Source organism: Pelmatolapia mariae, linkage group LG17, assembly GCF_036321145.2.
Source record: "Pelmatolapia mariae isolate MD_Pm_ZW linkage group LG17, Pm_UMD_F_2, whole genome shotgun sequence".
Classification (NCBI taxonomy): Eukaryota; Metazoa; Chordata; class Actinopteri; order Cichliformes; family Cichlidae; genus Pelmatolapia; species Pelmatolapia mariae.
The window spans coordinates 26,317,183-26,445,000 of record NC_086242.1 but is presented as its reverse complement, the minus strand read 5'-3'; the positions used below and the strand labels follow the sequence as shown (position 1 = coordinate 26,445,000).

The 127,818-nt window shown below is 39.8% G+C and overlaps 2 protein-coding genes and 1 long non-coding RNA gene across 5 annotated transcripts; 1 reads left to right on the top strand and 2 right to left on the bottom strand.

The window, feature by feature from the left end:
• The first annotated feature begins 12,106 nt into the window (after nucleotides 1–12,106).
• On the top strand, nucleotides 12,107–86,888 carry LOC134646637 (pituitary adenylate cyclase-activating polypeptide type I receptor-like). Of its 2 annotated transcripts, XR_010096776.1 has the most exons (14): nucleotides 12,107–12,363; nucleotides 31,575–31,683; nucleotides 58,680–58,790; nucleotides 64,681–64,781; nucleotides 68,761–68,858; nucleotides 68,988–69,120; nucleotides 74,761–74,914; nucleotides 75,047–75,107; nucleotides 76,701–76,770; nucleotides 80,849–80,940; nucleotides 81,056–81,185; nucleotides 81,288–81,329; nucleotides 82,540–82,839; nucleotides 86,541–86,888. XR_010096776.1 is itself a non-coding variant. In XM_063500493.1 (13 exons), exons 1-13 carry the CDS (start codon nucleotides 12,262–12,264, stop codon nucleotides 82,744–82,746), a joined length of 1,410 nt encoding a protein of 469 aa, XP_063356563.1. In that variant the 5' UTR covers nucleotides 12,107–12,261; the 3' UTR covers nucleotides 82,747–83,429. The 2 variants fall into 2 exon arrangements, 1 of the variants encoding a protein (XP_063356563.1); XM_063500493.1 differs by lacking the exon at nucleotides 86,541–86,888 and having other exon boundaries at nucleotides 82,540–83,429.
• LOC134646777 (uncharacterized) lies at nucleotides 21,779–23,095 on the bottom strand. The gene is made up of 3 exons (XR_010096790.1): nucleotides 22,987–23,095; nucleotides 22,088–22,136; nucleotides 21,779–21,791 (listed from the first exon to the last, which is right to left on the bottom strand). It is a non-coding gene; the product is annotated as an uncharacterized LOC134646777 (long non-coding RNA).
• Nucleotides 86,889–89,270: 2,382 nt separating the features above from the next.
• adcyap1r1b (adenylate cyclase activating polypeptide 1b (pituitary) receptor type I) lies at nucleotides 89,271–124,500 on the bottom strand. 2 transcript variants are annotated; one of them, XM_063500491.1, is made up of 15 exons: nucleotides 124,201–124,500; nucleotides 121,756–121,833; nucleotides 105,975–106,114; nucleotides 100,126–100,222; nucleotides 97,395–97,508; nucleotides 97,180–97,283; nucleotides 96,982–97,079; nucleotides 95,995–96,127; nucleotides 95,723–95,876; nucleotides 95,581–95,641; nucleotides 95,425–95,494; nucleotides 95,250–95,341; nucleotides 93,955–94,084; nucleotides 93,216–93,257; nucleotides 89,271–92,161 (listed from the first exon to the last, which is right to left on the bottom strand). In XM_063500491.1, the coding sequence occupies exons 3-15, from the start codon at nucleotides 106,029–106,031 to the stop codon at nucleotides 91,769–91,771; spliced, it is 1,545 nt and encodes a 514-aa protein (XP_063356561.1). In that variant the 5' UTR covers nucleotides 106,032–106,114; nucleotides 121,756–121,833; nucleotides 124,201–124,500; the 3' UTR covers nucleotides 89,271–91,768. The 2 variants fall into 2 exon arrangements, with proteins under 2 accessions (XP_063356561.1, XP_063356562.1); XM_063500492.1 differs by having other exon boundaries at nucleotides 91,856–92,148.
• Between the last annotated feature and the right edge of the window lie 3,318 nt (nucleotides 124,501–127,818).

Here is a 127,818-nt window from a genome sequence, read left to right as displayed (position 1 = left end):
CCTACTGGCTGAAGAAGCTGACTGCACTCCACGAGCGTCTGGCAGCACAAATGAACCAGCTGCTAGTTGACGAGAGACACCCGGAATGGCTAACCGAAGGTCGGACGGTCCTGATCCCCAAGGACCCCAAGAAGGGACCGGTCCCATCCAACTACCGACCAATAACCTGCCTCAGTACTACATGGAAGCTCCTGTCAGGCATCATATCGGCTAAGGTGAACAGGCACATGGGTCAATACATGAGCGGGGCACAGAAAGGGATTGGCAAGAATACCAGAGGCGCAAAACACCAGCTACTGGTAGACAGAACAGTCAGCCGAGACTGCAAGACCAGACTGACCAACCTGTGCACTGCCTGGATTGATTACAAGAAGGCCTATGACTCAATGGCCCACAGCTGGATACTGGAATGCCTAGAATTGTACAAGATCAACAGGACCCTAAGAGCCTTCATCAGGAACTCAATGGGGATGTGGCGTACAACACTAGAGGCCAACTCCAAGCCCATAGCACAAGTCACCATCAAGTGCGGGATCTACCAAGGAGATGCTCTGTCCCCACTGCTGTTCTGCATAGGTCTGAACCCCCTCAGTGAGATCATTAACAAGACTGGCTACGGATACCGACTACGAAACGGAGCAGTTGTCAGCCACCTCCTGTACATGGATGACATCAAGCTGTATGCCAAGAGTGAACAAGACATCGATTCACTGATACACACCACCAGGCTATACAGCAATAACATTGGAATGTCGTTCGGACTGGAGAAGTGTAGTCGGATGGTAACAAAGAGAGGGAAGGTAGTCAGAACTGAGGGGATTGAACTACCAGAAGGCAACATTGCAGACATAGAGGACAGTTACAAGTACCTGGGGATCCCGCAGGCGAATGGGAACCATGAAGAGGCCCCTAGGAAAGCTGCAACCACCAAGTACCTGCAGAGGGTCAGGCAAATCCTGAGGAGTCAGCTGAACGGTAAGAACAAGATCCGGGCTATCAACACCTACGCCCTGCCCGTGATCAGGTACCCAGCTGGTATAATAAGTTGGCCAAAGGAGGAGATAGAAGCCACTCACATCAAGACAAGAAAGCTCCTTACCATGCATGGAGGGTTTCACCCCAAGTCCAGCACCCTGAGGCTGTACGCTAAGCGGAAGGAAGGGGGCCGGGGACTGGTGAGTGTCAGCACCACAGTCCAGGATGAGACAACAAACATTCAAGAATACATTGGGAAGATGGCCCCAACTGACCGAGTGCTCAGTGAATACCTCAGGCAGCAGAAACCCAAGAAAGAGGAGGGAGACAAGGAACCATCATGGAAGGACAGGCCCCTGCACGGTATGTACCACCGGCAGATAGAGGAGGTGGCTGATATCCAGAAATCCTACCAGTGGATGGACAAAGCTGGACTGAAAGACAGCACAGAGGCACTAATCATGGCAGCACAAGAACAAGCTATCAGTACAAGATCCATAGAGGCTGGGGTCTACCACACCAGGCAAGACCCCAGGTGCAGGCTGTGTAAAGATGCCCCTGAGACAATCCAGCACATAACAGCAGGGTGCAAGATGCTAGCAGGCAGGGCATACATGGAACGCCATAACCAAGTGGCCGGCATAGTATACAGAAACATCTGTACCGAGTATGGCCTGGAAGTTCCGAGGTCAAAATGGGAGACGCCCCCAAGGGTGGTGGAGAATGAACGAGCTAAGATCCTGTGGGACTTCCAGATACAGACGGACAAAATGGTGTTGGCTAACCAACCGGACATAGTGGTGGTAGACAAACAGAAGAAGACGGCCATAGTGATCGATGTAGCGGTTCCGAATGACAGCAACATCAGAAAGAAGGAACATGAGAAGCTGGAGAAATACCAAGGGCTCAGAGAAGAGCTCGAGAGGATGTGGAAGGTGAAGGTAGCGGTGGTCCCCGTGGTAATCGGAGCACTAGGTGCGGTGACTCCCAAGCTAGGCGAGTGGCTCCAGCATATCCCGGGAACAACATCGGAGATCTCTGTCCAGAAGAGCGCAGTCCTGGGAACAGCTAAGATACTGCGCAGGACCCTCAAGCTCCCAGGCCTCTGGTAGAGGACCCGAGCTTGAAGGATAAACCGCCCGCAGGGGCGTGCTGGGTGTTTATATGTATATATATATATATATATATATAAAATATGTGTGTGTGTGCATACATACATACATACAAAAATTCAAGCATAAAAAGGCACTCAACTCAAGGCATGAACCAGTGTTGTGTCACATAAATGAGTGAAAGGGAAAGTCATTGAATGGCCTGCCCAAGATTAGTGAAACAGTGTGGCATCATCTTGACAGAGAATGGAACAAAAAAGTAAGACAAGATCTGAAGGAGAGCTTTGGAATGTCCTTAAGTAGTCTGGCAAACTATTCCTGACTACTTAAAGGAATTACAAGAAATCTTGCCAAAGAGAGTACAGACTGTGAAGAATAAAAGGGGTCCTGCTAAATAATGACTTTCAAGCTCATTAGAATAATAAAGAAAAACGGTTTTTGCACTATATATTGTATTAATATGTATGCTTCTACATGTTTGAATAAATTGCTGCCCTCTTTCCCCATTTTCCTATCAAATTATGAAAATATGAAGGGCATCTCAAATCGTTTACACAGTGCTGTTTAAAGTAGCAGAAAATGGTCAATTTTTAGCCTTCAGTTCAATTTCTAGTGACAAATACCACACAAAACTAATAGAGAATAATGGAATTTTCAGATAAACCATTGCATTATTATTCCTCTGGTGTAAATGTGCTGCAACTCTCTTCCTGCAAATCAGCCTTGCAACCACTTTACCCTCTTTAACATCTTTATATGTGTTTCTAGCTGGACACCTCTCTCAGCAGTACAATTAAATCCAGCCTTCAAATAGCTCTGTGAAATCATTTGTAAAACATTCCACATATCAGCTGAACATCTAAACCCCAACTCAGTTTAACACAAATTTGGAGTGAGCACACTTCTCCACATTGACTGTACCTTCCTATGTTCAGCGTGAGCCTTACTCACATGTGTGCACATTCACACATGCACAATTGTTTAATGTGGGGGAAATGTCAGTAAATGTCAGTAGCTGTCTTTATTTTTGTCAGTATCTGTTCATTTACAACATATTTTTATTTGATATTAATAACAGTGCTTCAGAAATCGTTGGAAGCACTTTTAACTGATTAGGAGGCATCAGTGGAGTAAAACAGTAAAACATGAAGACAGGAATTAAATATCAGGCAACATAAGGATGAAAAGGCAAAAATTAGAGCAGTGCCTTCCAGCAAAGCCTGTCTGGTCTAACAGCAATAATAAAATAAATATTTTGTCTCTGTGTCAACCCTTAAATCACCTTGCTTTACCTTCATAAAACCTTCCCCCGCATATGGGTCGACACCATCCTGAGGTTTTTATTTTGAACTTTAGGAGGAAGTAAGTGTCACATATGGGCGATGATGAGGTCCTGAGGTGATGAGCGGATACGTGACACATCTGAATGAGCTAGTCCCATCAGTTTCCGTTCAGGGTTCACAGCCTTGTAGTGTCTCTTTGAGCTGCATGCCCCCATGCAGCTGCAAACAGCATGTGTCTAGCAATGAAAACACACACTGTACACAGGAAGGTTGTTTGAAAGTCACCACCAGTACACAAAGGAACAAATCTGGACAAACAGAAAACAGGTCAGCCCTAAGCTAAAGGTTAAAGAACATTTTTTTGTACACACCAAATGAACTGCTGAAATCTGGCAGTAATATAAGCACTAACTTTCTGGGTGGGATTCACACACACAGTTCAGATCCTAGCTAACATTCATTAGTAATCCAAAATGTAATTATGGTAATTTTTGTCACATGAATGTTGTTTTTCACATACTGTTGATATAGCTATTACTTTGTACAGTGCAAGCCAACTGGGATTCTACTCAACAGGCAGACTGAGAAAACTACAGAAAATGACTCATCTGTACTTCAGAATGAGTGCATTTGAAAAATGTGTGTGCACATGTGTGTATGTGTTTGAGCTTCATATATGTGCTTCTTATGTACACACAGTCCCTGGTGGTTTATTGTTAAAAAAATGAACTTTGTGTGTTTTACAGAGATGAACTGGGACATCATATGTAAAACATAACTGAAACTAATTTCTAATCAGCCTCATTATATCCACAGAGACATACATTTCTATACGTATAAGAACACCTTATTGATTTGCATTCATAATGACTCTGGGGGTCATCGAGGCTCCGTGTTCTGCTTGTCTCGGCATCTACAAGAGGACACATGTATAACCACAGTGAATTTCGTGAAATTTTTGAAATTTGGTGGCAGACACTTTTCGGTTGCGAGGAGAATAAAATGGGTTGTGGCTAATGTTTTTTGTGGCAAAATATAACAAATGGGAATGACATTGAAGACAGTCACAAGTACTTGGGAATGATAGACCCGCAGTGATACCGAATGACAGCAACATCAGGAAGAGGGAACACGAGAAGCTGGAGAAATACCAAGGGCTCAGAGAAGAGCTCAGGAAGATGTGGAGGGTGAAGGCAACATTGGTCCCAGTGGTAATTGGAGCACTAGATGCAGTGACCCCCAAGCTAGGCGAGTGGTTCCAGCAGATCCGAGGAACAACATCCCAGATCCCTGTTCAGAAGAGCGCAGTCCTAGGAACAGCAAAGATACTGCACAGGACCCTCAAGCTCCCAGGCCTCTGGTAGAAGACCCGAGCTTGAAGGATACACTGCCCATATGGGTGAGAGGGGAAGTTATTTTGAGATATTACATATATATATAATATAATATAATATTATAATAAACAGGATTGTATCAAATATATATATTAGTAAACTCTTCACAGTCTATGTATGAATATTGATGCTCGTGCATTAAAGAAAGATTTTTGGTCCCATGGCTTCCAAAAGTCTTGACTTTATCAGTAATTTTAGATCTGAAGATCCTCATTCCAAAATCAAGCCTACTTGATGTTCTCTTGTCAATGTTTCTGTAGCAGTTTGGGTTTTACGGTTTTATGTGTAGTTGCTAGCCCTATGTGCACCCCCGGCTCCTTTCTTATCAGGGCTTGGGATCACCCACGGCAGAGTTTTGATCACAGATACCCAGGTATTTTTTATTTTACTTTAAGATCAGTTCATTGCGTCTTAATTCAGATAAAACTGAGGTTATTGTACTCGGCCCTGAAAATCTTAGAAATATGGTATCTAACCAGATTCTTACTCTGGATGGCATTACCTTGGCCTCCAGTAATGCTGTGAGGAACCTTGGAGTCATTTTTGACCAGGACATGTCCTTCAACGCACATATTAAACAAATATGTAAGACTGCTTTCTTCCACTTAGAAATATCCTGTCGCTTAGTGACGCTGAAAAACTAGTTCAGGCATTTATTACTTCCAGGCTGGACTACTGTAATTCATTATTATCAGGATGTCCTAAAAACTCACTGAAAAGCCTTCAGCTAATCCAAAATGCTGCAGCAAGAGTACTGACAGGGACTAGGAAGAGAGAGCATATTTCTCCTGTATTGGCTTCCCTTCATTGGCTTCCTGTTAAATCCAGAATTGAATTCAAAATCCTGCTCCTCACATACAAGGTCTTAAATAATCAGGCCCCATCTTATCTTAATGACCTTGTAGTGCCATATCACCCTATTAGAGCACTTCGCTCTCGCACTGCAGGAGTACTTGTTGTTCCTAGAGTATTTAAAAGTAGAATGGGAGGGAGAGCCTTCAGTTTTCAGGCCCCTCTTCTGTGGAACCAGCTTCCAGTTTGGATTCGGGAGACAGACACTATCTCTACTTTCAAGATTAGGCTTAAAACTTTCCTTTTTGCTAAAGCATATAGTTAGGGCTGGACCAGGTGACCCTGAATCCTCCCTTAGTTATGCTGCAATAGACGTAGGCTGCCGGGGATTCCCATGATGCATTGAGCTTTTCCTTTCCAGTCACCTTTCTCACTCAGTATGTGTTAATAGACCTCTCTGCATTGAATCATATCTGTTATTAATCTCTGTCTCTCTTCCTCAGCATGTCTTTCATCCTGTTTTCCTTCTCTCACCCCAACCGGTCGCAGCAGATGGCCGCCCCTCCCTGAGCCTGGTTCTGCCGGAGGTTTCTTCCTGTTAAAAGGGAGTTTTTCCTTCCCACTGTCGCCAAAGTGCTTGCTCATAGGGGGTCATATGATTGTTGGGTTTTTCTCTGTACCTATGAAGCGCCTTGAGGTGACTTTTGTTGTGATTTGGCGCTATATAAATAAAATTGAATTGAATTGAATTGAATTCATTCATAAAGTCACATTTTCAGTAGCCAGAAGCTGCAGTGGTTATTATTGTACAAGTATTGTGTCTAATGAAGTTCCCCATAACAATGATTAAGGGGTAAGTGATCTAATCATTAAAATAATGACAAAGGTTGATGCCAGGTAGCATCATAACAAGGAGTCATTGTGTTTTTGCCTATGAGCACCAAAAGCTAGAGCTAGAGTGTACCTTAATTAGAGAGGTGGTGTCCAAAATGTTCATTTGAAGTACTTTTGATACAGTTAGAATGTCTGTTATGTTTCTTTGAAATTAACTGTTTTGCTAGTTGAAATACAAATTGCTTACTTGTGAGTCCTGGTCAGATTTTTGTCTTGACAATGCATCAAAGACATAGCACACATCTACTAAAACAGTACAAAATCACATTACCTTGAGCTTTGTTCTGGCTCCATGATATAACCCATTGAGTGTACACTTAACAATTGTTCTCCTACTGTACTGTAAACTCATATGTACAGCCTAATCCCTGTATAAGAACCCTCAGGCACTCTTCTCCTTGTCACAGGTGCCGCAGACAGCAGCACCTGTGAGAAGGTGGTCTGGTGACAAAGCCAAAAGCACCGTCTGTCATCCGCCGACCTATATGCAAGGTGCCTCCAACGCACACACTCGCGCACATACAAACACACACACACAGCGCTGCTGTCAACCTGCACTGTTTAACTTTACTAGAATTGTTTATATAAAGTTTCCAGAGCAGCAAAACATTTTTGAAAAGGCACTCTTACTGTGCTCCTGGAACACAGCATGTATAGACACTGCCGGGAACGTCAAATCTATCATAAACCACTTCCTGTTATAAGTAAATGTACAGTGTACATGAGAAACAGATACTATCTGTTGTATTATATTATTTTTTCACAAGCATTTCATGTGACTGCTCAAAAGTAAACAAAAAGCACTGAATATAACCTGACAGTTAAAACAAGGCTTTTAGATTTGCTAAACAATCTGGTCTTTGCAGCAGCCTTGGGCTTATGGATATGGCTGTAGTGGCATGTTACTGTGTATACCTACAGAGAAGACACAGAGAAGAGACATTTGTGGATTGATTTTTGTGTCAGGTGACCCTGAATCTTTTGTTAGTTATGCTGCAATAATCCTAGCCTGCTAGGGGCTTCCCAGGATACCCGTGTTTCTTCTTCACTCACTTTTTTTCACTTATTATTTGCTCTTTTCCACTAGTGCCTACTCAGTTTGACTCAATGCGACTCAACTCTGTGAGTGTAGGGTCGTTATAGCAATGTGACCGAAAGTCCCGAGGCTTCATTTGTATGTAACTTGAACACTACAACAATGGTGGACACCGAAACGATGGTGTAACTGCTGCATGGTGTTTTGCTTTTTGTCAGACTCTGGGATCATGGTGTCGATTTTTATGTAGCCATTTCCCTTTTTGCTGGGTTTGACAGTCTGTCTCATGGCTCATCAAGTGATGCCACTGATTAGCCAATCGGTGACATACAATCTGTTGTTGTCCAATTTCCAGATCACTTAAATCACTGGAACCCTGGCTGAGTAGGCACTAAAAAAGTAGCTGGTATCAGGTACTACCACCTAATTGAAAACCCGAAAAACAGAGACCCGCGTAGGTACTAGTGGAAAAGGGCTATGTGTGTTTATGCCACACTGCATTTAATCATATTGATTAAACAGCTTGAGCTTCCATTCAGTCACTGCTTTGAATACACAATGACGGTCCACATGAGAAGTCGACAAGTCCACATTAACATGCTGTGGGAGCAATTTGCGCACTAATTTGCTTTCAAACTGTATTTTGAAAATTTGGCATGAAAATTCACTTTCAAATTTTCAGTTTTTAGCTTTGGAATTGCAAGAATATTTTGACAAAAATGAATAAGACTTAAGTTTATTTCTCCCATATTTCGTAACTGATTTTGTCACAGTCCTGGTTCTTTGACGCAGGGTTTTTAGTTTTGTTCTGGAGTTGTGTTACTCTACCAACTGGATTCATTGTGCAGTGATGAAGGATAACATAAGACTCCATTACAACATGTAGAAACCAAAATACAATTTAAAAACAAATATATAAAATACAAATAGTGTCTCAGTCAAGTGTTGGGCCATGACAGATTCAGTCCTCTTTGATTCTCTGAGTGTCCATCCCAGTGAGTTAAACACCATTCTTCCAATGATGTTGGAGACAACAGTCTAACCAGTCCCTTTTAGATTTTTGTTTTAGCTGTGAGATCTAGATCTAGATTCTGAAGGCTACTATATATGATTTGCATTATGTTTGCACTTATCAAACCACTGAGTTGCCTCATGTGCTCTCCACATCAATGCAGACCAGTGCCTGTTCTTTTTACATCACTGAACTCTCAAATGTGCATTCATCTTTGCAAAGAAGGCTTTGTGCACTGGAACTCTGTTAAAATCTCCTTTCAGTTGACATTCTGAATCAATGAAGAACGAGTTGTTTTTCTCTTTTTCTTTCATTGACTTATTCACACATTTATCAAAAGCCATTTAGACTGTGGTAGTTCAATAAAAAGTCACTAACTAACCTGCAGAAAAGGATCACATTACCCTGCTCCTTAAGACATCACCCAGTCTACTCACATCTCTCAGAATGAATTTTAACACTCTTTGATTTGCATATAGAGTTTTAAATAACGTCTTCTGTTTGTTTTTTTTAAACCAGTGAGACTCTTATTTTATGCTGCTGTCAGATCACTGAAGTCCTCCAGAGCTATTGTTTTCTGTTTCTGTTCCACTGGAGTTCCAGGAAGGTGGGTTTCATTTTTAAGCCCTTAAACATGGGGAAAATAGGCCTTAAAGCAAAACAAAACAACACCCAAATTAAATAAAAGGCAACATTCATTTAGGTAATGACTGCAGGTAAATGACTGTAATCGGTCTGCGCTGCTGGTTAACTTGATTCCAAAAGAGGCCACACCTCTTATGGCTGTCATGGCTGACAAAAACTTTGGCCCAGTCATTTTTTCATTTAGTAATGCAGGTCTATATGACAGATATTATAATTTACTGTAAAAAGGTCTGCCTTGACTCTCTATATAACTCAGGAGTTGTGACGCATTCTGCGTGGGTGCCAACATGTTGTGATTTATGACAGTCGAAATAAAGATGGACATGCTAAAGGTAATCAGGAGGAAAACAACAAAAAATTAACAAAATTGTTGTTCCTCATAAATGCTTCATATTTAAACATTTCAAGATCTGCAGTCACAGGGGGAAAGAAAGCAAAGTACTTCCATAGGAAGTAATCGGATGAAGAAGATGGAGATGGATAAGACAAGTCGAGAAACAAGGCAACAACATTACCAGACAAGTCCTAACATAGAACCTGAAAGAAAGGAGTAAAATAGAAAGGCCAAAGAATGCATGGTGAAGATGCCCCCAAAAGGGATACCGAGCAACTGTGATACACCTTGCATGAGACCGAATGGCTCAAGACAGAGGCTTTGGGAGGGCCCTTGTTGACAGCCGGTACCCCAGGAGGCATAAATAAATAAGCTTCTAAATCGGTCCCCACCATTTTCTCAAAAACCTGTTGAGCAATCAAACCTGAGTCTACTGCAGGAAAAAGTACCAGCACTATGGAAGACAAAGAAAGCCACCTCTTCTGGCCTTAATGACTTCAGACCAGTTGCTTTGAAGTCACATGTCACGAAGGTGCTGGGGAGACTGTTTATTGCTTGACCTAGCTTGCAAATGAAGTCTTCAGTTTGCCTACCAGTCTCTTGTGGGGGTAGGTGATACTGTTATATACCTGTTGCAGCATGCTCACTCTTCACCTGGATGGTATTGGTGGCATTGTGAGAATCTTCTTCGATTTTTTTTCCAAGATCCTAAACAGATTTTTGTATTATACCTTAATGCAGGTGTTGTTATGTACTAGTAGACTGTACATTTTTTCTCTTTATCATGCTGCTGTACCACATTTTTGCTTGTGGGATCAATAAAGATTCTAGCTATCTAGCTATCTATGAATTATACAACTAACAATGCAAGCTGGACGGGAAGCCAGATCTAAGAAACTAGGAAACTACAGGGAAAAAATCAGAACTTAGAAACAAAAAAGGAAAAAAAAAACTCAGGATATAGGAACACACAGTATATAGGTATGAAGGAAAACACAACAAAGGACAAAGGGAGACTGAGACACTAGATACATACATACAGGTAACAAGGGAAGAGGAAACAGGTGGGAGCTCAGCTGACACTAACCGCAGGGGATGAGACAATGGTAGTTAAACTGAAAACAGTGCACACAGTATGAGGGACTATTAAAATAATACAGAAAACTGAGACAGAGACTGAGCCATACAAACTTGATATAGACAAAAAAGAAAACAGACATGACTGACAGAGGAAACAGAAAACACATGACTGAATGAGAAAGTATGGTGAACTTAACAGATGAGAACAGGAGGACTAGACAAGGGAAATGGGAGACAGACAAGTATGGATGAGATTAAGACATCAGGGAACACAGAAGAGAACAAATCAGGGAAGATGAGACAGAGGGACAAATGACTACAGAAAATAACAGAAGACAGACCCATGGCTGAACTTGAGGGAAATAGAAACACAGACTAAACATCAAAAGGTAAACACACACAAGACTGACTACACACATGAGACTACAGGACAAAACAGATGAGACAAGGACAGATACGGAAACATAAGGGAAGCAAGAATACAAGGGGACATAAGGAATAAACAGACTAATTAAGAAACTAGATCTCTGCAAAATAATGAAACAAATCGATAAATGAAGAAAAAAAAAAGACAAAAAACACTATCCAAACACTGATATATGCAAACATTTTTTGCATCTCATACTCTGCAAAGACACTTTGTATATATTCTGTTTTACTTAATATTTAATACTGTACTGTAATTTTTTGTCTTCGGGTCTGTATTTCAGATGGAATCCAGACATGATCACCGTTCCATTTCACAAGCTAAAGCAAAAAACCAAAACACAAACAAAATAAAAGCAGTGAGATTTTGGCAGTCTGTAACAGTTTGATATGCACAGAAGCACTTTTGCAGGCAGACTGGAGCAGCCAGGGCTGGAACCACCATCAGTCCAGTTAGTAAACAACCTGCTGTACTTCTAGAGGCACGGTTGTATACAGTGCTTCCCCGTTTGATTGAAATATGCTTTCTATGTTCTATCATGGATAAAATATGGGTTTATGAGATTTACAGATCATTGTATTGTGTTTTTATTTACATTCCACACAGCCTGAACTACCTTTTTGGAATGGGGATTGTAAAGTGATACGCACAATACTCAAAAAGCAACTATGATTCAGTAATATTATGGATATGATTCTGTAGAACTTTTATTTTAGGTATTTGGAGTACAATTTGATGCAAAACCTTTGTACTATTTGGGTATTTAAACAGAACCATAATTTAAATCTTAACAACTCTAAATACATGTTTATCCCTTCCTAAAACAGGTATTCAGTGCAAAATGAGGTTTAAACTTTTGTGCATACATTTTTCAGGAGATACATCTGCATGGCAGTACGGAGCCTGAAAATTATCCTCAGTGTTATCCGTTTATGCAATTAGAGTAAAAACCTCGAACCTATGAACACACCGTTTTTCCTGCTCGTGAAGACTCCACTCGCTGTCTTCCCTCTTGTCAGCGCGCATCTGCGTCTGTGTGTTCTGCTCCATTTCAGGGAGGAGCGCAAACTGTTTGGCTCTGTCCAGCACCGGCTCCTCTCCGCGTGTAAATGCGCACTGTCTCACTCACCGGACACTAGAGAGAGACCGGGCGGCATTAATACCGGCGAACTGCTCAGTTCATTGGGTGTTGACAGTCGTGGAAATTTAAGGAGGAAATAGTTTGTTGTAATCTGTTTTTTCTACTTTTCTACATGCACTTTTCAAAGCGAGCATAGATGTCATCGCACAGCATGCTTATCTCTGGAAGCTCCCGATTGAAATGGACGGACGCATTTCTTTACTTGGGTCTGTTCATGCAGTCGGCGGTTTGGGAAACGGTGAGTCCAAACGCACAGCTTAACCTCATCTATCTTATCATAAGGAGAGTTGGAACATGAAGTAATGTGTCTGTGTGGGTGATTTTAACACGATTTCAGTCACATTGTTTTTATACTGACATGACTTAAAAGATTTGAAAATTATTTTTCAATCAAATAATATCCATTATTTTACTTTTTATTAACTTTTACTTTTATTCACTTTGTACATTTATGAATGCTTTCATTGTAGTAGTGGGACTGTACATTGGGTTTACATGTTATCATGAGTGTAGCCTTTGTTTGAGCATTGAGGAAAGGGAATTAGGGATCCTTGCCGCTTTAAATTAGAAGTTAGAGACTAACAGACATTTTGTGTGTGTAAAGCTTAGAATACAAATACAATATGAACAATAAAATAAACAAAAATGATAGTAACTCTACAGTATGTATTTGTGACAGATTCTCTTGTTCAGCTTCAGTCTGGGAGTTTAAAAGAAACATAACACGTTTTAGACAAAAAAATAATTGTGTTATCCTGTTAAATCAACAGTCATAATACTATAGGCAGGCAGGATTAATAAGGTTTTCTGCCTAATGCTTTTTATTATTAGCAATTAGCCATTAGTCACTACCTCAATGAAAACAGATGGCTGATATATCTATTGAGTAAGTGCTAATAGTTATATAGTTATATGCTGTTGAAATGGGAGCTTTACTGGCCTCTCAAAATTCTTTAAAGTGTTTTGAGCATCAACTAGTGCAGCTGCTGGTGAGAGGCGTTTGTCTGCATTTATGATGCATTATTGGAAAAGAGGTGCTGTGTGAAGATTTGTATCCGCTGGAGGAGGCGAAGACAGCACTATTGGCAAATAGGTGTTTAATATGATTCAAAATTTTAATATCAGTATTGATTAATATCTGCGTGTCAGTTTGTTGTGTGTGTATCATACTTGACTTTAATTTTTCCCTCATTGTGTATCACAGTAAATAGTCTTCAGATGTTGATTTCCAGAGCTGTTATATTCTGCAATGTAAAGAGAACACACAAAGAAGTTACATGTGCAATCAGTAAAAAAAAAAGGCATGCACTGTTCAAAACAAACCAAAAAAACGCCAAACCTTTGAGCAACAGATTTCCATCAACCTTAAGACTCGTAATTGCAATGGTATAGAAGAACCAGATGATACCTCTGCACTCTTTTCCCTCTTCTTGCTACACCATCATATCTCCCCAAAATGTCACCTGAGCAGATTCCTCCATATTTTGTTGTAAACAAATTCATTTTTACATTAGATGGACTTTTGTGTAAATGGTGAGTTATACATGGCGCTAGCATTTTTGTAAAGAGCTAAACTATTAATGTAATAGAAACATCATCTAAATTGTAAAATATATATTTTTAAATCAAACTCTGCACTGTATACATTTGCATCAATATTCTAACATCTAACATTTATTTTGTCATAAATAAAAAGAAAAGTATGTTTTAAACAATTTTATAAATTAAATTGTTATAATAATTTTCTGCTTCCAACGTAATCATGAACTTATGTGAAAATCACTAATATCTGCATGAGTATTTCTAAAAATTTCTCATCAGTATTTCGAATCATCGCATCCATCATAATCACAGAACGTGTAGATTAGGAGTTGTTTTCTGATATTGACCTGCTGCGTTCATGTTTGTTTGGCACATCTGATTCGAACTAGGATGATAATTACTTGCTAGATGACTAATTTGTCTCGAGTGGTGTCAAATCGCCACGAATCATGTGACTTAAGAACCAATACATGCATGTATTGCATGTCTGTCTGACTTTTGTTTTTCTGCTTTGCTTTTTCTTTTCTTTATAACGAAAAAGTAGAATTTGAGATGTACCTCAGCCATCAAGAGGAGGACTGGATTTCAAAGAACAAACTCGTATAGCTCAAATAAATATTGAATAAATAGTATCTCCTGTGACTCCATTAACCCTCGTTGCTCACTTGAGTCTTCTCTGTTTTTGGCTTCAAAAAGTTTTTGCAGTAATGAGAATGTAGAAATATTTTCTCCCTTTTTTCCTATTTCTACTATGCATGTGGGGGTGTGAAATTCAAATGGCGTAAACAATTTAGTGTGAAGCACATTTCTTTTGCATTTTGTCCTTATATGAACTTTGATTCAAAACTTTGATTCCATAACTTTTGGGGTTATGGAGTGATTTGTGTCTTTTCCCTGATCCTGAATGCTCGTAATAATCCTGTGTTGCCTCTTCATTTATTAGCTCTTTGCTCCAGATAAAAAGATCAGATTGTCATGGACTCAAGATGCCTTTAACCCGTTTTTCCTTATATTATATATCATTTTATAGATGGCAGCAAGATCAGTATCTCTTGTGAGTTACTGATCAGCTGGAAAACTTTATTCAACAGAAAATTACTGCCTTTTATTACTTTATTGCTGATATTTTCAGTGTAAGGTACAGTAACAGTCTTTACTTAAAACACTGGGTTTTTCATATTTCTCTTTCAAAATCCCTGCAATCCATATCTGACACAAAGGCTTTTGTCCAAAAACATTTACAATGACCACATGGAAACACTTGATCTTGATTTAGTCTGCAAACATGAGACGGCGCCTGCAGCCGATTGAGATTATATAGGTAGTCCAGCACCTTCCAGGCCTGCACATTCGTAAGTGCAGTCACAAGAATGTATTCTGTATCTCCCAGTACAATCTCAAGTGTGTGGAGGAAATATCAGAAAACTGGTCATAACACTAGGGGAGCTGGACAGGGCTGTAGAAGGGCATCAGTCAAGCAGCAGAATTGCACCAGGAAAAACAGGAGGAGCATTGCCACTTGCACTGACCTACAAAAACTCCAGTAGGCTACGTGTGCATGTTTCTGACCAGACAGAAACAGACTCAGAGAGGTTGCCGTGAGGTCCTGAGGAGGCATGTCTTTGAAGGACATAAACTTCCATAGGCTAGCCAATAAATACTCTAAATGCTGTTAGGTATGGAGATATAATGCTCAGACCCATTGTCAAAACGTATATTGTTGCAGCTCTCCCTGGATTCCAAACACTGTCTATATACATTACTGAGCCATATGATGCAATTAAAAAATGAAAAGAAAAATTAATAACATAAAATAAAAAAAATCCAGAGAAAATTGTAACTTGTACAGTAACAAGTTGAGTGCACTCAAGCACAAGTCTAAATGGTTTTAGCATCATGCAAGGTGTTACCATGAACCATAACCAGTACATATGCACCAGGCAAACATCAACAATAGCTTTTAGGTGAAGAGGTGTTCTGGTGTAAGTCCAATATTGATTCTTCTGTCATCCAGCAAGTCTGTCTCTATAACAGATGAAAATTTTAGCCAGAGATTTTTATGAGAATGCTGAGTGAACCAAAATGGGAATAATGTGGACTAAAAAGTAAATCATAAAGATATCCCAGTGCTGAATAAGGTAATTGTTCCTAGTTTGTTTGATAATAGGAGGCACACATACAGTACAGTACAGTACAGCTTTGAAATGTTAGTTTTTGATCTCCATGAAGTTGTTTTTCAATACTACATTCCCATTTTGAGTGCATGTGCACACCAGTGAGGCCACAGACATCCCTGCTAATGGCTTTACACGGTTCCTCTGATCTACAAGCACTACATAACAAGGAAGGGAGTTATACAACCACAGCTGTCTTCTTCTTCCCTGCTGTGGGTATAAACATGAACGTAAATAATGAAGGTTTAAAATTACCGAGAAAATTCAACATTGCATTTAACTGATGGAGAAGAAAGCTGCTATATTAGAATGATATGTATCAGTTAAGTTCATAAAGGTGGGTTCAATAATTTCTTAGGTTATTTAATATAAAAAAGTAGTGCTGTCAGCGTTAATCTCGTTAAAATGACGTTAACGCCATAACCGCATTAACGCGGCAAATCTCCGTTAGCGAGTTAGCATGGATCGCCCCGTGCTTGGGGCTGCACGGCGTTAACGAGCTAACTGCACTAACGCGCTGACGCTGTGCAGCCTCATGCACCGGCCAATCCGTGCTAACTCGCTAACAGAGATTTGCCGCGTTAATGTGGTTATGACGTTAATGTCATTTTAATGAGATAAACGCTGACAGCACTAAAAGAAAGTATATTGTGTTCATAAATATGCATAGATTACTGTGTAATTATGTCTGTTATATCAAGAAATTGATGCACTCTGACAAACTTATTGTCAATCCATTAAAAAAACATAGGAGCAGGTTTTTGGTTTGTGGAAGCCGCCATGTTCCGCCACCATATTTAATATTTACAGTGGTCAGGAAGGACATTTTTCTTCAGATGAATTCTGCATTTTTTGGATGTGGCTAGAGACTGGCCACATACAAACACTAAAGATCAAGGAGAGGAGAAGTGGTGTTTGCATGCCATGGAGGGAGATTTCAATTCATTTTTTTTTCTGTTTGAAAAATACAAATACAACTACCTTTAATATCCTAATAGCAGGTCTTGAGTAACAGCTTGTAGTTGTAGATTGTAACGTTCCTATCGCCTGCAGAAGCCTCTCCCATTAGACATCAAATGACCTGTTACCCTCTGTCTCCAGCCCAAGGCAAGTTCTACCTTAAAAACAAGCTGTAAAATGCTAAAATCAATTCTAAAGGCCACATGTAACCAGTGCAGAGAGGCCAACATGAGGAAATGTGCCATCATCCTGTTAGAGCCCTTCTGATGGCTGCGTTTTTTTGTTGAAACCGAAGGCAGTCAATTGATTTTTGGGGGCAAATAATGAGTGACATTAACTCAGTTGCTGAAAAGACAGGAAGGGCTTTTGTGCCTTGAAATGAAAATATTGACTTCACAGTTGATTTTCAGCGTACAGATGGTTCACTCTCTTGTATCTTATAAGAAAGTCTGATTTTAGAGAAAGTAGTTTATATAATGCCAGCAATTTAGATTTAAAATTTAATTTAAAAATGTAAAAAGTATAAAAAAAATGTTTTAAATTTGATTTAATCCTTTCACTCCTCTGGAACCTACAGTAAGATAAACATGTGTCCTTTTCAAGTTTTTTTATTTGACCTTAACAACGGAGTAAAATATAACTCACATTAATCAAAATACCATCACAGAGGCAAGGAAGCACCTCGACTTTCTTTCATCAACTACAAGTGCATGGATTGAGCTGGAGTTCTTTAAGTATTTCCCGAAGCCTTAGATCACAATTTTAGCGAAAGGTTTCTATCAAAATATTACAGATCTTAAACAAACTACAAAGTGTTAAAGTTAAAATGACAAGGGCTGGTCTCTGGATCTATGGGTTAGCTTTAGATGAAGCTGGGTTTGCTGTTTCATTTACAGTCTTTGTGCTAACATGAGCAAATTAACTGCTGTACAGACATGAATATAAACCCTTAGTAATAAAGCAAACATGCATGTTTACCAACATGTGAGATATTTAACAAAGAGGACAGACAGACAGATTCAGAGACCAGTGTATGTTAAAAAAAGGGAATGCTAACAAGTGGAACTGACTAAAGATTGGCTGGAGGTGCCTGCAATAACGACCTGTTTTAGACAGTGATTGGATTTAAATGACACCACAGCCGCATAAACTGCTGCCAGATAGGATGGAGAGTTACAATAATTAAAGTGCTGCTCAAATGGCACTCACGCTCTTCTCTCTGAGTGAGTCTATTATTCGGTATCTGTTAAAGGAGAGAAACCATCAGCGAGCTTGTGTTGCTCATATGAGCTATTCCAGGTTCACTGCACATCACTACATTCGAAAGTGACACCCCGTGCTGCTCCATCAGACAGTATGTCATGTTACGATCTTGTTCGTATAAAAGAGGCTTGTTCTATAAGCCTACAGGGCAGATAAGAAAGCACTGTCTTGTGTCACAGTGAGGCTGTGCTGCCAGATCAAGTCTTCAGCCACGCGCACTCATGTGTTACTCCCGGACATTTGAACTATTAATGATGTAGGAGTTAACAGGCCACCCAGATGGAATACGTTACGGGAATATTTAATATTTTCACTGTAAATTCTCCTCCCTCGTGTACAGTAATATGTTTAAAGGGCTGATAGAAACAGTACTTAAAATAGAAAATAGCTGGTGGAAAGATGGCCTTCTATGTTTATTAATGATGGAATATAACAAGAAGGTTTTTATACAAGGATTGTAGTCTGACATCTAAGGGAGTGCTTTATGATTATGTGATTAAAATGAGTTGAATGGAATACTGTAAAAGTTATGATAATTATTGTACCAGCTCACACCAGAGCACCAGTTTACTTTCAGGCATGTGTCCTGACACACGTTACCTTCAACCTGCACAATCGCATAATTCTTATATACACAATCATGTAAGCTTCTGTTGTTGACTGGTTTGTACTGTATATTTGTAAATGTGTAAACTGGTGCCATCGAAGGAATATGTCCCGTTGTAAATCATTAACTCACCAGTCATCATGCGTTAGCTGAATTCTAGCAATTTCTGAGTAAAATAAAACTTTTTTTATGGCAAAAACAACAATTTAGCCAATCACTAAATTGGTTCATTTAGCCTCATTTACTTGTATTCATCGAGAACTATCATGCAACCAACCCAACCTATTGCCATCTGGTGGCCTTAAAATGTAGATTTTTAAACACTTGTAAAATAATAAGTAGGCTGGTTCTTCTTATAGTGCTTTTCTCTTTACACACTTGAAACACTTAATATAGCATATCTCATTCACACAAGTACTTTTCCCCCTACATCTTAGTATTTTCTATATGGTAAATGGACTAGTTCTTATATAGCACTGTTTTACTCTAACTGCTCAAAACACTTACAGAACTATAAAGCATTTTCTATGCTTGGTTTTTCCTCTACATAAGTGCTTTTTATCAAACAATCGTACTCTGATGGATGCATTCGAGAGCAGCTTGGGGTTAGTATCTTGCCCAAGGATTTTTGCTATGCAAACTGGAGAAAAAACAAAATCCTGATTTAGGTCAAGAAGAGTTTCTGCCCTGTAGCAGTGAGTGTCACTGGGTTGCTGTGAGAGCACTGGGTTAAATGTCACACTCCCCTGCAGTGTCACCATCTGATCTACAGGCAGGTGTTCCACTAGAGCTTCTTCACACAGTTTGAATAAAACACATCCGAAGAAATCAATTGCATGCCAAAAAAACAAACAGAACACACATACACACACACATGCAAAAAACAAACAAACGAACAAAAAAATAAAATTATTCACTTGATAGCAAAGTATGACACAAATTTAACTACAGGTTCCAGATGCTGTTGGAATCTACATTTTTGGCACATGTTACTATAATCTCAGATTTTTTTAGATCTAAGCTTCTGACATCCTCCTGTTTACATTCCTGAGAAGGCGTGAATATAAGTAAAAATAGAGAAGCCTTGACAGCAAATGTCAATGCTTTGAGAGGACGTCAAACACCCACATTTTTTGCTGTCATGGGTGCTCGTTACAGTTCATCCCAGGGGTTCATTTCAAGACTCCAACCTCTGAATGCCTCATCCAAAATAAAAAAGGACTTCCGGCTCGTGGCGGTGTCACGAGCAGGCAGCGGCTGATAGCGCTTTGGCAAATTCAGTGTTTTTTTTATGGTATATTGTTTTTTGACCCCTCACACCCCTCGTCGACCCCTCACACCCCTGATAGGACTTTTCTCCCTCTTCCCATCTGGCAGATGCTATCACAGCATTAGGGCCCAATAATCCAGACTGCTTTTCCCAAAAGCCATCAGAGTCCTGAACTCACTACCGGCTCAGCCACTCCCCCCCACCACACATACCCACACAAACCATTAACTGACTCTATTGCACTCCACATACCATTGCCTTTGTAAATACAGATGCTGCTCTATGGACAATCCTACACTTAGGAATATTGTTCATGTTGGTCACTTTATTTCACTCAAGGTCACTTTAAATCACTCATACTGTAAACTGCTACGTTGGTCACTTTAAACCACTTCACGGTTAGTGCACTGTAAAATCTAATTAGTTCCCAGAACTCAAAAAAATTATGGAAACTCGTTGCCTCAAAAAAATTGAGTAAAGCTTAGCTAAAAATGACTAAGTTAGGACAACTTATTTACTTTGAGTACTCTGTACAAGCTCATTTGTTCCCAGAACTCAAAAAATTGGATCAAGTTTACGTAAGATGACCAAGTTAGGGCAACTTACTCATTTTGAGTACACTGTACAGCCTTGTTAGTTCCCAGAACTCAAAAAAATTATGGAAACTCGTTGCCTCAAAAAAACTAAGTACAGCTTACTTAAGATGACTGTTAGGACAACTTATACATTGCAAGTCTGCAGTATTAAGAATAACTTGATATTTCTGACTTTCTGACAATACTAATTGTTTACCTACTGACAAACATTTCAAGTTCAACTAAATGAAAAAACAATTTGTGGTACCATGAATATGATTAAAAATAATTAACAACAATTTTTGCAATGATGTTAAAATGAGCCCAACTTTTATTTTCAAACACAACAAAGTATAACAGCCAACATACTGGACACTGTTCTGCTGAACAACAAACAATTATATTGCCATCACTGTTATAATCTTACAATGAAACAAAGTCTCAGATGTAATTATTCTGAAAATAAGTTTAGGCCTACCACAAGCTTGTTTTGTACTTACATTACTTATATAATCAAAATAAAATATTTATTGTTCTGTCACAAGTGCAGTCTCTAATTTAAACAACACATTTGTTTTTCATTCCAACACAGGAGCTGGAATGTTGTAATATTTTAAGGATGGCTTGTTTCCAGTCCAGGCGTTACTGCCTGAATGACTATCATGGATCGAGGTGATCCAAATGTAGGTAGGTGCAGAAGAAAGTCTTTAACTTCCCTTAAGTACAGTGGCAGTGGATGTGGGTTGGAGATGCAATGAGCTTGAACCTGCAGGCGACCATCTTCACTGACCACACCATCTGTGACGGAGGACTCATCTCTCCTGTTGTCCTGCAAGCAAACAATCATATTTTTTGGAACATGAACTTAATTGCTTTCTTAAAACATTTTTTTCTGCATTTGGTATAGAACAGACTCCAATTTAGACAATCTCAGGCTCCCTCCCCACCGGAGAGGTGACATTCAATGTCCCAAATTGTCAGTCTGGATAGCCGTGACCACCACGCAACACACAATAATGTCATGAAAGCATCATTTTAAAAAGGGCTATGCAAACATGGCCAATAACTTTCATTCTAATGATGTGCAAAATGATTTGGGCACAAAACAAATTTTGCTGTTAGAAAACTTGCAGACTTCACTATATACAGTGTAGACCCTCTAAACTAAGTTTGAAGAAATGCAGACCAAACTGTTGTTGTTTGTCTACTTACACAGCATGTCTTGTAGAATTAACTGGAGTCACAGCAACAGCATAGTGCAGTCATATCTCAAGTCTAATAACAGAAGACAGGAAAAGATCAGTAAAGAACGTCTTGATGCATTCTCAATCATCCAGGAAAGTAAATCTCCAAAAGTTGAATCTGTTCATCTGGACGTTTCTTCCACAAAACGCTACGTCCAGATGAACAGATTCAACTTTTGGAGATCAGTAAAGAAACAACTTCCCCAAACCAAAGCACAAATACAACAATAAGTAAAACAGGCTGATCTAAAATATGATTAAAGTTCAGCCTGATTAATATAAATGTCACTGACAGTTGCTAATATATTGGAAAACCAAAACACTTACCACTGAGTTGATGTCTTTCTGTCCAACAACAGGAGTGCTGGTCCCGAGCCTCAAAGACAGTAAGAAGCAAGCAGAGGGAGAAAAAACAGAACATATTTCAGAAACTGATTTGATCCTTAATGGCTGTGCAATCATTGTAACATAGAATTTGCTTATGTTGTTAAATAAAGGCTAGATTTGACATTAATAGATGCCACAGATGTTCAAAAGCTGCCACAAAGCATGAAAAAATAGACGTCTCCAAAAACGTCGGAGCATTTTTGCAAATATGTGATGTCTTGATAAATCGAGCAGATATTTGAACTTTACACAGCTACATTCTCGCCTGAAAATATCTTAAAAGTTTATTTTGTGACCCAGAAAAAGTAATAAGTTTTTCAGCGGCACTCCTCCGCCATTGCCGCGCTTACAAGTACGCACAGGCTCCGACAACCGGCCGACAAATGCGATCCTCCTTTTCCCCAGACTACCCTTTCTGGGTCACAAAATAACCTTTTAAGATATTTTCAGGCGAGAATGTAGCTGTGTAATGCTCAAATATCTACTTAATTTATCAAAATATCACATATTTGCAAAAGTGCTTCCACGTTTTCGGAGAGCTCTGTTATCCACCCCCCACACCCACCCCACCCCTAACGGCTGCACCTCCCAAAGAATTTTGTCTGGGCTCTTATCTCAAACGATTCAATTATTATTATTATTTCAAACGATCAACAGAAAATTTCACCGACATAGTTTTATGTAAGGTTTTTAAGGCTGTGGTGTTAATTTTTAAGTAACATGAGCCCAGCGGCAGCAGCAACGCTAGGCTAACACTAACTAGCTAGCAAGATTATAAACCTGGTGCTTAACTAAGAGAAGCCACAAATCAGTTTGAATAAGAGTAAACATTTACTCACCAAGTCAGTGTATCAGGTAAAGATCCACAGCAATGACAACAATAATATCTTGAGCTGAAGCTTCTCCAGGTTTGCTCAACATATTCCATAAAGAATGCACCGTGAACAGGCGGACTGATCCAGGAGGGAGGAGGACGGTAGTCACGTGGCATTTTCAAAACACATCTTTCATCCTTCCGCCCTGAGAAGCAAAACTTCCAGCTTACTTAGTTTTTCTAAGTTAAGACAACTCAAATTAATCGAGTTTATCAGCGTTTATGCATAAAAAGTACTGGTAACTTATTTAAATTGAGTTCTAATAACAAATTGATAAAAATTGAGTTCAGCCTATTTAATATTTTTAATTAAACACAATATTACATTTTACAGTGTGTAAGTTTACAATTGTAAATTGCAAAGTTAGACTGTTATTGATCCTTTTTAGCTTAAAGTGTATATTTACTCCCCTTACCTTAGTCTTAAAGTGTATATTTATTTCTTACTCTTCCTATGGAACTGGAGCCTAGTCGTCTCGTCTCTCTATATCCTGTACTGTATATAGCAGCGATGACAATAAAGTTTACTTTGACTTTAACTTTGAACAGTAGATTCTCTAAGCCGTCACAGGGAGAATGAAGCAAATATGTGCACTGGGAAGAAGAATGTTGAAACCATGTCAAAAGATAAATTGACACTTCATTTTGTCACCAAAATCTCAAAAGATAAAATTTGCCTAAATCTGCTGGTGAGATATTCATTAAATCTTCTAGCTTGACCTCAGGGCTGGACTGGGACAAAAAATCGTCCCGGGCGTTTTGACTAGAGACCGGCCCATCAGGTATTATAGGAAAAGCCATAAAGCCTTTGAATGAAAACATACGCTGTTGTGACAGTGATGTACACAGTCTTGTTGGTATATGTATGATTTCTATACATTTTATGTCATAATAAAAATTTGGTTGTAGGATTCAGATAATCATTTAATAAAAGCTAGACATTTTAAATGAGAATAAGAAAGAAAAGTATTTCTTTGTGCCCCCCTTTCCCTGTTAATGCCCTACCTGGCCCCCTGGCAAAACTTTGCTAGACCCGCCCCTGCACAGTTACCAACTGTCAGCTACTTAGAAAAAGGATCTTGGTGTTATTTGTCTCTCAGAAACAGTTCATAATTTCCCTTCAACTCATTCATGTCACCTAAAAGGTAAACCTGTTTCTCCATCACCTGTTCAGCTCTGATGATTCAGTAAGGACATATCCTGGTTTCATCTTCATGTTTCCCTCTCACCACATATCCAAACTGATATCATGACCAGCAGCTTTTACAGCTGTGGCTCCAACAAACATCAACTGATACTAGAAATTAATATTAAATAAATTCTAACAACAGCTTATCACGCTTAAACGTGCTGTTGTTGTTTAGCGCGACATCCGCTGGTTTCCTCTTTCTGGTGCAAAGTGGGTGATAAACAAACAAGAGAGACAGGACTTGCGTCAGAAAAGCCGATCAGCTGATCATTGATCAGTTTCATGATTGAGGTAGCAACAGGAGAGAGAGGGGGAGAGAATGAGAAAAGAAGAGGCAGCTGTGCAGCGTAAAGATGCAGAATAACTCCAGCTTTGTGTCTTTTTCCATTCTAGTGGAAGTCCGGGACAAACTGTGTTCCTTTTCACCTCAATACGACACGCATCATATTTTCTCTGAATGAGGAACGACTCTGTTTTTTACGGGACGGTTGGCAACTCTACTAACTAACCTTATGACTAAAATAAAGTTCACTATCAGTAACATCATAGCACCCACCCAGCTGTATAGAAACTCCGTCATGCTAGCTAGTACGCAGTACGAGTTATTGTAACTGACTGTAAAAAGTCAGCACAACGAAAATAAACTACACATAAACTTGGTTTATATCTGACCCAGATAGACTGCAGGTCATAACTTCTTACCTGAAGTTCAGTTCACCTGACACTCGGACCGGCGGCCGCCTCGGGTCTCTCCTTCTCCTGCCTCCCCTTTCCCTCATCCACCTGCTGGCCTCTGTGGAAGCTCCGCCATAGCCACCACCAAACAACTGAGTTATTTTTACACATCGGCCAGCATCTTGCCAATCCACCACCTTTCATTGTTTATACAAAAAAAATAAAAATAAATCATCGGCCCATAAAAACGAAAAATCACCATCGGCCCACCGGGCAAATGCCCGGTATGCCCGATGGCCAGTCCAGCTATGCTTGACCTCATGAAAAAGTCACACAATCAAGTATCAGTAGTGTTCCCTTAGGAACCTTGCCTCATCCAAAATAAAAAAAACATACAAATTAAAATGTATAAAAGTGAAAGCAATCCCTTCCTTCTCTTTCTATAAATTTTCTTGCCTTTTTTCCACCCATCCTTTGTGTCACTGCCATCTTGTGTCTGCAGTTGGGTATTGTCACTGGAAGCATGCTTGGCTTGGATCCCATTGGAAACTGCAGCTTGTCTCCATTTCACCGGTGTGTCTATGTCCTATTAACAATGGCCTGAGCTTATCAGGCTGAAAGGCTAGCAGCCTTTTCTGGTTTCACTTGCACATTGTGGATAAACTTCTGGTCTTTGCATGTTCCACGTTAAATTTAGGCTGGCAGAGACAGGGTTAACCATTGGGCCAATCACAAAAGGCCCTATAAATTAGGACTCAGTTTCCTGGAATTGGTCTGGACCAGGACATACCTTGTGGTGAGCCACACCTTTTGTCCAGGCTTGTAGGGAGGTGCAGGAGTCCGACACTGGTCCGCCAGGTTTGTCCTCCAAAGATGGCGGCACCTGGAGAGATAGTGTTGAACTGAAGGAACTTCATGCTCACCTTCGACTGCTGGAAAGAGCCGTGTTTGATAAGCCAGGGACGCTTCAAAAGAAGATAACCCAGTCGCCGAGGAGGTGAGGCTGTTGTGGACATACTCGACCCAGGCAAGTTGGGCGCTCATTGTGGTTGGAGTGGAGCAGCACAGTCCTGGGGTCTGGTTCTGAACAAAAACCTACTTGACCTCCCAAGGGATCGCCCTGATGGTGCAGGAGGCTGGAAGGATCAGAGACTCCTCTGAAGCTCCTTCCAAGGAGGAGAATTGCCGGGACAGAGCTTCGGGCTAGATGTTGTGTGACCTGGTGCTAAAGGTGATTGTTTTTTACTCATTTCCATTTTCAGAGTCCACCTGGCTTGCCAGGTGTTTAACCATTTAGGAGTTTGAAGATAGGCAAGATTCTTGTAATCCGTCCAGACGATAAAGCCAGTGCTGGTACTCCTCCAAGGCGAGTTTGACTGCCAGGAGCAATCTGTCCCCTACATCATAGTTCCATTCTTTGGGGAAGAGATGATGAGAGAAGTAGGCACAAAGGTGAAGCTTACCTTCATACTGTTGGACAGCCGCCACTCCCGAGTCCAAAGCCTCCACTTTTACAATAAACTGGTTAGAGACAGGTGGAGACAGGATGGGAGGTGAGGCAAAGCATTGCTTGAGGTTACTGAAAATGGTTTGAGCAGCCTAGTCCCACTGAAAAGCACCTTAGAAGAATTTAGGTGTGTGAGAGGTGAAGCGATCTGACTAAAATTTTGGATGAAACAACAGTAGAAATTAATGAAGCCCAAAAAACGCTGGAGCTGTTTCCAGTCAGAGGGTTCTGGCCAGTCCACCACCGCTTGGACCATGTCTGGGTCAGGTTTGAGGTTGCCCTGCTTAATGATACAGCCCAGGATAGACACTGTTGTCACATGCAATTCACATTTCTCCGTCTTGACAAATAATCTGTTACCATTCTCTCTCAGACCTATTTAAGGTATAAAGCTGCTATAAAGGATTCCTCAAAAACCTATGGTTTGCCATAAAACTGTACAACAGTTCTTTTTGTGACAAATACATACAATTATCACTATATAAGATGTCATAAACATTTCCACATCAGACTGAATCATTTGCATTATAATGTGCTATTTTTGATCAACTACTTTTGCTATTTTATTACTGTGCTATGTTTGTTTAACAATGTTGTTTTTAGATTGTATCATCAAGATGTTTTCTGGCAAAACAGAGACAAGCCTTTATGTTCCTTTTGCTTGGCAGTGGTTTTTGTCTTGGAACTGTGCGATGCAGGCCCTTCTAAACATTGACCTTAACTGAGGCATGTGAGGAATGGTGAACTCTGCATGTTGTTCTGGGGTCTTTTGTGACCTCTTGGATGAGTTGTTGCTGCGCTCTTGGGCTAATTTTGGTTGGCTGGGAAAGTTCACCATTGTTCCACGTTTTTGCCATCTGTGGATAATGGCTCTCACTGTGGTTTGCTGGAGTCCCACAGCTTTAGAAACAGCTTTATAACCTGAGAAATCTCAGTTACTTTGTTCCTCATTTGTTCCTAAATTTCCTTGGATTGCTGCATATCTGGCTTTTGTGAATCTTACTCCACTTTGTCCGGCAGGTCCTATTCAAGTGGTTTCTTGAGAGCAGGTGTGGCAGTAATCCATCACATGGTGCTGTTACAGTGAGGAGAGACCTTGTCAGCTTCTTCCAGACTCCATCTGGACCAAAGGCCAGCTATGTACCAAAGAGACTGAGCATGGTATACTTGGCTCTTTTTAATGTTGAGGAGCAGAGGCTCTACTCTGAGCCCCTCTCAGATGGCTGAACTTCTCACCCTATCTCTAAGGGAGATGTCAGCCACCCTTCGGAGGAAGGTCATTTCTGCCACTTGTATCCGTGATGATGTTTTTTTGATCCACAGTTCGTGACCATAGCTGAGAATAGCGACATAGATCGACCGGTAAATTGAGAGTTTCACTTTTACACTCAGCTCTCTCTTGACCACAATGGACTGGAACAGCGTCTGCATCACTGCTGCTGTGGCACCAATCCATTTGTCGATCTCCCGCTCCCTTCTGCTGTCACTTGCGAACAAGACAACTCTTCCACTGGGGACAGGAACTCATCCCTGACCTGGTATGAGCACTCCTCCTGCTGAGGACCATGGCCTCAGATTTGGAGGTGATGATTCTCATTCCCACCACTTCACCCTCGGCTGCAAACCGTTTCAGTGCGAGCTGGAAGCCATCACCCAATGAAGCCAACAGAACCACATCATCTGCGAAAAGCAGAGCTGAGATTCTGAGACCAACCAAGTAAAAGCTTTCCACCACTTAGCTACGCCTAGAAATTTTGTCTTTTTACAAACAGAATTGGTGACAAACAGCAACCCTGGCGAAGTCCATCACCCACTTGAAACGAGTCTGACTTATTGCTGACTATGCGGACCAAGCTCTTTCAATGGTTGTATAAGGATCAAATGGCCTGTAGCAATGGGCCAGACACCCCATACTCCCCAAGGACCTCCTGCAGGACACTCAGAGGGACATGGTCAAATGCCTTCTCCAAGTCCACAAAACACATGTAGACTGGTTGGGCAAACTCCCATGCACCCTTAAGTATCCTCGAGCGAGTAAAGAGCTGGTCCAGTGTTCCATGACACTATGAAAACCGCGTTGTTCCTCCTGTATCAGAGGTTTGACTACCGGACCAACTCTCCTTTGCAGCAGCCTGTCATAGACTTTCCTGGGAAGGCTGAGAAGTATGATGCCCCTTCTTAAAGATGGGAACCACCACCCCGGTATGCCAATCCAGAGGTACCGCCCCTGATCTTTACGCAACATTGTAGAGCAGTGTCAACCAATGTTCCCTCTAATTTTTCATGTGTCTGAGCGAACACACAAACTCCCTGAGCGGACACTTGGACCACTGTGAGCAACAGCAGACGTGTGCACTGTGGTCACGCCAGCATCGAATCCATCCAAGTTATATGGTTTATTAAAATAAGCAAATTACAGCATTTACATTTATGTTAGACTACTTTTAATTAACTGCTTTAACCCACTTACAATGAAAATTTAAAAAAAATCTTGTTCATGACCTGTGTAGTATGTTAACACTATTGGAAGTAAAAAATAACCTGAACTCCAATTTTGAAAACACAACTTTTTTTTTTCTTTTTTTATATAAAGCTCTGACTTGTATTATGAGTATGAGTCTGTGGTCTGGGAGAGAGTCCTGTAACTCTCTGTCTGCAAAATACAGTATATAATGACCAATATTGGGCAATTAATTATATAGTTACTTCTTCAAAAAAGTAACTGAGTTATGCAAACAATGAAGTTTTTTGCAGCTGTTTACCTAAAAATGCAGCCAAGGCAGTTTTTTAAATAAACATTTCAAACTATTTAGTGAACAATCAGCTGTTCTGCATCAAATTTGATGCCACACAAATTATTTGTGCCACTCCAAAAAATAATTTCTGTCCAGTATGAGATAAAGGAGAACAACAGCCTGATACCTGCAGGCCTGACAACAGGAGATGTATCACTCCTGTAACACCTGTAACATTCAGCAGTCGCCTCATTGTTCTGACACACACAACAAAACTATTGACTACACTACACACTAACTACACAAGATTTGCGCAAATCTCTCACATCTCAAAACACCGCTGTCACTCCTAAAACTCCCCCCTTCCTAAACAACTAAATGCCATGTTGCCATATCATTTTTTGACTGGTCGACATGGTATATTTTTCCACCAATAGGAAAGGGTGGGTTTTTTTTTGTTTTAGTGCTTTCGAGCGTTTTCCTTATAAAACGTTTTTACCGTTTCTTCCCGCAGTAAATATAAACAGGTATTCAGGAAGAAAACCAAACATTGCATATAATTTTATCATAACTCTGGTTTTACGTGGCCTATCAACACAATTTAAAAACTGGTATAAAGTCCACACTTTTTCCGTCAATTTTTCCTTCAGTCCTGCTCACATCTCCAATGGTTGTACACGTTGTCATTAACGTGGCTTCACTCCACATCAGCCACGCCGCTTTGCTAGCAAAAACACTGGTGTCGGCACATAAGGACGCTGTCATAGCCTGTCAGCGACGTTGATTAGCTGCGTATATACGAATGTGAATCGCATTATTGTTATTGGCTGGACTATGGGATAAGGTGGCATTGTTGTAATCACATATGGGAGCAGCCAGTCACTTACTGACTAACACTGCAAAACAGAATTGTTAAAGTATTAATTTTAATTTCAATTCAGGTTAGATTTTTTTTTTGTGCACAACGCAGATTTTCTGTGCGCAGAGACCTTGCCAGCAGTGCGCAATTGCGCACGCGCGCAGCTTAGAGGGAACATTGGTGTCAACCAAGACAGCCCTGCAACATATAGAGCCTTCAGGAACTCAGGGTGAACCTCATCCACCCCAGGGGCCCTGCCACCAAGGAGTTGTTTAACTGCCTCAGTGACCTCACCCCCAGAGATAGACAAGTTGTCCCCCTCATCCTAAGACCCTGAAGAAAACTGAAGAAAACCATGAATCATCATATGAACATTACCTGATTGAAGCAGTGCAAAGTTACAGAGGTTTTATTAGAGTCACAGCTAAGAGTTTTGCAATTTGTCATAATTTTAAAAAGTTTACATTTCTTCGGTACTGAACAGCAGAAATGAGGCTTTCTTGTCTGTACACAATGGTAGACTGGTGCGTAATAAGCAAGCGAATAATGTAGAAAACAGAGATTTTTAAATGGGAAACTGTTCTTGAAGTACACTGAGAGGGGAAGAGAGCTGTGCAGGAAGTGTGACTTTGTGTTTGGTGGTTGTTGAAATAATTTGTGAGGTTTAAGCTGAGATTCTAGCGTTTCTGGCAAAATACATATATATTTAAAAATCGATTCAGGATTTTAATGAATCAATATTGCTTTATTAAAGCTAAAATCGATTTTAATCGATAAATCAATTATTGAAACCCACCCATATTAAGAAGGTCCTCGAAGTATTCCTTCCACCCCCCAACAATGCTCTCAGTCGAAGTCAGCAGTGCTTCACCCACACTATGCACAGTGCAGGTAGACCACTGCTTTCCTCTCCTGAGTCGCTTGACAGTTTACCAGAATCTCTTTGAGGCAGTCCACAGTCCATGGGAGACCCTACCATGGGGACAAAAGCGCACCGAAAACATAGCCCCTCAAATCCCTGGAACACACAAACCCCTCCACCACCACGATAAGGTAATTGATTCACGGACAATTTTGTTGTTACCAGGATTATTAGGGTAATAGTGCTCTTTCCTGTTTCTAAAAGGACAGGGGAGACAAAGAGAGGACAACAGATGCAAATATGGCAAACTTTCATCACCTTATCATCTCTGTGTACAGAAGAAGGTGCTCACATATTCCTGATGTTGAAGCTCCAGTTTGGTTACTATAGGCTACAACAGTTAAACTGAATATTTTTTTATATATATAACTCAAAGAATTGTTCTATGTGATGAATATTACATTACAATGTGTCTTATTAAAGCCTTTATTAATAAAAATAAGTAATAGTTTTGGGAGAGGCCAACAACAGGTTCCATATGATATTTCTTTAATATATGGTCAATAGTATAACAAAGTCCAAAACACAACCACTACTGAACTACTGATTAATAACATTATCTTTGCCATTAACATGTCATGTAAAAGAAAATTATGGTATTTCTGCACTTCTGTGTGTCTTTCTGTGTTACTGGACTGTGATGAAAGATTTTTTTCTCGCTTTCAGACAGAGGCCATCCACCCAGATTGCGCTCTGGTTGTGCAGCACATGAAGGCTGAGGAAGAATGTTATCAGATCCTCAAACAGGAGGAGAACAACCACTCTGCTAAGACAGGTCAGCCCGTGTTTTAATCTCACAATGGGAACAGATATTTTCATGGTAGAAAGCATTTCCCACTGGGGACAAATATACAGTCTCAATGACATTCCTTAGATTTCATATAAGGCAGATAAGCCATATGTTGTGATACTTCCAAACTTTTCAGAAGAATAACCAAAACACCTTTTTAGTTATGATATTTTATAATACTGCTACATTTTCAAAATTTCACACGACACAACATGCTCTAATGTTTTATAGAGTTAGCTGAGCTGTTCCACACCTTCTCCATGCTTTTTTTCTAGCCATTATTCTGGTATAGGTTGAGCTTGATTTCATCTGTCCAAAGAATGTTTTTTCAGAATTTTTAGATTTTTTAGATGTTTTGTTAGCATCCATAATTTCTATTCTTGAGGCTTGTCACTTGCATCTAGCAGTGAACCCTCTGCATTTACTTTCATGCTGTCTTCTCTCTATGGTAGACTTGGATATGGATATGCCGACTTCCTTCAGAGTGGTCACTTGGTTGGCTGTTGTTAAGGGGTTTCTCTTCACCATGCAAATACTGTTGTGTTCTGTGGACTTCCAGGTCTTTCTGCATTGCTGAGTTGACCAGTGCTTTCTTTCATTCTCTCAATTGACCAAATCAGCTCCTTCTCTCCAAAACCAATGCCTTTTATCTGCTTAGTTGATTATGACATAACAAAAGAACTGCCCATACCCACGCATAAAATTGCCTTTGAGTCAATCGTCCAATTACTTTTGGTTGGCTTTTGGTTTTTAAAAAGAGGGTGGAACATGCACAGGTTAAGGAGCTGGAACTCCTAAACTTCCCTCAAATGAAAGTTGAGTCTACACATTATGTCCTTATGTAAACAAACAAACAAACAAACTGAAAGGATTACATAGTCTTTCTTTTTGGGGGGAGAACAAACAGTCTCACCTCAAAACAAAATAAAAAAAATGTAATCTTTTGATAACCATTGCTGTTTCCACCCCTAAATAAAACACAGAGACGCATTACACTTGACAGTCCCTTTTCCCTGGTAGCACCTACATTTGGGGCCATCAGAAGCCAAATGGGCTCAAGTCATGTCACATAAAATTACAGCAATCCTGGGAACAATTTAAATTTTAAAACATTGGTTCCTTTTACTGTTGATATCTAGATATCTTATTGATATCTAGGCCAACGTATATACTGTGCAGGACTGCATGTCCAGGAAAAAAAACAAACAAACAAAAAAAACAACAACAACAAAACAGTCTAAAACATAACATATTTCAAGTGATTGTCCAGGCTTCAAAACTTAGAGTCTGAGGCTGGCAGAGGAGACGATGATAGTCTGAATGCCAACTGTGTGGCCAGCAGCACAGATGGAGCAGTTACAGCGTCAAGGCTGGCGATGTCGAGGCTGGAGAGCTGAGCAATGGCTGCCATGATGATGAACTCAGAGACTGAAGCCTCCTTTCCAGGAGATGGCCAGCGGTGTGGGCAGCTGTAGCAGGTAGACAAAGGTGAAAAGTTTTGATGACAAAATCCTTCATCTTTATCAACCGATGTAGCAAATCCAATAACCAAGGAAGGCCAGAAACCAGTCTTTGGAGGCTGTGATCAGCTGCCCCCTGGTATTCCTTACTGGGGCTTTTCAACCAATCATTGCACAACCTCTGCACTGTATAAATCCTGTCATAAATCATGAGGGGCTGAGAGCTGCTGGGTCCATAGTCATCACGTTATTCTGTCATGCTGTGTAGCAGGACTCCAAGAACATCACATTACTCAAAAACAGCTGGAACTTTACAAAATAAACCAAAGCCTCGAACGAAAAAACTGACACAATGACTCTTACGTGGAAATATCAGTAGTGATGTCATCAGACAGACAGAAACACTAATTAAGTAATAATGTTATTTAATACTGAAGAACAACAGAAAAATAAGAGGGATCAGAAATCAATTAAATGTTAGAACTTTAGGTAATTAAGGCTAAAGGAGTGTTTTGTAGTTCACTTTTTAAATTGTAAATGTAAACTTACTTTAAGTTGGTATTATTATTATTATTAAAAATATTACATTTTTTTAATAATTATATGTTTATACATCAATCCAATAGAGCAAGAGAAGATTAATGGATTCATATCTGTGAGGGACACTGGTTTTATGACTGTTAAATAGATAAAACAGATCCGGCCTGTGTGTTAAATATGTAACTATTATTTATGATCTGCTATTTAAAAAAAAAACCTTAGCATTACCTTAAAAGCATTGCTCTGTTAAAGCTGTTTTGAAATCTATAATTATATTTAAGGTGCAATTATTTCAACTAAGCAAACACTTGCACACACACAAAGTTTTAGCACTGTACTATCAGGGAAAAAAAAATTTTCCTCAGCCTTGAGTTAATGTCTTAATTTAATACAGTAACAGATTACAAGTTCCTAATTTTAATTGAAGTTCTATTATGAAGTATGTACGTCATTTTCATTTAATCCGATAACATCTACCAATAACAATCAATTATTTTCAAGTTGAGGAATTTTGTGTTAAAATCAAAACAAGAAAATTACTGCTATGCAGTATGTATTTCGAAAAGAATGATTAGGGTGGCATAGACAAAAAAATATATAAAATGTGACAACCTTCAAAAATGAAGACATACATTTTTTTGATTGCAGCCTTGCCTTTCTATCTTTGTCCTTTAGACTTCTAAGCCTGAGCTGTCCCTATGACCTACTCATTTCCCATCCTAATTGCACTTAGGCATGTAAGGCTCAGGCAGCTGGCTGTTTGCTGGATTTTTGTTATATGAAATTACAGGGTACTTGCACCTTAGTCATGGGTCCTACAGTGTAACTGTTTCATTGTTTTATGGGTCTTCCAAGTGACTCATTAACTAGGCCTATAAGTACAGGGTACTTACATTTTAATTGTTTCATTGTTTCCTGCAAAAACCTGACTTGTTGCTCGCAAATTGTACTTAAGAACAGGCTACTTGTGCCTTATTTGCGGGTTGTGTTGTAAAGTGTTAATTGTACCAAGACATTCTTGAAAAAAATCTGCTGCCATTTACCAGGATGATGAAGATATGGGGAATGGGGATGGAGATTTCAGCAAGATTTCAGCACACACAGCCAAAGAAACTCTGAATTTGTTTCAGAAAAAGAAAATAAAGCTGCTAGAATGGCCCAGCCAATCACCTGACCTGAATCCAAATCTTAGACTATGAAAAAAACTCAAGCTCAGAGTTCATAAAAGGGGCCACAGAACCTTCAGGATTTGAAGACTGATTGTGTCTTTGGCCAAAATCATACCTGAGCAATGCATGTGACTAGTATAGGATACCAGTGGTCTGTAGTGTTATGGACTGCATACTGTGACTGTGATATTTCCTATGTAAATTAAGAGAGAGAGAGAGAGAGATCTTATAGAGCATAGGCATCTACTTCTCAAGCATGTGGCTGAGCAGCTGTGGGATGAAAGTCTTGTCAAAATAAATCTGAAAGAACCTGGAAAAAAATGAAAATGATCATTTCTGATGTTGGTCTTTTCTGTGGAGCCTTTCCCACCCTAGGACTTTAGAAAATGCTGGAATTTCTTTAGGAAATGAGTACTGTTGATTTACGTAGTTCATGTTTGTCTTATAATGTCATGAAGCAGCACACAGTGATTTGAGGTTAGTGGTTGTCTTCTGGTTTTTCTGGATTGCTGTTTCCTTATAGTGAGATAGATAGTTTCAAAGACAGTTGACATCTGGAAGGTCAAAGAGGGTGTCATCCTCAGTCATCCTCTGGCAGAGCATGTGTTCCAAATCAATCCTCCATGTGATGCTCACAATGCTGAATCAGAGATGGCTGTGTTGTTTCAAAGAGTTCAGAGTTACATGTTCTGTTTCCAATTGGGAACTTATAAGGATGATCTTGTAATGTCCTTAGAACTGTTTTCGCAGTCAAGTACTTTCCATATAGATACTAATTATAAAATATGGGCTTAAGTTACGTGAAATAAACTATCGTTTGCAATTACACAATTCACACTTTTAAGCATCAACTCTAGCATTTAGCCATAAAGCATAAAACATGGACATACTTTCTCAGTCAGAAAAATGAAGCCAATGCGAAAGTACCTCGTCTGTGAATTCTTTGCTGGTGATGTTATGGGGTCAGTCTCTTGTTTGGGGTCATACTAAATAAATAGTTCAGTTTGTTTTGTAAATCTTTGTCTACCATGTTTCAAAATGATGGATTGATTGTGGTATGAAACACTCGTTGGCCAACAATTTGTCAGCACAAGTTGTTAGCCAATGACCTGTGGCATTATGGTTAGAGCTGACACACCTTGTTTTTTGCACCTAAGTTTGCAAAGGGCAGGAAAATCTCATCTCAAAGCTTCAAAATGAACATTCTGTGCCACCAAATGGAGGGACAGTAGCTGCATGTCTATGTGTAAGCATGTAAAGACTGCAGATAGTAAGATTAACAGCAACAGAAATTTGTCTATATACCCTATTGTAGAAATTCATCTCATGTAAACAACAACGCTGCGCAGAGCATGACGTCAAAAAAAGCACACACCTGGGACATTTCGTGACTAAATCTCTGTTTTCCTCGTCCACATGTAAACGCAAAAACTGAGTTTTCGAAAATCTCCACCGTAGCAGGAGGTTTTTTTTTTTTTTAAATCTCAGTTTTCAGTGACCCAAAACGCAGTTTATGTGTGGACAAAAGACCAAAAAAATGTTTTCAAAAACCCTGTGTACGTGTGGACGGAGCCCGAGCATGTGAAAAGTAATGCCACAGTTGAATGAAATGAGCAAGTGAATAAGGAGATTTGCTCTTTCATTTGAACCTTCACACACAGCTAGTCTAGCTGTCCAGTACAAACCGAGCACATGCTGTGGAGAAAAAACAAGTGTAGCTTGTTTCACAATTTTTTTTCTATATTAAATGTAATTACTAAAGACATGGTTTATACAATTTAAAATATAAATAAATGCAGCAATATACAGGATCTTGTACAAGCCAGCACATGTGTTTAGATGACATTGAATCTAATCAGGTTATTAAGTGTCACCAGGCACTTCTTTCTGTGCTTCTCGTCCACAGGAAATGCATCATGAATGAACTGAAGTACATTATTGCCATTTTTATTATTTACATTACACTGGTTACATGTCAAATTTGCTCTGGACACAGTTTACTTTTATTTTTGTCCCACCAAAAGACAAGAATGTGATGATAAAAAGCAATGTCCATAACTAAGCTCCTTAAAATTTATAGACCACTCCACCATTTCCTTCCCATCATAGGAACTGTTATCAGATGATTGTAGCGCATGAAGAGGTAGACCAAATTTTAAAAGAAGGCCGGGCTTGATAACAAATACTGAATCATCAATAGTGGGAGGTGAAGCTTACTTGTCACACTGTAGGCATGACTATGGTTTACTGCAGCTGTTGAGCAGGGGAGAATGTGCTGGCGGGTGCACAGGTGGAACAGCGGAGTCCAGGTAAGTGAGATCAGAAGCAGGTGAGCAAGTGTTTGGCAGTGGCTCAATTCTCCTGGAGGGTGAAATGTAACTCTCAGGAATACTGGAGACCAACAAGGAAACTTAGATTTGTCAGATCTAAGAAATGCATTATCTGAAGTCACTAGGAATAGGTCACGTTACCACAATAGCAGAGACAATGATCTAGCAAAGAACTGTTGCCACAGCTGATTCTGAAATATGCTGGCTTGATGAGAGAACCCAGAAGTCTGACAGAAATCAGAAATCTTGGAGAGGGAGCAAGAAACAAACCCCAGCATGTCCAAATCCTAACAAACATAAGAATAACAAATGATATTAGGAAAGAAACAAAACTGGAACATAAATCATTCTCAAAAACGAAAAGGCAGTATGTGGACAAAGTGGAGTGGACACACACAGGAAAGAATCCCAAGAGTAGTGAGTCTGTAAGGAAGATATAAAACGTGAGGTATTAGCTGTTCTCATTCTGGACTTTGTTGTAAGGAGTTGGATCATCTTGAAGAAAGGATTATACCCAATTTGCAGATGAAATATAATTTATAGAGTGCAGGAGAATTAAACAAGAGCTGTGGATGAAATATTAGTTTAAATCTCTTCTTCTCTGCTAGGATTGCCATGTTGAAATGTAAACCTTAGGGACACTTTGGACAGAGTCGGTACTTCCACATCTGGTTTTCTTTCTACATGGTCAGAAAAGGGAGTTGGTTGTTTTTTTAGGCGAGATCACTCACAATACTAATTCACTTCAAACGCCATGGTAGTTATTCCGCAACAGTTTTTGATTCATTTCTGCTTTTAAAGCCTAAATGGAGAATATTAACTTTTTGAATTAGTTTATTGTCATTATACAGTTTTAATCATTCTTACAGGTTATTCTAGCCCCAAAATAAATAGCTCCTTGGAGGCTATTGTTAAAGCCACTGAAGTAAATGTTTTAGCAATTTACCAAGTGCTCAGATCATTTAGTGGAGTGCTGCTGTTAATGTGTGTAACCAGTGACTGTACTTAATGGTTAGTGTTACTCTCTGAGTATGCAATTCTGGCATTTATGTATTTTCACTTAAACTTGATTTTATTTTATTTTTAATGGGGACCAGTGTACCAATATAACTCTGTATCAAGATGGTACCTTATACATTGTTGCAGAAAGACTTGCAGTGTTAAGCCTTTATTATACACTGTTGCAGACACAGATATGGACACCAAAAGACGTGACCACTAAGTAGTCATTTCTATTATACCTCACACAAACAGAACATGTATTATGAAGGCATTATAGAATATGTGAAAACAGCCTTCAGACTTGATCACTTTCCTGAGTTTATGGGCTCAGTCACTCATTTTGGATCATAATGAGTAAAACACTGAGTCTGATTGACCCTAGATTATCCAAGCCACATTGGCTAATGACTTGATTGACAAGCCAGTATGCATGTGGGTTTCACTATCAGATCCACTATCAGATCACACCTGACTTTAAAACACTAAGATGGTAATATCAAGCCCTCATAATGTTACTTCACAAAGTAGCTGTCGTAGCTACATCCATTGTCTAGATCAGAATCCACCCTTTAAAGTAAAACTGAAATAAACTAAAAGACGGACCAAGACTGAACTCTTACAAACAATGTGGCAGAGAGGCGAACACAGGAGGCATATGAAAAAGAAAAGCTCTTGGCAACGCAACATAGGACAACAATAGAAATCATGGATCAATATTCAACAACCCAAAGGAAGAAGATTTAAGTTTATAACATGTAGCGAGTTAATCTGACAGAAGAAGATACACGATGTGATGCTACATTAAACGTTTGATGTACAAATTTAGTTTAAATCAGGTGGGAAGTGCAAATAGCCAGCACATTGCAATATGAGTCATGAATTTGAGATTTAGAAATAATGCACTGTTACACTGGGTTGCACTGGGTTACAAAAGCCCAGAACATAAGGCAGGGGCTCCTAAATGAATAAATAAAGGGTTTGTAATCATTAGAGTGACAATTTGGCAGTCAAGGTTAAAACAGGACATGTAAAGCACACCAAAACCCTTTTCTGTTTCTTTCAGCTGTCCATTGGCAGAGAGTTTTGGCAGCTGAAATTTTAAACTTTGTTTTGTTAACCCCCCCACCCCCCCCCAAAAAAAATGTTTTCCTCTAAAACTTCGGCTTAGGCTTGGTGTACAGTTTAAATTTGCTATATACTATTCATAAAATATATATTAATACTACAGCAGTTAGCCTAAAGGGAAAAAAATCTACATGATCTGGTTCCTCATGTCTGTCTGCATAGCTTGATGTTTGGGCTATTCCTGCTTCTCTGTTCTGTCACTTCCACCTTTGCACAATCCTCTCATTCTCAATTTTCTATAGCCAGTTATTACACTATTCAGACCGTTTTTTGTGGAACTCAGTTTTACATCTCTTCCTGGAGGTATAGAGGCTTACTCAAAGTCTCTGTGAGCCATCTGTTAAGTGTAATCATAGCCACCAGTATTTAGACTCTGGAGCCCTGTCCTATTTCTTACCTTGATACACTTACACCATCCTGCTCGGTTGCTTCAGACTGTAAACAGCCAAAATACTTCTAATGCATAAACTCTTGTACAATCACTAATGTTCCTTACTTTCACAGAGTTCTCCAAATAATTCTCACCACCTTTTTTTTTTAAATTTTCCAGAAAATTTGAGTAGCTAAATCTAAAATACATTCATATGTCTTAGTAATAGTAGTATCCCGATTGTCAGATTGACATTATTCATTGACATTTTAGTAAATTCATTATTAAATTATTAACAGTCAAAATAATCTGATTGTGTTAATATTGACACAAGAAGCTACTGTTGGTTTACTGATGAGGAAAACTGTGGGTTTGCAAAGTGTAAAAATTATGAATTATAGTAGCTAAATTGTTTTCCATGCAATGAACCGCTATTGAGAATGAAAATGCTAGTGAAAACTGTTGGGAGATATAGGTACTTTCTTTACACATTAAATTGATGCAAACTCATTACATGAAGGTTTTATGCCTTAATCTGTATGTTGTACAGCACAATGTAACAGGAGCGGAAAAATGCGGAAAACTGAAATATAGTTGAATTTGGACTTAAAACAGGTGTTATGGTCCTGGGTCTTTGGTTTAGACCTATAAGTTCTGTTCATGCTATGTTGCTTGGTTCCAGTAAGCTGTAGTGTTGCTACAAAAATCACAGCTGGGCACGTCCACAGTCTAAGTAGCCCACCTTCTCCCTATACAATACAGACATCTTTGCAAAAGAAAAACACAAGTTACACAAAATGAAACAAAACACAACAGCAGCAAAAAATTAAACATTACCTTAAAATGTTTAATTTAAATACCTTTAAGGTCTGTACAACATATCTGCAATTACATTTTCAGTATCTTTTTTATGATTAATCTGCGGGTTACAATACTGCAGAAGATGGGATCACCACAATGTATACCTCAGATTTCTGCAAAGCAAGCATCAAGGCAAAAGCTTCCTTTTTAGTGCTATTGTTCAGCTTGTGTTTGTTAACTTGGAAAAGTAGCAGAACAGATCATCTAGTGCCTGCACTAGATACCCTAGCGTCAACTTTAAGTTTAAAGGGAAGGGCAAAATTGGTTGTGGCTTGAACTGCCAAATTACACAATAATGCCTTAGCAGATTCAAAGGCAGCCTGCCTAGGCATCGAAACAAAGTGAGTGAAGCTTTCCAGAAACAGATTAAAGACAGTGTTTTCACGTGGGCAGACAAGGTAGACAGGTAGTCAAGTACATCATCCAGACGGGCTTTGCAATTATTTACAGCAGCTAGCACATTACACACAAAACTCTGGAAAGTAGCAGGTACATTACGTAACCCAAATCGAATAACAGTGTTCTGAAGAAAAGGATCTGATGTCACAAAGTCAAATACCTTCAATGCTCGTAGTGTCAGAAGGACCTGCCAATAAGGTCCCTCGTGTCCAACAAATCCAGTCATGAAATGCCCTTGGTACTAAATATTTCACAGTCAGCTGTTAGTGGTATCATTCATGGAATGGGTTTCCATAGATGGGCAGCTGCATCCAAACCTAACATCACCAAGCAAAATGCAAAGCATTGGATGCAGTGGTGTAAAGGATGTCACCACTTGACTTTAGAGCAATGGAGACATGTTCTGTCTCCATTGCTGACAATTACACTTTTTCATCTGGGAATCCAATGGATAAGTCTGATTTAGTGTTTGCCAGGAGGATAGTACTGGTCTGACTGCTTTGTGCCAAGTGCAAAGTTTGTACAAAGTGGAGGGGGTATTATTATTATTATGTCATGGGCTTGTTTTTTCACAGTTAGTTCACAGTCAGTAAAAGGAACTCTTAATGCTCCAGCACACCAAGACACTTTGGACAATGTCATGCTCCTAACTTTGTGGGAACAGTTTCTATTCCAACATCATCAGAAAGGGTGTCAGTAAAGGGTGGCTGTAGAAGCCAGTAAGGAAAGGCAACAGGGAGAAAAGCCAGCATCCAAAGAGTAGCTTCAGAATATCCCTCAAGAATCCTGGAGAAGTATTCCCAAAGACCAGTTAAAGAAATTACTAGAAAGGAAGGTTTAGACTGTGCCGAAGAATAGAGGTGGTCAAAAAAAATATCGACTTTCAAAGTTGTTGGAATTGTATAAACTCAGTTTTTGCCTTATATGTTGTATTTCTTTCTATGTTTGCAAAAGTTTCAAGAAAACACCAATTTCCCATTTTCCCATCAAAATATGAAGAAATGAAGAGTGACTAAAGACGTTTGAACAATACTGTACCAATTCGCATCCATGTAATTTTTACTTCATTGTCACCTGGCTTTAGTAACTTGTTGCTGACAACTGTTCAGTAAAATGTTGGCTGCTAAGGACATTGTCTTGTCTAAACAGGTGCTTTTTTTATCTTCAGTTCAAAGTCTGTGTAGGACGGAGGAGGGAGATTAGATGCGTCTGGGGAGTAAAAATGTCTGCTCAGTTTAAAAGAACATAAAACATTGACTAATCTGTCAGCGAAACTACACATGTGGCATTCAAGATTTCTCTTCAAGAACTTTTTGTTTGAGTATCTGCCCTCTGTCACTTCTTTTTGCTCATGCTCTGTTTTTTTTTCCAACTCTTATTCTCCCTCATCACAATGCAATGATAATAAAGGGCAGATATTGTGGTACATGTATCAGAGGTCCCTTTTTTGTAATATCAGTAGTACTGTCACAGCAGCAGCAATGTACATGCTTTTTATTGAACCATGAAACACTGGACAGTTATAGCAGGGGGTAGTTGTAGCCAGATAGGAATAATCTCGAGATATTTTAAAGGCAGTGTAAGGGGTATACAGGAAATATGTTTTAACTGACACTAAGTTAGTGTAATTTTCCTTCAGCTGTCGTCGGAAACGATTAAACCTTCGTCAGGCTAATCCAGACAGTTATTGTTTACTTGTATATGCTTTTTGAATTCTCATTGATCTTTTTTACCCTTATGTTTTGAGCCATAAGTGCCCATGAGAGCTTAAAGTGCATATTTATCAGTTAATTGTAGCAAACTTGGTTAGTAGGCTGTATCTATGAACTGTAAAACTGCAAAACACACAGTTCCACATCTGCTAATAAGTAACAGACTAAATAAAAGTTAGAAATTCACTCATAAAAATTGTAGGACAACCTTCTTGGATGGCCGATGCCAAATAGTAGGCATTAATAATCACCACATAATTTCCTTAGAAATGCTCCAAAAGGCACAGACAGCCCAAACATAGTCAAGTGGTCAAGTTGAGTGACTTGAATTAGCAGAGGTGAAGCCTAGTGATCAGCTTCCCGCTGCAGCTTACTTTAGCCCTGGAGGGTGCCGCTTTACAAAAATCCCAATCCACAAATCTAAGAAAACACAGCAACAAAATTCAAATCTTTACCTCACCACCTTACTGTGTGTATGTGTGTGTGTGTGTTTAACTAATCTCTGCAAATGTTCAACAAAATATTACGCTAAGGCTGTGGGTAACTTGTTAATCATGTGCGCATCTCTTAGGATCTGTCTTTGTTTGTTTTGTTTTGTTTTGCTTTATTATGTCAGCCCTGTATGAATGCATTATTATGATGAAGAAAAATCACATTGTTTGACAATGAAAAAAAACTGTGACACAAACCTAGAAACCAGAGACTTTGTTTGCCTTGTTGCCATAGGGCCTATTATGCTGAAATGTGCAAAGGTGTGCATCAATAAGATGTTCATGCATGGTGAGCATAATGATGCTCTTTGCATAACAATCTGTCACACAGACCATTGATCCTACTAGAATTATGGAGTCTCTGATGGAAGTAATTACTGACAGCATGAAAAAACAAAGGTCTTTCTGCTATGGATACTTTCTGCTAATAGAACACAAATCGCAGCTAATAATACCGAGTAAGAAGAACCTGCCATTCATCTATTGTGTCATCCTGTAATGCTTTTATTGGTACATATGAAGGGTTCCATCCTGCCTATGGAGTGCAGTTACACACGCCAAGTTGAATAAAAGCACTGCATTCATTAGTACCAACCAGTCCTTAGTCTCTTTGTGGCAAGTTCATTACTTGGAGGGTCATTAACGAATTTACATTAACAACATGCTGTTTTCATTCAAAATAGCATATGCTTAGTCTAAGTTAGTGTGTTCATGGACAATAGTTATGATGCAGAGCCGGTGGGTGTGGTGGGGGTTACGGGGGTCCAATGTTTGCTTCATCACTGCTTTGGCAGCCAATCTTCCAGCACTAGCCAAGAGCTGTGTTTTATTATGAATGAGTGGCGGGGTGTCTTTGTGCATAGCTCTTTTAATTGACACAGGAGCAAGGAGCTTTGATGTATGAGACGTGGTGGTGGAGAGACGGAATCCTCATTACTGCTCTCTTTTAAACTCTGCCACCCTCTCCATGCCGCCCTCGCTTGGAGCAATGCAGACTGCAGGGAGAGCTCATCAGGCAAGTGAGGGGAACAGCAGAGACAGAGTGTGGGTAGAAAGGAGGGCTGAGGACGACACCAAATGAAATGCCTTTTCACTTTCCCATAGTGGGGAAAACCCAATGAAAAATAACACCCCTGAATCCTGTAGTACCTGCAGAATCCCAATGTTCTAATGAAGGAACTTCTAAAACAAAGCTACAGGAGTAACAACAGGACATACAATATTTTACTGTATGGAATGGCACAAACATGACACACAGGAACATTCATGTTACATACATTTTATATTTTTTACAGGACTCTGCAGTGCTGTGAAGAACTGAGTATGCCCCATGATTCAATAGCTTACAGAGCCAACTTTAGCAGCAGTAACTTGAACTAATTTCTCTATGACTTTATGACCCCATTACATCATTTTTGTCTAAATTTGGCCCATTCTTCTTCAAAATGTTGCTTCATTGAGCATTTGTTTATACATAGTTCCATCTGGAGTTGACAGGTGCGCCAGTGTGTCTAAATCAAATGACTCTTTTAAGATGACGTAACAGCAAGATGCAGCCTGTTTCACTGAGTCTCCATTTCACCTTGTGTTGAAATTGTGGACTTCAAACTACATACCAGTTTTTAAATTGTAAGAGTAAAAAAGGAAAAGGGGAAAGTTTTGGGAGTGACTGGAGCAAGTGAGAGAGCGAGAGCGATATTGAGAGTTTTGAAATGTGAGACATTTAGTGTGTTTGGAGTGCGTAATCAGTGTATAGCGTTGTGTTTGTTTCTGTAAAGAGTTTTAAATAATTGTACAAAAAACAGCCGAGGCATTGGCTGCATTGTTATATAAATAGTTGTATGTAACTTTGTTGTGTTCAAAATTTGTGCATAAGTTTTAAAAAATCACAATATATATTTGCATTTCAAGTTTTGAAAATGATTTGTTAAACATGTTGGTTGGTTTGTCAGAGTAAAAAAAATCTAACCTTTTCCTACTTTTATGGTTTTTGTGTGATTTCAGGTTAATTGTATTAACAAAGTATATCAAAATGTAAAAAACAAACTGTAAATTCAAGCCAAGTTTTAGCTGTCGGGTAGACAACCTCACACTCCATTCTAGAATCATTTTAATACAGAGGAGTTCATGGTTGATGACTTAAATGTGTCCAGGTCCTGTGGCCGCAAAACAGACCCAAAATTACATCTCCTCAACCAACGTGCTTGCCAGTTTCTATGAGATGTTTGAGCAGATATGCTGTGTTTGGTTTTCACCAAATATGGCACTCTGCATAATGGTCAAACATGTCCACTTTGGTCTTGTCTTACCAACAAGCCGTACTTGATTAATCTTTTTCTAATTGTCCTCTAGTGAACTTTAATATTTAACATACTAACTGAGACCTTTAGAGTTTGAGCTGAAGCCACATTAGCAAATGGCTAAAATATGTACTTTTATAAAGGTGATCACACTTGCTGTTGAGCAGTTACTCATGTGTGTTTAATTATCAGCACCTGGCTGCTGTTTTACACTCCTAACTCCTTTTGGAGCAATAACGGTGTGCTTAGTGTTTCCACACACTGGTTCTGCACGTTGTGTTGTCTTCTGCTAAATAAATAATGACAGAGTGTAATGTGTCATGCTTTATTGTTCAGCTGAGATTGTATTTATCTCATTTTAAGACCTGGTAAGTATCACATTACTCTTTAAGATGCCCTGAAAAACAAAACCTTCACCTTAAGTGTAACACTCTTTTAGAGTGTGCTATTACCACAGTCACAGGTTAGTCACAGACTATTACTCATGTTTAAAAAAAATTGAATAATATGTGTAAAGTGAAATCATAAAGGCATCCCAACTTAGATAAGCAGAAGAGAACGAATGGCTGGATGGGTTTAGGAATTATAGGCTTTTTATGAATGTTTATACATATACATTTTCAGAGGCTCAAAATTATTGGATGAACACACATGATTTGAAATATCATATTAAAAGATAAAATCGTTTTTAATAATTGGATAAAAATCCAAATTCAGTGAATGACTACATGAAACCTAGAACACATGGACATTACTAAATGCTGCATTTCCTCCCGTGAGATGTCTATCAAACCTTTATTTTCCCTTAAGTTGCTGCTTGTTTGTGGGTCTCTCTGCATTCAATTTTATATTTAATAACTACTTTTAATAAAAGCATGCTGGGCTAGGCTGAAGGATGACTGACATTGCCATTGAAGAGTATCCTGTTATTTTGCTTTAGGGAATTTGCACCTTGTTGCAAACCTGTTTTTACATTCAGGATGGTATCTCTTGATTTTACACTTTGAAAGTGAAACACCTGCCTCCTCAAGAACATTCTTGATTTACCTTTTGACCCACTGGGAACGATTTGCAGTGTTGTGGTGACCAGAGACTATGGATAGTGAACGACATTTGGCAGCTAGAGGTGACACAAATTGGTGATAAACTTTTCTCAACGATTACCAATGTCAGCATGGATTGAGATATTACTTGGTAGTAAATACGTTTTTGCCAAGGGCTACCTAGGCAACCAGGGCCCGGAAAGTCGACAAACAACCAGCTTTCAGTTTCAAACTAATGAAGATCAAGTGAATTACTTCCAGTTGTGAATGCAACTGTATGACTCGCAGGCTTTTTCTTAACTATGTAAATACATCTATCATCATGCACTTTTTTGATGCTGTTGGCATTTATTCTTTTTAAGAACACATCAGTTTTTGAGTTGACCAATCCAAATGTTTTCTCTTTCATGGATTTATGGTTCATGTTTTTTTTAATCTAATGATGGCTCCTCTCACTTGCACAGGCATCTCTTTTGAACTCGTATTTAAAATTACTACTACTAATAATAATAATAATAATAATACATTTTATTTGAGGGCGCCTTTCTAAAACCCAAGGTCACCTTACAAAGAGAAAACAACATCAATAAAACAGTAGATTAAAATAGATTCTAATAAATTAAAATACAGAAACCAGCAAAATACAACCACAAACAACAAATTTTTAAAAACAAACACAAAAAAAAAAACATGATTTGACAGCAAGTATTAAAGCGAGTAAGCCAGGTTAAACAAGTAGGTTTTGAGTTGTGACTTAAGTAAGGGAAGGGAATCCAGAGCCGAGGAGCAGAGCGACTGAAAGCTTACCATAGTGATAAGGTGAGCAGAAGGAACAACAAGATGGCAGATGAAGATCTGAGAGAGCGGGAAACTGTGGTGATATGAAGCAGATCACAGAGATAAGGAGGGGCAAGGTTATGAATACACTTAAACATGAGAACTAAGATTTTATCTTAGTTTATCCTGGCTTTTATGGGCAACCAGTGAGGCTGTTGAAGAATTGGGGTGATATGGTCTCTTAAGAGAGTACGAGTTATGACCCGAGCTGCAGAATTCTGAAGAAGTTGAAGTTTATGGAGGGACATACTTGCCAACCTTGAGACCTCAGAATTAGGGAGACATTCAAAAGGGCTGTTGGGGGGGAGTGGTATACATATACGTATATACACAATAAACTTGAATTTTACAATGTTTACTTATCGGGTAAATAGGTTAAATGTCACTGTTATTATTGTCCGGCCGGAAACAGCAGGGGTGTCCAAATTCAGAGGCTGCGTCCACCTGAGGACCCGGCCTTCATGGTCTAAGTGGGCCGGGTCTTCCAAAAGCCGAGTCTAGCCTTCAGAATTACGTCATTAGCTCTCTTGGTGGAGTGAAACTCTGCCGTCTGCTCCTTGCTATCTAAAATATAACCGGACGCTGGTGTAAATTCTTGACCATCTCACACTTCTGTTTAATCAGTTTTCTGTTTGACGTTTATTCAGCTGTGTGAAAACCCTGGAGGAACCCTCCCGAGGGATTAATAAAGTTTCATTTAATCTAATAAATTTAATCTCAGCCAAACTGATTTAGTCATGAACAAATAAAACACTGAAAAAAGCCAAACAATAACATGTTTAAGTTATTTAAGTGACTTATATATCATGTTTAACCTGAGTAGCGAAAGACCGTGGGGGTTTGAAAACGATGTGCCAGGAGTTTGCTGTTCTCCCCGGCTCAGATATTTGAAGTTTACACAGCTACATTCTCGCCTGAAAATATGTTAAAAGTTTATTTTGCGACCCACAAAAAGTAATAAGAGTGATATTAAAACTAAGTAGCTGCATCAGTAGTAGCCATTGTTGGAAACTGGAATTGCCTGAGCCAATCTGGGATATGGTTTTTCAATTTTGTTGTCCGGGTGGAAAATTAGGAGAAATTCGGGAGAATGGTGGCTCCGGGAGATTTTCGGGAGGGGCACTGAAATTGTTCGTAGAGATTATGGTCATTGAGGTATGAGTGAAGCTGGAAGGCAACAACTTTCTCAAGGATTTTTGAAATAAAGGGGAGGTTTGATATAGGGTGGAGATTATCAAAATTATTGGGATCTGCACCAGGCTTTTTGAGAATTGGAGCGACAGAAGCAGTTTTCAGGGGTGGAGGAATAATTCCAGTGTTAAGGGAAGAGTGGATAATACTAGTTATGAGAGGAGCCAATGAGGGAAGACAAGCTTTAAATAATACAGTGGGAAGAGGGTCGAGCTGACAAGTGGATGATTTTGATTTTTGAATAAGATTTAATACATCAGCTATGGAGGGAAGAGTAAAACTTGAAAATAACTGGGAGGAAGACAGTGAGGAAAACAAAGTCTATTTCACAGTTTGTTTTCCCTGCTCTTGCGGCGACCAGCAGGTTGTCTCTGTCTGTCAGTGTCAGTGTTTTAACTTATTTTATTTCATTCTTGAGTTATGTTTTTATTTTTTTGAGCCTGAGGAAATCCTACAGCATCGGCTTGTGCTTTGTGGAACTTCTTTTAACGAAGATGGGGTTTTTATTTCGCATGGTTTTATTGGCAATCCTGACGGTTGTTTGGAGTCATTGCTACTCACAAACAATTACATACTAACGGGAGTTTCTTCTGGATCTTCGGTGGAAAGGCCCGTCTCTGGACTCTTTTCACCCTCCAGTGTTTTCCAGCTCTGGATTATCCTGTAACCACAGGGGCACTCTTGTTTTTAACAGAGTCAAAGCAAGGAAGCTGTCACGGTTCTGGGTCCGTTGGACCCAGTATTTTGAGTTTATTATGCTTTGGTTTATTTTGCATCTGGGATTGTTTTATTGTTCTCTTGTTGTGGTTATGATGATGTCTATTATTAGAGTTTCTGTTTATTGGTGATAAGGATTTGTGTTCTCATGTGTGGGTTTAGGTGTCTTTTTCTGTCTGTCTCTCAGTGTCGAGTCTGCGTCTTTGTGTAGTGTTCTTGTTTCCTGTTTTATTGTGAAGGTCTGCGTCTCATGTGAGTGTGTTCAGTTTTACCTCTGTCTCGTCTTGTTAATTACTCCCAGCTGTGTCCACCACCTGTGTGTAATCTCCTTGTGTTTCTCTGTGTGTATTTAAGTCACGTCTTTAGTCATTGTTGTTGCTGGTCCGTCTGTGTATCCTCCATGTCCTACTCGTGTGTCCTCCCTGCTGTCACCATCCTGTACCGTCGTCCACCTTGCTTCATGCTTTATGTTCAGGTTCGTGTTCTTGTTCATGCTCTGTGGTTTAGTTGTCCCAGTATAGTTTAGTTCTCCGTTTTGTCGTTTGCCTCTCTATATTTTCGTATCAATAAATCACCTTCACACCTTCACGACTGCCTGCGCTTGGATCCTCTTTTTCCTTTTTTCACACGGCTCTTCCCACTCGCCGTGACAGTACGGACCAGCCAGATATGGATCCAGCGGCAGTCACCCCACCCAGGGAGCTTCAGGATGCCGTTATCAACTCAGCTTCTAAATTAATTTACCAGTTGTTAGAGTATGAGGGAGAAGCCTCTCTTTACACTGTGGAAGCGGACCTACAACACCTTATTTCCAGTTACCCCTGGTTATTGGACTCATTGCACCCGCTCGTACAAAACTTTATTCTCCACGAACTACACCTTCACCCCCCCGCCGTCACTGCTCGCCCGCTCGCTTCAACGGAGGACGTGCCGTCCGTACCGCCGGATGAGGAGTTACCCGGCCCGTCGGAGCTGCCTCCACGGAGGAAGCGACGTTCACGCCGTCGGCGCGGCACCCCACAGCCGGAATTCAGAATGTCAGAGCAGCCGGCTGTGGTGAGTGAAAGAGACACTTTTTCTGCTGCATCAGACTCCGTGACTGTGTTTTCTGGAGCTATTTTTTTGTGTGTCGTTTGAAGATAACAATGATTTTTCCGTCTCACCCATGGCCACTGCCCCAAAGACTGCCTTTTCTGAGCCTACATTTTGTGTTAATGACTGTGTTCATGCTGTTGTGTCCAAGCCTGGAGTACCTGAGTCTAGCACTATGAACGTAGGGAACTTAAGTGTCAGGGAAGTTTTTTCGTCTCCTTCAGTTCATTCAGGGGAAGTTGTAAACTTCACCGAAGCAGTTTTTCCTGATCATGTTTTCCCATCTACACTTTCACCACAGTCTAATGTGGGGTCTGTAACACAGCTAGCAGGACAGTTAGCAATTCAGTCAGCAGCCACGCTGCCCTCAGTTCAGTCAGCAGCCACGCTGCCCTCAGTTCAGTCAGCAGCCACGCTGCCCTCAGTTCAGTCAGCAGCCACGCTGCCCTCAGTTCAGTCAGCAGCCACGCTGCCCTCAGTTCAGTCAGCAGCCACGCTGCCCTCAGTTCAGTCAGCAGCCACGCTGCCCTCAGTTCAGTCAGCAGCCACGCTGCCCTCAGTTCAGTCAGCCACTCCACCACCTGTTACAACCTCGCTACTTGTAGCTCAGTTACCACCGGTTCAGCAGCCTACCCACCCGTTCATTCAGTCACCATCCTCACCGTCTCATTCTAAGCAGGGAACACACTTCACCACAACATCTGCTGGTTCCCTTAAGCTGGCCACCTCAGAGACAGTTACTCCCTCTAGGGCCTCCCCAGAGGCTGGGTGTCGCTCACCAGCTGACTCTGGACCCCTAGAGGTCAAGACGCCAGCACCAGCAGTTTCACCGGGGAACTCACCAGAGCAGCCTCGGCTCTCAGCACCCCCTGAGAGCTCAAGTGAGTTCACCCGTCCGCCTCCGTCCTCTGCTGAGTGTATTGGGGAACACTTTCAGCCCTCTGAGGACTGCATCCCACTGTTGCTGCCTGAGTCTAGCCACTGTGCTGCTCGGTTCCAGCCAGTGTCCACACCGGCAGAGGTCTGCGTACCTGCTGCCTCGGTGTCGGTTTCCACTGGAGGGCCTGAGGAGCCCGTCCAGTCTCAAGTGTCGTCAGCTGGGGGTTCGGAGGAGCCCAGCCTCAAGTGTCGTCAGCTGGGGGTTCGGGTGAACCCAGCCAGCCTCAAGTGTCGTCAGCTGGGGGTTCGGGTGAACCCAGCCAGCCTCAAGTGTCGTCAGCTGGGGGTTCGGGAGAACCCAGCCAGCCTCAAGTGTCGTTAGCTGGGGGTTCGGGTGAACCCAGCCAGCCTCAAGTGTCGTCAGCTGGGGGTTCGGGAGAACCCAGCCAGCCTCAAGTGTCGTTAGCTGGGGGTTCGGGAGAACCCAGCCAGCCTCAAGTGTCGTCTGCTGGGGGTTCAAGAGAACCCAGCCAGCCTCAGGTGTCGTCGGCTGGAGGGCCCGAGGAGCCCGTCCAGCCCCATGACTCGTCAGCTGGAGGTTCAGGAGAACCTAGCCAGTTTCTGGCCTCATCAGCTGGAGGGCCCGAGGAGCCCGTCCAGCCAACCGCAGCTTCATCCACGCCTGCAGCCGCAGCTTCATCCACGCCTGCAGCCGTCCCGCCGCCGTCTTCCCCTGGCCCGGCCTCTGTGTCTTCGTCCACGCCTGGCCCGGCCTCTGTGTCTTCGTCCACGCCTGGCCCGGCCTCTGTGTCTTCGTCCACGCCTGGCCCGGCCTCTGTGTCTTCGTCCACGCCTGGCCCGGCCTCTGTGTCTTCGTCCACGCCTGGCCCGGCCTCTGTGTCTTCGTCCACGCCTGGCCCGGCCTCAGCCTCTGCTTCTGCTGCGCCTGCTTCTGCTCCGCCTTCGTCTGGCCCAGCTCGTCCTGCTCCGCCTTCGTCTGGCCCAGCTCGTCCTGTTCCGCCTCGCCTCTGCCGGCCGCTTTCCAGGCCTCTAAGTTTGCATCATGGCCGTCGAGGACGACTTCCGGACAGGGTTCGTCACCGCCGCTGGCATCGTGGCCGACCTCCGGGCCTGCTCAGTGGCTTCGGGAGAACCCAGCCAGCCTCAAGTGTCGTCAGCTGGGGGTTCGGGAGAACCCAGCCAGCCTCAAGTGTCGTCAGCTGGGGGTTCGGGAGAACCCAGCCAGCCTCAAGTGTCGTCAGCTGGGGGTTCGGGAGAACCCAGCCAGCCTCAAGTGTCGTCAGCTGGGGGTTCGGGAGAACCCAGCCAGCCTCAGGTGTCGTCGGCTGGAGGGCCCGAGGAGCCCGTCCAGCCCCATGACTCGTCAGCTGGAGGTTCAGGAGAACCTAGCCAGTTTCTGGCCTCATCAGCTGGAGGGCCCGAGGAGCCCATCCACGCCTGCAGCCGCAGCTTCATCCACGCCTGCAGCCGCAGCTTCATCCACGCCTGCAGCCGCAGCTTCATCCACGCCTGCAGCCGTCCCGCCGCCGTCAGGTTCCGCAGCCGTCTCGCCGCCGTCTTCCCCTGGCCCGGCCTCTGTGTCTTCGTCCACGCCTGGCCCGGCCTCTGTGTCTTCGTCCACGCCTGGCCCGGCCTCTGTGTCTTCGTCCACGCCTGGCCCGGCCTCTGTGTCTTCGTCCACGCCTGGCCCGGCCTCTGTGTCTTCGTCCACGCCTGGCCCGGCCTCTGTGTCTTCGTCCACGCCTGGCCCGGCCTCAGCCGCTGCTTCTGCTGCGCCTGCTTCTGCTCCGCCTTCGTCTGGCCCAGCTCGTCCTGCTCCGCCTTCGTCTGGCCCAGCTCGTCCTGTTCCGCCACGCCTCTGCCGGCCGCTTTCCAGGCCTCTAAGTTTGCATCATGGTCGTCGAGGACGACTTCCGGACAGGGTTCGTCGCCGCCGCTGGCATCGCGGCCGACCTCCGGACCTGCTCAGTGGCCGCCACTACCTTCCAAGCGGTCGGCCTCCAGAACTGTTTGCCCGTCGCCGCCGCTGCCGTGCGCACGGACGGCCTCCAGAACTGTTTGCCCGTCGCCGCCGCTGCCGTGCGCACGGTCGGCCTCCAGACCTGTTTGCCCGTCGCCGCCGTTGCTGTGTGCACGGTCGGTCCCCTGAACTGTTTGCCCGTTGCCGTGTGCATGGCCGGCCCCCTGACCTGTTTTGGCTCCTGTATGGCCGACCTCCGGGTCGACCCCCTGAACTGTTTGTGGACTCTTGTTGAGCTCTTGTTTGGTTTTTGGTTTTGATGTGTTTTCCTGTGTTGTTTGGACTCTTGTGCTCCTTGTTTTTTGTTTGGTTTCTGTCCCTCCTTCCTTGACCCCCTCCGCCCGCCCTGGTTTGGTGCTCATGTTTCGTTCTTTTTTTTTTGTTTGTTTGTGGCTGTCGGGAGCCAGCCCTTAGAGGGGGGGTACTGTCACGGTTCTGGGTCCGTTGGACCCAGTATTTTGAGTTTATTATGCTTTGGTTTATTTTGCATCTGGGATTGTTTTATTGTTCTCTTGTTGTGGTTATGATGATGTCTATTATTAGAGTTTCTGTTTATTGGTGATAAGGATTTGTGTTCTCATGTGTGGGTTTAGGTGTCTTTTTCTGTCTGTCTCTCAGTGTCGAGTCTGCGTCTTTGTGTAGTGTTCTTGTTTCCTGTTTTATTGTGAAGGTCTGCGTCTCATGTGAGTGTGTTCAGTTTTACCTCTGTCTCGTCTTGTTAATTACTCCCAGCTGTGTCCACCACCTGTGTGTAATCTCCTTGTGTTTCTCTGTGTGTATTTAAGTCACGTCTTTAGTCATTGTTGTTGCTGGTCCGTCTGTGTATCCTCCATGTCCTACTCGTGTGTTCTCCCTGCTGTCACCATCCTGTACCGTCGTCCACCTTGCTTCATGCTTTATGTTCAGGTTCGTGTTCTTGTTCATGCTCTGTGGTTTAGTTGTCCCAGTATAGTTTAGTTCTCCGTTTTGTCGTTTGCCTCTCTATATTTTCGTATCAATAAATCACCTTCACACCTTCACGACTGCCTGCGCTTGGATCCTCTTTTTCCTTTTTTCACACGGCTCTTCCCACTCGCCGTGACAGAAGCGGGGTAAGAAGGGAGGCCTACATCAGCGATTGAGGAAGCAAATACGATACAATCGTATTCCTTTACCATCAATAATCCTGGCTAATGTGCAGTCTCTGAGGAGTAAATTGGATGAACTGCATTTGAATGTCGCACATTTACGTGACTACAGGAATACATGTCTAATGGCATTCACAGAGACTTGGCTCAGGGATTCTGACCCTGATTCTTCTCTGGAATTAAAGGGCTTCGGGTTTCCCATACGTCTGGATCTAGACCCCGGAACTACTCAGAAATCTCAAGGAGGAGGGGTGTGTTTGTAAATAAATCAGAAATGGTGTAAAAACGTTACTGTTCGTAAACAAGTGTTTCTGCCTGACATTGAGTTCCTCTCTGTGTCTTTGAGGCCGTTTTATCTGCTGAGGGAATTCCCACAGATTAACGTCACGGTCTTTTACATCCATCCTAAAGAGAATCCTAAGAATGCGACTGACACCATCTCCAACGTCATCCACTCACTACAATCTCTCTCTCCTGAGGCCCCTAATATTGTTCTTGGGGACTTTAATCGCTGCGACGTGAAGAAAACACTGAGCAGTTTTTATCAGTATGTGAACTGTCCCACACGCTTCAATAAGACTTTGGATCTATGTTACAGTTCCATAAAAGGTGTGTACACATCTGTGGCTGGCCCCGCCCTTGGATCCTTGGATCACAACACGGTGCATCTCCTGCCAGTTTATAAGACTGTGCTGAGAAGAGAGAAGGTGAGGAAATACCACATAAAGGTTTGGAGTGACGACGCCTCTTTAGCCCTGCATGGCTGCTTTGACTGTACAGACTGGTTGGTGTTTACAGAATCATGTAGCGACATTAATGAACTCACTGATGTTGTCTGCAGCTATATCTCCTTTTGCAGAGACATTATTATCCCTTCAAAGGTTGTGCATTTTTTCCCTAATAACAAACCATGGTCTTCAAAAGCTCTTATGAGGCTGATTCATGAAAGGAAAAAAGCTTTTATTGAAGGGAAAATCTTGAAAGTTAGAGAAATTAGGAAGGAGATCAGATCATCCAAGGTATGGACATTGAGACTGTGGACAGCTACAGGTACCTTGGTGTTCATCTGAACAACAAACTGGACTGGACTCATAACTCAGACGCCCTCTACAGGAAAGGGCAGAGCAGGCTGTACCTGCTGCGGAGACTCAGGTCGTTTGGAGTGGAGGGCCCACTCCTGAAGACCTTCTATGACTCTGTGGTGGCCTCAGCCATCTTTTATGGTGTGGTCTGCTGGGGTGGCAGCATCTCTGCTGGGGACAGGAAGAGACTGAACAGGCTGATCCGAAGGGCCAGCTCTGTTCTAGGATGCCCTCTGGACCCAGTGGAGGTGGTGAGTGACAGGAGAATGGTGGCTAAGCTGTCATCCCTGCTGGACAACATCTCCCACCCCATGCATGAGACTGTGACAGCACTGAGCAGCTCCTGCAGTGGGAGACTGCGGCACCCACGGTGTGGGACGGAGAGATTTCGCAGGTCTTTCCTCCCCACTGCTGTTAGACTCCACAACAAAGACTTTAACTGATCATACACACACATCCACAAATGTGCAATAACACAAATGTGCAATAATCTTTCTGGCACCGTTGTATTTTTCACTCTGTTGTATATAGCATTTGTATTCTATTTTTATCCTATTGTATATTTTATTCTATTTTATTCTACTGTATATAGTATTCTATTTTTATTCTATTCTGTACAGTTGTGTACTGTATTTATTCTTATTTTATTTTATTCTAATTGTCCTTCATAACTTTTGCACTGTCCACTTCCTGCTGTGACAAAACAAATTTCCCACGTGTGGGACTAATAAAGGTTATCTTATCTTATCTTATCTTATCTTATCTTATCTTATCAGAAATTAAAAAAGCCAAAATAAAATACAAGGATAAGGTAGAGGTGGAGATGGGTAGCAATAACTTAAGGGTTACCTGGGCAGGCATGAAACACATGACTGGTCACTGTTACAGTGACTGTAATAAGATAAGTCTCCCTGGTTTTAGTTCAGACTCTCAGTTAGCCAATGAGCTGAATAGATTTTATTTGAGATTTAATGATAATTATAATTTTAGGAATACACTTGATTTCTTAATAGAGAGCACCAGAGCCCCCCCAGCTTTGTTCTTTGATGAAAGAAGGGTGGAAAATCTTTTTAAAATGAGTAAGACTAATAAAAGTCCAGGTCCTGATAATATATGTGGCCAGGTGCTTAGAACATGCACTCTGCAATTATGCAGTATTTTTTATTACATCTTTCTTTTATCACTTCAGCAACAGAAGGTTCCAGAGGTATGGAAAAAATCAATTATTTCTCCAGTTGCTAAGACCACAAAATCTACATCATTAAATGATTTTAGGCCTGTCGCTTTAACATCTTTAGTGATGAAGTCCTTTGAAAAACTTGTCAGGAAGGAGATCCTGCAGCAAGTAGAAAATCTTATCGACCCACTACAATTTGCATACAGGCCTTGCAGAGGTGTTGATGATGCAGTGGTCACTCTGTTGAATTTCCTTTATCACCATCTCGATGGTGCTAAAGCTCATGCTCGGCTCTTATTTATTGATTTTTCTTCAGCTTTTAATACTATCCAGCCACATCTTTTAGTTGATAAACTTCTTAACCAGTTTAAACTTGATTTTAATCTCGTTGGTTGGATTTTAGACTTTTTAACTGACAGATCTCAGTGTGTGAGAGTAAACCGCTGTTTTTCCAAACAGCTTTACTCTTCTACTGGCTCACCACAAGGTTGTTGTCTCTCTCCTCTACTGTATATTTTGTACACTAATGACTGTCACAGTACACAGGCCAACAGGCATTTCATTAAATATGCAGATGACACAGTCATTGTAAGCCTCCTTTATGGTGAAGAGGATTCCCATGGGCCTGTTGTGGATGAGTTTGTTTCGTGGTGTGATCAGTCCTTCTTAATGATCAACACCTTGAAAACCAAGGACATGGTTATTGACTTCAGGAAGACATCCCCCCATCCTGCACTAACAGTGGTAAATGGTGCAGCCATTGAACTGGTGGACAGTTATAAGTATGTGGGGGTTGTTCTTGATAAGGCTCTGTCCTTTGAGTCACATCTTGCTTCTACAGTGAAAAAGGTTCAACAAAGACTGTACTTTTTAAGGAGTTGAGAGGTTTTAATGTTTCATCTGAAATGATGACTCTTTTTTATAAAAGTTTTATTGAATCTGTTTTAACCTTCTGTATCATTGCCTGGTACGGTAATATGTCCTTGAATAATAAGACCAGATTTAGCAACCTGGTTAAAGTGGCTGGTCAGATTTCAGGGAGGTCTCAGGTCCAGCTTGTGAAATTTTCTAACAGGCAGGTGCTGAGGAAGGCAACCTCTGTCTTGTTGTGTTCAGATCATCCTCTCTTTAATGATTTTCAACTGCTTCCATCAGGTCGTCGTTGTAAAGTGCCTGCAGTGAAGACATAGATTGTCTTTTCTACCTACTGCTATTATCATGGTTAATAACACTAAACCATAAGTGTTGTTGCCATTGCACATTGCACTTTCTTTAAAGATAAAATTTAGGTTGTTTTCTCAGGGCTTATATTATTTTTTTGTGTGTATGTGATGTGTTTGCTTGTTTGTTTGTTTGTTTGTTTTTTATATTTCTGTATGGACATACTGCAAATCAATTTCCCGTTAGGGACAATTAAGTTATCATTGACCATTGACAGTTAGACGCTCCTACCGAGTTAAGTTGGTGGATATCAGCGATTTTATCAGTGAAAAAAGATATAAGAGAGTTGCAAAAGTCAGCAGAGTCCATATGAGAGGAGAATGAGTCCGGAGGTTTCGTAATTTTACTAAACAATGAAAAGAGACCTGGAGTTACCTTCACTAGAACTGATTAAACCAGAATAGTATGCAGATTTGGCTGAAGCAATGCAATCCTTATACAACAAGATATGATTGTTATACATTTCTTGTATCGTAAGTCCGGTTTTCTTGAACAGACGTTCCAGTTGGCGTCCTTTAGCTTTGAGATGGCGCAGGTTAAGAGTAAACCATGGTGCTGAACGGGAAAATGAGACAGTTCGGTGTTTAAGTTAAAAATCTGCACTTCAGTCACATTGCAATTGTTTGACTTGAAGCATTTGATGGTGTGCAGAGGCAGAACTACAAGAACTGTGTCTTTGTCCAGCATGTATATTTATGTTTTCATGATGGTCTGACCATATGTAATGTTTCTGTTTACTCACCTGTGCTGTGAAAGTATTAGTGCTGCTAACTGAGACTCTATAATGTTTGGTAATTACTGTCTTTCCTTGTTAGGCTGTCCAACGGTTTGGGACAACCTTCAGTGCTGGTATCATGCTGAGGTGGGACAGGTGGTCAATATCTCGTGCGCCTCTGGCATCTGGCAGCTGTTGCCTAATAACCAAGGTAAGACCTCAAATTAAATGATTAGTTTTCTTTGGTTTAATTGGTTAATTTAAATAATTGCTACTGTACCAAAATTTGACATTTTGAGGATGCTTGGCGGTGTTTTTTTAATGTTCTAAAAACAATGTTCTTATGTTAGGGATCCTAACTTGATATAAACTGCAAGGAACTGCAGCAGAACTACTGACATAAGCGTTGGTTGAGGCAGGGCAACAAAGTGATTAATAATGCTGCCAACAGTCATGGCGATCTTTTTATCCTCCTGCTTCTGTCTGTATAGTGTTTTCTTCCTTGATGTTATCTGTGTGTGTGTGTGTGTGTGTGTGTGTGTGTGTGTGTGTGTGTGTGTGTGTGTGTGTGTGTGTGTGTGTGTGTGTGTGTGTGTGTGAGCCAACTCAACAAATAATGTTTTTTTTCTTGTTTTTAGATGCCACTAAAAGGAAGATTTGAACCTAAAAACCATAATTTTGCATTTGTCCATTTTCACTTCAGAGCTCAGCAAGTGACTGTGGTATATTTGGAGATCTCTGAGCACCAATGTTATGTTTTCACTGAGTGGTTTACAAAAACTACATTTTTCTAGACTGCACACTGTAGGGAGTAGTGCTGTCCTGACTGTTTACACGACCCTCACCTTTTCCAGAACTCTGACTCATCCAGCTGGCTGGTTTAAAGAAAACATAATAGACTCTCTCCAGTCTCTCATAACAACAAATCACTGACAGATAGATACAGACACAACTAAGAATAAAAAAAAAAACATGCATTTCTGGATATCTGAAAGATAAACAATGACAAAGAAGATATCAGTATTTAGACATGAGATGTAAAAATAAGCCACTGAAACAAAATGTAATGTCTTTACTAAATGTCTTGGGGCCTTGGGGTTACCTAGACCTAGACACAACATAGGTGTGACTCCCCACTCCTGCCACTCCCAAGAAAATGTGAGCAACACACACTCAAAGCTAGTAAACAGCTGGCTCTTTACTGGGTACAGAGGAGAAAAGGGGAGTGGTGAGGTGAGTTGGAGGTTAAGAGGCCATCCGATAATCCCTGGAACTTCTCCAGTCTCCACCTGTCTCAACAGCTACCGCACACCCACACACACACCTAGGAGGGAGGAGGGAAACCTGCACACACCCACACACACTCTTATGGCAGGAACCATGGAAACAGACATGGGACATGATCATGGATCGTAACAATGTCTAAACTTGCAGTTTACTTTGAAAACAGTGTACATTAGATAAGCAACTTTTCTAATGCACTCCCAGAAGCTTCTCCGCATTGCTGTAAAATTGGTACAGAAGTGCAAAAGGAAGAAATCTTACAAGCAAGATCAACTAAATTTGAATTACATTTTTGTTATTTTACCTGTTTTCTTTTTTTCTTTTTTAGCAGAAGAATCTACTTTTTTTCTGTGGAACCAGTTCCCAGTTTGGATTTAGGGGACAGACATTTACAGGATTATGTTTAAAATATGGTGACCCTGAACCCCCCGTAGTTACACTGCAACTGACCTAAACAACTGGGGATTTCCATGATGTACTGAGTGTGTCTTCTTCCCTCTCTGTGTTTATACACCACTTGGAATTTAATCATTATTAATCATTCTCTGGCTCTCTCCAGTGTGTGTTGTCTCACTTCCTTCACCCACCAAGTGGTCACGGCAGATTCCTCCCTCCCTGAGCCTGGTTCTGCTGAAGGTTTCTTCTTATTAAAAGGAGATTTTTCCTTTTCACTGTTACCAAGTGCTTGCTCACATGGGGTCATCTGATTGCTGGAGCTTTTGCTCTGTTGTTGTAGGGTCTTTACCTACAATATAGAACACCTTGAGTCGACTGTTGTTTGGCACTTTATAAAATTGAATTAAATTCTGTATTTAAGCTATGCGATTTCAGAAATGCTGGAAAACCTTAATTGTCTTGTACTTTGAAAAGTGCCCATACTATATAAGTTGAGTTGTGGCTATATTGAATGTAATAAAAGATATGAAACTTTCATATGAACTGATCAAATAGCTCTAAGATCACTGGCTGACTGAGTGCCTGCCCTTTTGTTGTGTCAGCTGTGTTGCTAAATTGTTGCTAAACAGAATAAGTAGTTGCAGCAGAGAACATGCACAGTAAGTGAGAGGCTGTGTGTAGAAAAGATTTACTTGACTAATTTCCAGTCTTGAATAAAACACTGCTTAAATGAAAAAAAAAAAAAAATGCAGAGGAGCTTGTGAGTGAAAGTTAAGCGTATACTTTGCGTGGAGGGATCAGGAGGCGGAGGTAGCTGCTGATGACCTCATAACTTAGTGTTAGTGGGTTCTCGGACCCCACTGGATTTCCTCCTCCACAGACAGTACCGATAAGTCCAGCTCTGTAACTGTGCAGGTGATCCAGGCTTTTCAGTGGGAGAATATAATGAATTGGAAAATCAAAGAGTTCACTGTATAAGCCTTCCTTCAGGAATGAGTTGGCGCTGCTCGATAGGAATAGCATTGTGAGCTCTAATGCCCTCCCTGGAGCCTTGGCCTTCAACCTCCATTCACATCCTGCCATTTGCCGCGGCTGCAGGCCTGCAGGCTCTACATGCCACTTTATACTGAGGCTAATACAGCTGGATAACGCTAAATCCACCCACGACTCAAACCCACACTCTCCTCGCTTAAGCGTCGGACAGGCATTTTCAAATAGTGAAACAGATTTTTTTTTTTTAAGTGTAAACTTTGTATCCTCCTCTCACAAACACAAACTTGCACCATATACCTGGTGACCTTGTGTGCATCATTTATTCCATAAGGGTCACTGTGACTGAGCTCCACTATTTTAACTCCAGGCAATGGTGGGAGAACATTGCTTTGAATTCAGCTAATTCAAATCCAGCATTTGCACCCTTCATCTGCCTCATCTCCATTAATACTTACAGTTATCTAATAAAAACATGTTTCTAATCTTATGTTTTTGTTGTAACCTTGGATTCACAGGCAGTTAATAATGTTGACCTTAACTTAATGCTAAAATTAGCTATTGTATTAGTGTATGAAGTGTATGAGGGAATGATTTATGTATTATTATTATTTATGTCATTCACTGACTGGATAAAGTAGAAATTCTGACTTCAAATAATAATTTGGATTTATTCAGGATTTTGACTTCCAGCAAGTGACGGTTTAAAGAAATCAACTAAAATGTTGCTCACTGTGCAGACTTATGGAATGGGCTATTTTTATGCCCTAAAATGACAAAAAGATTAAAATACAGCTTACAAAGTACAATTTTATGTTTAAATCTTGTGTAAAATGTAAACAAAGTAGCCAAAGTAGCCTAGGTCCATTGCAACGTAATGAAGGGAGGATTTAGGGTCACTTTAGGGCCACTTCCAACCTTAACTATATGCTTATGTTTTTTTTACTATATTGCTTTATTGGCAATTTATATTACACAATAAGGCAAATAATCTAATCAATCTGTCATATACATAATTGATATCCTGGTTCTCATATTTAACCTCAGTTCTGTTAAAAAGCAGTTAAAGGAATTTACTGAGGACTCATCTGTATTCTTCATTTTCTTTTCATTTACTTATGTTTTTAGTTCCTATCATAAACTGCAAAAACTGGACAATGGTCACTGATATTATTTATTAATAATCAACCTATTTACTTTATTTTCAGTATCATTTGAAAATATATTGTCTATGAGAATGCCATAATATGATGTGATTCTGGAACTTCTAATGATTTTAGGTTATAGGCTCTTATATATTATAGGCTCTGTCATTTTATGTTTATTTGGGTTTAGCATTTTAATTTTGAAATTTACACAAATTACATTTTTTGGCATTTTCCTGTGAATTTTTCCTGCATCCAGTCTTTACAGAGTCTTTGTAGATTTCAACTGTTATGCATTCCAGCACATTATCAGTCAGTGTCATCACATTATCCAGTCCCTTACACTTTAAACATTTGTCCACATACAAGGCCACTCCTTAGCCACCAAACAAGCAGCATCACACTTTGATCCAGTAGCATTTACACTTGTGAAAGAAGTCACATACCATTTAAATTCTATTCATGTGTACACATGGTTATAAAGAAAAAAACAAAACATAAATACCTGACTTGATCCACAGCATCCCAAAAGACTGAAGGTGCTACAGAAAAGGCTGATTCTGCTCCAAAATGACTGCAAGCATAATAGGCAGTTTCTCACATGGATCAACGCATGACATAGAATGTTATGTATGAATCCTGAATAGCTGACTTTGATTGTCAGTAGAGAAACATTGATCAATTGGACAATTCCTGGAATTGCATGATTTTTAACTGTGGCAAGTGACCAGGGAATCAGCTTCAAATACATATATATCTAATTCAGCAGCCTGATGTTCACAGCTCTAGAAATGTAAGTGTACATATCATAACCCATAACATTTGTGGTATGGTGTTCTGCTGGGTAGAATTATATTGCGTAAACTGCTGAATCAATAAAAGCTTGGTAAATGGCAAGACAGCGGTGCAATGGTTAGCACTCTCACCTCACCTTACAAGAAGAAGATCCTGAGTTTGAATCTTCTGACTAGTTAGGTAGGCGCTTTCTATATGGAATTTGTAATCCCGCTTTAGCTGTGAAACACACAGCTGTTTAAATGTATTGACATTTTAAATTTCAGTTAATGAAAAGTTGCAAAACTAGTTGCATATGCTGTCAGTCATAAATTTTAGAAAGAAAATATTAAGTGGTACAACAACTGAAATGCAAGACAAAAAAAAATTTCAAATGGTGAACGTGTAATTTTTAGTAGCAGCAGTAGTTATGTACTGTATCTGTGGTAATATTATCAGCGTTGTCACGTGCCTGCTTCATAGGAGGTGTATTTTCACATTATTAACAGGAAGATGGAGTAACCCACTGAATCTTAAGAGCTGTGGTGCAGTATCTCTTCTGATAAACTCTCAGAATATTTGTGCTCATGTGCATTCATGTGTTTATAGGGAGGTGCTGGTGTATAAGAGTGATGGATGAATGTTTTCTTATTGTGCATCTGTGTCCCAGTTTTTAAAATGCACGTGCCGATGCACACAGCAAAGGATATAACCCTAATTCCAGTCCATTTACACTTTTTTCCATTTGCCTTTTGGTTGGCAAATGGAAGAAAGGTTGGTTGCTGGTAATCTGCACAACAGCACTGTGCAAAAGTCTTGAGTCAAAGAACACCCCCATCCAGCTATATTGGAATTTTTTTCCCAGTTTATCAGTCTAAAGTGAATTCACTGTTTGAGTTTTGCGCTTAAACTCCCAAGAATAACACCTGGCACATTAACCTTTTTGTCTTTTTGTCCACATGGACAATTGTTTAAATAAATAAACAAATAAAAATAAATCTGTAAATGAATTTACTAATGCATATTTTATTGCACAATTCATTATTGAAGCACAACATTCTTTATTTTCCATGCATGTAGCACTTCTGGTCCTCCATACTGGACACAGGAAACAGAGAGCACAGAAAGGCACGGAAAAAAAAAAACCTCGGGGAATAAATGATAAGTTGAACTTCAAAAAGAAAACATAATCTGGATATAACATCACGGAAAACTAAAAAGTAGAAACTAAAGCTAGAATATGTAAATAAAGAACAGACTATGCAGAAAATATAACAATGAGCAAAACAAAAATACTAAACTCAAAGTCATTTCAGAGGAATAACATTTGTTAGGCCACTTAGGACTGACATGTGAATGACTGAAAAAATAAGAAAGGACCCTATTTAAAAGGGATGAATGAGACTTCTGTCTGTACATAACAAGCAAATTTGAAATACCACACTTTGGTGGTATTTGCCTTGGCAGAAACCGCTGAGTTTCATGGGGTTTTTTTTGTTGTTGTTGTTTTAGGTTATATCTATAGGAACTGCACTGAGAAAGGATGGTCGGACTTCTACCCATCCTATGAAGAGGCCTGTAAGATTCCAGAGGATGAAGAAATCGAACCAGAGGTAGATATTGCTCATTCTCACTTAGAGATCCAAGACTATTTGCTGGATTTTTTTTCTACTGATATTAAGAGAGTTCATTGTGATAAAAATATTAAAGTTTTTTTTAATGATCTTAGCACCCTGCACATTTTTCAGCTACAGCCTTGCAGAAGACCATCTGGGTCTGTATATATTGTGATTTATTTACTGTTTTGTTTGTTTTCATTTTATTTTAGTTTGCTATGTTGATTCCAGAGGTGGCAAAAGTGCAGATATTCTTTACTTGCGTAAAGATACTATAAAAATACTATGGTAAACGTTTAAGTACCGAATCAACTTTTTTTAATCAAGTGAGAATGAAGTGGTGCAAGCTCTGAAATGTACTCAAAGAAATAAAGTTAAAAGTAGCTCCTTGAAAAATAATTCTACCAGCTATTTTTGTACAAAGGGTAACTGAACCTTGTGCTACTAAAACATAATAATAAAATAATAGCAGTGCATAAGAATTCGAATGATATTTGACTCTCAATCTGACCACATTCATTAGAATTAGAATTTAATCTGTTATATAAGACACAAACAGTAAAAGAGAATAAAAAATAACTATTTTCTGTTGCCTACATTGTAAAGGGTGACTTTGCTTCCACATATAAACAGAAAAATACAGTAAGGGGTTCAAGTGGGATTCAGCAGCTGGGTGAACCCTAAGACTACTTGTAATAGCTCAGTGTGGGGAAAAGAATCACAACTCACAATATTTTCTAATGTGAGCTTCAGTAAATTGTCTTTGTGTACAGGCTGTGATCAGGTGACCTGTTGTGCTTTGTGGATTTACAAACCCTAATTTAACAAGATATCAGCAGATGTTTCTAGCTAACCTGTTTATCCTGCACAAAACTACTGATAATTTTCATTTAGCATTTGAGTAACACAAATTTATTATACTTAGTTTGTTGTGCCAAATGTTAGATTTGTATTGTTGATTGTCATTTATGCTTAGAAATATCTACTCATATATGCTTAGAAGTATATAATCATTTGTAGATTGAAAGAATGTCTCATCTTAGGAGGTCTGTAACAACTCTGTGTAGCATGAAGAGGGGGGTGCGTTCACTCCTCTCCAGAGTGTTCTGGCATAGATCACACACCTCTTGGGATCATGAGCAAGGTTGTATCTTCTCTTCTGATATATGGTATAGCAAACACACGTATATCTGTTTAAGTATAAGTGCCTTTTGTTTAGATGAACTGCTGGACTTCCAGACCAGCAGGTTTAGGGAAGTCGTTTATGGGGTCACACTCTGACCCCACACACCCACACACACACACACACAACCCACAGGCAAGGCACTCTTTGTGTGTATGTAGATGTCATATGTTAATGAACCTATGTATATTCATGTAACCTCAATAAAAGAGCAGTGTTACGGGGGAGCGGACGAGAGCAACTGGGGTCAAGCGAAGGAACGGCGTTTGTCCAGTTGGTCTCCCTTGTATACGAGAATCATAAACAGATCTGCTTGGTGTTCAATGCTTTTTGCTGTGTAGTAGAATTGTCTTGAACGTTCCAGTGAATAGGTCTAAGCTACAAACCTATCACCGGACATTTCACAATATGAAACAATCAAAACACATCATATGTATATCTAATATGTAATTAAAAATGATGGCATTACATGTAATCTTCAAATCTGCAGTTTATCAAGTATAATTGAGCGGTCCTTATCTATAAACAAGGGAGTCTCCAGAATTCTTTCATAGGGGTGGCCATATTGGGGCAACTAAAAATATTGAGGTGGTATAACCAAAAACAGAATTTCCATTTTTATTATGCTATTGTCAAATATAGTTTACTTGAAAAATTTGGCAAAAAAGAGAAAGATAAAATAATAATTTGTCTAGTTAATTTCCTGCTATTAAAGGTGATACCACTGAAAATATGTACATATGAAAACCAGGTACTTGATTTTGAAATCCATAATACGTTTTAACTGACTGATCAATTGATCAATTGATTAGAAGTCCCAACCAACGCTTTAATAATTCTCAGCAGAGCTGAGCAGAAGCAGCCTAAAGTGTCACGGTCAGCGGGAGCTGACTGTGTGCGGAGTAAGAAGGAGGACCCAAGTGCAGACATGGAAGGAGACGGAACTGTGATTAACTCAGATTTTGTTTGACTGAGATTTTGGCTGATTAAACATCATTATAAAATAAAACAAGGCGAACAGGGGCGAGTAAACTAAAACCAGAACCTAAACTGTGAAGGACTGACTATAACAAACATGACATGAAAATAATTCTGAACATAATAAAGCAAAATAATTATACATGCAAGGAACTATGACGAGAAAACATGAACTGAACAGAATCATGAAAATGCGTTAACCTGATGTGACATGGAGAGAAGGAAAACAGACGACCTGACACTGAACAAAGGAAGACAGGACTTAAATACACACAGGAGGTGATCGTGGAAGTGGAAACACATGGGGAAACAGCTGACTCAAATGAACATAATGACACCACAGGGGAAGAGTAAAACTAAACACATGGACCAAAGAAACATAAGACTTTTAAAATAAATCAGGAAACATTGAAGGATGTAAACATGACAACACAAGAATGGAACACACAGACATAAAACACATGACAGACTGGACAAGAAACAGGACACAAAAACCAAGGACACAGATTATAGTAATTGCTGAACTGAAACTCAACTAGACCCTAAATAAGAATAACACAAGAACTTAACAAACTTAACAAACTTAACATAAGAACTCAAAAATACAGAACGAACTGAAAATGCTGGGTCACAGACCCAGCCCCTGACATAAAGCTTCACTCTACCAGAATGGAGTTAACTTGTTCAGGAAAGACAAATTAGTCAAAATCAAATTAGATCATGTAAGAGTGTGAAGTGTTTCCTGTCTCTATTTTGGCTCTGAGCTGCACCAGTGATCTGTCCATGGATTGGTGCCAGCTTTACTGCAACCTTATTACATTATTACAAACACAGGACAGTCTTTCTGTTAGGAGGCCCCTGGGGGTGGCAAATTTTGGGGGCTGGCCAGTGCACACAATTCGGGCGAGAACTGTGTGGAATCCTGTGAAACATGCTTTTTACGTTTTCTTCTCAGGACTGCAAGAACAAGCATGTTTTAAATGTGATTCCTAATTAATCAAGTAGCCACAGATAACTGGAGAGGTGAAATATATTAATGCAGTTGCTGGTTTTCTGGTCATCAGTGTTAATAATGAAACTGCTCCTCCTATTTCTCCAGGGTTGCATTACAGTAAATTTTGTTCAGGTCGCATCAAATATAGTAGCTGCATTATTCAATGAACAACTCATAAAGACAAACATAATAAAACAGCAGATGGGTCATTATCTCATCACATTATTGAACACTTGAAGGTTGTGAATGAGCGTTAGGTTAATACTTGCTGGTGTCTGTTTAGGTTCTCGGGATAATAGTTTGCCATTTCTGGACTGTGCTGTGCACATTGGGGACAATGGAAAAGTCAGCATTTAAGTTTACCCCAAGCCCACACACACAGACCAGTATCTACTCTTTGACTCCCACCACCCTCTGGAGCACAAACATGGAGTAATCAGTACCCTACAACACTGGGCAGAAAGCATTCCCACTAAGCCAGAAGGGAAATAAAAAGAACACATATATGTAAAGAAAGCTCTCAAAACACGTGGTTATCCCAAATGGGCTTTCATCAAATCAGCAAAGATGGGTAGGAAAGAAGGTAAGGCACAAATTAAGGAGAAACAGAATGAAAAATGGAAAAGGTCACTCTTTCGAGGATGCCAATGTTCACATTTTGGACAGAGAGATGATTTGAAAGAGGAGTGAAATAAGCCATCTATGTCCACTGTGAACAGCTTGTTGAACAAAAGGGGTGGCTTACAACACCAGCTGTCTGCCACCTACAGTGCAGTTTTGAGATCCCTTCCCTTAACCCCGGCTCACTTCTTTTTTTTCAGACAACATATTTCTCCAACTTCAAACAGGTGTACACTGCTGGCTACGCTACCTCCCTCATCTCTCTTATATCAGCTATTTTTGTCTTCACTGTCTTCAGGTAATGCTGGAGGTCTCATTGAAAAATATTAGACTCTTTTAGACTATATGACTCACACTGAAATAAAATAGTATATGAACATTTATCCAAACAGATTAATTGAAGGTTCTTTTTTCTTCTACTCTTTAGGAAATTTCACTGCACCAGGAACTACATCCACATGAACTTGTTCTTCTCATTCATCCTGAGAGCGAGTGCTGTCTTTATCAAAGACGCTGTCCTTTTTTCTGATGAAAACATGGACCACTGCTTTATGTCTACGGTGAGTATGTCATCTTCCATGCCCATCAAAGGCACTATATTTACTTAAGAAAACCGGCAGTAGGATTAAGGATAGTATGGTTATCTAAAAATAAACTAAAATTCAGCGTGAAAAAACTATTTTTAATGTTTTTAAAAAACATTAAAAAGTAGGCTACAGAAAAAAAAACCTCACTGAAATTATATTATGTGGTTGCAAAATGAGCTAAAGTGGGAGATTCACTTAGTTTTTACGGTGTGGAGGCATTGATGCATATTGTTAATGATATAGATATTCCATTCTCATTAAACAGATAGCTCATAGACTCCAGTTCCCCCACGACAGAGATAGATGGGGGTCTATGTGGATGTGTCTATGTGTCAGTGAGTCAGCTGTTTTCAAAAGGTGTCATTTGTATTAAAACATCAATACAGAACATTGTAAGACTGTCCATTTAAAATACTTATTTTAAACATTTTAAATAGTAAAACTAATACAGAAACTTAAAAACTAAGCAAAAAAAAAGTTTATATTTTTTTAATTATAAACTAGCTGAAACATAGCTAAACTAAAAGTAAAACCTGAAGATTGGGGTCATTACTCAAAACAAGTAATGCACTACAGTTTACACTTCACTTTTTAAAAGTATTTTGTTTCATCCAACCATTTTCTTTTGCTTATCTAGAGAAGGGTTACAAGGGTGCTCTCAAGCTATGACTCTGTCCTGTCATAGCTTGAGAGGGAGGTACAACCTAGGCAGGTATGCAGACATCCATTCTGGGTTACATTCACCAGTAGAAAACTGCAGAAAACTGCAGTCCCCAGAGAGAATCCACAGAGGCACAAGGAGAAATATGCAGTCTCCACATAAAAGCGCACCACCTTGCTGGCCTTCACAGGGAAGGTTACTCCTTGTGGAAAATAATTAATTGCACGACTTATTATATTTTTTATTTTGTTACTTGGCAACAGTGCCTGTGTAAAATGCAAGCTAACAATAAAAATATGATATGTACACATATCCTCTACCATCCACTATTTCGGGACTGACCTCACTGACTGCTCTTTATGGTCCCCCTCTGATCCAATCTTGCAATAAGGAAGAACTAATGAGCATAATATCACTCCTCAGTTTTTAGAGTGCTTGGTCCCTTTTGTACTTCTGCAGCATGAATTAAACTCAATAAAAAATATAGCTTGGATCATTTTTTTCTATCCACCCCAGATGCAGATAATTAAATGATACTTAATTGTCAGTGTGGTACTTCAATTCAATTCAGTTCAATTTTATTTATATAGCACCAAATTACAACAACAGTCACCTCAAGGCGCTTTATATTATAAGGTATACCCTACAACAATACATAGAGAGAAACCCAACAATCATATGACACCCTATGAGCAAGAGGGGCAGCCATCTGCTGCGGCCAGTTGGCGTCAGAGAAGGAAGACAGAATAACAGACATGCTGTGGAAGAGAGCCAGAGATTAATAGTAAGTATGATTCAATGCAGAGAGGTCTATTAACACATAGTGAGTGAGAAAGGTGACTGAAGAAGAAATACTCAATGCATCACAGGAGTCCCCCAGCAGCCTAGAACTATTGCAGCATAACTAAGGGAGGATTCAGGGTCACCTGATCCAGCCCTAACTATGTGCTTAATCAAAAAGGAAAGTTTTAAGCCTGATCTTAAAAGTAGAGACAGTGCCTGTCTCCCGAATCCAAACTGGAAGCTGGTTCCACAGAAGAGGGGCCTGAAAACTGAAGGCTCTCCCTCCCATTCTACCTTTAAATACTCTAGGAACAACAAGTAGGCCTGCAGTGCGAGAGTGAAGTGCTCTAATGGGGTGATATGGTACTACAAGGTCATTAAGATAAGATGGGGCCTGATTATTTAAGACCTTCTATGTGAGGATCAGGGTTTTAAATTAAATTCTGGATTTAACAGGGAGCCAATGAAGGGAAGCCAATACAGGAGAAATATGCTCTCTCTTTCTAGTCGCTGTCAGTACTCTTGCTGAAGCATTTTGGATTAACAGCTTAATTGGTTCCAGACATTCACATCCACTTTCACCCATTCACAAGCACAGATTCATACAGTGTTTTTTCTGTATGCCTTTTAGCACTTTGTATCATTCAAAAACTCATTCTCCCATGCATGCACTAAGGGTAATTTGGGGTTCAGTTTTACCCAAGACACATCGGCATACAGACTGGCGCAGCCAGGGACTAGCCTTGAGGAAAAAACTAGCCTTGAGAAAAAAAAACCTATTTTCATGAAATTCAAAAATTCTGGGTTTCTTGGACAAGTGCTCCAATTTCTACTTAAGAATATAGTTGGGGGGGAAAGGCAGTGATCCTTTCAAAATAGGCCTTTATTTTGGCAGCACCACAATTACAATGACTTCCAAAATGTGCAAAACAAGAAGTATCCATGTTTTAAAGCTATAATCAGAACTTGTCAAGTAATCTTGGAAAAAGTAACTAAACTTGGTCAATTATTTCTTCAGACTTTACATGTCAAACCTTCTCAGAAGAAACAAGACATGTTGGCAATTTAACAACGTATTAAACAAACAGGGGTCTCAGTAGCATGTGGAAGAACAATACACAGAATCAGCCTGGCACCACATCTTCATGCTGGTCACAATCTGGACACACTAAAGCAGTGGGATGGTATCGCATTCTTCAATCAGCACTTGTCACAGGTCAGCCAAATAAACAGGCTTTCCAATGGTATGAGATTTATACCCGTTGCAACAATAAAGAAATAATAAACCAAATGCAAATTTCCTTACTTTGCATGCTGCTAATAATCCAATTTAATAGTTTTTTAATTTAATCTAACTGCACAGGTTAGATTGTTGTTTCTATCCAGCCATATTCTTTTTACAATTACTAGGTAAATCTGTTGCAGGAAAAAAGGGAGATAAAATATCCATGTTTCAACTGAAAGGTTTCTTTAAACTGTAGCAATGAGTTTGGTTAGCTGTGTTTGGTTTTCTTGATATCGACTCTGATGAGGTTAATAACTTAGAGAGCAGCAAGGAGCAAAACTGAAATGCTGGGAATGGCTGAGCAAAGAGCCGGTGAGAGCATAAATGAGGAGTGTTTCCCTTTGTGCTTTTCTCCTGATGAGGCTGTCTGGAGTGCTGGTAAGTGTGCCTCTTGTGTTGGTATGAGGGACCAGCACCAGAACATCAGCAAGACTCGTAGAAAGGCTTTGAGGCACAATGAGTAGGTAATATGAAAAAAAAAAAAAATAATAAAAAGCTTACTCATGACATCAACAAAAACACGTTTTAAAGAAAAATACAGTGGGCAAGGCTAGATATGGATAAGAAGATGGTTCTAGAACAGGATTCACAGTGAAATCTATCAATCAGTAATACATTATGTATTAATTATTACATTATTAATTAATTAACAAACTGTCCAGATGTATCAAATATCATGTACAAAAGGTTAGCAGCTAACTAGTGAAGAAAATAAAAGAAAATTACAGAAACAGGCAATGGAGAGCAAAACTAGAGCTAAAACACCTTGAATAGTTGGCATTTCTTCTGGTGGGAACAATCTAACTGAGGGTTACTCTTCAAAAATGTACAGGGAATTAGGCAACAGATTGCTAACAAGTCTAATTTAATATGCTTTATGCATATAACATGCTTTTTACCACCATCATCTGAATAGACTGAAGCTGTCATAGTGTGAAGTAGGAAGTGGACTCACCCAAGTATCCCAGAATGCATTTCGTCCAACACCTGAAAGGTGACAATGGCAGAGTAGCGAAAACTACAAGTAATGTTTGAAATATTACTGTTTCTGTTGCACAAATTAAACTTAAGATGTTTATAGGCAAGAATGTAGATGTGTAAACTTCAAATATCTGTTCGATTTATCAAGACATGGCGTAAAAGTGCTCCAGTGTTTTCAGATAAGTCCCTTCCTGCTGGTCTAACAGCTAACTTGCCCCACCAGCTGTCAGGCTCACTGTACCCAACGAGAACGCCTTATTTCAGGCACATCGTTTTAAGAACCCTCTATGGCTTTCACCACTCAGTGGAAGTGAAAAGAAAGAAATAATTCACAAAGCTTCATAACTGGATTATTTAACAAATTTTAAGGATTACATAAGCACATAGCCTTTATGGAATTCCATATCGGTGTGATTTCTGCAACACTCAAAAGCCAACAACTCTGTGATGCATTGAGTGTTTCATCCCAGATGCCATGCTCCCCAAACACCATTTTGGCTGCCAGCTGTTTCAGAGTTCTGACATTTAGCGTACAGCAACAGAAAAAGACAAGAATATCAAAATTATTCTGAGATATAGACAGTGTACCAGTTTTGCTGGAGTTAAGGGAATCTAATTCCAATAATGTTTAGTTAAACAGTAACAGGCTTGAATATTATTTACACGCAAAATAAATATCCCAAAGTCCTCATCTTAAGACTCAAGTATAAAATTAATTTAATTTAATAAGTCCCTTAAGACAAAGGCAATTTATTGGTAATATAATTTATAAACTGCAATTAGCCATTAAAAGCCAGTTTCCATTTTGGAATCGCAAAAGAGCATTTACAAGAGAGTGACACGATGAATGAATTAAAATCTGTGGGAGAATTCGTCAACACCAAAAATGATGGTAGAAGTAGAACTTCGAGGTCAAAGTCAGCATGCTTTTTAAGTCTGTTCTTTTAGATTTGACAAAAGATTTTATGCATGCAGTGTGTTTTAGTGACCATTCAAATTCAAATTTAATCAGATATGCCAGCTTAAAGTGAGCAACATGACAATACATAATGTAGATGCTGCAGGTGGATTCAGATTCAGGTGAATAGTCTTTTGTGATTAGTTAATGAAACTCAAATCCCAGCTACAGATGGGGGTCCCCGCTATGATGTCACTCACTTGTTTCTAAAGTCCTGTTGTTTATATGTGAATGATAGTAGATGATTTATCCTCCTTTTTGATTCAAGTGGTAGCTCTGGAATGCAGCTCCATTGCTATCTCCTCTTCCTTGTAAACAACCTGCAGATTTATACAGTACTCTGGCATTGCTCCCCCTCCTCACTCAGGAGGTGTAATCCCTGTTGCTCATTCATCTGCTTGTTAATAAGGAAGTTAAACCGGTCTACTACTTGAGTCCTCTCACTCTTTTAATGGTACATGCTATATTTAGTAGGACTCAAAATTAGTGACTGACACCATAAAGCCACCAGGAAAGTGTTTACTGAGGAAGCTAAAGGCCATTATCTTCTATACATCTCGATTTCTTTTTGCAACCGCCACCTACTGATTATTAAAGAGGTGCAGGTTTAAGGTGAAATGTGACCATCTTGTTTGATTACCATTATAATAAACTATATTTGAACCATTCCAGAAATATTAAAAGACATAGTGTTAGTAAGAGGAGGATGAGACTGATCATTAATTATAATGAGTGTAAATAAATACAATACAAAACCCATGGCTTCAAGCATGTGTGAAGGGAAATGGATGTTTCCCTGTAACACTAAAGTCTTATGTTTTTTATAATTCTGAACATCACTGTGGCTCATAAACTGATGTTTTTTATTGTTGCTGTCCCTGAAGATAAATGAGCCCTTCAGATGAATCTGATGTTCAGGAATCTTTTTGTTTTTTTGTCCCACAGAGATCCTGTAAATCAGCCGTGGCCTTCTTCCAGTTCAGTATCCTGGCTAACTACTTCTGGCTCCTGGTGGAGGGCATGTACCTGCAGACACTGCTCACTCTCACATTTGTCTTCCAGAAGAAATACTTCTGGTGGTACATACTTATTGGCTGGGGTGGGTACCTCACTTGTCATCATCCCCGTCTATCATATGTCCCTGTTTCCTTTCATGTGATTTCCTGTTTTTCGTCTTGCTCCACTTTAGTTCTTTTCCTAATGATCAGGTCACTCTGTTTGTGCCTCCCAGGTCTCCCGACGGTAATCATAACAGCTTGGATTCTAACTCGAAACTTCTACGACAACAGGGGGTGAGCAATGGCTGCAGGAAATCAAGACAATATCAAATTAGAGAAAATTTAAATAACAAAAATGATAATAACACATACTCGCTCAAATAACTTTAGACTAAACATAAAATTTTAACAAAAATAACATATTTTGTGATCTAGTCTTTGTGGCAAAAAAGGCTTTTTGAGAATATATTCATTTGTACAGTAATTCACACCCACAGTGCTGTACAAAACTCTCGAGGATGACTCATTTCTTTATTTTTTGCAATGAAAACAGGAAATAGTTGGAGCAAGTTATTGAAACATGTTTGAATACAAGTGAAAACACAATATACAAGGAAAAACTAACAAGTTTGTACAATTCTAATGAACTTGAAAGTGAATATTTGCTATGACTTTATTCTTCAGCATTGAAACCTCTTTGGCAAGCGTTCTTGTAATTTTTTTTGACTTCAGGAATAGTCTTCCGGGCTTCTTTGAGAACACTCCAAAGTTCTTCTTCGGAAATTGACTGCTTTTTGATCCATTCTCTTTCACCTATAATAGAGCGTCCACCATGTTTTACAAATGACTGTAGATACTCCCCTGACCTCCTCTTTATGGAAATATGATGATTCATCACTACACTAATATTGCCAGTTTCAGTGCAGTCCTTGTGTCATTGTGCATACCTCAGTCTTTTCTCCTGGTTCTGTTCATTAAGAATGGCTGCCAACATTCAACTGAGACCATTTCTGGTGAATCTTCAGTTAACAGCAGATGGCTCAACTGAAGGGGCTGATGCTTTTCTCACATCCTGTGTCAGGCTAGTAACAAATTATCTAAAGATAAGGTTTAATTCAATTCAGTTTTATTTATATAGCACCAAGTCACAACACCAGTTGACTAAATGTGCTTTATATTGCAAGGTAAAAACCCTACAACAATACAGAGAAAACCCAACGATCAGATGACACAAGCAAACACTTTGTGACAGTAGGAAGGAAAAACTCCCTCCTAACATTATTAAATCTCTGCTAAAACCAGGCTCAGGGAGGGAGAGCCATCTGCAGCAATAGGTTGGGTTGAGGAGGTTAAAACAGGACAAAAGACACACTGCGAATAGTCTAAAAAAGTAAATAGGGTGTCCGTCTCTCCATTTGTAATATAACATTGATTTTTTGCAAAGTTGTCTGTTATATGTAAACACAACACTAGTTCCTCCCATAAATTATGTGTATTTTTATACCTGTATGATTCATGTCAGTAGGAAGTGGCTTAACAAACAAAAAAAAAATCTTTTGAAGATGGTCAGTACTGCAGTCAATACCACCTTCAAAAATGACATTATTATAAGAAAATCTGGTTCCTTGGAAGCAAACTATGAAGAAATGTGGAGTGACTCAAGATATTTGCACAGTACTAAAAATGTATTAGCTTATTACTATTGGTTTTAAGCTTAATATATATTGTTGATTGTTTAAAGAGTTCAAAGATACTATAAACAGCCTTGTAAGCCAGTGGTAATGTGGTAAGTTGTATGTTTTGGGATGAGGTGTACAGTATAATGGGTTTGGAACTGAATTTGACTCTCCCCCCTCCCCCCCAATTTCTGCCTGTTGTGTGTCTCAGGTGCTGGGATGACACAGATGTGGCCTTCATCTGGTGGATCATAAAAGCTCCAATAACGGCATCACTACTGGTGAGTACAGTAAAAGTGGGAGCCATTGCTAGATTATCAGAGTCCTCAATCTTGGCACAGTCCTGCATTTTGACTCTGTGGCTGCTATTGCAGACACTTATCTTGTGTCTAGGAGCGACAATAACAAGTCAGGGAGAGTTGAGTCATATTCTACCTGGTCAATGCACAGAAGGTCAACAGAAATGACTAAATCAGAATCTCTCTGGTTTTCCTGCTATTGTGTTATGTTTGTTTCATTAAGACTATTATTACAGCTCCCATATCCCTCCTGACTCTAGAATTTATTATATGTTCATATTATAACTTTTTCTCTCTGCAGTGTTATAAAGCAGCGGTCCCCAACCCCTGGGCCTCGGACCGGTACCGGTCCGTGAGTCGTTTGGTACCGGGCCGCGAGAGTTGAGGCTCAGGTGTGAAATGTATGGTTTTCAGGGTTTTTATCGGTTTTCAGCATTATTTTGTTATCGTTTTTATCATTAACTCGGTTTTCCTGGGTCTTTTCACGTGTGTTATGAATAAATCTTCTTTTTATCGGTACCGGCACTAGTTTTATTTTGTTGTATTTATCCGCGACACCTTATTGCCGGTCCGTGAAAATATTGCCGGGCATAAACCGGTCCGTGGCGCAAAAAAGGTTGGGGACCGCTGTTATAAAGTGCCTTTACACTGTGGTACTTGTTTCAGTTTATTGCATCATATGTTGGTGTGTGTATATGTGTGTTTACAGTAGGGGTACAAATTCTCAATTCTTATTCATATAATTTGCCCTTGACTTGCCACTGAGTGTGACTGAAGGAAATCACGTCTAGATTCCAAACCTCTCCTTGCACATGCGCAATCACTAAAATCTTACTTGATTATATTTCGACTTCTTTAAGGGCATCTGCTTGTGCAGTGGCTTTTTTGGTCTCTCTTTTACTGTTTCCAGCATTGCTATTTTTAGATCGCTCCATGAAAGTCAAATTCAAACCACTCCTACATGCATTTTCCAATTTTACCAATGACCTTAAACTTAGTAAGTGTCAACTTCCTCACAAAAACGGATTTTGGCCATCATAATTGGTGATAAAGGGTAAATCTTGATCCAGAAGCCAAACAACAGTTTTCAATGAAAGACTCTACAGCAGGGGTCCCCAATTCCAGTCCACAAGGGCCGGTGTCCCTGCAGGTTTTAGGTGTGTTCTTGATCCATCACAGCTGATTTAAATGGCTAAATAACCTCCTCAACATGTCTTGAAGTTCTCCAGAGGCCTGGTAATGAACTAATCATGTGATTCAGGTGTGTTGGCCCAGGGTGAGATCTAAAACCTGCAGGGACACCTGTCCTCGTGGACTGGGATTGGGGACCCCTGCTCTACAGTGTCCAAAGGTAGTGCATCTGGGATATTCAGCAGAAATGTTCCATTATTTGGTTGCTCTTGTGTGGATGGGAAACAGCTGGGGCTGAGACTGGTGAGTGGCAGCTTGCAGTGGAGCTGGCTGTCTGGAGCAGCAGTTGAGGGTATGTAAGGGAGGAGACTGAATTGAACTCTGGTGAATAAGGCCGGGTGAGATTAATTGACTACAATTGTCTTTCCATCTGGGTCATGGAGATACACACACTTGAAACTGTTCGAGACTGCAGCATTTCAGGACAGCTGGAAATGATTCCTACTAGCTGACAAACCCACTGAGAGAGGCTTGTCCATAGATTTTTAAACTGGGGAGGAAATCCTAAAGATCCTCATATCTCCCCAGAGATCTTCTGGGTCCATGTTTAGTGCCAATGTTTTGTCATAAATTGCAATGTTTTGGACTAAAATGCAGACATATGAAGACAGGCAAACAAGCCTTTACTTTAGCTGAGAAGCAAAAAATTCACTGGGAGAATAAACAAAATCCAGAACTGGCAAGAAATATGCAGGAGGTTAACAGACACTGACAGAAAGGACCAAAGAGAAGACAGCACTATGTATACACAGAAGGACAATCAGGGAAAGTGGACACAGCTGGGAAAAACAGGTGCAGACAATCAAGACAACCAGACAGCAGGGAAAGTAACAGTAAATGCAAACCACTACAGACAAGTACAGCTACCAAAATAAAACAGGAAGAGAGAATGATAGCTAAATGAGGAAATCCTGACACATGAATGAACTAAATCTAGGGGCATTTATATGAGTGTAAAACAGAATAACTTGAACTAAACACTTAAGACAGAAAATACTAAGGAATAATACATCCATGCAGAGACGGGTGGATGAAGCGCTGTGAAACTTTGAGGCTTCTTCCTGACTGTACTGAAAAAACAGGCAAAGCTTCAAAGCCTCAAAGACAGATACTACTAGTATCTGTCTACATCTAGTGCTCATGTGCAATTATAACAGCCACGAATTTCCAAATGATTCACACAATTCAGTGATTCCAGTTCCAAAACAAAAGAGATAAATTAAATCCTAAGAATCAGAATACTTTATTAATCCCTAGGGAAATTGTGTGGGTTACAGTTGCTCCAAGACAGTAACAGTAACAGACTAAACTATTTAAACAATACAATATGTTACAGATTTTGCAAATTTAAGAAATAGCACCAATTTATAAAAATCACTCAATTATAAATATCGAGGATTAACAGGGGTGGTTATAAATAGATATCAAGAATATTGACAAGAATATTACAGAGTAGAAAAGAGCATATGCAAAAAGGGTCTAACTATTGCTGTGTTTACAGTGTATTCGGTGGAGGAGTTGTACAGGGAGACGGCCACGGCCAGGAATGATTTCCTGTGTCGTTCAGCAGCGTCTTCCTTCTAAGAATTATTGACCACACATGAAAGTGCTACAACATTTTAAAATGTCAAGTTGCTAATAAAATGTTTAACACTGGAACCACGATGGAGTCTTTTTGACCCCATAGGAATTAATGCAACACCACTTTTCCAGCATGCTGGGTTGCCTAGCAAAACTTACTGTTCAGAGACATTTTGACATAAAGACTCACAAGAATTTTTTTTAAAAAATATATATAAGAGGTTGTAATTAGATAAAAGATTAATAATTAGGCTACTGCAGGCCTGAATGGGTAGTGCAAAAACGTGATTTCCTGCATTTAACTGTTGTAAATTACTTATTTATTACTTATCAAACCTGTCAAACATCCTCTCATGAATGATATCAAGTCATTCTGAGGTGAAAGAGCATTCCTCTCACAGGGTAGAAGCTGCAATCAGTTTAGGCAAAGTCAGTTTTTTAATATTCTTTGTTTATCCAGGTATAAATGCTTAATGGAATTAAAAATGTTTTTTCAAAAGAAATCTGTCCTCAAAGGCAGCAGAAATTACAATAATTATGCCACTGTGAAGTGGCTTAAAGGGACTAGATTGATTATAATGTAGCTCGCACAATAGGTACAAGGCAGAGTTATGAAGATGCTGGTAAAACAGGTATTTTTTTACAGGCTAACTCCTTGATAACTTCTGCTGGCTACAGGCATAATAAACATATCAAAGTTTTTAGACATAACAAAGTAAGTGTGAGTTGTTCAAACCAATAATCAATCAATAATTGATCTTTTTTAAAATTAAAAAAGAAATTAGATGGAAATAGTCAGGATGACCCCACCTGGCAAATCTAGTGTTTAATGTGTTGTCCTGTTATCAGGCTACTTAAAACATAATTTAGATTGTTATGACAGGTTTGTACTGTGAAGTAAGATGATAAGTATTTCAACATCAGTGTTTTGGAGGTATGATTGAAAGTTTTTGGCAACTTTTAATGCCACAAAAGATCTGTTGCAACACTACAAAGCAGGGAAGGTACACCGAACATTTTGCATTTCCCTAAAACAAATGGAACAGTGCTAAAGAGTTGAACCCATCACCTCACTTCCAGTGTTTCACTGTGACGTATGAAGCCTCAAGCATTATCTGTCATATGGTCACAGAGGTTTGATTCAAGCCTCAACACAGTGTTTTGGACCAGTCTGCTTCAACAGAGTGAAACAAGCTTCAGCCTAAGAGCCAAATGTTCCATCTCTAGTTAAATGTTAACAATATTCTGACAGATTACTAATTTGGTGCTTCCCACTTGTTTCATGTAGGTGAACTTCATGATCTTCATCAACGTAATCCGTATTCTGGTACAGAAGCTTCGGTCTCCTGGTGTTGGTGGCAATGATACCAGTCACTTCAAGTGAGACAGAATAAATGCTGCTGCGTGTGAATGCATAAACAACAAATATAAAGTCACAAGGGATAGTGAATCTGCATGTGTAGAATGTGTCTGTGTTTTGCATGTGTGTGTGCAGGAGGCTGGCGAAGTCCACGCTGCTGCTCATCCCACTGTTCGGGATGCATTACATGGTGTTTGCCTTCCTGCCAGAAAACACAGGGACAGAGGCACGCATCTTCATAGAGCTCGGTGTGGGTTCCTTCCAGGTAGAACCGAAAATACACATCAACATATAAAGGCAAAAAAGAATAAATATATGTCATGAAAGCATATGTAATACTTTTGAATACTATTTCTCTACTCTCAAGGGTTTTGTGGTGGCACTGCTCTACTGTTTCTTGAATGGTGAGGTAAGTAAAGTAAATACTAAACAACATTAGGAGATGTAATGCCTCGACTATTTCATAGTCATAGTCATATATAGTCTGACTGTAGATTTTTCTTTCATTTAAAAGGTTCATAAAACTGCACAGATGATGCAAATCAAAGATAAAATAAAGAAAACAGTGCTGCAGTACGGCAACCTTAATTAAATGTGGAAAGTTTCATTAAAGATTCAGTATGCTGAAGTAGGGTTGGTGGAATCAATATCAAGTCAATCCTGAAGGAATCTAGCTTTTAGTGGAATTACCAGCACAATCTCTCTATGTGCTCAATTTTTTGCTTCTTTTTGCCCTTCCCCCCGACAGCCTGTCGCAGTCAATAACTACCACCCCCCAAACCTAGTTCTGCCAGAGTTCAATAAACAAAGATCACTTGGAAGAACTGAACATGATATATTGAGATAAAGAGATGAATGTATTTGGCCAACAGACTCCGATGGCCCATCATGGCAGTGACAGGATTTAGGACAGGACCCCTAGGAATCTAGACGCTGGTGGTGGTGAAAATGAAGGTTGATCCTTTAAACTATGCAACGTGGAGGCTGATTGGTCCAAAGAAGGCAGGCAAGAAGATGATTGGAGTAGAGTAATGATAACAGTACTGAGTTTGACAGTGTGGGAAAGCAGTAGGGATGTAAAGAACAGAAAAGCAGCCTTACATCAGGGAAAGCAGGAGGAAGACTGATTACAGATGTTCCTTATTGAATGCACAAGCTTAATTTCTTCCTTTCCAAGTGCCACTCTGCTGTATTACATAAAATGTCACTATATTACAATTACTGTAACTGTTGTGTTGTAGAAATAAAACTGAAGGGAATTGAATAAACTAATAAGATGTCAGGAACCTCACAATCTATAGGCACCTGAACAATGAGGACTATTTAGAGATGCCATTTAATCATCGTCCTTAGAAAAGCACTAATCAGATTAAAGCACCTGAGTAGCAACAAGAAAGACTTGTAGTGTTTTGAAATAATTACTTTTTGTTTTGCTATCTTTTACTAGATGAGGCATGTTTAACAAAAATGTGCATACTGGAAAGGCTAAAATTGGCTATTTTAGTTCTCTTTTAGATGGTAGAGAAAAAAACACTTGGAAAGCTTCATGCAGGTACATTGTGTATTTCCTACTTCTAAAAACAGTTATCTGGAATGTATGTTTTCCATCTTGATTTCAGGTGCAGGCTGAGCTCAAGAAGAGGTTTTGGAAGTGGCAGACTCAGAGTTACCTGAGCTACAGTAAACGACGGCGCACCCTGTTCACTGAAAGCAGCACAATCACTCAGATATCTGTCCTGGACAAATCTAGCCCAAAAGATAAGCCAGGCTCTGAGACACACGCCCTCACCAATACCGTCACACACAGCAACGTCTCGGCTGTGTGAAAAACAGCCGACAGCACCAGTAGTTGTGTCCTTTTCTATACCTGCCTGGTTAGCAGAGACTAAACCACAGAGCCTGATTGTTGAACGTTTAAGGTACCTCCTAATTTGTATGCTACATTTTTTTTTAGAAGTGTGGGACTTGTAGGCTTACCGTACACGAAGTCTAATTTGAGTTCAGCTCATTATTTCATAACATCCTATACATCTTTTCACATTAAACTTTTCTCCATGATGACACTAGATATCATGTTGGCAGAACAAGAGGTCATTTGTTTTTTGTTTTTTTCAGATTTTCTTTTTATGCTCCGGGGCCCCTCCTCCACATCTTACTCACAACCACCACATTTTTTTCTTGCCTTGTTTATCACAAAACCATGTCTTGAACTGCTCAGTTTTGTGGGTGAATGTTTTAGTATTTAGCTTTCATTCTCATTATTTTCTTCCAACCTGCTCTTAAAAGGAAATGGGCAAAAACAAAATGCATATGTATTCATTGTTGTCTCAAGCAGGCACAAGACAGACAGTTTTAAATGTATAATTACAGGTGAATCAATTTTAAACCTTTCTAAAATTCTGAAAATTGTATCACTCCTTTTTGCTTAGTTGTTAGTGGTTGTCCAGTATTGATAAATCTATTTATTGATTAGAAAACATGAATTAAACTGAACCTGTTATGCTCATTTCTAGCTCCATAATTTTATATTTGGAGAATACTAGAATAGCTTTGCATGACAGTTCAAAATAATCCTTATTGTCTTATACTGGGCTGTAGTGCTGTCCATCCACTGTTTGAAACAAGCTCCTTCCTCCTTTTATCTGATTGGCTCTCCCCTAACAGCAGATGATCATATTTGGGAGATCTCCTCTCACTTATGTTGTAGATTACTTCTGCAGCCAGTGACCTCGTTATTAAAAGATTTGTTATTATGACCATTCAACACTGTAACAGTTTAGTATATGAAAAAAAGGAAAAGCAGAATATGTCTAAAATAAAACAGATATACAGAGCATACGTAGTTTTTAAAACAGGTTAGTGAGAGACAGAAAAGAAGATGAAAACAGGGTAAGGATGAAACGACCATGTACTTTTTACTAAATATTCTTCTGTTTGCTAATTCTAAGGTGAGCACAGCTCATAAATGAGTTTTCTTTCTCAGTCTCCAGACTTTACCAAAGCCCTGTAGATACAATAGTTAGTTTTTAAATCACTGCTGAAGTAAACAATAACACATGTTAATTAGACTAGATAGTTATAAACTATATATAAATGCTGGACATAGCTTTGGGGTATAAAAGTGATGCCAGTGCAAAAGTGCCTTACATTTGGTTTTTTTCATGGCCAGTAGGGGGCAACTCCTCTGGTTGCAAAAAGCCTTGAGAGAATGACGCTTAATTCAATTCAATTCAGTTTTATTTATCACCTAAGGTGGTTAATATATTTTAATGTAGACCTTACAGTAATAAATAAATTAGCTCCCTCTTGGGGCACTTTATGCACTGACTCAGTAGTTTCAGCTCACAATGACTAAAATATGAAGTTAATTTTGTTCAAGTTTGAGTTAGTCATTGTCAGCGTCAGAAAAAAGACTTATTCTGGAAGCGGCTTGTCAGTCACTGGTATCCTTGATTTCATTTCTGAGCCGCTCCTAAGTCGTCAGTGAAACATCAAGATGGCAACAGTAAAATTGCTCAACTCGAAGCTTAATAGGACTTCAGTAACCAGTGGGTGTTGTTGTGGTGGCTGTGTACATGTCTTATATACAGTCTGTGGTGATGACCGATAAAGTAAGAGACACAAAGGATTTCTATATTGAAGTACAGCCTGAAATTATTTTAAAAAGTGGTAATTTGTTTATTATGTTTAAATACAATAAGCCAGCATGCAACTATCGAACACTGCTGTTCCCTAATGTTCCCTAATGTTCCCATCACAATCGTACAAGGATACATAAATTCAAATTTTATTAAGACTTAAAACACTGGCCACTTTCTCAGAAGACATTAGGCAGCTGTTCAGATTTTTCATTTTGATTTAAACTATCCAACAATAATCATCACATTGAAATTTAGATGTAACTTAGTAACCAGACTAGCAAGCTAGCACTGATAGTAGCTGATAACAGAGCTCTGGCTAATGTTAGAGTCTTTTTTCTTGGCAGTAAAAAACACTTGCTCCCTCAGCAGCTTCACGTTCCCAATTTAGGCATAGCCAGTTATATTTGCTGTTACACATGACATGCGGTGCTGCTTGTAAAAATGAAAACTCTGGAGAAATGTTCACAAAAGACACTACTCTAGTTGCAGACACTTTTGACACCTCTATAGACCTGAGGCTAGTTTTTCATGTACTAAATACAAACAAAGAGTTTCTTGCCCACAGATCAGAAAGAGGACCTAAACATGTGTTCCCTAAAAAATTCATGTAAGCAGGTTTTGTAGGGGTACAATTTCTCAGTCTCAAAATTATTCAAAAAAAAAAAAAAATTGAATACAAAATAGATCCTCAATCAGATGATTTTGTTTTTGGGGTTTTTTTTTTTTTTTTTGGTACCTTCAACTTAAATCATGTCTGTGATTAAACGGGATGTAAAAGACAAAGTCTAAAAGGTCCCACATACATGTTCACTGTGGCATGTAAGAGCTCTAGTGAACAGTGATTAATGGTATGTTGAACGTTGGGTATTGTATTGTAATCAAGTTTCAGAGAGACAGGCCGATACACATTACACATTGCACAGTGCACTTATGCACATCTGGAGCACTACACTGTAAAATCTATTTATTGTGAAATTATTGTTTTAATGTCTCTGTGTGAATGTAAATAGACTTCAGATAGAGTTTACATATATTTTATGATCTTGCAGTTCGACTTACAGATTTCTACAACCACCACATTAAATGGCCTTCTTACCATAGTAAATAAAAGATAGTTAAAATGTTTCAAATTTAAAATTCCCAAGTTGGTGTTTAATTCAGTTCAATTCAGTTTTGTTTATACAGCACCAAATCACAGCAGACGCCTCAAGGCGCTTTATATTGTAAGGTAGACCCTACAATAATACATACAGTTTACATTCAGCATTTTTTGTATCATACTGTACATACATGTAACTTACTTTTATTCTTATATACTGTAATATTACAAAATGTTGAAAATTAAAAAGAAGTGTTTGTGTACATGTTCCTATTTATTAGCATAGGTTCAGATAAGTCTAGTTACTAATTACTAAGCTAATGCTAATGCCAACACTGATCCAGAACCTCTTTCCTCTAATAAAGAATTTTGATTGATAGGCTGCTTTTACTATGATAACTGAGTACTGATGTGGTATCACTCTGTCTTTTGACACAATAGGAATTACGCATGTATGTAGAGTGCATACTGCATACACAGATATGTACATGTGTATACATTTCAAGTGTTGTCCATGAAAGACATATAACCTTAATCAGCTACTTACCAGGATAGTGCCTTTTCTCATGCGGTATAGCTCGATGTTTCCCAGCAGTTCAGCTGGACTGTAGGTTTGCATCCAAACTCTGTAACCCAGTAAGACTGTGATACTGTACCACATGCTTTTGGCTTTTGCTGAGCTATGTGATAAATGTGTTGCTCTGTTGAAAATTGTACAATTAGGAAGTTAATTTTTATTCTAATGAAAGAAAAAAAAAGCTGTGTATATTGTGTGGACCTTGCAGTTTAGATTGTATTCTTTTACACTGTAGGAATTAGACAATGTCGTCCCCCCCCCCCCATTTTACTTATAAGTGTGATGTGAATGTTTCTCTTGCAGGTTCCAGTTTACTACATGTGTGCAAGTTTCTGCTTTGGTCTTTGCTTCTTCAGGAAGGGGATATATAAGCATACGGCTGGCTTTTAATCAAGCATAGCATTAGTTCACAAAGTGAAGCTCTGCCGCAGGCCCAGCAGATCAGCTGGACTGAGTGTCAGCTCACATCAGCTGATGGCTCAGCTGATATTCGTTTACACGTCCAACTGATAATGAAGAGCAAATTATTTCAACTGTACTTCATTTCATTTGTTTGTTTGTTTTTTAAATAGCACCTATTAACCACAATAGTCATCTCAGGTGACTATTGTGGTAAATCTTATACTTACTTGCTGCTTAATGTCGTGTAACAAACAGAGTCATACTACCAAATATAAACATGTAGTAAATGTGCAGAAAGAAATATTATTGTTTTGATGATAGTGGACCTCCCTGAAATATTATTAAGTATAATTTTGGTGGTGTCTTTGGCCCTAAATACTAATCCTACAGGAAATGTTGGGTAATGTATAAAAAACCCCATAGAAGAGGGCTGGTGCCACCCTCTGACCCCTCTGGATGTTGCCCTGATTAAATCCTAGAGTGCTCAGTTGTTATATGAACAGCAGTCTTTTAAAAAATAATAATAAAAAATAACAAGATAGCATTAACAAACAACATTGAACCAACAAGTTAAAAACATTTATTGTTGATATTTACATGATGTACAAAAAAAACCCTTCTAATGTGCACACCCCCCAAAAAAGAGAGATCAAATAAAAAGGAGCTCATGAGCAGACAGGAGCAGACTCATAGCAGAGACCTTGAAGTTAATTTTACATTCAGCAATCTGAATCTATGCTGAGCCCCATAGCAATCAGTACAATAAAGCAATTGAAGAGACAGCATATGTCAAAAAAGAAATTCATTAGAAATCAACTTTCTTGTCATGCTATGCAAAAAAAACAAAAAAACACCCAGCAGTTTTTATGGCACTGTACCTTTCCTCATGTTTGTGAACATTAACATTCAAAGGAAAAGTATTTAATGGGTCATGATGGGACTTAAACTACAATCTGATAAAGCATTCACAGTTGAAACCCAATATCTGTGTTCTAGCTTATTAATTGCTTCACCCACTCGTCGGAGGGGTTTAAAACAAGGACACAGCTCAGATTCCCTTAATGGCATGGAAGCCCGACCTTCCCCTGTGATTACGTCTGCTGGTCAAATGAGATCAAAACGTTTTAAAGCGCATGCATCAGCCGATTAGAGTACAGAGGCATTACAGGAGGCTTTATACTTTTAGCAAACACAATCACCATTTACTAAAAATAAAAATATGAGAACAATCACAGCGCAGTTTTTAAATGACAGCTATTTACTTTGAACCACAAAAACTTTTTGCAAGGTACAACAGGCAGCTTGTTTCTGTCTTGCACATTTACACTGCAGTTTATTTAGTCACAAAGGTTGATTACACACCTTTCAAACACTTTAACTAACTACTTCATTGTCAAAAACAACAGGTTCCTATAGTAACAGCAACATCTTTGTTTGACATCAACATAGTACTGGCAATATAAGGCTCTAACTTTAATTTTAACATTAAAGGAAATCATAAATATATGGTTTAAAACTGGAATGGTGAGATTGTCAAAATGTTTGTGATGAGCTCAACTGAAGACCCCAAGTGAACCAGAGCAGAGGTGGTGATTGACCAGCCCTTTCCCCGTATGAACCCCCTATGGCTGCTGTTGCATCTGCGCTGGTATTGTTTTAGCTCAGACTAAATGCATACATAGCAGATTAGCAGGACAACACAGTTTCTGGTCAGCCCTTCTTTTCTCTCTTTGCTTTTGACCTGTCTGAACTCCCAGAAAGTGTGAATATTTGCAGGTCCAAAGACGCCTTAAGTTTAGGGGGGGAAATGACACTCTTACAGTTACAAATAGTGTCTATGTGATTTTATTGGCTACATTTTAATATCATGTTAGAAATCAATACACAAAATAGAGAATTTCTATGTTTATTAAGAGAACCACTGCCTGTAGTTGTAACCTCTTAACATTAACAAGACTACACATAAATCATCTAGGGTTAAGGGTTATTTAGATTTGTAGCCACATGATGTCCAAGCACACGAACAGACACTAGAATATTTTACCTTTCAAATGAAGCTTTATGCAGCTATTCTGATATTACAGCTTTTAATGTTAAAAGCTTTTTTTTCTGTTTGGGTATCGCAATTGGGTAAAAATTCTAGAAAATAAGTTGGATATCCACTAAATGTGACACTGCCTTTTAACCCTAGATCAATCACGGGTAAAATGTTGGATGTTAAGTGGATATTTTTAATTATTTATTAATTTTGCATTATTAATTATATATATTTGTATTGTTTATTTTTACCAAAATAACCCAAAAGTCTAAATATTTTAATACTCAAAGTTAAAAGACAGCCAGCTTAATACAATACTGTGGCAAGGGAAATAATAACCTAAACACACATTTGTTTAGGACAATGTTATCTTTACTTTAAAATATCTGTTTAAGTGATTTTAGTCCAAGTCCAAGTTATTATTATTTTTTACTTTTGGGGTTTAATATAAGGCATCTTCTTACCTGTAAATCACCAAAACGATATTTATGGTGTAACTTCAAACAGCCGATATGGAAAACAGCTCAAACTATGATAACATGCTGAACTGAGGAGATGTGGTTTTCTTTTGTTATCAGTCATAAATAATGTGTGACATACTTAGCAAAAAATGCATTATGCTAATCAAAGAATTTAAACAGTTTTTGAGTTTTAAAGGTCCTGTCTGTCTTTCATATTTAATAGATAGAGTTTATCTCCTGTAATGAAGAAAACTGTCTTATTTTTTGCAAATCCCCCAACAACAAATCAAAAAGAAAAATCATTAACTCCCTTCTTTACTGGCTCATGAGAACTTTTTCTCATATTTCTGCCATTAAGCAAAAAAAAAAAAAAAAAAAACACAAAAAAAACCAACAACCCCAAAACGGCCCACTAAATTAACCATTTATTAGTGTGTAGACGTGATGTTGTGCTGCACTGTACAATGGCCGCTATATTTAGAAGCCATTATACTGTAGCACTGCTTTACTGACAGCACTAACTGGTCATGTTCTCTGTGTCTCCTTAAACATGCTTTAAGGACTTTGAAGGCCTCCAGGGTTAAAGTTAGTGTGAAGCATTGTAAAAGCACTTTGTAAAACCCTTTACTTTGCAGTTTAGTTTTTCGAAAAGAAAAGACAAATCTCCTTTTATTTGAACTCATCAACAGAAGTCAAAATACTTATTTTGTGCTTAAAGGCACTTTAGGAGACACAAAGTAAAGTCAAACATGGGGTTTTAGAGGATAGCTGAGTCAGACCAAAAGGAAAAATCTGCAGTGACATCAGTTGCAACGCGAACTTGAGCATCGCAAACAGATACGGCCGTGCAAATACTCAGTGAAGAGCCGATTCATTTGTCTTTGGAATGAGAAAATTACCATCTTGGTATAAGTAACATCCATCTCAGCATATTTGTCTTTAAACAGAATGAGCACATACAGCATCAGTAACAAAGAGCTGTTCCAAGCGAGGAGAAAACCTCATTAATCAAAATAATTCAAACAGATTTTTCAAATGGTCCTCTGTAAGGAGAAAAATACAAAGGTTTTAGCCCAAAAAAAGAAGTGCTGTGATGTTTCTCATGGTCTATATCTCCACTTAGACCAGTATAGTTTTACACAGTTTCCTCGTGCAATAGGCTGTGGAGGAGATACATGTAGTACATTAGCTCCACAGCAGCCTGATAAACACTAAAAACCCTAAGAAAAAAAAAACAACATCCAAAAAACACTGAATTCTCACAAACAACCCACGTGGACAATAAATGCAGTTTCATGCAAGCAACTGAACTCATGACATTTCAGTCGTGTGCTCATTTTCATTGACATTTTCTGTACAATCGGCTGTTAAAACTACAGACCTGCTGACTACATCAGTGTCCTCTTCTTAGACTTTCTAGAGATTAAAAAAAAGGCCTGTTTGTGGTCACATTTGCAAACCTTAGCACTGTGGACACATCTGAAGATCAACATGATACATATTTTTAACTTTAATGGCATATTACACAGAAATATGTCCATATAATAATCTAGTAAATACTGCTTTTTCAATGTTTACCTCTTGGTGAAATATTTCTGTGACAGACGTTGTCTTCAACTACCTTTATATTGTTTTAAATCTGTCACAGCTGAGGCTGCGAATGATAATACTAAGCTTACACACACAGTCACTGTTTGTGCATCGCGGGTGCTGCAGTCATTGACAGAAAAAAAGAGGATGTCTTTTTCAGTGTTTTATATGCACCGAAACAGAGGAGACAAAGAGGGATAGTTTTGAATGCAAGTATGACGCCAATGAAACTGGCCAGGTTTGCTTTAGAGTCCCTGCTTCAGTCATTAACACTGATAAAGAGGCTGAAAAAGAGAAACTTTCCTTCATGTTCAGGGTATTAAATATACAGCTTCTTTTAAAAGATCACTCCTGGTGTTTAGGGTTAGGGACCCACACCAGAATAAATTGGAGTAGCAGCAGCACTTATCCTTAATTTACATGCTCAGATTGGGCCATGTGACACAAATTATTATTAATATTTATTTATTTTATTATTTTTTCAACCTCATCTTTCACACATCTCCACAGTGTGTAACACAATCGTTTTGTTAAAAATCCAAAGTCCCAGTTGAGATAAGCGTCGGACACAGAGGACAACAGTTTGTACAAGCTAATAGGAAACTAATCTTCATGTTTAAATCCAGCGGCGTGTCCCTGTAAAATATTTACATCAGAGTCACCAGTGTTTACTTTCTTCAGTTAAATCACTTTTCATGGCACAGGAGCTAGGAGATTAATTAAGGAATTAAGTGTAAAGTCATCTAAAATGTATCTTGAGAAAAGTGTGAAACCTGAAGACCAAAGTGTCCTCAGACAGACTGGAATGATCAGTGCGATGGGATACATACTGTATTGTAGAGCTATTTGGTCCCTCTGTGTTGCACAGCAAATACTGCAACACCAGACAATTCTGAACACCAATACAATATATACAGAGAGAGCCGGCACACATGCCTTTTTAGTGGGGTTCCAGAACGGGAGAGTGAACCTACAGGCTGCACCTGAATGTGTCATTCAATTCACCTGTCAGGTTTGGTCATATTTCATTGGATGCGGACTCAGACAAGTGGCTGTTCTGGGTCGCTGGAGGTGAGTTGGGTTTCCATCATGATTTCATCGGGGTACGGGTTGGGGTAGGGGTTGAGGAATGGGTTGGTGAGGCTGGTCATTGGGAGGATTGTAGGTTTGGCGGCGTCAGGTCCGGAGGCGGCAGTGTCGTCATCAGACTTGCCGTCCCCGAGAGCGCTGCTCAGGTGGCTGGAGTCTCGGCCTGCAGGCTGGACATGCGGATCTGCGAGCTGCTCTTGCTGAGGATGGACAGCTGCGTCCCCCCGTTCACCCCACTGCTCGCCAATGAAGGATGCCGGTGCTTCAGGTCCACAGCAAAGTACCTGTTCACCGTCCAGCTGCGCCATTTCCTCTTGATCTCCGATTGCACCTTGAGGGATATACTTCACAAGGTCATTATTAATGGACCTCGCTGGAAAGAGACAAGCTCAGTGCCTTCAGGCTCTACATTTCAGACTGGACTGTAAACAGTCATTTTCTTGTACCAGAAAATGCAGTCTCATGGTTTTACATCTACACACAGTTAAATTAGTCATGCATTCTAATCTAAGAAAGTGCTGAGCTCCAAAAAAAAATTTCTACTAAAGGGATGAAAATGCGAATGTGCCAGACTCCCTTTACCCCTTTACCCCTCATATTTTTTTACAACCTGTTAAACTGAAGAAAGTGTACGTAAGAAAATATATGAGGACACACAACAGCTTTAAAATTATAAGGGCACTCTGAGACAATGTTTTCTGGTGAGGTCAGTGCTCACTTTCACAATTCATAGCTAGGGAACAGTCTTTTCATGAACTAATTAATAATGATAAAGTTACACTTAAAAAATATTGTTCAGTACAACATTTTTCTACACTGAGTCATACTGTTGCTGCCACATTAGCTGTTACAGTGTGTTGCTACATTATGTTGTAGACTTCATCTATTTATTCTCCTCTAACACACAGTGTTTACCTGCTGTTGGTTTACCATTATTTCATGTCATTTATTTATCAAACTTTATTATTACTGTCCTTTTTTATTTAATACTTTTTAACATTTACATGTTCCTTTTTTATTCTTTATTTATGTGGTTTTCAGAACTGCAGAGTGTTTGTTTAAGAGCATTTTGATTGGCATCAAACTCTAGACAGACCATGGTGTGCTGCAGAAAGGTGACATACTTCATTTAAAAAAATAAGAATATTAATAGTAAAACTTTTTTGACTGTAAATGATATTTTTTAACTTCAAATTGAGTTCTTTAAATATTGACTTAATTAGGAAATGTCTGGTGGAGACCCCAAAAATAAAGTGCATTTCTGTTCAATGCAGAGATTCATAACTCAAACCTCAAATCTCATGTGTAAATATTTGGATTGAGAGATTCTGTGCTGTTATAAAGTACTTTAATAACACCAATGTGTTGTGGTGATAGCTTGCTATAAAAAAGACTTACCTCTCCATTCAGGAAGCAGTAGAGGACGGCCACCACAAAGCCCTGAAGAAACACAGAAAGTCAGAGCATGAGACAAAGAGACTAACTCATCTAAAGTGAACACGATGCAGTCAAGAATCCTTCTGCTTGACTTTCACCATTAATGTGGCAATTTCAGCTCAGGATGGATGGCTGGATATGCAGGGTGATTAAGTTACGCTGCAAGATGCTGCCTTCTAGTGGAGGTATATAAATGTTGCTAGCAAAAATTATGTTCTAAATTTTGACTTTGGATTTGAAAATAAATGTAAAAAATGTTTAGACCTACTTTGCTCATTTCCAGCTCCAGATTTTAATTCTTAGACACTACTAGATCAGAATTTTGTAACTTAAGACTTCAAATTATTAATTATTATTAATTATCTTACTGGGCCTTGAAGCATCCCCTCAGTTCACCCTCTGTGTGAAACAAGTTGTTTTAGCTTCCTTCTCACTCTCTTTAAGTCAAATTTATTCTGACTGGCTGCCACCCATAAAGAAAAAGTTTGAATAGGAGGTGGGCAGAGGTTCTGTGCTAATATTAAGGATGTTGTCTCCCTATAAATACAAATCATAAACAACAACAACAGCTACAAAAACAGATCAAAGAGTAGAAAGAAACTGATACACTGCCACAATATAGACTGAAAGTTTCATTCTGAAAATAGTTCACACAGGCATTATCCTTGCCTACATTAGGCTATGCAGGAGAAATAATTACTTGGAAGGATCCGAGCCCAAGCTCAAATACCAGACGTTCCCTCTTGCTGACATTCTCAGGAGAGAAGGCGAACACAGTGTAGTGGATCCCAAACAGAGGAATCAGCAGCAGAGTGGAGCGTGCCAACCTCCTGTAAAGCAAACGCATGAAACACACTCATCATCACCATCATAATGAAAGAGCTGTTCTACCAATGTGTCAGTCCTCATACACAGAAGAATAAATTTACAGTAGGGCATATATGCATGAGGATAAATATGCCATTTCAAGGTTTCAAGGTTTTAAATTCAGTCAGTAACATATCTGTAACTTATATATCTATAACTAAACACTTTCCCCCACAACCAGATCAGCGTGAGCTCTGAAAAAGCTGCCAAATCAGAACTTTAACTTGGAGAATAAATAATAGGGTTTCAGGACTCATGGAGCTTAACCCAAGCTGCCACAGGGCTCCAGCTTCCTCCCACAGCGCAAAGGCATGCATGTTACATTGACTGCTGATTCTAAGTTGACTGTAGGCATAAATATGAGTGTGAATGGTGATAGCCCTGTGATAGACTGTCCAAAGCTCCAGTGCCCCCGAAATGTATGGATGGACAGCTTAACTACATAGTCATCCATATGTATTCAGATCCATCCACAAATGGGTCTGTGACACTGGTGTTACTATTGTATATAGTGAGGTGACTAAATGTAGTAAAGTAAAAAGTGAAATATGTTCTACAAAAATGGAAAGACAAAGTTAAAGTTTTAAGATGCAGAAATACTGAATTTGTCTCCAAGTACTTCAAATTCTAATGTGCAGCATCCTGAATAATCACTGTCAAACTTGGTGAGTTTGGTACATTTCATATTCAGTTATTCAGTAGTGTCAATGTAAGTGTAGCTATACAAACATAGTTATGAGTTATATTAATTTGTCTATTTTGAATGTGCAGTACATCAAAAGGCTACATCATATAAACTTGATCTGATATACGACAGTAAAATACCTCAATTTTTTAAAAGTAAATGCTAATAATAATGTGCTAATAATGTGTTTTCATTAACAATGAAGCAAACTGCATGACAATTCCAGAACTTAGAAATAGGGAGAAACGCTCTCCTTATTGGGTAAAAAGTATTTGTTATTAATTAATTACACAATGAAACACTTGTTATGTTTTAGCACTGATCACAAAATGGTATAAAATTATATTAAATACACAAATAAGACATTAAACACATTAAAAACAAAATGCATTTACATCTTAACTGATCTAATAAGAAACTTTATGTTAATGTCACGTACTTACAGGTAAATACTGGATTCATTTCCACCAATATCTGGAGATTGTAACTTCTGAACCAGGATGATGATGATGCCAATGAACAGCACAAAGTTGACCTGTAGAATAAACCAGTTGTATAAAAGTAATATAAATATACTTGACAAAAGAAAGACTGTGTTTTTGCATCCTGGCTTCTCACCATAATTGAAGCCAGCACGGGTCCTTTTATCACCCACCAGATGGCAGCATGGTCATTCATGTCCCAGCAGCTAAGAGTGCAGATGATAAAATGAAATGTTCAGCACATATGCAACAAAAACATGAGACTCTACTTACAGTGTTATTCATAACTCACCCTATATCATCAAAGTGCAGCCTCAGCACTGCCCAGATGGTCACACACACCGTCGGGGTCCCTGAAACCAACATCACCGAGTAAACAACATGACATTTGGAAATATGAATACAACGATAGCATGGCATGTAAGACATCTCACCCCAGCCTATTATGATGTACCAATAGAAGTATCTTTTCTCAGGGAAGAAGGTCTCCACTAGTAACGTGAAGAGATACAGACCCTCGATGAAGAGCCAGAAGTAGTTAGAAAGAACACAGTAGTGGAAGAATATCATCACCGCTCGACACTCCAGCTTCAAGAGAAGACAGATAAAAGCAACGTGCAAGAGAGTGTCAGCAAAGGTGCCACAAACCATCACCAGCATGAGTACAGCCTGCTTTACTGGCACATGTGCAGCTTGTTTTACTCACAGTGTGTATGAAGCAGTGCTCGCTGTCCTCTTTTGCATACAGCACGCCGTCTTTGATGAAGACAGAAATAGCTCTTAAGATGAATGACACAAAGAGGTTCATGTGGATGAAGTTCCTGGTACAGTGCAGCTTCCTGTGTGAAGGAATAAATGTGAACACTCTGGATAAAAATGTATTATTTTGTAACTAATATTTTCTTTTCCCTGATAAACACACACAAGTGCTGTTCTGCAAAACACTGTGACTCACTGTTAACACATAGACAGGATACCAGTGTTAGAAGCATAAGTACTACTACTTCTAACACATTAATTAGTGTCCATAGCCACTTGAGGCTGGCTCCAAAAGCATGTCAGTCTCCAGAGACTTCCATAGCAAAACGTCCAAAAGGTAATACCAGTAATATGATCTATTTGGGTTTTTCTAAATCTGAAGTTAGGGGCGTGGCCATTTTGACTGTGAACCACTGAACTGGACCTCTCTGCTGTATTTGGAAACATTTTAATGGCATTATCTGATAATTAATATGGACTACTAAGCAGAACAGACTACTCAGATAGTTTGTACTTCAGTTTTGGTGAGTGAAATTTTAGTGTTTATTGTAGTGTGATAATAAAGACCTACTGGCAGGTATCTGCGTGTTTAACCTGTGGAGTTTATGGATGCCGTTTACTGACCAATCTTGTTAGTGTCAGCTGATACCTTAGCATCTCTCATTTGAGTCAAAAAAGTGATGGAAAAGCTATGACTACGTGTATCTTTTATATACAGTCAAGTCTGTCAGATCCTCACACTAACAATTTGTACCAACTTCATAAACTGAGCATCCACAGGCTGACTCATAAATGGCACAGAAAGATTCCATTACAAAGACGAGGTCCTTAGTACTCTTTACTTCACCTGTCAGTGGTTTTGATCTTGTAGCAGATGCATTTCATCTGGTTTAAAGTCAGTCTTATCTCCTATAAGACGTACAGTATTTCTCACCTGAACCTGCACAGGATGACCATGGCTGTGGTTAGAGAGACCAGAGAGGTGCTGTAGCCCACAGTGTACAGAGCTTTCACTGACACGTAATACATGTCCTACAATGGTGATAGAGACACAGAGCGTTTCATGTAGAAAATGTCAAATACAACTGTGCATTAGACACAGTTGCAGATGCTGAGGTGCTGTTTAACTCACAGGGTGGGTGCTGTTTCCTTCCTCGTACAGGCAGGCATCAAGATAGTGGGGAAAGGGCTCCGACCAACCAAACTGAGTGCAATTGCGGCTAACCTTTCCCAATTCTGCAGACACAGAGCCCTTTACTTACTTACAGTAAACACGCCAAACACACCAATGTAATTCTACAGCAGTAGAGCTGTCTGAAATATAAAGATAAATGTATAGAAACAGACCGTAGTCTTCTTCACTCATAAACTGAGAGAAGAGTTCAGGACAGTTGACCTCAACCACCTCCCCGAGCCTGGCAGGCTGCCAACATGTCAGATTGTCCCAAAACCACGGGCAGTCTGGGGACACAACAGGGAGAAAAGCTCAGTGCTCAAGTCCAAAAAGCCATATGTTCATTTCATATCACTGCTACTATATCAAATTACATTTTGACCAGGTACTTTTTCTTTGTTTCCATCTAACTGGCCTTTGGACTAAATAAATCAATTATCAGACTACTACATGATGATAGTAGTAAAAAATTGTCTTTGCTGTTGCATCTTTTTCTACAACACTTTTATACAGGGATCGGTTTGCATCAGAAATCAATGAGCAAGTCTCATAGATTTGGAACCTTTTAATTTGTTATTCTGTTTGAGTGTATTTACATGTCACTCTAAATTAGACACAGTTTTAAAGGATAACTGGAAAACTCCTGGATATTTTAGCTTTAAATATAACTAATATTTTGTGTGCGGTTATATTGGTGAGGTATGCCCTAATTTGATTATGTGGTGTGTTTTATGTCAAACATTCCAACGAAAAACACTAAAAATAGCAATTAGCTGTGTTGATAAGCTACCAAATAATTTTTCCCTGGTCAAAAACATATTTTTTTCTTCTGTGTCATAAAATATGATAGTGACAAGCCATCTTTTAGATTTATTGTGGGATTGTGCTGCCATTTTGTCCAGCAGGGGGCTTTCAAATATATATACTGTTCCATGATTTGTCCCATTGCAAAAACAGACTTATTTCAATTAAACTCTCGATTTAAACCCCGCAAAATGTGCTTTTTAAAAAAGGTATTCACAAACTAATGAAGCTCAGAAAGTAAATGTTAAGTAATTGGTCCCCATGTGTTCTACTGCCCCCTCACAGCGAACAGTGGGCAGTGAACCAACATAAAGAACGGTTCTTTAAACAGAGCAACTGCACAACAACACCCTGGCTTGAATTATAATCAATCAGTGCAGAACTCAGCCATTCAACTTCTGCTCCTGATGCTCTCCTTTTTTCACTGCAAATAATTTAGTGTTGCAGTTTGAATGTCTAAAGCTCACTTAAAACAGACCTTGAGTTAGAAATGGAGAGATGCCTGCAGAAAAGCATGTAAAGTGGTACATCAGGTTTAAATTCTGTTTTTAGGACATTGTTGTTAGTGGTCGTTGTGACTGTTTTTTGCAAATAGTACAATGGGCTCTGTATTCCATGCTTATATTATCATTAAAGTTTTAATATTAGCACTGGTCTGAAGTTCTGTAGTACTGGTTACATAGTTTGGTTTTGTCTTTTGAAGCCAATTTCATGATGACAACAGCTTCTAGCTCATCTCAGTTCAGTGCAATTGCCATTTCTGTGTGTGTTTCAATTGCCCGAGTCATTTTCTTCTGTGCTGCCCCTCCCTTAGGCCAGTTCTGCCAGAGGTTTCTTCTTCATGGGTGTAACACGTTCCAAAGTAATCTGTTATTTTAATCAGAGAAATACTTGAAATACTAAATTATTTCTATGATTTCTAGTTCCATCTAGTGCCATCACATGCAGCTATGAAATGAAACATCATCAGGGTAGTGTATGAAGGTTTGAAAAAATTTATATGGACTAAGTCTACCTAAAGACCAGTTGAATTAACATTTGCTAGAAGGCAGTAGGTTAATAGTCCAGGAATGTCAAAAACATCTTCCTGCCCTAGCTTTAACAATATATTCTGCAGACTAGCAGCAGACAGCACAGACCATTAGGAAATGGGGGGTGAATCAGGATCTAACAATGTAGTCTAAGCACTGCTTAAATCAGTGAGCTTTCCTTTCAGAGATTATTAAACCTGCAGTTGTAAAAAATTGGTGCACATATACGTTAATGATATGGTTATATATGTGTGTCTGTTAAACCTACTCTTTGTATTTGACAGTGAATTTGTCCCAAAAAGTGAACACGTTTCTTTTCTCAAATTCAACTACTGCTGAAATGTTTATAATATGCCAAGAAACCATGATATTACAATTTATCTAATCTATACACGCAAACACTGAAAACAACTGCTAGACTCCCACAATGGTTGCACAATAGTTGGAAAGTATTTAAGTAGCTAATGTTAGTTTACTCTGTAAGATTATCTAAACTCTAGCACCACAAAAAAGTTTTTAACAACACATAAATGTTTTTCATTAAAGGTCTGTGGAGACAAAATAAAAGGCAAGGTTGGATATATATGACAAAGGGCTGTTGAATATGGAACAGTTCACTGTTAGTTTCTGACAGTGAGAGTCAAGTCAGAAACTAAGGTCACGAAGGAGAACTGGCACAAGTTGCCCATCGCTTTAATATTCCCTTCATTCATCATCTAATCAGCCAGAGAGACAGCTGTCACTCACTGATCAACTTTCATTTTCAGAATCATCATCACAAGACACTAACAACTAAAGCACGTGCCCCTCCCTTGCTCCAAAAATACAGTCTTCCTGTGGCCTCATTTCTCTGTCAGCCGAGCATTAGTTATCTGATGCTTCAAATCAAGCACAGAGGCTATGAACTGTGAGGTTCTTTTTTAAAAAACATTTTCCAAGGATCAGGTGAGTCATCTACAGTTTGTGGAGTTATCACCAGCTCATTAGCATGACGAATCCAAAGATGCTTCTGTTTTAATCTCTGCATAGCTAATAATACAAATTTATCATGAAGGCAACAAAGACTCACCAAATTCTTGATTGTTGGAATCCAAGGCCATCATTTCCATGCATTTCTCCTGCTCCATCTTGATCACACAGTTAGAGGGGACCTGTTGGCTTGAAATCTAGAAGACAATACACACACACACACACACACACACACACACACAGGGACACACACACATACAGAGAGTGTGTGTGTGAGTGAGAGTGAGAGAGAGAGTGAGAGAGTCAAGCAGCTAAAGAGCACATAGAAAAGATTCAAAGGTAAAGTGCTTGGTTGCTTCATTAGCCACTCATGTGCTTCTCTCTACTGTGGGAGAGGTCTAAGTCCTGGGATCTGTCTGAAAACCCAACCAATTAAACTAATCATTTCAGAGCTGCTGGCTCTCTCTCCATTCTAACTGACCCACAGGACGACATTATTCTAATGAAAACAAGTCAGGAAAGATGAGCCTTTTTCACACCACACATTGCCAAGCTTTAGTCCCATCTGTTCTGAACCACAGACATGAAGTTTATAATTGTGCTCTCCAGACATCCAGACACGGATGACTGCATGGCTACGACTGCAGACATGGAGGTTATGACCAGGGGCACATCATTTACAGCCCCTATGGTGAGGATCGCCATGGTGATGATGAAGGTGGGTGTCTGATATGAACATGTCTCTGTGCTGGCGTCAGTCCAGGAGACTCCACCTGTTAGCTTCAAGAGGAATATTAATCTGCTGAATAACATGGATAAGCTTCAAACATCTGGCATACACTAAGTGCGGTTTGTTAATAAATATTTATTATTTGATGTAATGATTTAACGTAAATATTATTTTAAAAAATGTTGTAGCTTAATTTACCAGGTAGCATAATTGGTTTGAAATAATTTTCAGCTTCATTTATCTTAAACCTTTCCTTTATACAGCTTGTCCATTGTTTGATTGCATCCTTTTCAGGCCATCATGTCTATAAAGCAAAGCTGAAGCTGGTGTTCTTTAATCAGAAGGAACAAACTGTCGCTTGTCAGTAGGAAGATTCTGAAAACAAACTGTAAGCCTATTAAAAATACAATTCTTTGATCTTGACTGAAAATGAAGATGGGGATTTCTCAGATATATACACAGGTGTACATGGATGTAATAATTAGAGCTAACTTGCATTTGAATGTTCATGAGTCACTGGTTTGCAGGTATTCAGACATCAGGACAGAGGCAAGTAAACACTGTTTAAGCTTTCAAATGGTAAATGATGACTTGAAAGAAGAGTGTTGGTGATTTGCAGTATGTGAATATTAATGAAACCAAGTTAAATAAGGAGAGATCACTTGGAAGAACCCAACATGATTTATTGAGATAGAGATAGATAGAAATGAATGTATTTGGCAATTAGACTCCGATGACCCATCATGGCAGTATGGAATCCCAGCAGTGATAGGATTTAGGACAGTACTCTGTGGAGTCTAGAGATTGGTGGTGAAGATGAAGACTGAGGGTCGGATGGAGCTCTGACTGAGGTGTCTGTGAGGTGGAGATGGGAAGGAGGTGGGCTGCACGAATGACAGCCTGAAAGGGAGAATGACGGAGAGCACAAATTTAAACCATGTAAAGTGGAGGCTGACAGGCTCGAAGAAGGCCTGCAAGAAGATGACTGGACTAGAGTAATGACGTCAGTATTGAGACTGACAGTGTGGGAAAGCAGTAGACATGTACACAGAAAAGCAGGGAAAGAAGGCAGATGAGTGATTAAAGATCTTCCTCATTGAACTTAAGCATACGCTTCATTTTTGATGATGTAAGTACTAATAGTGCACTGCATGTACACCCACAAAATCTTCAGACCTTATCTTGTAATTATGAGATGATGTACAATGGACTAATGAGCCAATAAATATAATTATCCCAGTAATTTGGATAATCAGGCTTTGTGATTTATAGATTCGGTCAAAAATCATTTACTATATAGATAGATTTGCAAACTAAAGTACATTTCAAGTAAAGGAAATTGAAACCACTTGGTTAAAATGTCAAGAACATCCACTCATGTGTTTCAATTAGTGTCTGATTAAACCTCTACTCAGGTTAAAGTTGCTGAAAATTACATCCATTAATCAAAAGAAGGGATCTATTCTAGTAAAACAAGTGGAAACACTTGTATTGGGCATTTTGGCTACAGATACATTTCAGCTGTTGCTAAATATAGCAAACCTTTGTGCATTGATAAATCACACAATTGGATAACAGATGTTGATTCTCTGTGTTTTAGATTTAGCATCTAACTAAAACATGATGTTTTTATTTTCATTCATGTAGACATTAAACTGACTGCATTGGCTTGCAGTAGGGACGTGATTGAAATGTGGGCTGTAAATTTTATTAAGCTCTAAGGTGTAGAAAAACATCCACCCTACCGAGTTCCACATTCTGCTTTTAACTGCTTTAGATTTTAGACTTTGGGACTGCTCTCTAAGTGCATATGAGTCTAATTCATAGGAAGCAGAGGTATTAAAATGATAAGTGGCTTGAGAGGCAAAGAAATACAGTGTATTCGGCTTCCTCTGTTTATGTCTCTGCTCTGTAACCTCCTGTGGTTATATCATATCTGTCTGCCCTTGGTCACACTGGATCAGATCAGCATCAAATATTAGTATGTTGCTTGTCTGACTACACTTGATCACGGGTTTTTATTTTTATATTTCAGTGTATTGTTATGTGAATCTTACAACAGCTCAGAATGAAGTTGAACTAGTTTACAGGTTTTTCCCATCAAAAAACTAAATAATTGGAAAAAAAAAGGGATAAATAGGGATTTGTTTTAAATCCCTATTTTACATATTACTTATTTTATTTATTTTAAATTAACCAAAGAGATTGTTATTCTTTATTAAATAATTATTAAATATTATTTGTTTATTAAATACGCCTAAATAGCTCCCTCACATTTTCTCAGTTTAAACATTTGATACGTTTTCTGTGTGCTATTGTGAATAAAATATGGGTTTATAAGTTTTGCAAATTCATTTTATTCAGTTTTTATTTTCACTTTACACGGGATTGCAACTTTTTGGGAATTGGGGTTGTCATCCAGGGAGTGTTTCCATTCTTTTACCAGCTCCAGCAGAAAAACACGTTGATAAGGAGAGATTTCTTTGAAGGTCAGACACTTTCTAAAGACTCATCTTAATAATTATGAAACAAGAGCTAGCTTATAATTTAAACCTGTGCTTGAGAGACTGCATTTTGAATGTAATATTATTAATGATGTTAATAATGATAATAATTTATTAATGATGCATTAAGAACGGAGACAAGTAAACATGAATTGTCTCAGAAAGGATTGTGAATGAATTGGGGGTTGGGAACGGATTTGTATTGTGTTAATGCTAGGCGCTGTCTGTATTCTTCTCTGGCGGAAAAAGGACATGTCAACCTTTAAATCCTGTATTTGTATTCCATATGTCCTTAGTGCCAGATGAAGGGTTTTGAACAGACTTGGCAACCATTGCTCTGTCTTGTTCTGTTATACAGAATGTGACAGCCAGTGGGCTGGCCTTGTGTTTTGTTTTTTCTGTTACCTGTTTCTTGCAGGTAGGTGGAGCTGACCCAATTATTGATGCAGCACACCTGAGAAGGCCAGTCCCAGTGTATAAAGACACCTTGACTGAACCATGGGCTCGCTCTGTCTCTCTCCGCCTGGCATCCATCATGTTCATTTAAGGCTTTAGTTATGGCTGTTATATCATTTCAATTGTGTTTAAGTTTCTTCACCTTATTTTAATTAAATATATCTTACAGCCTTTAAAAGCCTTTGTGTGGTCTCCCACTTGCTTGTCACTTCCTTTGAGCCGGGTTGTGACAAGAACAAGACGCTAAATAAATTTCCTCGGCTTTGGTTAGCGCTGGTTTGTGTGGGTATATGCAGCATCGTTCACTGACTCACTTGTACAACTGAAGCACTATATTCAATCTAAAAGTTTTCACTTGCATTGTACATGTTTCTTATTAAAAATATTTGAAACAGACTGATATTAAACTGAGCTTAGCAGTAGCTATCATTACAAACATACACATCTAGCAAAACAATCATAAAACAATGGTTACTGTAGCTTGCAAATGTATGATTTAGAATTAAAGGAAAGGGGACCATAAATAAAGTTGGCATATCTGGCAAGAGAGTTATGAAAGTTATGATAGTTTTAACAGACAAATTGAAATATATATTATTTAAAAGTGTGTATATATATATGTTAGCAAAACAACATTGGCCTGTACATTATTATATAATTCTAACAGTACCAATAACATAACACTGGTTTATGTTTACAAAGTTGCAAAGTTTAGTTTGAAACAACTTCAAATAACTTAGGACTTTAAACACATACTTGGTAATTTTGTAACAATTGTAAATTATTTTGGATATCCACACAAGGTAGTAGCTTTATCATGATACAGGATACAAGGCCTGTTGAGTCTGTGTTTTGTCCCATCTTCCTCCCCTCACCACCAACCAGTTCTGGCAGATGACTGGCCCTCCATGACCCTGGTCCTGTTAAAAGTGCGTTTTCCTTCCCACTGTTGCCAAGTGCTCACATATACCCAGTGCTGGGAAGGTTACTTTTAAAATGTATTCCACTACAGATTACAGAATACATGCCCCAAAATGTATTTTGTAACGTATTCCGTTACGTTACTCAATAAGAGTAACGTATTCTGAATACTTTGGATTACTTAATATATTATCATGCTTTTTAAAACTACACGAATGTACTATTGCTGTGTGATTTATCGCTTTTACTGAAGGTTATTCGTCATAGCAATGCCAACTAGATTTTTAAATCTTAATAAAAAATGAGTAACAGGGTGGACATTAGGTAAGGCTGCACTTTTATTCAGTGATCTCGTAAAGAAAACTATTCCGCTCGTATATAAAACACGTCCATGGCTCCGAACCGTAAAGGCATAAAACCGTAAAGGGACCTCTGGCTAATACGTCGGGTTCCGTGTGGGGCTCGTAGCCAAAAACTAGCTTTACTTTGTTGTCTGGGTCAACTTTGCTAGTGAGAGACAGAGCGAGTCAATGAAAGGCTCCAACGGAACTTATTGTTTCGGAGGAAAACACGAACACAGTGTACAGTGGAGTCTTAATAGCTTACTTACAACTGGGCTTGTCAGGCACTCTTTTTGGCTGCAGTGGTTATTATTATATTTACATACTTCCATCTCCCGTTTCTGCTTGGTGACAGCTCGTATTTTTCCACTCTCCTTTTTCTCTCTCCCTCGCTCACAGACACATAACAGGTATGGCAGTCCATTCTTCCTGCAGCACGGACTACTAGCATGACTAAAGACTGTAAGAGTGATTACATACATGGTGACGATTTGTAAATATTAACTACTCTCTCCTGTGTCCCTTGCCTTCCACTACTCTTACACCCCCCCCCCCCCCCATTTCATCCTTAATTGTTACTTTCTGCTCAAAGAAAAAAGCTATTCTGTCAGTTTCTCTGTCACCTCGGCCCAGGTGATGATACATCTGCTGTAACTGCCGCAGAAGACAGGAGAGGCCATTCTTTCCTCACACAGTTAACAGACTGGAATAATGCTGAACAATCCATGAATAAATGATGAGGATGCATCTTTATCCATTATTCCTGTCACATGCTGATCAATGAATTATTGATGCAGATACTCCATATGGTTATTCTAACTAAGTAAATCAGTGTACAAGTGTGTGAAAATCAATCTCTGTTTGCAACAGGTGGAGAGTCACTTCAGCAGTGTTTACATATTAATGTTTCAGAAGCACTTTGACATGAGCAGTTAGGCTTGCTGCACACGTTTTCATAAATCCATTTATAAGACATGAGTAAAGAAATAACACTTACCGAGGGCATAAGGAAGAGTAGGGTGAGGGTCAGTGAATTGATCTTTGCACCAGACATTTTTTACTTCTTAGGAGTTTCCTCTACACAAAAAGCTCCTCTTGCAGCACTAAACGTGATGGGATGTCACCTCACCTTGGGATCTGAGAATCACAAGTGTGGAAAAGTATGAAACAGCATGTCTACATTACATCTCATTAGTAGTTATAGACAGACACTTAGCATAGTTTTATATGATAGCTTTCAACAGAACATTGCTTTGATGAGTGGTAGAAGGACCTTTCTAAAACCTCTGAATAAAACTGAGATCTGGGAACTGACCACACCCTAAGACATCATTTTCACCGACATGAAAAAAGCCACTGACCTCATGCCTCGAGGCACTGTCCACTGGTAGAGAGAATTAGCTTAAGAACAGAAAAAAAAACTGACAAATGGACCTAATCCATACCAGCAAAATACCCCACACAATGTAAAGACCCACAGGATACCCTCAATGCAGGAATCAAGGGTTTAGGTTTTTACTTTAAAATAAATCCTCGATATTTGGACTTGTTTTAGTGTTAAGGCCCATTATGTTTTACAAAGGCAGTATTGCATGTGTACAATGCACTCTGAGTCGAGGAACTAAAGTGATTTCACTTCACTGCACATTTCTAATGTGTATGCCAAGAATAAAGGAAATATAGAGTTTATGGCTGTGATTTTTTTTTTTTTTTTTTGGTTGAAAGGAAACAAGACAAGTGATAGTAAGGCGTTCCCCATTTCTCTAATTTGTGCCTCCTCATATCCTCTATCCTCTGATGAATTGATCCCTGGATTGAATGGTAATTTGAACTGAAGACGGCTTGTCAGATAATGCATGTATGCAGGATTACAGTGAATCCAGAAAGTATTCACAGTAGTTTACTTGTTCAACATTTTGTCATGTAACCTGAGCCTTATTTCAAAATGGATTAAATAAATTTTTCATCTCAAAGTTCTACACACAAATTGAGATTCTTGCAAATTTAGTAAAACAAAACAAAACAAAAAATTCCCCACTCGCCCCTGTGGGCGGTCAATCCTTCAAGCTCGGGTCCTCTACCACAGGCCTAGAAGCTTGAGGGTCCTGTGCACTATCTTAGCTGTTCCCAGGACTGCACTCTTCTGGACAGAGATCTCCGATGTTGTTCCTGGGATCTGCTGGAGCCACTCGCCTAGCTTGGGAGTCACCGCACCTAGTGCTCCGATTACCACTGGGACCACTGTTACTTCACCCTCCACATCTTCTCCAGCTCTTCGCTCAGCCCTTGGTATTTCTCAAGTTCCTTGTGTTCTTTCTTCCTGATGTTGCTGTCATTTGGAACCACTAGATCTATCGCTACAGCCATCGTCTTCTGTTTGTCTACCACCACTATGTCCGGTTGGTTAGCCACCACCATTTTTTCCGTCAGTACCTGGAAGTCCCACAGTCCCACAGAAGTCCCACCTCCTACATCGTTCCCTCACTCACCTGGAGACCACTGGAAGCACTGTGAGAATCATGTTCTTTGATTTCTCCAGTGCCTTCAACACTATTCTTCCCTGGGTTCTGAAGGACAAGCTGGAGAACTCTGGAGTGGACCATCACCTCACTACCTGGATTTTGGACTACCTCACCGACCGACCACAGTATGTGAGGACTCAGGGCTGTGTGTCGGACAGGGTCGTCTGCAGTACGGGGGCCCCACAAGGAACGGTTCTGGCTCCGTTCCTCTTCACCATCTACACTGCAGACTTCTCCCACAACTCCACCCAGTGCTTCCTGCAGAAGTTCTCTGATGACTCTGCTATAGTCGGCCTCATCACTGATGGGGACGACAAGGAGTACAGAGGACTGACTCAGGACTTTGTGGACTGGTGCCAGCTGAACTACCTCCAGATCAATGCCAGTAAAACCAAGGAGCTGGTGGTAGACTTCCGCAGGCACAAACATCCTCCACTGCAACCACTGAACATCCAAGGTATGGACATTGAGGCTGTGGACAGCTACAGGTACCTTGGTGTTCATCTGAACAGCAAACTGGACTGGACTCATAACTCAGACGCCCTCTACAGGAAAGGGCAGAGCAGACTGTACCTGCTGCGGAGACTCAGGTCGTTTGGAGTGGAGGGCCCACTCCTGAAGACCTTCTATGACTCTGTGGTGGCCTCAGCCATCTTTTATGGTGTGGTCTGCTGGGGCGGCAGCATCTCTTCTGGGGACAGGAAGAGACTGAACAGGCTGATCCGAAGGGCCAGCTCTGTTCTAGGATGCCCTCTGGACCCAGTGGAGGTGGTGAGTGACAGGAGAATGGTGGCTAAGCTGTCATTCCTGTTGGACAACATCTCCCACCCCATGCATGAGACTGTGACAGCACTGAGCAGCTCCTTCAGTGGGAGACTGCGGCACCCACGGTGTGGGACGGAGAGATTTCGCAGGTCTTTCCTCCCCACTGCTGTCAGACTCCACAACAAAGACTCCAACTGATCAACACACACATTCACACATGTGCAATAACACTAATGTGCAATAATCTTTTCTGGCATCGTTGTATTTTTACTGAGTTGTATATAGCACTTGTATTCTATTTTTATCTTATTGCATATTTTATTCTATTTTATTCTACTGTATATAGTATTTTATTTTATTCTATTCTGTACAGTTGTGTACTGTATTTATTCTTATTTTATTTTATTCTAATTTTTGCTTCATAACTTTTGCACTGTCCACTTCCTGCTGTGACAAAACAAATTTCCCACGTGTGGGACTAATAAAGGTTATCTTATCTTATCTTATCTTATCTTATCTTATCTTATCTTATCTTATCTTATCTTATCTTATCTTATCTTATCTTATCTTATCTTATCTTATCTTATCTTATCTTATCTTATCTTGGTCATTCTCCACCACCCTTGGGGGCATCTCCCATTTTGACCTCAGGACTTCCAGGCAATACTCGGCACAGATGTTTCTGTATACTATGAAGGCCACTTGGTTATGGTGTTCCATGTATGCTAGCTGTTATGTGCTGGATTGTCTCAGGGGCATCTTTTCACAGCCTGCACCTGGGGTCTTGCCTGGTGTGATAGACCCCAGCCTCTATGGATCTTGTGCTCAGAGCTTGTTCCTGTGCTGCCATGATGAGTGCATCTGTGTTGTCTTTCAGTCCAGCTCTGTCCAACCACTGATAGGATTTCTGGATATCAGCCAGTTCCTCTATCTGCCGGTCGTACATACCATGCAGGGGCCTGTCCATCCATGATGGTGCCTCCTCTTCCTCACTCTTTCTTGGGTTTCTGCTGCCTGAGGTATTCACTGAGCACGCAGTCCATTGGGGCCTTCTTCCTGATTTATTCATGGATGTTCGCTACCTCATCCTGGACCGTGGTGCTGACGCCCACCAGTCCCCGGTCTCCTTCCTTCTGCTTAGCATACAGCCTCAGGGAGCTGGACTTGGGGTGAAACCCTCCATGCATGGTCAGGAGCTTTCTTGTCTTGATGTCAGTGGCTTCTATCTCCTCCTTTGGCCAACCTATTATCCCAGCAGGGTACCTGATCACGGGCAGGGCGTAGGTGTTGATAGCCCGGATCTTGTTCTTGCCATTCAGCTGACTCCTCAGGACTTGCCTGACCCTCTGCAGGTACTTGGTGGTTGCAGCTTTCCTAGCGGCCTCTTCATTGTTCCCATTCGCCTGTGGGATCCCCAGGTACTTGTAACTGTCCTCTATGTCTGCAATGTTGCCTTCTGGTAGTTCGCTCCCCTCAGTTCTGACTACCTTCCCTCTCTTTGTTACCATCCGACTACACTTCTCCAGTCCGAATGACATTCCGATATCATTGCTGTATTTCCTGGTAGTGTGGATCAGTGAATCGATGTCTCGTTCACTCTTGGCATACAGCTTGATGTATTCCATGTACAGGAAGTGGCTGACAACAGCTCCATTCTGTAGTCGGTATACGTACCCAGTCTTGTCAATGATCTCACTGAGGCGGTTAAGGCCTATGCAGAACAGCAGTGGGGTCAGAGCATCTCCTTGGTAGATTCCACACTTGATGGTGATTTGTGCTATGGGCTTGAAGTTGGCCTCTAGTGTTTTATGGCACATCCCCATTGAGTTCCTGATTAAGGCTCTTAGGGTCCTGTTGATCTTGTATAGTTCTAGGCATTCCAGGATCCAGGTGTGGGGCATTGAGTCATAGGCCTTCTTGTAATCAATCCAGGGATTGCACAGGTTGGTCAGCCTAGTCTTGCAATCTCATTAGTTACTTATGATGATAAAAATCTTTTGCCCATCACAGTTTGTGTGTGTGTGCAATATTAAAAAGGTAAATCTTGTAACATTACACCATGTTCTGAATTTGTAAAAAGTAATGAACACTTATATTTGAGCAGCAGTAGTTGGGAAAGGAATTATTATTGCAGTTGTGCCACATGTCATATTAAACCGGCATTTTAAAATGAGACTGCAAGGCGAGGGTGCTTCACATAGTTCCTGTTGCCTGGACTCCTCCCTACTCATGTCTCTTGAGAGTAAGATATAAGTCAGAAAGACGAGAACTGAAGATGTGGGAAATGAGAAAGGGGGTATGTTTTTACAGCTTTATTGTTGTTAAGAAAAAAAGCCCAAAAGACCCATGGCTGTGTCACTGCGTTCTCAGACAAAGCTCTCACATAAATTCTCTCAGTTGGTGAAGAGTCGTATTCATCAAACAGACCGTTTCTTCTCGTAGAAGAAATAAAGTATCATTCAGTAAATTTTCTTCCTTACCTTACACTGAGGCTCAATTTGAAAATGTTGAACATAATACACTTATCTTGCTGTAGGGACAAAACCTGCTTGAACCACATGATATCTTTAGTCTCACTGCATTGCAACACAAAGAGCAATAGCGCTCTAAATATTTTGATATATATATATTTTTTCAATTTGAAAAAAATTATCTCTACAGTACGTCAAATGTTGTTAATGTGGGATTTAAATTGCCGAGTCAGGGTTTCACTCATCCATATTCAGCACAGTTTTGTCAGTCAGTTCTATTTTCAGATTTATTATCATAGAGAAGAACTTTTGTATCGTGAATGCTGTGCAGAAGAGACTCAGTCTGCCAGCACAGCTTAAGTGATGGATGCTTTCATTCCAAGTACTGGAGACCAAGCAAGAGACATTACAGTGGACTGTACGGTAGGCCTTCATTAAAGACATAGTTTAAAAATCTTGAATCTGCAGCTCACAAGCAGAAAATTAATTATTAACACAAATAATGCAATGTTTTGAGAAAAAAACACCGAACATCCTTTCATCTTAACCATGTGCTGAAGGAGAGAACATAAATATGTTCAGAATATTCTGTTTTGAGTTCATAGGGAAATGCAGTTTGCAAACCAAGAAAAGAATATTATTTCCCCTGCAGCAACAGTTCTGAACCATTACAAAGTCACTGTCTTGCTATCAAATGACTGAGTATTCAAACTGTACGTGAACCAGCAGGTCAGGTTGTGTCCCTGTAAAGAGCTCTTGTGTATGCATGTGTGAGCCCTCATGGATGCACCGTGACGCTGCAGGCTTAGAGGGCTTGCATGAACAAAGCCAAGTACCAGGACTGGGCCTGGGGCATCATCCCACAGGGAGAACTTGGCAGCTTGGCATTCCTACTCTACCAAAGCCCTGCCAGCACAAGCTCCTCCTTCTGCTGTTGTCAAGAGCAACCGCTGAGAGAGCTGCTGAGTTTGGATCTAAAGTGGACCACGTGGCCCTGGGTCCTCTTTCTGCTCCTTCTTGAGCTCCACTGTAAATAGTGCCCCTTAAGTTTTCTAATGTGCTTCTATTTATCTCTTAGACAATAAACACCAAAAAACGTAGTAGAAACAGCAGAATCATTAAAGCCTAAAATCAGTCGGTTTTTAAGTCCTGCTGTTAGACCACAGCCACACACAAACACTACCTTCACTTACAGTTTAAAGTAAGAAGGACACACACACATCAGACAAGACTCAACATGAATGGGAGTTGCTTCATTGCCAAAGCCACCTCAATCACTTCTAATGCTCTTCCTTAGAAAAGCTTTCATGGTAAGTGCTAAAGCACAATCTCCCATGAATTCATTTATTTTACACTACACCATGCATCACAGCATTGATGATATATTACCAAGGTGTAGAGAAAAAAAAACAAAAAACAAAACAAAAGACTTCAGTTTCATTTCCATGACACTGGAATGTTTAGGAAAGCACCTACAATCTTTCTTTGTTTTAAAGAACACTTTCCTTTACGGTCCCATCAGTTTAGAAAAACCTTTGTAGACAAAGTAACTCAAGTTCAGCTGAAATTCATTATACTGGAGACTTGATAGGTCTGTCTCTCAGACTGCATACAGTCTGAACACACCTTGTGAACATACTGTATGCCCCGCCAATGCAGTCCATGAAACCAGAAACTAAAACTCAGTGGGAAAAAGCCAACATTTACAGCATCTCAAATCTCCTCCTATCTACATGTGTGTGGCTATTTAGGGAGATTTTGTAAACAGCAAACACACTGCACATTAAAAATGTTTGTGATGTGATACGTAACATTGAACCTAAATCATGCTTCAGTTTCAGTGAATGAGAGATAGAGTAAATATTTAGATTGCTGCCAGTGTAACCATACTCCAGTACTCCAACTAGGCACCCGGAACTGTCAACACCTCCCACTCTGAACTACCTGAGGCCAACTCCATCGACTGCAGTTGATACGCTCGTCTTGGTCTTTCTTTTCAGTTGATTTGAAATTAAACACCAGGAAAGCAGTGTTTTATCACGTCTGCTGATTTATTAGTTGCGGTTTCATGGATGAGTTTTTGCTTTATTCATGTACGCATGGAAATTGTCTAAGTGTGGCAACAACAGGCCCCACTCTGTGCAGCAAAGGTTTTCCTCCACAGTCAGGAGTATAGACATGAGCGCTGGTACACCATCAGCATGTTGTGTTTCCGACGCTGCGTCAAACCTCTGACATCATAAACTGTAGTTTTAAGAAATGAAACTGATTTGCACTGAGCCAGCAATTCAGTTAGCAATAGCGATCGAGAAATATACATGCAACAACACACTGAGTTGTGTCACTTCACCTTATGAGACATTAATGAAAACACTGGTATATTTTTATTATTATTATTATCATTATTACTATTATTGAGATATGCAGGAAATCCTGGTGCCATCTTGACTTACAAGACTCCAGATATGACCTACATTTCACCTCAGTACTGGAACAATGGTGGGCGTGTTCCCTGTTAAAGCCTTCTGTCAGCAGCACCTCTGGTCTATATTTTTTTGTTTATTTTTTTTAAGTCAGACTGTCCTATCTATCACAAAGGACATCAAACACACTCAGGAACTTGCTTCCACACTTGCTACTCCAACGTTTCTTACACTTGGACTTGTATTAAGTCACATCCTAGTATAATTGTAGATATGTTGATGTATTTGTAGCTTGCATAAATGAGCTCAACAGTATAAAAACATAAATATAAATATAAAAATAGCAAAAAGGATTTCTGCATATTGAGTTCCTCATTTATTCCTTTATGAATGGTTAAAATCCTATTTAAGCACAGAGCTGTTGCAGCACCTCCTTGCCTCATACAGCAACAACTCCATTCATTTAGATAACCCCCACCCCCTCTCTCCCACAAATACATTGACCCATAGAAGAACAGACCTACAGTTTCTCAGTACAAACATGATCATGCGTGGGAGGAAGGAGTGTTTTTGCTTCTTCCCATCAGAGAGCAATGACTGTACTGTTGAACAGAATCAACCCATAGTTCAAAACTGGTTCAATATGTCTAAAATAAATGCTGACAAGTTAGTCTGTATTGTTACAGTAACACAACACTGTTAATAATGGAGACACAAATTTCACAAATCTCCAGGCCAGAAAAGAATAGAAAAGAAAGCAAAAAAAAGCAAAATACATGGGTTGACAATAAAAGATTGGAAACAACTTCCCTTGTATAAAATACATGAAATCATGGATCCCTCCTGCCTTGAATTAACTGTTAAACCTAGTGCTGTTGGTGTAATAATGTGGTGTACTTTTTCTAGGTACGTTTTGGGCTCCTTAGTACAAACTGAGTATTTGAATTTAAACACTACCCAAGTACTGTTGATGACCATTTCCATCCCTTTATGACCACAGTGTACTCATCTCCTGGTCAGTACATCGCCATAGTCATATACTGTAGTTACATATGTACTGTGTTTGTATGTAACTGTGAGTATATATGATCAATCAACATGGCTGTGGCCAACACACATTTCCAGTCTACAAAAACACCTAAAGACCATCTGGAACCATTTTCAATGGTGTGGTCAATAATCACAAACACATAAGGAGCGTAGTTGGAAAGGACAGCTATAAGTTCATGACAGAATGTTTATAATGTTTCACCTAAAAGTTACAAAGTGATTCACAGAACCAAAATAAATTAAAAACTTTGAATAAGAGCAAAGGAAAACAGAAATCTGAAAAGTGGTGGAAGCAGACAGCGTTAATATTTATTCTTGAACTCTTGGATCTAAATGTTTGCAAGATGATTACTGGAAAACACTTTAACTGTGTGATTAACTATCAAATTAATTTGATTTACAATATTTCCACACTTCAACCAGTGCAACTGTGGTAGCAGCTGAAGCAGAAAGCCGGGGGCAAAGGAGCAATAGCTGCGATTAATGAAAGGAGACATACTGCTGTCCAATACCCAACAGAAGAAACAAGAATTAAAAGCAGTAATTCATTGTGAAGTTATCTATAGAAACTCTCTTGATAGAAATTTGTGCACATTCTTCCTGTGCATCCAAACATCACATGAAAGATAACACTGAGGAACTCTGGGAAATTGTGGCCAGTGGCCAGCAGGGAGTCTAGAGAGGGCACAATCTCACACGATCATACTTGGACACATTGCCAATTGACTATATTAGCACTACCAATCTCTATATAGCACCAAAAGTGATCAACTCACAAACATTTGTTTAAATAATAACCAAACTGGTCTTACTTAAAAACAAACATATTGTTACCCATGAACACACATAAAATGAGAATGCATGAGTGTGTGTGGGTGTTTGCCTGTAAGCTCAGCAGCTGCTCAGAATTCTCCTCCCCAAGCTGTAATCAGTGTCCTAATGAGTCTCAGCGGCTTTCATGTTGAACAGTGTCAGCCTGGATGTGTGTAATGTTTGATGCTTCGTCTAAAGAGCACATACCTAATTAAAAAAAGCACACACTTATGCACACAGAGGCACAGTCACTCTCCAAACTAAACATACACACAATGTGGAGACTGCGGTCTGTACTTTGAATAAACATTCGTGTAAAGTTTCACCCAAGAGACTGAGAATGAGCAAAGAAGGGATGGAGAAAGTAAGAGGGGAGCAGGCTGGCGAAAAAGAGCTGCATTATGAATATGTGGGTGCTGAGAAAAACTATTCACTCGGGAGAAGAGGAATTGGTTCTCTCCGGCATAAGGAAAAGGAGAAGCAAGGATATCCTAATGATCACTCACCTGTAACACTGCTGCGGTGCCGAGAGACACTTTCTCAGTGATGAGATGTATCATTAGAAGGAAAAGAGGCAGGGAGGAAAAAGCAGGATTGCAAAAAGTGTGAGCCACCTTTGATTTTAGTTAGAGCAGTCTGGCCCCCCAGGATGTGTTCTGGTCAAGCTTTGACAGCTGTTGTGGCCGGGAGAAGAGGCATGCACTGGCTTATCCCCCTCTACTCACTAAGAGAACCTCAAACCAAAACTGTTCTTCTCTTTCTATCTCTAATCAAGGAGGTGCTTACTCCTCTTTTCAGAAAAATGAAATGTTCTTTTTGTGCTTCAAGATTAATTATCTCATGTGTTAATCCACCACCGGACTGTCTAATTCCCACTGAATATCTCACTAAGTCACTCAAGTCTCTGGCTCTATATTTAGCCCAAGGAATTATGGGAGGAATTAATATACACAGACATGACTTAGTCTTCATTATTTTGGAGATGGAGAGAGAGGTTCACGCATTACAGAGAGAGGGATGGAGAGTGGGAGACAAAGAAGAAAAGACAGTATGAAAACTGGCCTGGTTTCTCGCTCCTATTATGTCCCATTTTTCCCACAATTCTGTTGGGAATTATGCAGTCACAAGGCCGAGGCAATGGCTTTTTAAAGCGCAAAAGAAAGTAACAGTTTAAATAACATTAAAACATCCTCAAAATGCACCATAACTAAGAGTCATTAAACAGCCAGATTCTCTGTGAGTGTCACAGACTGTATTGCCAATTTTCATGGCTATAAAAACCATGGCTGTAGGCAGGTGTGTTTTAGGAGCCAGTGGTGACATATGTGAACACAAATTATCAGCTAACATTTGCAGATTTGGTTTGCAGGTTGCAGCTATAAGCTGTACAAATCATGGTGTAGTTTAGTTTAGTTGGAATAAGTTTGGAAGTAAATTTCACATACTAAAACTAAAGCACAAACTTATTAGACTGTTTGGACCCCACAGCTCTTTCAAAGCTGAGATGAGTCACCTGTGTGAAACAGTTTTATGCCAATCTGTATAAAAACTGTTGGAAGTCAATAGTATTCACTTTAAATAGAATTGGAACCAAGTGCCGCGTACAGGAGCTGCATTTTATGGCACTCTCACTTATCTAGGTACAGTTACTACTGTTAGTGTTACAGCTGCTACCTACAATAATATTCAGTTTGGACAACTGTTAGATTTCTTGCAGATGTATTTAGGCTAGTGGTCTGACCTACTTTACAGTGCATACTTTTTTATTGCATATGTTTGCATTTGCATATTAAACAATGTAAAAGTACATAATGGCAGAGCTTTACGTTACTTTCAAATTACAATATTGTGAACACAATGAGACAGAGAGACAGCTATTTACCTTGCTTTTGATTGGTTCCTGTGTGGCATAATTCATAACAGGCATAATATTATGACAGAATGCCTAATATTGAAGTTGATTTCTGCCAAAATAACCCTGAAGGAGAGCTGTGGGATCTGGCATCAAGATGTTAGTAACAGATCCTTTAAGTCTTGTCATTTGCAAGATGGGGTCTCTATGAATTGGACTTGTTTGTCCAGCACATCCCACAGACGCTTGGTTGGATTGAGATCGACTGGATTGAAGACCAGGTCAATAAATCCGACAATTTGTTCCTCAAATCACTCATGAATGATTTTTGCTATGTTAGGAGCATTATCCTGTTGAAAGAGGCCACAGCCATCAGGGAATACTGTTTCCATGAAAGGCTGTAATGGTCTGCTGCTATGCTGAGGTAGGTGGTGCATGTCAAAGTAACATCCACAAGGTATATACAAGGTTTTTCAGGAGAAAACCTTGGTTCGCAGCAGATGGCCGTCCCTCCCGAGCCTGGTTCTGCTGGTCGTTTCTTCTTGTTAAAAGGAAGTTTTTGTCACGGTTCTGGGTCATTTTGACCCAGCATTTTCGGTTTCTTATGTTTTGGTGTTTTTCTGTATTATGATTTATGTCTGATTCTTTAGCTATCCTGTTTTGATGAGTATTATAAATCGATGTTTCAGTTTGGTTCTGGTCATGAGTTTAGTTTGATGTTAATTCTTCTTTAAGTCTCTGTCGTCCCTGGGTTCCATGTGTTATATTCTTTCAGTCTGCCTCTCAGTGTCAAGTCTGCGTCTTTGTGATTTGTTTCGTGTTTTCTGTTTTATTTTGATAGTCCCAGTCTGATGTCAGTGTGTTCAGTTTTACTTCTCCCCTGTCTCGGTACATATCTCAATGTGCAATACTCAATACCTGCTGTTATTAACACACAACCACTGCACTATGAAACATTGTTTTCTGCTGCTGTAACAATGTGATTTTCCCAACTTTGGAACTAATAAAGTTTATTTTATCTTGTAAAGTTGTAGATTTCTGTTTTTGGAGTTTATAGCCCAAGTGTTGTGGCTAGAGATGTACATGAGTCCTAAGAATGATTAAAAAAAAATCCCCAAAAATAGTAACCACAGTCAAAACTGAGAGGTTTATAAATTCATTGATGAAGACATTCAGGCACATTCAGGCAGGTCACTTCCCCAAACAAATCAGCCTGATATTAGACAGAAGTGCCAATTTGTTACACTCATGTCTAAAACCAGGCAAACACAAAAGAGGACAGAAAAGTAAATCAGGCTTTTATGTATCTGTATTCTGCAGGGAGAACATCCAATGAGGGAAATTAAGAATTAATATTTAAAAGTGATCAAGAATGCCAGGAAACCTCACTGTATAATATTTTTCTTCCTGTGATTAATTATTTTTGATAGAGTGTATATACATACCACCATTGCATTCCTTATGATTTGGTGGGTTGGCCACAGGGGCGATTTTAGCCCCCCCTCTTCCAAAATGGTTTGTTCCAGCTCGCCTCTCCCCTACTCTGGCTCTAGCTCCGTTGCTGCCAGAGCGATGGTGGCTGAGGCTACGTCCACACGTACGCGGGTATTTTTGAAAACTGAGATTTTCCGTTTTCGTTTTAAAAAATAATCCCGTCCACACTTAAATGCAGAAATGAAGGAAAACGCTGCTAGGAACATGCCAAAGCAACAGGTGGCCATATATTCCTAACCGTGTAGAAATGTTGGCCAATCAAAAGTCTAGAAGCCTCGGTGGGAAATAGTAAACAAATATGGGTCATAGAAGCAGAACCGAGTCGTATGTGTGGAGGGACAGTAACTGTGTGTGTATATGTAAGCATTTAAACACTGCAGAGAGTACAATTAATAGTAACAGTATTGTAGAAATTAATTTCACCGAAACAATAACGTGGCGCACAGTGTGACGTCAAAAAAGGCACACCTTTGACGCTGCGTTTTCTCCGTTTTTCTCGTCCACACCTAAATGCAAAAACGGAGTTTCCGAAAATATCCACCCTGGCAGGCGTTTTTAGAAATCTCCATTTTCAGTGACCGAAAACGCCGTTTACGTGTGGATGAAAGGTGCAAACGCATAGAAAAATCTGCGTTTTCAAAAATACCCGGGTACGTGTGGACGTAGCCTGAGATGCAGCGGAGCGGAGTACACCTGGCTTAAAACAGGACATATTAGCTGCATTTAACCTTCAGTTACTCTGTATATAGTTAGGTAGGAGTCAGACCATGTTTCTTTTTAGCTGAAAAACATTACACCAGGTAACCTGCAGTATTGAAAACATGTTTTCCGACGATGTTTGCTACCCTGCAATCCGTCCTGCTCTGTAGTAAAATCAGCGACATCTGACCGTCCTGTTGCTCCCATTAAAATTTATACAGCCTATTTAAAATCTAAAACTTAAAATTGTCTGTAGCCTACTGTTGTTGCCACTGTCCTGTTTGAAATGGAATGAGAGAAGCTGGTTATTTTGTCGTATGTGCCAATATTAAACCCAGGAGCAACATTCAGGTAAAAGTGTAAGAACAAATGATCCGTCAATCAAGAATGATGTTGGATAAGTGTTTCAATATTTATATCCTTTATTAGGTGTACATGTGGTTTGGTTATTTGCCTTTTGGTTGAAAGTACACTGAGAGAGGACTTTTTTTATTAGTGATCTTAATAGTATTTGTTTTTTCATATTAATTTAATTTTTTCATCTAATTGAATACAATCTATTTGTGTATGATTGTCAGTCCACAGAGGGAGAGAGGAAAGAGGGGAACGTGAGGAGAAAGTGAAAGGTCAGGAAGAACCAGGTAATGAAACAGACAGGGAACAGTGACAGGCAAAACAGAAACTGTTAAACTGCTTGAGAGAGTTGATCACCAAAAAGTGATAGACAGATTTGCCAACCTCAAGGTGAGGCAACAGGTTAAAATAAAAGAAAAAATCTGCAGAGCCATAGTAGTATCTGCAGTAAAGATGTTTTCATACATTGTATACATTGTACCATAGGCAAAGTTGCCTCCATTTTTAACAATATTTTGTACATCTGTACATTTCAAGGACTCTTTGGAGTGTATTTTTATGTATCTGTATTGTATTATACATACACATTAAAAGTGAATCTCTGTCCAAAAAGTGGTTGGAAACTATTTTGTGCAACTTTTTTGTATTTACAGTTTTGAGGGATAAGCCTCTTAAATTTCTCTAACTAGAAATATATGTACAAAAACCAAAAACGATTTTCAATTTTTTTGTAATTTATTGCAATTTATGCAGTTACTATGGACTTAATGCATACATATCATTAAAATTTGGGCTATAACAGTTGTATTGATGTATAGCAACTTGAAATGCTACCATGGTAGGTCTTAAAGGGTTAAATAGCCTGTGGCAAATATATTAGTGCTGTCTTCTCACTATACATACTCTTAACTTTATGAAAGAGAAAATAAAGTATTAAAAAATGATATTTTTTGCAAAGAAACTCCGTCTTGTGGTTTTTCGACATGGTGCTGCTTTACGTGCACCCGGATTTGCGACATGCTTTACAGTAACTCAAAATGATGGACTTGCGACAGGTTACAGTTTCATGTCCGGACATGCAACAGGCAGAGACAGCTACACAGGCAGCCCAATAAGAAGCACTTTTACCAAAAAAGAGGGGGTACGTCTGTGATTTTGTTACATTTTGGGTTTAAAAGCACCAACACGGAGCAGAAGACGCCCATTTGCAAGCTATGCTATAAAACTATTCCTGCACCTGATGGCAACACAACAAATCTCTTCTATCACCTACAGAAGGTCCACGAAAAAGAATACTCAAGAATCTAGAAAATCCGAGCTAAACCAAGCTCTGGAACAACGGGAGCAAGTTGGGAAAAGAAAAACTATAGCCAGCCAAAGATATAGCAGTCTTTCATACATGGCCCTTATGAGAAAACGTCCCAGCGCCATAAACAAATAACAGGAGCCGTCTCGCATTACCTTTGTAAAGGCATGGCCCCTGTTTATGTAGTTGAGAAGGACAGCTTTCGTGACCTCGTCAAAGTCCTTGATCCGAGGTATGTTATGCCCGGTCGTAAGCACTTCAGTAAAGTCGAGTTGCCTCGCTTATATGACGCATGCCGGGCCAAAGTAGAGAAGGATGTTTGCAGTGTCGTGCATTATTCCTTGATGACTGACCTATGGACGAGCAGAGATACGCAGCCCTACATGAGCGTAGCCATCCATTTCATTAACAAAGACTGCACCCTCTGCGCTCGCTGTTTACAAACTGCGTACTTTCCAGATGACCACAGGTCAGGTGATATATCGTGATATATATCGCTATCGTGATATAAAATAATTCATATCGTGATAAATATTTTTTCCATATCGCCCAGCACTACTCTCAGTTTACTTTTTACTCACTGTGAGCATCATTCATTATTCTCCCGCAGTAATTAAGGTTAGAATATGTATTTTTTTTAAATTCCAATCCATTCTTCTTTAGCAGCATTTAAATATCCTTTATCAGATTTGATGGTTTTGTTACAGACTTTTCAAAAAAGTGTTTTGCTTTTCTTTCACAAATGTGGGGATTAAATTGTGTTAAAATGTACAAAACAGCGATGTCATGTTTTGTGACGAGGACCCAGGCACAGAGAGACTTGATGAATTTAAGAATCTTATGATTTAATAAAGAAATTTGCAGACTTGCACAGAAATGGTAAAATTATGATGACTGATAATGGAGATGAAGACAACAGACGATGAGGACAGGGAGGAACAGAGGGAACTCGGGACAACTGGAGACATTTGAGGATCCAGGGACTGACAGAGACAGGGAAGTAGTCTCATCGTGACGAGTAAAGTTTACCTTGCCTGGATGGGCAGCTCTCTGGGTGCTCAGCACCCCCAAAGTTCTGATCCTAGAATCGCCCCTGGTTGGCCATCACTGACAACACATAGAAAACAAAAAGGCGATAGTGGATAAACTTTCAGTACACCTCTGTACCTTTCTCTGTCACAGTTCCAGTTATCAGCTACACTCCTTTAAACAGTTACACCAAGGGTTTTGACAGGTCTAGTTAAAAACACTATTTTCTTACTTTGCACCTTGGACTTGAAATAACTTGCAAAACTTTTAATATGTTTCTAACTACTGGTGAATTTAGCATATAGGCATAAATAAACATGATAAGGACCACAGTGAAGGAGACTTACATGTTTTTTAAAGGCAGTGTTTTTTAGTGGTGGACATTCGTATATATCATGATCTAGATCTTGAAATTTATATTACATTTTAAAATATTTTGTGTATGTATGGCTGCTACCATAACCAGGTCTTCATTGTGAAAGGCCTTTCATTTCAACAGCATATCCTGGTTACATTTTTAAAAAAAATTGATTTTCTTTTAGATAAATTAAACCACAATGCAGAAAAAAATAAGTCTCCAATACTTAAAATTTATTGGGGGAGAATTGCCAGAACCCTTACTCAATGTGTAATGCAGACCTAAATGCAGACCCCCAAGCCTCCCCCATTCTTCATAATCTGTTTAAAGTGACATGAACAATTACCATCCAGAATGATATGTACTAATATGAAGAACTCTGCTGGCGGCTCCATGTTTGGTCAAATTTATAAAGTTCAAATGTAAAATTTTGTGGATTTTGTGTGCATTAAATGATGCACATCACATCCAGAAAACTCCTATTTGATTAGATGGTGTAGCCATTAAAACGTATTCAGTTCAACCATCGTATACCATTAATTGCAGACATGGATGTGGCAAGCATTTCAAAACTAACATTACTTTTTATTGTGTTCACCCTTTTGCATGGGAACTGGATCGCCTCAATACAACTATAAATGACACTTGCTCATGCATGACACTGGGTGTGTTACAAGGCTGCCTTGCTGAGACTGGGCCTGATGCCTAATATCCTCTCCTCCTCCTGCCTGACTTTTTCTTCTTTCCTCTGCTGATCAGGCCAGTCAACACAACAAGGCTAATTGGGTCATTTAAATGTCAGCATCACTGAGATCTAAAGGACAGAAAAGCTCTTTGGTCCTACTTGTGCTGTTACACTCTAAACGTCTCCTCACTTTCCTGCACGAGGTATTATGGGAATGTTTGTTACTCTTAGGTCAAGCAAATCTAAACAGGATTCTGTGGTTTCTCTGATATGCTGAGCTGTATGTGACCTGTAAATTTAAACAAATTAGAACTGCATACACACTTTTTCTTTGGGATAAACCAACTCAGATATTTAAACAGTTCTCACGCATGTTCAGATGGAAAAACAGAGCTTATCGCACCTTTTCTGGCCTTAAATCAAGATTTGTGGCGAGTCTTATGAATGACGCTGCAGCTGAGCATTCTGAGATGTAAATAAATAACTCAACAGCATTTTATAATGTCATCGGAACAGAGGGACGCAGACTTGCACGCATACATATTTCCCCCCAACATTAAGAAACACAAGTGCTGAGAGGAAACACATCTTCTGCCATCATTCAGACACAACAGACGTGTAGATGTAGGCGGCTGGGACTGAATAGCTTTTTCAGTGTAGCTTTAACCCTCCCAAACCAGCCAGGCACAGAAAGAAGAGAAGCCGCAATTGTTATTCAGCGACAGCAGGCTGCATTACAAGGTCACACACAACATTTACCCAAAGGCCTGGATTTCAGACACACACACATATGTATGTATGTATGTATGCATGTATGCATGTATGCATGTATATATACATACACACACACACACACACACACAGACACACACACACACACATATACATATATAAATAACATATGTGTGTGTGTGTGTGTGTCTGTGTGTGCCAAATTATGGAATAGAGGATAATAATAATCTTATCTTTGAGTAATTGAACTGAATACTCTAATAACAGAGGGAGGACTGGATAACACAGAAGGAAACTGCTTTATCCATAAAAGAGCTCATGCAGCATTGACTTTAAGAGCTTTTTAAGAATTACTTAATCAGAATATATTAAAGACTCCTCATGTTTACAGACGAATATATAGACAATGCGCTATTTTGTACATAGGTGCTTTTCTGCTCCAATATCCTGTCTTTCTGTTTTCTCATATTCATTGCTTAGTGATGGTCCTTCTCCTTTGCAGTGTGCAAACTGCGCGCTGCCGGCAGCCACTGATAGGAAGCAACCTCCTCACTGAGATCATCCGACACATGCCGCAGGATACCGGCACGCTCCCTTCCACTCTCCTCCCTTTACATGCAGCGTTTAACCACTTAAAATGTGATTCGTGAATTCCCCCCGCAAATCTTACCATTTTATCAATTTGCTCCAAATAGAACTCCTGCGCCGCGGCCCCTTCGCGCACACCACAGGAGACAAATCAAGCCTGGCGGGGCTGTGAAGGTACAAGATTCCCCGGTGGCTCCAGGCGATGCAACTTCCAGCCGGTATGCAGTTTGGGTTTGTTGCGGAATTACCGCTTGGAAGAATGCGGTAATTTTGCTTTTGCGGCAGAGATTAAGGAATGAAACGAGGTTTCCCGTGCCGTGCGTGGAGATTGTTCGGTTGTTAAGTGCTGATATGTCGCTTGGCCTAAGTACTGCTGCCTGCTCGTCTCGTCTTCCACATAAGAATGTGCCGCGCATTTCAACTAGTCCACTCGCTATCACCCCCCCCCCCCCCCCCCCCTCTCTCTCTCTCTCTCTCTCTCTCTCTCTCTCTCTCTCTCTCTCTCTCTCTCTCTCTCTCATCCATACACAAACGCTCTCACACATGCGCGCAAGGAAGCTGAAATCCAATTCTACATGATGGATGTGAGACATAAACGGGGTGTGTTAAATTATCTAGTCTCATCTGATTCTACACAAAGACACAGAGATGTGGTGCGATGTGGTGGAACATGAAGAAAGTGTGTGTGTGTGTGTGTGTGTGTGTGTGTGTGTGTGTGTGTGTGTGTGTGTGTGTGTGTGTGTGTGTGTGTGTACGGGTTCGTACTATCCTGGTGGGGACCAAAATCTGACTTTTACTATCCTGGTGGGGACTTTCTGCACCGTGGGGACCAAAATCCAGGTCCCCTCGGGGTTGAAAGCAATTTTCACACTCAAAATGCGGTTTTACTGTCAGGGTTACAATTAGGTTATGGTTAGGTTTAGGGTAAGGGTTAGGGTTAGGCATTCATTTTTAATGGTTAGGGTAAGGGGCTAGGGAAAGCATTATGTCAATGGGATGTCCCCACGAGGATAGCAAACCAGACGTGTGTGTGTGTGTGTGTGTGTGTGTGTGTGTGTGTGTGTGTGTGTGTACGGGTTCGTACTATCCTGGTGGGGACCAAAATCTGACTTTTACTATCCTGGTGGGGACTTTCTGCACCGTGGGGACCAAAATCCAGGTCCCCTCGGGGTTGAAAGCAATTTTCACACTCAAAATGCGGTTTTACTGTCAGGGTTACAATTAGGTTATGGTTAGGTTTAGGGTAAGGGTTAGGGTTAGGCATTCATTTTTAATGGTTAGGGTTAGGGTAAGGGGCTAGGGAAAGCATTATGTCAATGGGATGTCCCCACGAGGATAGCAAACCAGACACGTGTGTGTGTGTGTGTGTGTGTGTGTGTGTGTGTGTGTGTTATTACTGAGGCATCAGAAAGGGGTCAAAGAGCTCAAACAAAAGAGATCAGAACCACGGACAGAGACCGTGACCATTTTAATAAAAATATATGAAAGTGTGATGCAGGTGAGCAGCTGTGCTAATAAAGTCCATTTGCAAATCTATACGTTGTAAAATGTCTGGAGGAAATTATCTTGGAAAGTCTATCATCTACTTCTTAATTTTTTGAATAATCGTCATATAATCTGTAAGATGATTTTAGACACTGTATGTTAGTACACTATGTGTTTAAAGCTGCTTAAGACATTTTATATTATATGTAACTGGCTGCCTTTCCTGCAACAGGCTAATTATGCCTCCCATTCCAAGATTATAAGGTGTGTTTACTGGGAGGAGATGGTGTGGCATTACAATAGTCATTTGATGAACACTGGCAAAGACTGCAAAGACAATGGCAGCAGTAATCTATGGGTTTTTAATGGCTTCTCCCATTTTTTGTGTTTCTCAGTTTGCCTTATCAGCTTTTTCTTGGCACCTCTTTCAGTTTGATTCCTGTTTTAATTGAAGACCGGTTCTTCATATAATTTTCTGTTTTTATTTCCCTCTTTTGTTCTTTTCCCCACCCTCGTCCATGTCTGACTGGCATTCTCTGTGCCTTATTACCCTATTAATCCTCTCTGATACTGATTGTGCACTGCACACTCTGTAAAGGTGAATTACCTGTTTTGCATTTGAGCATTTAATGCTGATAGTCCAAAATGTTACATCAAACATGGAACTGAGTAAGTGAATCAAAAACACAAAGAAAAGCCACGAGATACAGATTTGTTGGGGACGTCAGAGTGGGAAGATATAAGGCTAGGGTTCACAAAGACATAAAATGAGAAAAATGAGACATAATGAGACAGAGGAAGCAAATTCCACACAAGACACTCACCTCTAAGGCCTCAGTGTATCTGAAGAATGGTTGCTGCAACAGATGATGACTGCAAAACCTCCTCTCTTAAGCCAAAATTTAAAGAGGATCTTTCTGGGGGGGGGGGGTTATTTATTGGTGGCAGGGTGTGATTTTGCCTCAGCTAAAGGGGAGGGGTGGAACAGAGGAACAGGGGGCATTGCTAGGAGACAAAGGAAGGCGCAGCTTCCAGCTATTGTCTAATTACTTCTATTCATGTAGTAGTGCACCAGAACTGAGGTGTGCAACATCCACTTGGACTGGCAGCCAGGGAAGCTACGACAACGGATAACACTGAGTGAACTGTGCATTGTCTAAAAAAATCATTAAAGATAGTCTGTAATGTAATAAATAAAAGTATAACAAAAGTGTTGTGTCTGACTGTCTGTGTTAGGGAACCCACAGTGACACAGAAATACTGCACTGGTGCCCAACACCACCAAACAGCAGAAAAAAATATTGGACTCACAGCCTATAACAGCCATTGCAAACACTGACACAGATGGTGGCAGAGCTGGCCACAATGCACCAGAAACAGATGACTGGAGGCAGCTGGAGGCACGGCACTGCAGGCCTAGGTCGAGCAGCACATCCAGGAAGTGGAAAACCTTGGACCTGGCCTAGGCCCACCACTCTGCTTCACCTGGTTACCTTAATCAAGAAGCTGGAGATAGGTGATAGTCATTCCTGGAGGATGGCAAGGCTTGGCTGGCCATTTCTGCTCTAATCCATCTCAAAGTTGTTCTGTTGGCTTGTCAGGACTCTGTGCAGGCCAGTCAAGTTCTTCCACACCAAACTCACTTACCCAGGTCTTTATGGGCCTTGCTTTGTCCACTGGTGGGCAGTCATGTTGGAAAGGAAAACCCCTCCCCAAACTTTTCACATACAGTTGGGAGCATGAAATTGTCCAAAATGTTTTGGTACGGTGAAAAATTACGTTTCTTTTACTGAAACTAAGAAACTACTACCTAAATGTCCGTCACTGGTCTCTCAATCTCCTGTTGGAGAGCTGTGAGCTTCTATGAGATGTTATCAATTTTGCACTCAAAGAGCATAGCCTGAGTACTCACGACCGCTGTGAGCTTCTCCAAGATGTTATCTGTGCTGCATTAGATGAGCACATTTTGAGTATGCACTGTTCTTTTGCTAATCTCAAGGCCACAGGAAGTTTGGAGGTCTCTGGCAATGAACTCTGCAGAAAGTTCTTGACCTCTGTGTACTATGCACCTCAGCATTGCTGACCCTGCTCTGTGATTATAGGTGGCCCACCACTTCATGGCTGCTTTGCTGTCGTTCCCAATTGCTTCCACTTTGTTACTGTAACACAATTGTGTTACAGACATAATACAACACATACACACACACATGCAGAG

Bases quoted from the DNA above. Each gene is read 5' to 3' on its own strand.
- LOC134646637 (XM_063500493.1), top strand. From the start codon at position 12,262: ATGTCATCGCACAGCATGCTTATCTCTGGAAGCTCCCGATTGAAATGG. The intron at 12,364-31,574 runs GTGAGTCCAAAC...TCTCGCTTTCAG, and splicing joins AGTCGGCGGTTTGGGAAACG to ACAGAGGCCATCCACCCAGA. The intron at 81,330-82,539 runs GTAAGTAAAGTA...TCTTGATTTCAG, and splicing joins ACTGTTTCTTGAATGGTGAG to GTGCAGGCTGAGCTCAAGAA.
- adcyap1r1b (XM_063500491.1), bottom strand. From the start codon at position 106,031: ATGTCTGGTGCAAAGATCAATTCACTGACCCTCACCCTACTCTTCCTT. The intron at 100,223-105,974 runs GTAAGTGTTATT...ATTGTCTTCTAG, and splicing joins TACTCTTCCTTATGCCCTCG to ATTTCAAGCCAACAGGTCCC. The intron at 97,284-97,394 runs GTCTGTTTCTAT...CTGTGTCTGCAG, and splicing joins TATGAGTGAAGAAGACTACG to AATTGGGAAAGGTTAGCCGC.